This window comes from Lissotriton helveticus, chromosome 12, assembly GCF_964261635.1.
Source record: "Lissotriton helveticus chromosome 12, aLisHel1.1, whole genome shotgun sequence".
NCBI classification, from domain to species: Eukaryota; Metazoa; Chordata; class Amphibia; order Caudata; family Salamandridae; genus Lissotriton; species Lissotriton helveticus.
The window spans coordinates 335,516,204-335,660,382 of record NC_136073.1 but is presented as its reverse complement, the minus strand read 5'-3'; the positions used below and the strand labels follow the sequence as shown (position 1 = coordinate 335,660,382).

The window sequence follows — 144,179 nt, the reverse complement described above, 5'->3', positions numbered from 1 at the left end:
TACAGACTTTGCCTCCTACTCAGAAGCTTCTATTTTGACCAATTTCGGGCAGGAAAATGACTCTAAACATGCTTATATTAGTTCCAAAAGTGATCATTCACATGCAATAGTCATTTACAGTCAAAAGATTAAACATTAATAAATGACCATTTCTGACTATTTGGAGAAAGTTCGGCAAGTCATCGTTTTTCATCAGAAAATTGATTTTTTTGGACAGTAGAAAAAATGATAAAAATGTCAAATGGATTGTGCCTCATGTTGAACAACCACTTTTTAAAGCCTCACAGTGACCAAAATTGCCAATTTTACAAACTTTTCCTCCTACTCAGAAACTACCATTTCAACCAATTTCAGGCAGGAAAATCACTTTAAACATACTTATTTTAGTTCCAAAACTGATAGTTCACATGCAATAGTCAATTACAGTCAAAATATTAAACATTAAAAAATGACAATTTCTTGCCATCTGGAGAAAGTTCAACAGTTCCGGTGTCATCGTTTTTCATCCGAAAATGAATTTTTTGGACTGTAGAAAAATGTTATTCAAACTGTCATTTGGATTGTGCCTCATGTTGAATAACCACTTTTTAAAGCCTCACTGTGGCCAAAATTGCCATTTTCGCAGACTTTTCCTCCTACTCAGAAGCTTCGATTTCAACCAATTTCAGGCAGGAAAATGACATTACATCTTGGCGTCGTGACTCACAGGATCGAAGAGGTGGATTATAGAGGAAAAAAGAAGATTATGTTTTCTAGGAAAACAAAGGTTGACTCTCAATTGTCAATGAAAATTCCCGGATGGGAATCGACTCCGTATGGAGTACTGGCTCATGAATGGGCTAAATCTGCTGGTTTGAGTGACAACTGGAATGCGTGTTTCTTTGAAGCCGAACCGGCTCAGGTGGTTTCATGTTTGCAAAAAGTGCCGGTAACAAGAGGAGAAGAGCTTCCTATATTACGACGGAGAGGATGGGTTTTGCTAAACGCTTACAGAATGATACATGAGAAATATGTGAAGTTACAGCGTGAGTGTAAAGAATTGGAAGAACAGTATGTTGAAGCAAAGAATGCCACTACGTTGTTAACATGTCAAAATAAATTATTGTTGGACAAGATAGAGACTTATCAGCCCGTAGCGGAAAGGGCTGCAGTGCGCATTGCAAAGTACAAATACAGGAACAACCGAGGGAGAGTTAGTAAGAGGAAAGTACACTTAGTCATTGCAAAAGCTGGGATCCCGAGAAGTGGGATGGAAATATTTGGGATTCTTAAGAGTTTTCAGGTTCGGGTGAGGAAGTGGACAAGAAAACAGACCCTATTAAGACTGAGAATAAATCAGAAGAGTGTAGAGAGGTGCATGAGCAGCCGATACATCAGAGAAAGTTGCAGGGTGGTCCGCAACATCCCCAGGGGCTAGTTATAGACAGCTTGGAGGATTTTACACAACAAGAAATTAATGACATTTAGGACAGGTTTCGGCAGAGACCTGGTGAGAACTTACTTACATGGATGGTTCGCATCTATGACTTGGGTGCTGCAGGCAAATTGTTAGACCAAGGAGATGCTTTAACATTTTGTACGATAAGCACAGACCCGACAATTCAGGAACATTTCAGAAACTATGGGCTTAACGATCAGATTAGCCTATTACATTTGGCTGTGGCCGGATGCAGTCATAAATACCTGAATGAATCAGATTGGCCAGTAAATGAGAAGCCATGGTATACATTGAGAGATGCGACACAGAAATTATAGGGATTGGTAATGAAAACCTCTATTTTCCTATATACTGCACACAGATTAATGGAAGGACTACTTAACACTTCTGTTAGAAATAAGATCATTCGTACTGCTCCTCCTGCTTATAAGCAGGTAATGATGACATTGTTAATAAATCAAACAGGAAACACTTTAGCGCAGGTGATTGAGGCAGTTCGTGAGTTGGTCGAACTGGGAGAATGGATGAAAACAGAAAGAACCTCTAGACCTGAGGTCCGTACAGATAATAACAGATTGACTAGACAAGACTTATTCACAACCCTAATGAAGGACGGGGTGAGAAAAGAAGAAATAGATGTGGAACCTACTCCGAAATTATGGACCATATTTCGGAAAATAGGTTTGGACAGAAAAGAAGGGAGCAGGAGAGTTAATGAACAGGATCATGAACAGAGACATTCAGAAGGAAGTGGTGATGAATTGTATAGAGGGAGAAGGGAAGAATCCCCAGTATATAAAACACGGTACGAGAGGAAAGACTCCTCAGATCGCAGAGCTAGAAATGAAAGAGGTAAATCTCCAGAATTGAGAATGAGAAATGAAAGAGGTAGATCTCCTGATCGAAGATCACAGAGCGGTAGGAATACAGGGCTCGAAAAATCTTAAAAATATTACTAGACCTGCAGGTCTAGTGAGTAAAATTATCTACTCGACCTAACAGCAATACACTCGACCCACAAACTGGTTTTATCTATACATATTATAGCATTATTAAGAAAACAAAGTAAATAACAGAGCAGGAGTTACATATACTTTGGCCAATCAAGTAGCCAATGAGTAATACGAGTAGATATGTTGCAGCATTGTCAATGAAGTAGCATCATCTGTGGCTATTGAAGTCCATATGAGACTAGTGTGTCTCAACACCATGGCGTGACTAAAACCCTGGTGCGCAGTCAAAGAACACCAATGCCCTAGGCATGCCATGCCAAGGAGTAGGATAATATGTTACTGGACATGGTGGACATGTTAGTTAATTATTTGGCTTGAGAGGGATAGTAGCATACTACTAGCAGCAGCAACCCTGAAGGCCTGAACACCACCCTCATGCCATTTTATTCACATTAGAAGTTAGGAACATCATCCAGCTATAGAAGCTATCCTGGCATATGATTCATCACCCTAACATATAATAGTGCCAGTTCTGGTGTTCTTGCATTTGCTTGCTAATAGTTGTGTTTTTATCTGACACAGGAACAGTATTTGGCAGTCTGTTGCAGCACAGTATCTACAGGTGTTTCTTCTCCAACAATAGGAATTTTAATGACCACTTTTAAAATGGAGTTTATTCTATAAGAATGGTGTAGTGTTTCTTGCGGCAAAAATATTTGCCCACTGTGCCTGGAGCATTTTATATTGCGCATAAACATTTAATATAAACACATGTAAAAATTACTGCTGTGAAAAAATGTAGCTCGTAGTTAGTGGGCCCAGACTTTAAATTATTGAATTAACTCCCCTTAAGTACTGTTTGTAAAAGCTATGTTTCTCAGCCAGAATATTTAGGAAAATCCTGTAAAATGCAATGTTCAGTCTCAATTTGTTTTCAGAAATGTTCTTGGAGGTCAACTCCCACTCCCACATCATCTTAGTGTGGGTCCGTTTGCCAATGGCTCTGTGAAGATGGAGCTCACCCGGGACGGTATCCTGGGTATTTTGATGAACAGGCCAGAGCTAGTCTTAAGGAACTGGCGAGAATTATAAAAGAGAATGTAAAATAAACAGAAGAGTGCAGCATGCTGATGCAAAGCAGGGAAAGGAGCGCCAATGATGACATCGTGATTACAGAAATGTTCAGCAGAAAGCCCTGTGTTTCTTCATCAGCATATGCCCTATTTGCCCTTTAACATTTATCGTCAAATCAAATTTGCATCTTCAAACAAATAAATTAAGAATAAACAGAAACTGCGGGTCCACGCCTCACAAAATGAACTAGACAGACTCAAAATTAGTGTGATAAATTACCATACACAGGCAGTGTTACTTGGTCATAACTACTGCAAGTATATGACATATGTAACTAATGTTTTTTTAAACAATACTGATTTCCGGAATGTATTTTATGGCATTACATAATTAAGAAATGTATGCAAGCAGTACCTAGCAAGGATGCCGTGACCCTGGTTCAAGCAAGGAAAAAGCATCCTCAGACAGGTGTTGAGGGTGGCGCACAGTTTTAGTCACATTCTCAAATATTTCCCCCTGCTGCCCCCCAGAGCCTCGTACTGGCACTGCACTCAACTCGGATTAGAACAGCAGCAGAGCTCACTCGCCAGGCCGGTCAAGTAGACCTGAATACTGGCTCGCCCTGGAGGAAATCAACTCGAAAATGCGAGTGGGCGAGTACATTTTTCGAGCCCTGGAATATGAGAAATTCATATTATGAAGAGAGAGTGTACGAGGAAGACGTATGTCCTAAACGATATGAGAGTCTGTACCCTGATTTGTCCTGGGCGCAAGACAGGAACAAAAGCGACTAGGAAATAGGTCAAGCTCCGGTACACAATTGGGCTCGCAAAGATCATAGACCCTATGTAGATATAGAAATTTTCTGGAGGCATCGTAATATGCAACGGGCCCGAGCCTTAGTAGATACAGGAGTGGAGGCCACTTTGATATATGGAAATCCCAAGAAATTTAGAGGACAGTATTTTACAATTACAGTATTAGGCGGTAAAGAGACCCCAGCAGTACAAATTAGTCTCCAGTTAAGAATCAGACAAATACCAAAAAGAGAATATAGTGTACTAGTTGTGCCCCTTTCTGAATATATTATTGGAATTGACATTTTAAAAGGAATGACATTATATTTAGATGATGGATACTACCACTTTGGAACAAAACGCTATAGCTCAGCTAATGCTGTGAGAGTAGGTCCCTTGAAAATTCCCCCTGTAAAAGTGCATCAAGCGACTAAAGTGATTTCGATGAAACAATAAAGAATTCCAGGCGGGCATGATGAGATCAGTGCGACTATTCAAGATTTGATGGACGCCAGAGATGTGGCTCTGATTACTTCTGAATGGAACAATCCTGTGTGGCCGGTGTGCAAAAGTGATAACTCATGGCGCATGAGAGTTGATTACCGCGAATTGAACAAACATACACCACCTTTGACTGTTGCCGTCCCTGACACTGTTACACTAATTGAGAGAATTCAGAAACATTCAGGGACTTGGTATGCAACTATTGATATTGCCAATGCTTTCTTTTCTATTCCTATAGCTCCCGAATGTTAGGAACAATTCAGTTTTTCATGGGGTGGCAGACAAATGACATTTCGAAGTCTGCCTCAAGGCTATTTGCATAGTCCGACGATATGTCAGTGGCTGGAGGCAGAGCTTTTAGATGAGGTACCGATAACTTCCGGTGTGAAAATTTGTCATTACATTGATGACATATTGATACAAGGCGAAACACAGGAGCAAGTTCCAACTCAGTTAGATCAAATTGTAACTTATTTGCAAAGCAAAGGGTGGGAGATTAATCCTGATAAATTACAGGGCCCAGCACAGAGTGTGAAATTCCTAGGTATCCAGTGGCAGCAGGGAAATCGAGAGGCGATTCCACATGTGAGACAGAAAATTAAAGAATTTGCAGTACCCCGAAATAGGAAAGAAACTCAGAGCTTTATTGGCCTGTTTGGATTTTGGAGGCAGCACATTCCCCATCTGAGTCAGATTTTGACCCCTCTGTACAAGGTTACTGGAAAGAAAAATGCATTTGAGTGGGGTGAGCCACAGCAAATTGCATTTGAACTGGCAAAAGAGGCTATTCAGCATGCTTTGGATTTGTGGTCAGTGCGAGATGGTGTTACTGATTTGAATGTGACTATACAGGGTCTATATGCAAATTGGAGTTTATGGCAAAAGCAATGTAAGGCAAAAGTACTCCTAGGATTTTGGACGAAGAAATTACCTGACACTGGTGAGCGTTATACAGCTTTTGAGAAACAATTACTCACATGTTATTGGGCTCTGGTAGACACAGAATAATTGACTTTGGGACACGATGTAAATTTGAGACCTGAAATTCCGATCATGCAATGGGTTATGAGCTCCCCTAAAACTCATAGAATTGGACATGCACAGGAAGCTAGTGTGATCAAGTGGAAATGGTACATACAGGACAGGGCTCGAGTAGGTCCTAAGGGTATAGCAATGTTACACGAGCAGGTGGCGCAGGCGCCAATAGAGGAGACTGATGTGGAGTACAACGTACCTATAATATAGGAATCTCCTGTCAAATGGGGTAAGCCATTTAGCAACCTCTCCGTGGAGGATAGAAAACATGTGTGGTTAATGGATGGTTCAGCCAGGTATGTTGGAGCAAAGAGGCAATGGAAAGCAGTATCCTATAACCCTGTTACCCAGAAACTGTTAAGCACAACTGGTGAAGGAAAGAGCAGTCAGTTTGCAGAACTTTATGCTGTTTATCAGGCTTTGAAACAGGAATTACAGGGAGTTTGCCATATTTACACTGACTCCTGGTCAACTGCAAATGGATTGGCGACATGACTTCCCACATGGCACGCACATAAGTGGCTAATAAATAAGAAGGAATTATGGAGAAAAGAATTGTGGAAAGAGGTGTGGGATATGCTTCCTCAAAGTACTGTATGTGTTCCACGTGGATGCTCACTCTCCTGTTGATTCACTTGATAGGTGGTTTAACCTCATTGCATACGAAAATGCTAAGATCTCTGAGGCAGACGTGGAAGCGCAGAATTCTGACCTGGTTGGATTGGCGAGGTGGGCACATCAAAAGTGGGGACACTTTGGAGAAAAGATTAGTAGCAGGTGGGCAGCAGATAGAGGGATACATATTCCCCATGATATGGTTAAAACAGTAATTTTACAGTGCCCCATTTGCCAGCATTTTCGACGAGAGGTACCACAGATAGTGAGGGGTCAGTTACATCAAGGTAAGTTACCAGCACAGATCTGGCGGATAGACTATATAGGTCCCTTACCAACCTGTAGGGGCTGTCAATATGTATGCAAAGTTGTAGACACATATTCAGGATATTTGGTTGCATCGCCTTATAAACGTGCCAATCAGGTGAATACACTGAAGACTTTAGATTTGATTTTTCTTTATTAGGGAGTGCATTTACAAATTCAATCGGACAATGCCACTCACTTTAAAGGGAGGATGGTGCAAGAATATTGTGCTCGACACAATATCGAGTGGATTTTTCATATTCCTTATTATCCACAGGCTGCAGGTTTGATAGAGTGCATGAACGGCCTTTTAAAAGATCAATTGCGAAATCTGTCTGATGGTTAATTACGTACCTGGAGAAATCATTTAGTTGATGCCTTACAAACTCTCAACAATCGACCTTTGAATAATTCTGATACACCCATTATGTGAATGTTGTCCCCTTCTGTAAATGTGCAACCCCCATACGGCAGTAGCTACCATTGTTTACTGGGAAATTACTCCCGGAGCCTTGGCTCCACACAGAGCGACTCCTGAAGCTGCTGGTTTAGATTTACATACTTTAAAACAACATGTGTTAAAGCAAAGAGATATTGTTCTCATCGAAACTGGAATTGGTGTCCAAATACCAGCAGGACACTTTGGTCTGATCGCCCCACGCTCTGGACTAGCGCTGAAAGGCATCAAGGTGCTAGGTGGCGTAATTGACTCTGATTATCAATGTGAAATCAAAATTATTATGTTGAACAGTGGTGATCAGGATTTGACAGTTCATCCCGGTGATCGAGTTGCCCAATTGGTTATAATGCCAGTTCTTGGAGGTGTGGTGAGATAAGGGACTGCCCCAACCCTCCTAACTGTACGTGGTGAAGGAGGTTTTGGCTCAACTGATAAAAATTCAGGAGCCAAAGTATGGGTGCAGTCACCTAATTGACCCCCTGAACCAGCTGACATAATCGCCACGGGTAGTGATAACACAATATTGGTCAGGAAACCCGGACAGGAAAAGTGGAACCAAGTTCCAGCTGACAAATGTTATCTTCAAGAATGAATAATGCCTGTCTTTGACTTGTTTTCTTTAGGTCATTGTATGGATTGTCGCTGCGGGATCAGTCGTCGCTGGACTCCTTTCAGCATGGTGCATTTGGGGCCAAGATGGGCCATGGAGAATCAAAAGCGAGACGATCATCCGAGAACGCAGGACGGATTCGATCGTTTTTTTACACTAAAAATGTTTGGGAGAATTTAGCACAGAAGATATTGAACAATTCCTATTTCTGCATGTCTAACATGAGAAGCGTCCCTGACATCTTGTCTACATGCCTCATGTCAATTCCAACTCCGACGGGTGTTTTAATTAATGCTTTCAACGTTACAAATATCGACAACAGTGTTGACATTGACACAGTGAAAAGCCGACTGTCAGTATACGATTATTGTGCCTCCTGCAGTGTTACCTGGTCCTGATGCACCCCAAACTTTTGCCGTCACCACTTATAACGTCACAGACGGTGATGTCTGTTTTAATTTTACGTGTGATCCACGATTAATTGGCAAATGTACTCAAACTAAATTAGAAAATGTTTCCACGCTTCCCAGACATGTACAGATTTTGCGTTATAGTCGTAAACCTTATATGTGCCTTTCAGTTCATAACTCTGTGTCTTGTAGAACAACTGTTCTTTCAGTTAGTTATTACAAAAGTGTCCTACTACCAACAGCATGGCTATTTTCTTGTGGAAATATGTCTTGGTCCTTTATTCCTGTGAACATTTCCGGTGGACCATGTGCCTTGGCCAGACTTTGCCTGGCTATGTTTCCTCTGCTCCCCTCTATGCATTCTCGAACTGTACGTGAGGCACCTCCATTGGATGAACATTGTGAATCTAATCTGCATTTGCTCTCTAAATCTGAATATATAGGTCTTGCTTCTTCATTTGTGGGAATTCCTGGGCTCTCAATTTACCATTCCAGAGCTATTAGTAAACTGGCTTATCTCATGGTCAAATCTATCAATCACACTTCAACTGCTCTGTCAGAATTTGTATTAGATGCACAGGGTGAGCGCCAAGCTATTTTACAAAATAGGGCTGCCATTGATTATCTCTTACTGAAACATGATTACGGATGCTCGGACTTTGAAGGTCTATGTTGTTTTAATCTTTCTGACCATTCCAGATCCATTCAATCCCACATTAATGTCTTGCATAACCAGTCCTTAGAAGCTCGTGCATATTTGGATCGGGTGGTTTGAATGGCTTTTTGGGTGGCTGCCTGATTTTAGCTTCCTTCGTTCTATTTTGGGTGGAGCCTTCTTAGTAATTTATTTTCTCATCACTATATGTTGTTGCATTCAATGTGTACCTAATCTTTTGAATATGTTTCGACCTGGTACTATGACTAGATCTGTTAGTTATGTTTCCTATTATTCTACTAATGATTTACAGTCTGTTTAATGTTTATATACATTCGATGGTATTGGATAATGGTCATGAGTGGAATGTAGTGATTGAGCCATTTTTGTATGGAAACGGCTCGATTATGACCGTTTCCCACTACCATCTGAGTATATTTTGCTCTAATATAGTGCTGCGGAGGCCTACATAATACAAATTAGCTGTGAAGTAAGACTCGATAATGTCCTTTCTGTGTCTGACTGTATCTTGCTTAAAGGCAGGGGTTATCTATTGGCTTTGGCATACTCTAATGCCATCTTGCATACTAATTTGGGCTCTTTCACGGGAATAGTGGCCTATGCTTAACCAACTCCAATTTCTAAGCTGTCGCCATCTTCTAAACTTTTCTGGGTGAGGAGTCATGTTTTGCTTCTCACTTGTTTTCTGTACTTTGTATGCTGGTAGAAACCGGTTCTTGTCAGAGGATGTGCCCGCTTTGCCCCGGAGTCATAACAAATGCCTAGCTAGCTGATGCTGTGGCCTTGGCGCGGAGTGGTATGGAATCTGATGGGAACAGGGGGCGAGGCTTGCTAGAAGCTTCAACCAACGTTTCCACTTGTACTAAAGGGGGTGTTCGGGTCTCGACCACTGGTAGTTCATCACAGTGCAGACGTGTAGCTGTGACGATGGAGCAGAGAATCCTGATTTGGCTGGAGAAATGGACTCCCCTCTGGTGAAGTAGAAGCAGGATGTGTAGAAACTTGGTGAGATGTTCCACTAAATCTTACATACTACCTGATCTTATCTAATTATCGTCACCTATTTTCAGGTTCTATACACTTATTTACATATAAGTTCTTTATATGTATGTACTGATTGCATTTAGCAATTGCTTAGGTACTGGTTTGAAGAAGGCCTATCGTGACATAGTAGTGTTTTCTTTCTTTTGTCCTTCTATCATTGTGTAAAAAGAAACCCCTGAGTATATAATTATTTGTCTGTGTTCCTTGGGATGGGAGGTTAGGGCCTTTCTGACCCAAATGCTGTAGCACCGGAAGGATTGTAAGTTTCCCTTACTGCAGGTAATTGTCGATAGAGAGACGTCCCACCCTCATCCAGGGAAATCCAAAATAACAAGTATTCCACCCCATTGTTAGGAGGGGTATTCGTTATTTATACAGCCCACCTGGGTGGGCTTTGTTGCGTTGTTTTACCGAGTGGCCCCTTGTGTGCGTTGGAGTCCCGGGTTGTTTGCGTTGTTGTCGCCACTGGTATTGTTCTTGTGTTGTTGTTGCTGTTTGCGAGCTCCTCGGCAATAGCCATATATTCTAGATAATTATTAGTATTATTCCATTCTTGGGTAAGAAGTGTGAAGTGGTGTGTCCTTTTGGGTCCCAAGAGGGGATAGGGTCAGTATGCCCTGGTGATTGGCATAATTATCAGGTCATTACACCTTGCAATAGTGAAAAACGGAAATGGCTGTAATTCACTCTTAGGACATGCCCCACACATCAGGGTTTGTCCTACCTTATACTTACAATGCACCCTGCCCTTGAGCCTACCATAGGGGTGACTGATCTGATCTGAAGAAAAGGGAAGGTTTAGGGACTGGGAAGTGGGTGCACTTGTCCAGTCAGCATGACAGTACCAGACTGCACACAGGCTCTGCAAAGGCAGACCTTAGACACATTTTACAGGGCTGCTTCTGTGGGTGGCACAACCAGTGCTGCAGGCCCACCAGGAGCATTAGGATTTACACGCCCTGGGCACACTCAGTGCACTAGACTAGGGTCTGACAAGTAAACCAAATAGCCAAACATGGAACCACTGATTAGTACATCAATTTACAGTAGGGAGCACTTGCACTGTGGCACTGAACAGCAGTGGCACAGTGCCCAAAGCATCTACCACCAGCAAAAACACATGAGGCAACAGCAAAAATGGAAGGGAGACCCATGCCAATGGTGCCAGGTCTAACAAGTGTCCCCTCCAGCTGAAAGGTGGGGAGAACTATCCTAACTCCTGGGAGTTCTCTTCACTAAGGCGGAAAAAACTGGACAGACCATCAGGGTTGGCGTGTTCTGTACCAGGGCGGTGTTCAACCGTAATGTCCATATCCTGTAGGGAAATAGACCACCTCAACAGCTTCGGATTCTCACCCCTCATCTGCATCAACCATCTGATAGGCCTGTGGTCTGTCTGAACCCAGAAGTGAGTCCCAAACAGGTATGGTCTCAGCTTCTTCAGAGCCCAGACCACAGCAAATGCCTCACGCTCAATAGCACTCCATCTCTGTTCCCGTGGAAGTAACCTTCTACTGATAAAGGCTACAGGTTGATCTAGGCCCTCCTCATTCATCTGTGACAGAACAGCCCCAAAACCATGCTCTGAAGCGTCTGTTTGGACGATAAACTCTCTTGAGAAGTTGGGTGCCAAGAGCACGGGCGCCGTGCACATGGCAGCTCTCAGGGCCTCAAAAGATTTCTGACAGGTGTCAGTCCAGATCACTTTCTTGGGCTGCTTCCTGGAAGTCAGTTCTGTCAAGGGTGCAACAATGATGCCATACCTCTTGACAAACCTCCTGCAATACCCTGTGAGACCTAAGAAGGCTCTCACCTCTGTCTGGGTTTTGGGTGGCTCCCAAGCCAGGATGGTTTCAATCTTGGGTTGTAGGGGCACCACCTGGCCACTCCCAACTTGGTTCCCAAGTACACCACGGAACCCTGCCCGATCTGGCACTTACTCGCCTTGATCGTGAGGCCTGCCTTCCGCAGTGCCATCAACACTTCCCAGAGGTGGCGCAGATGTTCTTCCCAACTGGCACTGAACACTGCGATGTCACCCAGGTAGGCGGCACTGAACTCATCCAGTCCAACCAACACCTGGTTGACCAACCTCTGAAAGGTGGCAGGGGCATTCTTCATCCTAAAGGGCATAACACGGAACTGGAAATGCTCATCTGGTGTGGACAATGCTGACCTCTCATTTGCTCCATCAGTCAAGTCAAACGTGCTGAGGTACCGTGCAGCCCCTAGCCGATCAATGAGCTCATCAGCTCTGGGGATGGGGTGCCCGTCAGTCTTCCTGACTGAATTGAGCCCTCTGTAGTCCACAAAGAACCTGAGTTCGGGTGTGGCACCCGGCGCTGAAGCCTTCGGGACCAGGACCACTGGGTTGGCCCAAGGACTGCTGGAGGACTCAATCACCCCAAGCGCAAGCATCTTTGAGACCTCCTCTTTGATGCAAGCCCTTACCCTGTCAGTTACCCTGTAAGACTTGTGCTTCACAGGTACGCTGTCTCTTGTGTCCACATCATGGACGCACCAATCTGTGACACCAGGAACCAGGGAGAACAGATCAGAAAACTGTCTCAGCAACTGGCGGCAGTCATTCTGTTGCTCATGGGTCAGGGTGGAACAGAGGTTAACACCATCCACTGACACATCTTGCTCTGAGGCTGACAGGAGGTCAGGAAGAGGCTCAGTCTCCTCCTCCATCTCAGCATCTGTTGCCAAGAGCATGCCCACTTCAGACCTCTCTAAGTGGGGCTTAAGGCGGTTGACATGTAGAACCCTCAAGGGGTTCCTAGGAGACCGCAAGTCCACCAAGTAGGTAACTGGACTCTTGCGCTCCACAAGCTCAAATGGTCTGGTCCACTTATCTTGGAGCGTGCAGGGCTCCACTGGGGCCATGACCCACACTTTCTGGCCAGGTTGAAGCTCTACCAGAGTGGCATTCTGGTCATACCAGCGCTTCATCTCCTCCTGGCTGGCTTCCAGATTCGCCTCAGCGAGTTGCCTGAAACGCCTAATCAGGTTTCTGAAGGCCAGCATGTAGCTATATACATCCTGGGGAGGTTTCCTGGGAGATTGCTCCCAGCCTTCTTTAACCAGACTCAGCGGTCCTCTGACTGGGAGCCCATAAAGAAGTTCAAAGGGACTGAACCCTAGAGATTTCTGTGGCACCTCACGGTATGCAAACAGTAGGCATGGTAAGAGGACCTTCCACTTACTCCTCATGGGTTCCTCAAGACTCATTATCATGCCCTTCAGCATCCGGTTGAACCTTTCAACCAGCTCATTTCCTTGGCGGTGTTAAGGAGTGGTGAACTTGTAAGTCACACCACACTCCTGCCACAGGGACTTCATATACTTGGAAATGAAGTTGGTCCACCGGTCAGACACTACCTAGCGAGGGAATCCCACTCGGGAGAAAATTCCCATCAGTGCTCGTCCCACCATGGGGGCCGTCACTGTCCTCAGAGGTATGGCTTCCAGGTACTGGGTGGCATGGTCCACCAAGACCAGGATGAACCTGTTGCCCATGGCTGTCTTGAGGTCCAGTGGCCCCACAATGTCAAACCCCACCCGCTCAAAGGGGGTACTGACCACAGGGAATGGCTGGAGAGGAGCCTTGTGCTTCCTCCCACTCTTTCCACTTGCCTGGCAAGACTGACAAGTCCTGCAATGAGTATCAGAACTCTTGCGCATTTGGGGCCAATGAAAAAGGGTGACAAGCCTTTCAAAGTTCTTATCCTGACCCAAATGTCCTGCTAATGGCACATCATGAGCCAGCCCCAGTAGAAAGGCTCTGAACTTCTGGGATACCACCAGCACACAGGCTCAGCAACCTTAGGCTCACTATACAGGAGACCATTCTCCCAGTAAATAAAGTGTGACCCTGACTGATCACCTGCTGTCTGGCTTGCAGCCTGTTGCTGCAAGCCCACAAGAGAAGGGCCCTCTCTCTGCTCCTTGCAAAATTCTTCCCTGGAGGGGCCTACTTCTTGCTGCCAATGGTTCAGCTCAGGCAGGTCCCCCAGTTCAGCTACTTGCTCCCCGGTAGGCTCCAGGGCATCCCCTTCAGGGTCTACCTCCTCCTGGGCCGTGGGAACTTCAGGAGCCGGTTTCCCGCACCCCTCGCCACTTCTCTCTTTGGCGGGTTCCTGGGCCTCCCTCTCAGGCTCCAGGTCCTCTTGAGAACCCCTACTGGCTGACATTGACCTGTTGGTCACGCAAGCCCAGTCAGGCAGTCCAACCATCTTCAAGTGAGCTGTTTTCTCCATCTTTTCCCAAGGGGAGCTCTCCAAATCATTTCCCAACAAACAGTCAACGGGCCTGGCAGGCCTCACATCTACCCGAAGAGTACCAGAGACCCCCCCCCCACTCAAAGGGAACCTGAGCCATTGGACAATGACTCTCTGTGTTGTCGGCGTTAACAACCCGGCAAAATGCATGAGGGACAATCTGCTCTTGAGACACCAGGTGACACCTGACAGCTGTCACACTGGCTCCTGTATCTCTCAGAGCCTCCACCTTTTGGCCATTGACGATCACTCGCTGCCCATATTTCTTATTGTTCCTGGGAAGCTGAGCCTCTGAGACCATCTCACTGTCTCCTAAAGAGACTAAGGTCATCTGTGCGGGACCCCACCCATCCTGGACATCAATCTCCTCCTCCAAGGCTACACTCGCCATCTGCCGCGGCGGAGCACCAGTGGGTGTTTGTTTACCAAACAGGCGGCACCTGGTATCATTCGCCTTATGACCCAGGTCGCCACACTTGTAACACTTCAGGGGGCTCTGGGGAACAGGACTACCTGTCGGGACCCCTTGCTTTCTCTCAGGGGGAGGCTGGGAATCTTTCACGTAGTTCCCTTGGAGACTACTTTGGGGTCCTTTGCGGAACTCCTTCTGTTTACCCTTGTCCCCCCCCACTCTTCTGCTGGGGACCCTTCCCATCTTTGGCTGAGTCTGCCACGTGACCCTTGTGGACCCCGGTGCTCACCCAGGGATCCGCCTCATCAGCAAGCTTCCTAGGGTTAGTCAGCTTGCTATCTATCAGATGCTGGCGCAGCTCTGGAAAACAATTATCAGACAAGTGCTCCCATGCAATCAAATCAAAGAGACCTTGAAAATCATTAACCTTGCTGCCCTTTACCCAACCATCCAATGCTCTGCAAAAGAAAGTGACATATTCAACCCAAGTACTGTTTTCTAACTTTTTGCATTTCCAGAACCTCTGCGTATAGAGCTCAGGTGTCAAACCATATCTAGACATAAATGCATCTTTCATGTGGCTGTATGAATTGTGGACATCAGAAGGCACGTCTAACAATGTATCCTGCCCCTCACTAAGGAACCTTCCCCACAACCCGGCTCCCCAATCTCTCTCAGGGACCCGGTGGAAAGACATGGCTACCTCATAAGCTCTGAACCACTGACCAATATCATCATTTTTGTAAAACTCTTTCACCACATCTTTGGGAATATACACTTTACTTTCTGAATGTACTGACGGTACGCTGCCACCAGAGGGAGTACTTCCCAAACTTTTAGCTTTGAACTCCAACTCCTTCATAACCTTCTCATGGTCTAACTGCATTTTCTTCTCTTCCAGGGCTAACCTCCTGGTTTGTAATTCAAATTCTAACGGCCCACTTAACTTCAGTTTTGTCAGCTCCATCTCATGCCTCCAATTTCTCTCGCTGTCCTCTAACTCCTCTGGAGACAGACTTTTGTTAGAAGCATTGCTACCTGCAGGGGAAGGTGGTCTCCTTGCTCCTAAGCCCAATGGCCTTTCCTGTTGTACTTCTGCATTATCATCCACCTCAATCTCAGGAGTTTTCCTTGCCTCTACCCAGCCCCTCAGCGCCTTGTAGAATTCTTCTTTCTTGGTGCACCCAACAGTGGAAACTTTGAATTTCTTGCAAAAGTACTTCAGCTGCTTTACTGTGTAGCATTCCAGCTTCTCTTCTTCCCATTCGCAATTAATAGAGGCTACAGATTCTGCTCTCTCTACTTCAACTGAATCAGGCATCTTTCAAAAATAGAACAAAAATCCAAAAAGGAATCTACCAAAAAGTATGTGATATCGTTATGGTCTGCACTCACTAAGTAGTATTCACCAGTCACTGTACATGAGTCACAAATGCAAATCCAGAATCCTCACTGCTGACTACCAATGTTAGATTTGGGGGTTCTCTAGTTGGCACAGGTAGGTACTTGTGACAAATAGGGACCCTCTCCTCTAGTCAGGATAAGGGGATTACACTCCTAAAATAACCCCTGCTCACCCCCTAGGCAGCTTGGCATGGGCAGAAGGGTTTTACTTCAGAGGCGTTGTAAGTTAAGCAGTTGTGACCACATACAGTGACAACACTACAAATGGACACCACACAGGTTTTATATATAAAATAAGTAGACTTTATATAGAGTTACCACAAGACCATAAACGACAAAAATACACACTATGATTACTTTAAGATGGTAGATTTAAGCTTAGTTCAGTTCAGTTCAGTTCTTAGATGCGACACTCTGCGTCCTGTATCTTAAGTTGCATTGCGCTTCCATGACAAGCAATGTCGCAGCGATGGGAAATGTGGCAAAGTTCAGATACAAAGAAATAAAGATGTGAAGATCTTGCAGATGGGGCACGCTTCTCGGGGATGGGAGAAGTCCTCGGTTCAATGCGTGGACTGCAGCGGCGACACCCTTACGATGCGACGACAACAGCTCCAGCGGCAATGCTCTTCTCCCACGATGCATGATGAAGCTTCCGCTGGTGGCGACAACTACAGCGGCGACATCCAAGATGCGACGGCAGCAGCTGCGGCAGCGGCACGCTTCTCGGGGCTGCGAGGCGCTCTTAGTCGATGTGGTGCAATGCGACAGTTCCAGCGGCAACACCCTCCTTCGGAATTGCGACAGCAGGCACAGCGACGGCGACACGCTCCAACCTCGTTGCGAGATTCTTCTGCTGATGCGGTGCTGTGCGACAACTACAGCAGTGACACCCTCCTTCGGAGTTGCGACGGCAGCAGCAGCAACGGCGACACGCTTCCTCTTCGTTGTGGCACACTTTTCTCCAATGCGGTGCAGTGCAACAGTTCCAGCGGCGACACCCTCCGGAGTTGCGACGGCAGGCACAGCGACGGCGACACGCTGCTTATTGTTGAGTCGCGCTTCCAGCTCCTTGCGACACGCAGTTCCCCAGAAGGCCCAAAACAGCAGCAGGCACTTCCAAAAGAACTCTGGGGAGCTGGGCGGTGAAGTCTGTTGTCCCTTGGAGATCCTTCACAAGTTGAAAGCAAAGTACACAAAGTTCCTTTCTCCTTCCTTTGGCAGTAAGGCAACCACTGCAGGCCAATCCCCCAAGCAGCACTTCTGCTTGGGAATAGTCTCTCCTCAGTTTAGGTTTCTTCTTGTAGTTCAAAGTGATCTAATTTCATGGGATCAGGGTCCCAATATTTCTACCCCAAAATCATTTGTTCTCTGAGGGGAGAGGGACCTTTGCCCAGTCCAAACCAGTTCTGAAGCACTCTGTTTACCAGACTTCTTCTTTCCTTTCACAGTGCAGGGCATGCACATCAGACGCCCCACAGGAGGTGGAGCCAGCATTGTAGAAGGCAAGTACAGTCCTGGAGCACTTTGTTTACAGGACTCCTCTTCTTTTAGTGTGCAGGGCAGAGACATCAGCCTCTCCCCAGGGGGTGGAGCCAGCATTGTGGAAGGCAGGCACAGCCCTATTCAAGGTTCAGGTGCAACTCCTCCCTTCCATCTAGATGCAGATCTCTCTATTCACCACCGGGTGACTCAGCCTGTCTCCTGGCATTCCCCAACCCTGTCACTCACAAAACCAGACAGAGGAATGCACAACCTAGCAGAGGCAGGTTTGAATGGTTAGACAAGCAAATACCTATTTTCTAAAAGTATTTGTATTTTGTATTTGTATTTTTGATTTGTAGAGCGCCTTATCACCCAGGGGTCTCTAAGCGCTTAGCGGGGTGTAAATACAAGTGGACACTGTTAGTAAGGGAAGAGGCTAGATGGTACCCCATGCCTCCTGAAATAGCACGGTTTTTAGCTTTTTTCTAAAAGGCAGCAAACTTGTTTCTTTGCGCAGGTTCTCAGGCAGATTATTCCAAGCACTAGGGATTGTGTGGGAGAACGTGCGACCTCCTATAGAGGATAGTTTGAACCGTGGGCAGATCAATAATGCGGCTTCTGATGATCGAAGGTTCCTGCTAGGGGCATACGGGACAAGACGTTCCTTGATGTATTTAGGAGCTTGCCCGTATATGGCTTTATGCGTGATGCATAGGCCCTTGAACTTGGCCCGCTGATTTATTGGCAGCCAATGAAGTTTGCGAAGAAGGGGGGTAGCATGAGTCCTTCTTGGTTTGTTAAAAATGAGTCTGGCCGCGTCATTCATTACGATCTGGAGTCTGTTCATTCGTTTTTTTGGAGTACCGACATACATGGCGTTGCCATAGTCCAGCCGTGCCAGTATTAATGCTGATACTGCTCTCCTGAGAGTGTCCATCGTCAGAATGGGCGACAGTTTGCGCAATTGTCTCATTAAGCCCACACAGGTGCCCACTACCGCTGAGACCTGGGCTGACATGGTGAGGTTAGCATCTACAACTATGCCGAGACTTTTTACTGATTCTGCCGGTACTGGGGGATTTCCTAATTCAGGGGGCCACAGGAGGTCACTCCAAGGGCTAGAAGATGTCGTAATTGCAAGCACCTCCGTCTTATCAGGATTGATTTTTAGGGAGTTTGCCGTCATCCAATTGACGGTAAATTTTAGGATGTTTTGCAATTTATGATCTTGCTGTTGGAGTGTTGCCGATTTGGATGATGATCTGGGTATCATCAGCGTAATTGTATATATTGCAGTCCATCTGGTTCAGAGATGAAATGAGGGGCTGCAAGTATGCATTGAACAACAAGGGTGACAGAGCCGAGCCCTGTGGGACTCCGCAAGTGATCCCTGCTGCCTCTGATATCAGGTCATCTAGTTGCACTCTCTGAACTCGTTCAGCCAGAAATGAGGTCAGCCAGGCATGGGCCGTGCCCTGGATGCCGAAGTCCCACATCCACGACAATAATAGGTCATGATTGACCGTATCAAATGCCGCGGAGAGGTCAAGCAGCACCAGGGCACAGGGGTCTTTCCTGTCTGCTTTAAGTCGCAGGTCATCTAGCACGGAAAGCATGACCAATTCCGTGCTATTGTGGGCCCTGAATCCGGCTTGGTTGGGTTCCAGCAAGGAATTGAACTCAAGATGGTGGGAGAGGCTGGGCAGTACATGTTGCTCAAGTATTTTAGCTAGGAAAGGCAGTTGTGAAATGGGCCTGTAATTTTTTAAGATCTTGGTGTCAGCCCCTGCCTTTTTTAAGAGCGGTATCAATCGGGCTTCCTTGAGGTTCAAAGGAACCTGTCCGGAAGTGAGGGAGCTGTTTAGAAGCGATAATATGTCTTCCTCCAGTCCTGGCCATGCTTGTTTGAAGATCCTTTGAGGGCAAGGGTCTGCCGGTGATCCAGATTTGACTTGATTCATCACTCTTTCCAAGGTTTCTTTAGTGAATAATGGTAGTGAAGTTAGGGGCTGTGCAACAGTAGGGATAGGTATTGGATTAATTCCTGGGCATTCCAGTCTAGGGGTGGACTCAATTTCTGTCAGGAGGGCAGATATCTTGGTGGTGAAGAATGACTGAAATTTATTACAGTCTTCTTGCGTGAAGGAGGGGGGCTGTTCCTTCTTTTTCCTCAGTTCTGTGAGGACTTTAAAAGTTTCTTTTTGGGGATTGGGTGCTGTCGCAATTCTGTTTTCGTAAAACGCACCTTTCCTAGTCCTGATAGCTTGTTTATAGGTGGTAAGGTTTTTTGCGTACAAAGCTTGGGAATAAGGATCATACCCCTTTCGCCATGCTCTCTCGCTCTGACGCAAGGAGCGTTTGAGAAGTCTCAGGTCATCAGTAAACCAGGGGGCCTCTTTTCCTTTGTCTTGGATTTTTACCCTACGTGCAGGTGCCACTGCCTCAATAGCATTTTTCAGTTTTAGTGAAAGTTTGAGGCTGGTCCTCTCTACGTCATCCTCTGGTGGTCTGTTAAGGTGGGAGGATTTCTCTAGTGTAGATAACAGAGTGTCGGTATTAACTAAGTTCCATCTTCTCACCACCCGCCACGCAGCGGTGGGGATTACTCCTTGCCCTGGGAAAGCTAATTTACCCTGTAGCAAGTGATGATCTGACCATATGCAAGGCGAGATAGTGACAGGGCTCAGTACCGGAACTGAGGTCCAAATCAGATCCAATGTGTGACCCTTCTTGTGTGTAGGGCCTGTCACTATCTGGGTAAGTTCTAGCGCGGTCATGGCCTCATCTAGCTGTTTGGACATAGTGTCTTTGGTGGCCTCCTCCCAGTGGAGGTTGAAATCTCCCATTACCACTAGCCCCTCATATCTTGTACGGAGATCATGAACCAGTCCCAAGAACGGCTCAAGGAAGGAAGGGAGAGTTCTGGGAGGGCGATAAACAATGAGTATCGCCAGGCAGTTGGTGGCAGAACAGAGCTTGACCCCCAAGATGTCCGCACCCTCTATACTTTATGCACAAATGGATTCTGATTTAAAGGAGTTTTTATAGAAGATGGCAACTCCCCCCCCCTTTCCTGCCGTCTTTCCTATTATGGATGGTGGCACTGAAGTTGGGTGGGAGTGCAGCCACTAAGTCGGGCATAGAAGAGTCTTCTAGCCACGTCTCTGTGACTCCTAGAATGTCTAGATTGCCTTCATGGAGCAAGGAGAACACCTCCAAATTGTGTTTTTGGAGAGAGCGTGTATTAAGCAGAGCAACGCTCTGAGATGTTAATGTTCCTCTTTCCCTCCTGGTGTAAGTTGTAGTGGTAGATGGGTCTGCTATGGGTTTCAGCAGTTCATCCCGCCTTAGTGCCTCCATTGTTTGTGGGCTAATAAGACCGGTTTTATTGTTTAGTGCAAGCAGGTCTTCCCTTGAGTACCACGATGCTGGAGCAGGGGTCTTGGCCCCTGGTCCCGGCCAGGCGCAGACGGGCGCAGACGGGCTTGCCTTCGGCGCCCCGCCGGCGCCCCCGCTGCGCCCGTCCGCTGCGCTGCCTGTGAGAGGGTGCCATTTTATGTGCTCGAGGGCGGGAGTGCAGGCGTGGCTAAGCACTCGAGTCCTCGCCCACCAGCCTTCTCCTCACCCAAGATGGCCGCCCTGCGTAGTCCTACCTCTGCTACCCTCGAGGTGAGTGACTGGCAGCAAATAGCCTTAAACCCTAAAATCGGTTTGGCTTTGATTTTCCTAACGTTAAGGGCAGGTCCCGGCTTTCCGCCTCAGGACGCTGCAAAGTGGTATTTGCAAACACAGAATATTAAAATAAACTTTACTAAAAGATGTATTTTATTACTCTGAGTTCAGGCATACTAAACTCGAATTTCTACCATGTTCTCTGAGACAGTTAGGATTATAAAATGTAATAACTAACAGCCCTTTCTGGCCTATGAAGAACAGGTAGCCTTGCAATAGTGAAAAAACGAAAATGGCTGTCATTCACTATTAGGACATGCCCCACACATCAGGGCTTGTTCTACCTTATATTTACAATACACCCTGCCCTTGAGCCTACCATAGGGGTGACTGATATGAAGAAAAGGGAAGGTTTAGGGACTGGGAAGTTGGTGCACTTGTCCAGTCAGCATGACAGTACCAGACTGCACACAGGCTCTGCAAAGGCAGACCTTAGACACATTTTACAGGGCTGCTTCTGTGGGTGGCACAACCAGTGCTGCAGGCCCACCAGGAGCATTTGGATTTACACGCCCTGGGCACACTCAGTGCACTAGACTAGGGTCTGACAAGTAAACCAAATAGCCAAACATGGAACCACTGATTAGTACATCAATTTACAGTAGGGAGCACTTGCACTGTGGCACTGAATAGCAGTGGCACAGTGCCCAAAGCATCTACCACCAACAAAAAGACATGAGGCAACAGCAGAAATGGAAGGGAGTCCCACGCCAATGGTGCCAGGTCTAACAACAACTAACAACCTATTTTTAACTAATCCCTAACCATTGATCTGCTACCAGAAAAGTATACTGATAGAGCGTGCTGGACCACAGCTCAGTTTACCATTCTCACCTGGGCCCATAAACATTCACACTTTGAACTAGCAGTCCTGCCTGCAATTACTAACTATTCACCTATCAGTACTTTGAGTCCTTTTAGGACTTATACCTGTAAACCATGACTTACCAATCCTAGTCACGTTTACTACAAGTCCTAGGGATCGAAGAGGGAGTTAGCATAAACTGGTAATATTTAAACACATTTACTTTTCCTGTAATAACTACAGACCCGGGGAAAGTTTTAAAAGCTTTATCTATGAAAGATTTTCTGAGTCAAAATGAAAAAAAGGCCACAATACTGTGACCATAAATTTTACAAGCAGGAATATAAAGAGTAGGACATAAAGTTTGTAAGAAATCACAGTAACACAGTAAACTGGCTACCATACGAAGCTAGAATACACCTGAAAATAGCGTGCATGACTCACAAGGCCATATACCACAACTCGCCCAGTTATCTCGCTCAGAAACTGACAATCTCGGGTGGCACAAGAGATACAAGAAGCGCAAAGAACCTTCTTCTGAAACCCCAAAGATTCCACAAGATGAAGACATATAAACGCTCCTTCTCTGGGAAGGCCCCCAGGATATGGAATTCCCTTCCTCCAGAAATCAGACTTATCCCATCCACGGCTTCCTTCAAGAAAGAAGTAAAATCCCTACTCTTAGCTAAATTCACATGAATTTAGTCTAATATACCTTTGTTCTCATTATGTCTCCTCCAGAAAACTTTGCAGAGTTGTCCTCCCATACACCGCTACAACCTTCACCTTGTTTCATCTGCTTAATTTGTTTTACGCATCTATGCTGGACATATTTTCTGAACGTTGGCCCACCTTTACAACGTTGCTACCTCACCTGTTTTACATTTGCCTAATTTGTTTGCTCATATTTGCTTGATATATTTTGTTTAGCTTTCATTCCCTTACTATTGTACAGTTGCCCTCCTTTACACTGTTGCCACCCCACCTTGTTTACATTTGATCAATGTGTTCTTGTTCAACTTTGTTTTATATCTTGTTGAGCTTTTTATCTGTTTTTATCCCACTTGTGTGTAAAGCGCTCTGATATCCGCAAGGATCTTGTTCGCGCTCTATAAAACTTTCAAAATAAATAAATAAATAAACACCTTTAAACATCGGTACCTGGGAAGGATGAAAAAGGGAAATAGCACAAGGACATACCACATGGATTATATTTATCTAGAATGGTGCAATGACCAATCCTGGTCACGGGCTGGGGCAAAAAGACCAGGGCTAGGCTCCCGACTAATCAGGTGCCCACGGAACAAGACAGGTGCAGATCAGGACAAGTGACAGCCTCTAAGTGCAACACCAGCGTCACACCCCTCTTTCTCAGCACGCCAATTAGTACCCCAACTGGGTTATCGAAAATTTCCCCCAACACCTCGAATAGCACCTCTGCTCTCGATCTCCTATAGCATGCGTTGGGTCAGTGACAGGTCAGCTATTCGGACAAGTCGGACAATTTCTCTATCAAAACCTACCTTAGTTATACCATTTCGAGGGCAATGTACCACCCCTAAATGTTGCAAATCTATGTGTTCGCCTTCAGTGATTGGTCAGAAAGACGAGGTGAGGTCATCACACCATACTAAGATGAGATCATCTAAATTGAGTTGAATTGATGAAGTTCCCACCCATAATTTATTTTCCCACGATTTTATTCCGCCCACCAATATGATTTCATTTTAGCATACAATGTTGAAACAATTTGTAAGTCTTCTTCCTTTTCCCAGGTCATGAGTTGAGGTTCCCAGGTGCATCGCGGGTAAAATAATCCCTGGTACAGTTTCAATGCCACAGTTCGAGGTCTCTCGTTTCTACCGGCTCATGCGCAGAAAGGGTTTGAAAATGGCGATTCAAGACACCCCTCTGGCCCAAATACGAGCTAGTAACAAAGTCAAAGAGAAACATATTAGAATACAAAAATATGTGAATGCACTGTATACCACCTATCTCTACTCTAACCCCATTACTTTAGTTTAACTTTTGCATTACTAGTTAAGCAGAACGAACAAGCTTAGTACAAGCAGCAGCATAAGCATGTGAGGTTTAAAGCGGCCATTTCTGGCACTAGTGCGCAGAAGCAAAGATTTCCCACCAAAGGCAGAGATATGTCACACCACGTAGATGTAGCGGACGCCTGCGCAGTAAAGTTCCTGTGTTTTCGGCGGCCATTTTAAGCTGGTTAATGTTAGTAAAAGCACCTATGCAAGCTTCCCAAGATTTCTAAATATGTTCTGTAATGCAAATATTGAAGGACGAAACATATTGATTAATAAGTTGAAAGTTATTTCGAGAGGGTTGAATACAAGCAAGTTTCTGTACGTATGAAATCTTGCTCCATCATACTGCTTATTTATTCTAACACCCTTTTCGATCCCTAGGACTTATAGCAAAGGTGACAAGGATTGGTAAGTCATGGTTTACAGATATAAGTCCTAAAAGGACTCAAAGTACTGATAGACTGTAAGTAAATAGAAAAGCAGGACTCCTAGGTCAAAGTGTGAATGTTTTATGGGCCCAGGTGAGTATGGTAAAATTGAATTAGTGGTCCGGCGCGCTCTATCACTAGGAAAATATTTTTTTTTGCTAAAATCTGCAAATTGTGTAGCAGATGATAGGTTGTGACAAATCCATAATTATGCATTTCAATGAATAATTGCAAAATTTCATAAATGTTGCCAAATCCTTCCAGAAAGGCTTGCGGTAAAGATAGTCTGACCAGATTTTGTAAGCCAAAAAACGGGACATTCCGCAAACATAGAAGTAGAACTATAATTTTGCATTGACTTACGGGCACAGAAAGACTTCATTGACAGTACAGGCAAACATAGGAAAGATAGACAAATTCTAAAGGGAATTAAAAGCAACTTTTATACACAGTATTATCTGTGCTAGCTAAATTGCTTTCTGATAAGTGTTAATTAATTCTGCACCAAAATAGATGAAAACTTTCCTCCCTTTGTACTGTCTACCCTCTTCGAAAACCAGGACATGCACTGAAATTTCGTAAGAAAATAGGCCCGCCTCCTTAAATCCAGGACACCAGGTGAACTATGACTTCACTTATTGCCATGGATAGACTACACTGGCACATCACATAAACCATTTTGTTAATATTAACCTAGCTGAAGGAAGACATTATCTCAAGTTGCCTTGTGAGAAGATCATTGAGCCTGTTGGCATTCTGGGACTTGTAGTCTTGGCTGCAACTACAAAAGGTATACACAGAGCTGAAAGTGGCAAAAGCAAAATTATAAAAACCAAGACTTGATAAAATTGCATAGGTGTCTACAAAATATAACATGGAGAGATGCACAAGGATCCATAAAAAAAACATATATTTGCCTTTGCTACAACATGGAACGAAAATTAAAACATACAGGGTTTCTCCTTTTGAAGGTGATATAGCATTAGAGTTGTGCCCACATCCCAAACAAAAATAGTATGAACAGTGTTTTCATTAAAGAGACGCTCTCAGTCCCAGAAGTTGCGAAGAACCTAAGGGGGCAGCTCAAAAGCTTAGGTGCCAACTTAGGGTCTTTTCAGACTCTGATGTGCCCCTATCTTGCTCTGCTGCTTAAATGCCACTGCTCAACAGTACGAGGCTTAAAACGAAAGCAAAACAATTTACATAAAAGGTGCACTCTACCCGCCCGTCTCACTTGTCAGTTTTAATTAAAATTGTCGGGAAGCCGGGACAGCCCACACAAAAACCAGGACTGTCCGGGGAAATCCGGGGCGTCTGGTCACCCTAGGTATAAGCCCGCTACCGAGTACTCTGGTGAGTCGTTTGGGGGGGGGGGGGGGGGGGGGGGGGAAGGGCAGCCCAAACACTGCTCAGCACTTGGCTCATAAAGCGTCTGAGATTCGAAGGATGGTACATGAACCCTCTACTCTAAACTTCTAAACCTTCTCACTCAGTGCCACTTAGCCCGCCCCGCTGTTTCGGTAACCAATAGGTGGCGATCATAAGGCTAACTGCAGAACTAGCACCAAGTCGAGTTTACCGGTTCACAGATGGGTGGTATTTTCTTCCGGTGCAGCTGGACGAGTACTTCCGGTTCATTTGCCGCGGCTGTTTCGGACAGCTGTACATTCTTCTTATGATCCTGATGTGTTAACTATTCATTTGGACCTTTGATCTGTCCGTTTCGAGACCGTTTTCCGGTTCCTTACGTTCGCATGGAAGATGGAGGGCGCAGAATGCAAAGCGTAGGGATTGGATTTTTAAATTCTTTAGGTCGGGCGTAAATTAGGGGTGGCATATTTAAAACTGCCTGGGCGGTATGGGGTTAGGCGATGAGTGTTTAGCCCCCGGATTTCCAGCTTCATGACAAATCTCAGGCAATTGTGACAAATAGTGGCTGTGATCATCGAGTCATGACAGTTTTTTTAATTGGGCAGGATTTCACATGTACTGTATACCTACACTTTTTAAGCTAAAAGGAAAAGCACCTGCACTTCTCATCACCAGTGCAATTCTTATAATGGGAGAAAACCTGCACTTCTCAGTAGCACTAAGGTGCTATAGAATATATGTTATGTTTTTTTTCCATTTACAGAATCGGTCATCAGTAAGATATTGCAGTATGTTCAAGTTCCGGACTTTATTTTACTGTTGATTGTTTTCAGGTGTGTTAGTCCAATTATTGCAGTAGAAAGGTGCCAGTGCTACAGTTCTACATTGCGTGAGACCAATAAGGGAAGGACCAGGGAGAGAAATACTGCCTTTGGTAACACGGAGTCCTTTTCCACCATTTTATGGACCTGATACTCTTAACCACAGGTAGCAGGGGCCTGCCTGCTGCTAGTGTGGGCAGCAAAGTTAACAGCAGGCGGTGTCCGGTTAAATAAGAATGTAAAGCTTAGGTAATATGCAGGGGCAGCTTTAAGGCAGTGCGACTGGTGCCACCGTGCCGGGCGCTGATCTCAGAGGGCGACGAGTTTTCAAATATATTTGGATGTAAACCCCCTGCTTCAGAGTTCCTTGCCTTCAGCAAACTTGAGGCAACACAAAATACCCAGATAACTCTGGTGAACAAAGGGCCTGCTGGGGAGAGAGAGTATTTTGTCTAGTGGAAGTTTCGACTCCTAAGTAGTGCAGAGGGCTATTACCTGGTGCAAATCACTTAAGTACATTTATTGTAGTTAGTTAAGCAGGTTACTGCTTTTGTCAGAGAGATGCTTTTGTTACTTGCAGTTTATAATTTTCAATATTACAGTTAGTTATTAACTGCCATCAAAGAACTGCATGCAAACTGCAAGGTATTGGCAGGGCCACAGGAATTACGTGGCAAAGGAGTGCTGAGTAAATGATGTAGCAGGCAAATTATGTGCATAATGCAGCACATTTTGTAATAGTACTACTTCATTATTTTGTCATTTGTGCACTTGTTAACACTGGGCATTGTTTGCAGCGCAACAGTAACCGTTTAACACCCAAAGATAGCAATAAACAACAGAGTGGTGACCACTTTACCTTTGCAAAGGGCCTTCCACTGCATGTCAATATGTGCTGCTGCGTCTTTAGTAACGTTTGAACTGTTTGAGCTAGAAACAGCTGTTTTTGTTAAAAGTTGCAGATAATGCATTAGATAAGGAATTATGTGGCAAACAGAGCAAATTATAATAATGCGAAAAATTCAGCGGCTCAGAATCATATAACTCCAGTGGCCCTGGGTGTAGGTTAGAGTGTTATGAATTTTTCCTCTATCTTTAGTAATCACAATGTTGCTAAAAGGGGTTCATTTGGGTAAATCAATCCTTATTAGTAAAACCAACCCCTAACCACAATGTTAGGTGTTAGGTTTGTTGTACTTCTCCAGACCAAGCACTATAAAAAAACATACTGCTTACCAGTATGGATGACATGTGAAGCATGCACCTTGTACTCCTCTTTGTCTTATGTCAAATTTCCTAGAGACTTATTTATAGATACGTATGAGTCATTGTCTCTGTACAGTGTGTGTGATGTAAAGGTTTCTGACACCCTACTCTGGCTATAAAACAAAAGACATGCATGTGAGAGAGAGTGGTTATGGAAACTAGAAAGGCACTTTTGGAGGGTTGTAGTGAGAGAATTTGTGGAAATGGAGATCTTTGGGGGGTGCTAAGAAACATTGTTGCACAGGGCACCACAAGTGCTGAAGCTGGCCCTGGTAACATGTTACCAACCTACACTAGCAATCCATAGATGGCTTTGTTTTTTTGTTGTGGCATGCACTCTGAAGGCATACACGTTAAAGCAACTTTTTTTGGCAAGCGTCACCCTCTTTTGAAGGATGACAAGGTGGCGCCATGTTCCGGGCCACCACTTTTCCGTTTCTGGGCATTGTTTTTATCTATCATTGTTATCAGATGCGTTGGTCCAATTGGAATATTTAAAAAAAGAACCCAAACTACAAATCTCAGAAAGCAGTGATGTATAGAAGCAACGAATAGGAAAAGAACATTGATTTCCCAGTGTCATGACACTATCTTCTCATCCTGCTCTTTTCACTCTCGTTCATACTTCTGTCAAACAAAATACTACAATAGACTTAAGTGGAGAGGCACTGTCTTTTCATAAGTAAATCGCTATGTGAAAACCATTTACTGACCATTCGCTTTATTGGAATCACCCTCAGTGAGAGTTGACAGCAATATGGAGGCCGCACACCCTTGCTCTAGACTGTTTAGTAGGCATCATCAGATCTTGTCAGAGGGCCTTTGTAATTATTACTTATCGCAGTGTTTCTGCTGGGCTGATGCTACCATAAGATGAATGAATGAGCGTACTTGTAAAGTGCTCAGCTACTCAGCAAGAGTGTCCCGGTGCTGGAGGTTCACGCATAATAGGACCCAAAGTCCGTTAGCTCTAAAAGAGGCAGGTTTTAAAGTTTTTCTTAAAGGCTGTCAAATCAGTTGTGGCTGTCAGAGCAGCTGGTATTTGGTTCTACCAATGTTATCTTTCTATTATTTACCTTTTGTTAGAGCGGCATTCACATATGTTCTCTTTAATGCCTAGATGTTGTGATTGTCATCCAGATAAGATAGTTACATTTTGCAAAGTATCTGGAGACTTAGCCAACATTTTTCCACTATGACCAGGTCAACCACTACAGTTCCAGGTCAAAGGTAAGAAGGTTTTAACAACAGAAGCAGAAAGGTCAAGAAGAGAATACAATTTTGAGGGAGGCTGTAATAACTGGTATCATTGTGAATAAAATATGGGTGACAGAGACGAGTATAGCTAGACAAGTGAGCGCCTCTCAAAATAAACACTGCGCCCGCAAAATCCCAAAACGCAGTATCACATTTACAATGAGACCCGGTGACCCTCCCCTCAACAACGTTCGAATTACGCTCTAAAAAAAAGTAAATAATAGAAAGATAACATTGGTATTCAAACACTGGTGTGAAGTACAGATATTGGTGATGTAAACTTAAATTGTTTATTATTTTTTTATATTTTTACTAACAAAAGTAACAGATGAAACCATCCCCATTCCATGGGTTAACTAATGACCAGTGCTTTTTGTTCTGAAGCTTCACTCTGTATCAGCCTTTTCCATCTCACCCTCAGCAGCCAGTGGGTTCACCTAAGCCAACAAACATTTCTGACAGGGCCACTAGATTTAATTCAAAACAGCTGCAGGTTTTACTGAAGGGTAGAATGCTGTCTCCTGGGAGGAGTGTTTCAGGTACAAGTGATGACATATCTCACTGGTACAGCTAAACGTGTTGTGGTGTTTACAACTTTGTGTATAAACTCTACCTGCAATACTTTGTAGTTAACAATTTTCCTTTTCTAATTCATTTTAGAAACGTCAGTTGGAGTTGAGTTTTTTCTCCCAAGAGCTGAGGCAAAGAAAAGGGAGCACATGAAGCTTTGATTCACCAATGTCAAAGATAGAAGTATAATATACTTGTGTGGCAATTAGACACCACCAGTTTGATGCATGGAAATTGAAGGATTTATATTTCATGTATTCTTGTGCATTGAATCTGCCCCCTTACAGTTTACTTCAGAGTGCTTTTTGCACATTGTTCCATAAACAGAACAATCTGAAGAATGCCAGAGGACAGTGTATAAAAAAAGAAGACAAACTCATTACAGTTGAAAGATATAGCTGGGAGATGCATGTACAGTTCAGGTAGAAATTCAGAGGTAAGTTGTTTAAGAAGGAAATGGTAAAGTTGGCAGTCAGATGAAGGGAAGAGAAATACCCAGTTGTCAGTGTGCCTTGTCTTAGATTGAAGTGGGTATGTGTACATTTTTACACATTCTTGTCACTCAGTCATAGTTTAGAATTATTGTTGCGCCATTTTCAGAACCCCTTTCAGAGGGCCACGGTGCTCACAGAGGCTACTGGACCCAACCGTGGAGGTTTAAGCCTTTTACTCCTGATGTCTCGGTTCCAGCCTACTATGGATCCCGCTCAACTGGGTCAAGTAACCCTTGCGCACTTGGTTCTCAGTGGTGGCTGTTGTTGAGTAGTCAAGGCTCCATCGGGAAGGGGGGTGTAGATGCAGGTCAGTGAACACAATTTATACCTCAAAATGCAAATAGTACAAACAATAAATCAGTGTCCAGCCTACTACTTGCTTTCATAAGTAAAAGCTGTATTTTATTTCTAATTCTGCACATTCAAAGGAATGCGACATTCGGAAGCAACCCTACAATTCCCCCTTGAGTTTGGGGGTCTAGTAGTTGTCAGGCAAATCCCTGTCCCACCCTCCTTTCTTGTAACATGTCTAGGGTTATTGTGGTCACATCAGGGAATGCAAACTATTAGGCTGTACTCAAGAGTTCTCCCTTCTGACCTCAGTCAAAAGTGTCTATGGTGCAGCAACACTGTTAGCATTAAATCCCCCGGGGCTCCAAAGGCCCAGTTTAATTCTTACCCTCTCCGGCAGTATGGCAATGTTCAGTGAGTGCCCGCTCCATGGGTGCTCCCCATTCTGGATCCTGCACTGCGAAGTCAGGCTGCTCGTGATAGACGGGGCAGCACCTGCCGGCGCAATCTCTTCCTGTCGAACAGCTCTGGCAGTTGGTTTGGTGCTGCTCCCGCTTAAAGCTAAGTTGCTCTGCTGAAGTTATCGTCCAACTCCTGACTGGAGCTCTAACAAGGGAACAAAGAATGGCAGCTAGGTACCAATTACTGCACCACCCAGAATAGTCACATACCGGTAATGAATTCTATGTTCCCCACCTCAAACGACCAGTTGTCACATGGTCCTACATCAGAGACAATTATAACAAAAAGATGAGAGGCAATATAATCACAAAGAGCAAAAAATTCGACTTCCAACAATTTCAGTCCTCAGTTTCCAGATTGAGCAGGTCAATTCTTTATTCTTAAAGACATTCGAGATTCTTCTTAAACAGGAATAAAGGCGCAGCCAACAGGTTTCACCCATAAACAAGGGCTTCTTCAGGGCAGTACATGAAATACGGACAATAGTCCATCAGAATTGAATACCAGGTGCCAATACATGTGAGCATCAGCTATAGCCTTAGAGAACATTGCAACAGAATCTAGGTCGGTACACTGTGGTAAAGGTCACTACCTCACACACTATACTAGTGATTTCCCCTGGTGTATTCCCTGCCTAAGAGCCATCCTGTATTCCACTCCTTAATCCTTTTTTAGGTCTCGCCTGGCGAGAGCAGCGCATGCGTTGCTCTCGCCAGAGAGGACCTTTTGGAATCCATTCTCCCCGTGGGTGCATGTACGCGTCTGCATGGACAAAGATGGCTGCTCTCTCTATCGGTCCATTGCAGACAGCATGCGCGTGTCTGTGGGACAGTGGTCAGACCCACGCCATTTTGTTGTAATAGCTTGGATCTACCCGTCGCACGCACGTGTGTGCATGGCAACGTGCTTTTAAATAGCGTGGCCTTAACGCGATTGCTTTCACTTTCGCACGGCCGCGCTCGTTCTTACTAGTGCTCAGACTAGATCTGCATCTGTGATGGGAGGAACAACCAGCTGTCAAGACAAGAATGAAACCACCCGGAAACTGAATCTGCAATGAGACAGCTAGGATATGGCACATTCAGTCAGGCTTATAATTAGCCAAGGTGCAGTTTTCAAACTGTGTTTCACTGTTCTTTCCTTCACTTCCAGGAGTCTCTGCCTTACCAAATTTTAATGTGCATGCATGCATGCTTTCTGAAATTATTGTGTGACTGCTTATTATTTCGCGTGACTGTTCGGAAATGTCAAATCGTTGTTTATATGCTCGTCTGAAAAAGCCTCGCCATTACTTTCCGCCTAAGCAATGCAGACAGCCATATGACACAGCTAATAGAAAAGCCAGTCGGAGGCGCGTGCTGTCTAACAGCGCCCTAATTATTCAAAGGCACGATCGCGCCGCATCTGCTTCGATATCCGCATCACCTGAGCGAACCCAAAGTCGAAAAAAATTATTCCCCCAGCAATACAACCATCAGCGTCGTCTCTTTACGCGCTGACGCCCCGTAACAACCGCCATTAACTTTTTCAAATTGTATTTACCTTCCTGCATCTGTGATGGGAGCGACGACCAGCTGTCAAGACAAGAATGAAAACACCATGAAACTGAATCTGCAATGAGACAGCTACGATATGGGACACGCAGTCAGGCTTATAATTAACCAAGGTGCGGTTTTCAAACTGTGTTTCACTGTTCTCTCCTTCACTTCCAAGAGTCTCTGCCTTACCTAATCTTAGTATGCATGCATGCATGCTTTCTGAGAAGTGGCTCCGCACCGTTATTTAGGAATGGTCGCATGCCGAATGACTGGCTCATCTAACCGTGGCTCAGAAATACAATGTGAACTTATGATGAATAGGAACATGTTGAGAAGTTCCGATGCGGTCATTTAAACTTAATTCAGTTGAAGAGGTTGTGGCCTTACTGCTAGAACAGCCGACCTCGATTGTGGGGAACCGGGCTCAAGTCCCGGAAGGTATGCTTTACAGCCTGTGATTTTGGGGAAATTACTTAATCTCCCTGTGCCTAACAAAAATGAATGTGTGAACTGGTGCTGATGTAAAGCGCTCTGAAACCTTCTTGTCAAGTTCGCGCTACATAAAACTCTGGGGAAAAAAAACAAGCCCAATGTCAAATGATTAATATCGTGGGGTTGACTCAGAGATCTCTTTTTTAAAACAGTATCTTTTATGATTTACTTTGTGAGATCTAGATGTAAATCTATTTTTTGTATTTTTTTCCATTATCCTAACCCATTTCCTCTTCCACACACATGAGTTTTCCCTGTTCTCATACTTTACCATAAATCGAATCCCGTACTAAACTCCTATTTGCCTTTTAACATTATATATTTTTGTCAGCCATTATTATCCTCAGTGTTTTTGTATCCAATTATTTTTTAAAGAAATTAGCAAGTTACTGGCGAGAGGTCCACTCAAAGACCTAGTCATTGGGTTTAATGTAACTTTATTCAATTTTTACCACACAATTATCTTCTTGGTCAACAATGGTGACACCATAGCAATGTGTTAGTCTTTGTGCAGATCCCAATGCACACCACGTCACTCCACAGCTGCGACCCAAGATAACTCAATTCTTGCCAAAGTATCCCAGTATGTAAATAAATGGCCAATGGAGTCTGGACTCCGAATGTCCAGTGGTGTGGAGAATCTTAATGGCAGAGCGCATAACATCAACTTTTGGGTTATTATGGGATTGTGATGCACAACACCAAACCATTTGGTCAAAGATATGTTCAGAAGCAGTTGAGGTATACCTTCCAAACAATTAAGACATTATGTACTCCGACTCATTGCAGTCATATATGGTGGTACTGCTTAGTATCAGATAACTGATTGACCACATAGCGAATATACATGATTTTTTATGGGAATCAGCCTTTACAACATTGCTTTTTACCAGGCAATGCCTTTACCACTAATTCATTACCGTGTACATACTCACATATACAAACACACACACACACAAACACACACTGGTAGGTGAACATTTCAATGAAAACAATGTTTTAAACTACAAATAAAACTGAAATTCACCATTTTCCTCAAGTAACTAACTACGGAGGATACACTACTTATTCTGTTATTAGGACTAGTGTTGATAAAGAAGCAAATTGCCATTCAACGGCTTTGGACACATGGGTCAAAGATAAAAAACAGAGGGACCAAAGAGAAACAAGCATTAAAAATGCAATAGGTCTCGCCTTTGATTAAGTTAAAGCCATCTGCCTTGCTAATGGTATTGTATAGCAAAGCAAATGGCTTTAACTTAATAAAAGGCGAGACCTATTGCATTTTCAATGCTTGTATTTATTAGTTTCTACCCTTCAGCATTCTTTAGTGCTGGACAGGAAAGAATGGCAAACTGGAGCCGTGTAGGTGGGCCTTTCAGTCCCTGGGGAGAGTTGAAATCCAGAAACGAAAAAATGGGTTTGGATTTTTGGCCTGCCTCCATGCTGCTGTTCAACTCTCAACACTTTTACACGTGCAATAGAGTTAGTGCAAGCTGTGGGTTGGCAGTGAAATGACCACACCCTTTTGCTGCAACATCCCTTATGGACTCGGACTGTAGAAATAAAAGTTCTATTTGTGTAGTTCCACTTTACAGTAGTATAATGGTTGATATACTTACTACTTGATCCTCCAACCTGCTGCAGTTTTTTCTTATATCCCTGTGTTCTTAAAATGTGTTCCTTGAATGGGGGTGTAACCTTCATGAAAGTATTCGGAGACCAGAATGCTGTAAATAACCTGTTTTATTTCATATTTATTACCTATTCTGCACGGTATATTGCTCACCTCTGCAAAACAGGCCCAGTTGAATTTGTACCAATGCTAACTGAAATTGCAGCACTTACTTTATTTTATTTATTTAGGCGTTATTATAGAGAACACTCTACCCTAGGGTATGAATGGCCTGTACATAATTTAGATAATACAAATCATGGGAGTAACGAATCGAAGAGTCCCATCTATTTAACTAGATTAAGCAGATCGTTCTTAAATTTCAATTACTGGAGGCAGCTGGGTAGTGCGGCGCACACACACTCGGAAAAAAGTGAAAAAAAGATTGTACAATCAATTAAATGCAATTAGTCATGGGTGCTTGGAGATGAAGAAAAGCCACCAAATCTTCTTCTGTAGGAACAAGTCCAAGGTATAAGCAAGAATGCCAAGTGCACCCCAAATAATCAATGTAAAGTTGCCTTGTATAGGATCTTCCAATATCCTTCATTCATATATAATGTTCTGGAGTCTTGACGTTTTCTAACCGATTGCATGTTGGAATCACACATGCGTTTAGAAGGCCTGCCTTTTTTTTGGCGTCTTTAGTACAAACATGTCGTAACGATGCATTGCTTTTGCTTGCAAGTCATTACAACAGCATGCCTTAGAGAGGCACTGGACTCTGGATTAGTATTATTTACTAATCCAACTCCAGTCTGTGCAACAGTAGAGAAGTTGTTGGGCTTGAAATCCAACACCTCTCCACCATTGCGCCGCCCCTAAAGCAAGTCGTTCGAATGAATTGTGTGGTAAATGAATACGTGTTAACAACACGTTCGTAATATTGCCAGCCCAGTGTGATTCCGGTGTCGTGCTAAAGGCTGTTTCCCTTTCTTACCAACATGTGTTTCGTCTTTATGATGTTAGTACACCAGCAGACTTCATCAGGGCTATTCTCATATCAGCAGTGTGTCAGTTTGGCTCCAAAGTTCTCTAGGATACAATTATCAAGTTTTATGTACTCCAGTAGCATAGCTTGCAACACCACGAGTTCCGTATCAGAGTTGACTTGCCCATATTTTCTGCAGGGATTGGCATGACTAAATAGTCTGTGTGTGGGCTCATTACTAACATTCATATTTACAACAAGGGGTGGTGATGGACAGAGTCTCTGAATTAAGCAGAATACTCTCACCCAGTCAAGAGATCAGGGCTAGATCCAACACCGTTTTTTAGCTCATTGCACCATCCCAGTTTCAGAACCTGGCTGTATGCAAATTAGTCTGTCCCTGGCCCAGTGCATCATGGGAACAGGGCAGACCAGACTACAAAAGCCAATTCTTACACTGGGAAGGAAACAAGCTTCCGGGGACTGGCATTACTAACATTCAGCAGAATATGTCAATTACAGCTATGTTATTGATGTGTTGTGTTTGTTTTTTTCAAGTATGAAGGAGAAGGCTATGAAGATCCTTAGAAAATATGATGTGGAGGATAAATTCTCTGGCATGACATTTACTAAAGCCTCAGTACTTTTGCCTGTATTTGTGAAAGATGGCAAACTCCATGTGCTGTTTACTCTGCGATCCATGAAGGTAGGTGCATCTAGTTTATTTGTATGTGAGTGTTTTAAAGCATATTCTACTGTAATAAATGGCGAATTACTTTATAATTTGTATACATCATCAAAAAAACACAAGCATTATAATATTTGTAATTGCGAATTAGGACTAAGTGCAGTGCCAAAAGGCTGCTTTAAGGTTGTCTCCTTGCCAGTCGGTATTTATCATCTAAGATCATCCTAATCAATGCCCCATCCTCATATAACTAGTTCCCATTCACTTAACACCAAGACTGAATACTGACAAGTCTTGAGCTCCCAATTGGTCTGCATTTGTGGTGTCTCTTTTGAATAAAATAACCTCTTATTGTGACTCTAAAATAGACTTCACTTTAATGCATGCCAATAGAAAGTGTGTGGTGCTCAAGCATTCAATCCTCCACTTATTTTTATTTTTTCTGGAAAGGTGATTTACAGTAAAGCAAAATGCCTCAATCTTTCTCAGTATAATTACATATATCACAAATAATGTACAGATCCGACAATAACTGATCATCTCACTATTTTATATCCATAAGTTGAATAGATTATACCACATATCTGTGACAGGCCATACTTTTTTATTTTATGTATTTGGTCCTGCTTTGTCTTTTTTTATCTCTTTTAACTGTAACTGATTTCAAAAGCAAATGAATTGTATCTAATTTTAGCTGTACTTCTAAAGTCAAATTGACCGAAATAAAGTTTTTTCTGACTGACTGACTTCCACAATTATCTTCAGAAACATCCACATACTGTATTATACTTAATACACAAAAAGAAACTCTGCCAACCATTCCCATCACCCCCGTAAAGTGGCATGACAAATCTGCAATAAAAAACGTACCTTCACACTAGCTTCTAAATTATAAAATCTGCTCTCCTACTGCCAACCAATAAACCATTACCTCAAAAGAATCCTTGTTGCCAGGAACCAATAAGGTGACCGTGCATACCCTCTGACCTCCTTCTTGCCGGCACAGTCTCTTCAATTTCTGTCATATGTAGTGCGTATGTTCACCCTAGTGTGGAACCATGCTTCCTGCTGACTAATTTTCCACATTCTCCTAACCCACTCCTTAAACCTAGGGATGACAGGAGCTTTTCAGTAGGTAGTGATTAATGACTGAGCACTTAAGATCACAATAAACTCAGAGGGGCAGATGTACGACCCTAAATTGCATAATCAAACGGGTTAGCGACCCGTTTGCGCGTGCAAAAACAAATAGTGCCATGTACAATTCCTATTTAGCGAGTCACAATTTTTTGCGACTCGTTGAATAGCAATTGCGACTTGCTATTAGGAAGGGGCGTTTCAAAGGCGCCCCTTCCTGACAGCGACTTTCTACCCCATGTATGAATGTTTTGTGACCGCAATTGCGGTTGCAAAACACTCGCAATTTACAGCCCTCTTTAAGAGGCTGGTAATGCACTTGCAAATGGGAAGGGGTCCCCAGGGGACCCTTTCCCCTTTGCAAATGTAGGGGTAAATGAAACAAAAACTTTTTTTTTTTTTTACACGCATCCCGATTTGCTTTAAGGAAATTGGGCTGTATAGAAAAACAAACGGGTTTATTTAAAAGCAGTCCCAGACATGGAGGTCTGTTGAGCCCTGCAGGCCACCATCCCTGGGAGGGCCAGCTATTCCCAATGGGGTCAAAAATTGCGAGTGCCTCATGAATATTGAGGAGGCATGTAATTTGCGACCCCTTTGGGAATCGCAAACAGTGTCTCAGACACTGTTGTACATGGGCGAGTCGCAAATTGCCATGGTCGTACATCTGGCACAAAGTTCGCTACCTGTCAAGGGGGATTACTCTTGTGGAAGGGAAGACATTTTCTTGAAATGTCCTGCTAACCGGTTGAAATCTCCCCCCGCCCATTTTAAAAATAAATAAATAAATGGTTTAGGGAACTACAGGTTCAAAACATGTGCAGCCAATCCCCTTCAAGACCACTCTTTGGGCAATTCCCTGGGACTGACTGGAACATTGGGTATAACATCACCCAACGGGCATCCTGGCGCTTGGACTGTTATGACACCGAGCATGATGTTACCAGCTTCCTTCTGTTTACATTGTTCTGGGGAACAGATGGGTCTTTAATGCTTTTTTAAAAGAGGAGAATTCTTCCTGGCCCCTGAGGCCTAACGGAAGAGAATTCCACAGCCGCGCTGCGGTAATCCTAAAGAACCGACCACCCATCCGGGACCGCAGAAACTTAGGTACTACCACCAGGTGAGCCGAAGCCGACCGAAGTGGTCTTGAGGGAATGTACCATGAGAAGAGATCCTGCACAGGGGACGGACCTTGATTGTGTAAGGCTCTGAAGACCAAACACAGCGCCTTGAAGTTCACCCGTTGAGAAATTGGCAGCCAGTGGAGGTCCCTAAGTGCCTTGGCCGAGGAGTCCAGGCGGCGTCGCGAAAGAGCCAATTTGGCAGCAAAGTTCTGTACTCGTTGGAGTTTTCCTAGCAAAGTAGCTGGAGCACCCAGCAATAGCGCGTTGCAATAGTCGAGACGACTCAAAATTATGCTCCGCACTACCTCTGGTCTTGCCTGTGCCGGGAGCAAAGGTAGAATCTTTCGCAAGGATCCAAGTAGGGCCATGCACACGGCCACCGTTTTGTTTACTGATATGTCCAGCTGAAGGTCGGAACTAAACATTACCCCCAAGTTCCGAACCGAGTCAGCAGGCAGACTGGTACCTTGGAAATCAGGAGGCCAAAAACCCTGCGGTAGGGGTCTAGGGGTCCGATCCATGGAGCAGTGTAGCACCACGGTTTTTGAGCTGTTAAATTGTAGGGAGTTGTTACCTAACCATTCTGCCGTGGTGCTCATGCATCGATGGAAGACCTCCTGTGACACCCCGCCCTACCTTCAAACGAGAAGATCAGTTGGGTGTCATCGGCGTAGTTGGTGACTGTAATGCCGAACAACTTGATCAACAAGATCAGGGGACGGAGGTGAAGAGTGAAAAGAATGGGGCTGATGGCCGAGCCCTAGGGGTACTCCCTCACCAACCCTCTTGATGTTCGATTGGAATGGTGGCAGTGCAACTACCTGGTGCCTTTGATCGAGATATGACACCAGCCATTCAAGGGCCAGGCCCGACACCCCAGCCTCCGTTAGTCTCCTGATCAGTATCGCGTGGTTGACCGTATCGAACGCGGCCGACATGTCAAGCAGCACTAAAAAGGTTGCTTGACCCTGGTCTGCCCGCGTCCGAAGGTCATCAAGAACAGTCACCAATGCCGACTCTGTCCCATGTGCCGGTCTAAACCCAAACTGAGCCACATCCAGACAGTCATTGATCTCAAGAAAGTTGGAGAGATGTTTTGTGGCCAGTTTCTCTAGAATTTTAATAGGGAAAGGCAAGAGGGAGATGGGCCTGAAGTTGGCTGGGCATGTGGGGTCCAGATTTTCCTTTTTAAGCAGTGGAGAAACCACCGCCAGTTTCCAGCAGTCTGGAACCCATGCTGAGGTGAGAGACTGGCAGCAGATGGAAAAAAGTGGTGGAAACAGCTCTTCACGATAACGTTTCCAGAACTTGGGTGGAAGCGGGTCTCATTGTGTTCTCATGGCTATTACCAGCTTTTCTGGGTTAAGACGGAGCTCCTGGTACCAAAAACCGAGGGAGAGATTAATTATCCTCCCTAAACAGGGTCTCTACCTTCTTCCTGGAGGAACTGATTTCATCCCCGATAATGTTCGCAAGAACTTATTTTTTTTGAACGTACATGAAGAATTGATACTGTCAATAAAGTACCTTACCAGAAAACAAATTCTGGGAAGACTAGAATGAGCCCTAAGAAAAATCCCCTCTCTTTGCTACATTTAAATCTAACCATTTCCATAGTGTCCCCTTAGTCTAACCGGGTGACAGACAACTACAGTAGCATAACGGTGTTTCAGCATTAATAGTAGGTGTGCCCTGAGTTGAAAAGATCGTCTGACACTGAATCTATAATTGAACCAGCTTCTTACATCTCACTTTTTTGGGAGATTTGGGGATTTTTGCGCACCAGGAGAGGTCAGATATGATCAGGTGTTTCATCATCAGACTCAAAACCGAGTTATCAAAACTGAAGATCACTACTGACAGACGACGCATCTGCAAGGCTGAGGATGACACTTGTAGGAAGGTGGAATCTGACTATATGGTTACCCCCACTTTTTGCCTGGTGTTTTGCTGGTTTTCGACTTAGTTGGACTGGGATCCTGCTATTCAGGGTCTCAGTCTATCTGCTTTCTCTATACAATGGATTCCATGTACTTTAGGTACATACCAGATTGGCTACTGGGTTACCCTTGTGAGCCCCAGTATATGGTACCTTAGGTATCCAGGGACCTCAGAGGCCTACCAGGGGCTGAAGCATGTATTATGCCACCCCTGTTTAGCTTTCCAAAATGGCTCCACAGGTCTGCACTTGCAGCCTGGGTAAGGTTGTGTAAGCACCCCTTGCTTAGATATAGTATACCTATATCTACCTTTACATATAGACACATGTTAACCTATCAGTCACTCCTATGGCATGCCTTGACAATCCTGAAGGCAGAGTGCTTGGTTTTGTGTGAGAGGGTACCCTAGCATGGGCTGAGCCACTCTGCAGCTTTCTGAACCATCTCCTTATAGCTGTTCTTTGATATAGCCATACCGTATACTCTTAAGTGCATTATAAGCCTTGCGGTTAATGCTAACTTTGTTTTGGCTTTATCAAAACATGTCATGTTTGGTGTTAAACACTTTGGAATACTACCCCCTCTCCCCCCACCAGTTCTGGCGGTGGGGGTAGCATTCCACCCTTCTAGAGGGAAAAGACATGTACACGCTGGTACACCCGTTTAAAGTTAAACAGATCCCCAGCATCACAAAATGGATGCTGCTGCCACAGACACGAGTCTGTCCTCCTGCTGCTGGACGAAACTCCGGCAGGGGAGGCCTGGACAATAGGTTTCCTGTCCGGGGAGGTGCCAGACAATCTGCGGGCGCGAGTCGACAGTGGTCGGGCAGCATTCTTGGTGCTGCTCGACATGTCGGCCGCGTTCGACACGGTCAGCCATCCCACCCTGATTTCTAGACTGGAGGAATGCGGGCTCAGGGACAAGGCCAGGGATTGGTTAATCTCCTACTTGGACTGCCGTCAGCAACGGGTTTCGTTACCCCCCTTCAGTTCAGAGGAGCGGAGAGTGGGACAAGGAGTACCTCAGGGCTCGGCCATCAGCCCCATACTCTTTAATGTCTACCTCCGCCCCCTAGTCCAGCTCATTAAAACCTTCGGTATCTCTGCATTTAATTATGCAGATGATACCCAGCTGGTCTTCTCTCTGGAGGGACAGGATGCAGTCACACTGGAGACCTTTCATCGGTGCATGCAGGCGACAGCGGAATGGCTCCGGTTGAACTCGTTACAGTTCAACGGAACAAAGACGGAGGTTTTACACTGTTCCACTGATCGAGTTCCTCGCGACCTCCCAGTAGACTTCTGGCCTCCGTCCTTCTCAGAGACGGTGCCTGCGGCACAATCAGCGCGCAATTTAGGCGTCACTTTTGGGCCTAACCTGCAGTTGGATCTACATGTGAATAAGATCTCTTCAACATGTATGATGCTGATTCGTATGCTGCGCAAGGTCCTTCCTCTCCTCCCTGCGCAAGCCAGACCAGAAGTAGTGCGTTGTACCATCCTAAGTCGACTTGACTATTGTAACGCACTACTTCTGGAGGCCCCGGTAACACTCTTGGGCAAGTTGCAAAGGGTGCAAAATATCGCTGCTAAACTCGCCCTTTCTCGCCCCTATCACAGTTCTTCTATGGCAGCACTGCAAGAACTTCATTGGCTGCCAGTTCATCTACGGGTGCGCTACAAAGCAGCGTGTATTGTGTTTAGGGCTATTCATGACCTGGGCCCCATTCCTTTGCGGCGAATGTTTGCCTGGTATTGTCCATCTAGAGCTTTACGCTCCTCGTCTTCCAGGCTACTGGTAGTCCCACGATTCCAGAGAGTGAGGATGGGGGGCCGCTCTTTCAGAGTAGCGGCAGCCAAACTCTGGAACTCTCTGCCTATATCCTTGAGAAGCCTTGGAGATCTCTTACCTTTTAGAAAGGCTCTAAAAACTCATCTTTTTCCCAGGATAGGCTGAGCTACTGTTTTCATTGAGTACGGGTCAAAGCGCCAGGATGCCCTTGGTGGTGACAGGTTGCGCTATATAAGTATGCCACAATACAATACAGGCCTTAGTGTATTGGGGCAGGGTGGGTTGCATTCAGTGAATGCTTTTCAGACACTGCCTGGGGCACACAAGGTACTCCATGCATTTCCCAGTTCAAACCGGTTGCTGGGGCGCTCTGCCCCAGCTCAGGCGTGAAACTGGACAAACGGGAAGGGGTGTATCCACCCCCTCCCCAGGTCATCCCATAGGTGGGACCCTAGAGTTATTCCAACCCCTAAACTTGCTATAAGAATAGGAGCCCAGTCCCTAGGACGAATCTCTGCAACATATATCTTGGACCTTCGACATTCCATATAGACTGCAAGACAGAAGAAATCTCCCTTGTGGTCAAGGAGTGACCACCCTGTTCAAACAGGCACCAACAGCATCTTTGCCGGTCTGCATTTTCGAGGGTCCCGCCGGATCGAGAGGAATCTGCAACACAGGACATGGACTTCCAGACATCTCTGAGGCTGACCCAAGATCCCAGCAAAGCAGAGACCCGTCGCTGACACGAGAGACATGGGACCCGAACTTCTGGATATCCTGCATTTTTGCTACTGCACTTTCTTCCCGAGGTATCCCAAAGTTGTGCATTGGGGTATTTGAAGCCCCTGCCCGAGCACCTTTTGCACCGAAGCTCAGAGGCCTACACTCCACGAGTGTTCCGTGGGCCCACTTTGTGCATTTCAGCTCGACGCGCCTTCGCGGTACCCAGTCCGTTGGCTAGTGAGCCCCTACAAAGGCCAATCTTTGATTCCTTGAGCTTTCCTGGTTGCTCCAGACGTGCTCTGACTCACCTCCAAAGGAGGAGTCCCCCAGACCTTGCTGGTCTGAACTGAAGCCAATCTTGTCATCTTGCATGGGTTGCTGTTGCCAAGGCTTGTTGGGTCCAATCCGTATTCCGACGCTGCAGCACTCGACATCCTTTGTGGGATAGCTCGAATCCAGCTCCTGGTCGTCGTCGACGCTTCCTGGTCCTCGTGGCTGAAGAGTCAAGCTTCACCTCTCATCTGAAATCACCCGACATCGTCTGGCATCGTCTTCCTGCCATCCTGGTCACTGGCTAGTGACCCAGACTCTGTCCCTTCTGCTTTCAGGTTCTTCACATCTCCGATCCACCCTTGGATCCACCCGGACACTTTCCCTCTGGTCGCCTGCAGCATTTCTTCGCAGCTCTCCATTGGAATCGACAACGAAACCCGACACCAAAAGACACTTATGCACCCGGCTTCCCTGGGTGAGGTAACACGAGAACTCTGATGCTCCCGTGGGTCTTGACTCTCGAAGTGCCCTAGTCTAAACGGGTTCCATCGTAGTTCACCTCTAAGCGCCCTTATTCTTTAAAATTGGAACGTATTTGTTCTCCATAGAAAGTCAATGGTGATCCGCGGCTGTGTTTAGACACTGCACGCGTCCCCCGTGGGCCTCCTGCGTCCCTACCTTGGGTGGTTTCTGATTGCCCCAGCGGTTCTACAGGCCCTAGGCCTGCTTTCTATCCCTCACGTGGTTCTTATACCACTATTTTAGTATATGGTTTGTGAGGCCCCTACGGCATAACGCATACTGTGCAACTTATCGTATTCTAATTAAGTTCCTTGTATTGTACTTTTACCTCTGACCTCATAAAGAGTCCAGAGGGGTTGTGTTTAGATTAAATACATATATATTTGATATATACCTTGTGTGGTGTGCTTTCATTTGATCATTCTAGAGATTACAACTGGTAAAACAACTTGCTTAACTCGCCTTTAAGTCTTAGCCTGAAGGCTGCTCTCCACAGCTACCACAAGGATCGCTTTCTATAAGGTTGACTTTACAACCTACCATCAATAAGGGTCGTTTGGACTGGTGCAAGGTGCCCACTAGAATAGTGGACATCATATACTAGGCCAACTTCTCACAACATATAATAAAGCAGTATAGGAATCCAAGTCCTAACTTGTTCTTAGGCAGTTGTGTGGAATCTGAAACATTAACAGTTTAGACAGAGTTTTCAACAAAAAGTGGAAAAAAAGCTGTTACAGCTTGAAAAAAAGAGTAAGCTAATTTATAAGAGACTGTCACAAAAAGAAACAGGAACAGCAGGAGAATTGAAATTTTGATAAGTGCAATTCTTCCTATTATAGATAACTGAAGACCTCTCCAGGTTTCCAGAAGGGTGATTACCGTCCTCAAAACTAGTTTATAATTATTCACAAAGAATTCCCGTGGCTGCTCTGAAAAGTATATCCCCAAATATCTCTTTGGGCCAGCTCTATAATTCCCTCTCAAAATATGAAGGAGAACTTCTGTGGAAGTATTGAAAAGTAGACACTCTGTCTTGGCCTCATTTATATTGTATCCGCACGGAGCAGTTAAAGCCTTTATTATTTGCAGGGTTGGGGTTAAAAACAACACAGTGTTACTTTCTGATAACTTTATTTTGGAAACCTTTGGTAAAAGAGTAAAATTGTGTCTACTTTGGCGCAAGAGCTGAGCCAATGGCTCTATGAAAAGGGCATATACTAACAGGGAGGGGGGGCAACACTACCAAGTCCTTGCCTCCAAAGCTATTTTCCCCACCTGAGAATTCTTAATATTTGAGCTGTTGCGCCATGGTCCAAGGCTCGAATTGACCTTGTGAGCAGCAGTGGAACTTGAAACTTACCCACAATTTGGAATAAACACTTCCAGCTCACAAGGTCAAAGGGCTTATGTGTATCCAGCAAAATAATGACTGGTGGTATAGAATTTGTCGACACCAAGTTCATAGCTGCCAAGGTTTCAGATTTCTTATGTGTGACACTTTCTCGCCAGCAAAATCTAGCAATGAAGACAAGGGAAACCTATAAATATCAGAAATTACATCCATTTCAGCAACAAGAAACTCTAAGAAGATCTTTAAACTGCTGCAAAGCACCAGAAATGGGAGGGCACTGTGGGGCTCGACTGCACCAAACAGGATGCGAGTGGCCCCAGCACGGATAATCTCAGCTGCCTGCTAATAAATTAACATAGTTACTCAGAGTTACTACAGTGCCTCTGGTTTTCAGTACCATATAGCTAAAACTGGAAGGACAACCTGATAGGTTAATGCACATCCTTCAAGTTGAGTGAACGTCAGTGCAGCGAGAAACGGCAATAGAGTACCTTCAAAAGCAAGAGCCTTCCCTCATGAGACCCCAAACTGTGAACTTAACTAGAACTGGGAGACAGATTTTCCCTGTCATGTTCTCATGGAAATAAAGTTCTAACTTCAAGAGTAATATCTGGGCATGGGATGCACCAATATGAATCTGGGAGGTTTTTCTAGAGAAGTATCTCATCCTCCATCCTCAGGAACTCCGATGGGGTTAAATGTGACGTCTCTCACATCCATGGGGGTTTATTAGGATGGTGGGCGGACTCCAGTCCGCCCGCCGCTCTAGCGGTGCTGGGACTGGCCGCCAGCGGTCCCACATCGCCAATTAGGGTACGACCGCCACCATGGCCATTGCATCCTGGATAGTCAACATTGTGGCGGGTAGTGCTGTATTCAGCACCCTCCACAATGCTAAAGGGCATGCTGTGCATTTGCATGCACAACGTGACAGGCACCACGTGGTGCCTGCCACCTTGTACATGCAAATGTCAGGGGTACCATTGGCAGCCACACACCTCCCCAACCCCCCGGGGCCCGCAACGGGCCCCCAAAGGCATTCTTCCCATGCCTTTCCATGGCAGAGTCTCCGCCATTGAAAGGCATGAGACCGCCATCATCGTAATATGGATGGCGGACGGTCTTTCCGTCCACCTGGGTCCCCACCGCCATCGTAATATGGCGGGGGGAAATGTTAGGCGGGCGGGCAGATCGCCTCCGCCATACGGGCGTGGCGATCTGCCCACCATCCTAATAAACCCCTTAGTCTCTGTCCCACACACCGAACCCTGCTTCCGCCTTTTCTTTTTGTGACACCTTTCCTGTTCACCCACCCCTCAACCTTCACTGTGTTTGCCTAATCACTTAGCAATCCCACAGTATGACCACCTAGTTAAGGAATCCTTTCACACTCTCTGTTTGCCCTGCCCTCCTGCACTTCACCCACTCTTCTTTGTCTACTTGTTACCGTCGTCATCAGTGACTTGTATGACAGTGCCATATGTTTGGGAAGATAGTACATCTACAGATGTCAAATTTGTAAATGACTATTTTACAGAGGCTGGCTCTATCTATTTATCCCTTGACCCTCCTAAACTATTCCTTTGAAGGGAGTCTTTCCTGGGGGCCCTGATGCTTTCGGTTGACCTTTTATTAGGGAGTCAACTAGTTTCTGTGAGCTTTTCTTTTGTTGGTTTCTCTGTAGTCTGTAGTTGTTTTGATATGGTTTTCATTAATTAGATCAGATAAGGAACAGGTTTCCAAATATAGTTTTCCGGAAAAGGACCAGAGGTTAAAGAAGTTGTTGTTCATCGTCGAAACTATAAATTGTTCTGTATTCCCTTCTCTCCCTTATTTCTGTTTCCTTTTTTATTCATAGCTTTTGCCTTCTGTTGTCCTGTGGAAGGTTAAAACAGGGGCTATGCCAGCCAGTGCCACAGCCAACGTGTGCTGGATAAGCACAAGGAGATAGAAATAAGGAGTGGTATTAGCGACTGCGTTAGTCTGGATAGTCTAGATAGGCTCTAGTAGCCTGCCTGAGGTCCTGTACAGTGACCGGTTCACCCCTCGCACTGTACTGTCCCCTCTGCCCCAGCTGCTCCCTGACACTTCAGAGATTTCACTTACTGAACTCTGATGCTAGGGCTGACATCCATTTTGCGGTCTGGCAGGCCCCCCGCTCCCTAAGGGCGGAAAAGACACAATGTTTCTAACCCTCTATTGTACACCAGGTCAAGTGTGAAGGACAGAGGAGGCCTTGGCGTGGCTCCAGTCAAGTTAGAAAAGTGCAGCACCAAGCAGCTGCAGGTTGCAGATCTGAGGGGTGATGAGTCGTGGGAGCTGCCAGCGGTATCCAGCAGCAGGAGGGGTAAGCGGCATGCGCCCTTCCGCTCAGCTCCAACTCACTTTGATGTAATATTGGAGAAATTACTAGTAAAACCTGGTGCACAAAAATCCAACCGGCCTAGAGACAGCCAAAACAAAATAACCCCACACACTAACCTGCACCGCTACAGTTCAGAATTACACGGCACAGCGGCTGCACAGCAATGTAAAAGGAAGCTGCCGCACACTGCCTCAATGTCAGGGGCCAATCAACACACTGCGTTGTTTCAACTCTGTTTGTTTACCACGCACAGTGCTAACATGCCACGTGGTAGGCTTGAGGAAGAGGCCAGGCATGGCTTGGTTAAATCGAGGGTTGCGCACAGCGCCAATAACTATCCAGTCAGTGCATTTGGCAGGTCATTGTGAGTAAAGGTGAAAGTGTGTTTCAGACAGCAGACTGGCAAACAGCACAGAGCGCTCTCATTAGCATCGCACTGGGTGCTTAAATAGAACTCCTTGTTGAGCGTGCCTCCATGAGTGGTGGTTCGTCCATTGGGGCGCTGGGGCGTAGTCCCTCTAGCCACATGGCCATATTCACGCAAGCAGCAAGCAACTTACTTAGTCGTTCATTGCTCCGCTCGCAGTCGGCGCTGGCAGTCAGGCAATCAGGCTTTGATGGGGATGGGGCGGGGCTGGCTGGGCAGCAAGGGTTGAGTGACAGGCAGCAGGCTGACTGCAGCGCTTACAATAGTGTGCGCATGCTCAATTTTGGGCTCTGACCAGCCTTGGCATGCGCACTACAGGCCAGCCACCTACTGCCATGGAAGAGCGAGAGGGACCGAGAGGCCGAGGGTTGCTTCATGCAGCAGCCCCCGGTCTCCAAATGGGCGGGCTGCTCCATGCCCTAGCCAATGCCCCTCCACTGCTAATGCAGCATCTGAATTGGCTGCCTGAGACAACACGCAGCTTGAGCCTGAGTGAGGGCTGTTGTTGTTCAGAATGCGCCCCACGGGACCGACCCAGGATAGAGCAGAAGCAGAGGCGGCGCGAACTGGTCATGGTCAGGTAAGTGTTTTATCTATTTTATTAAAACTCTCCCAGCCGGTATCCCACAACCCCCCCCCCCCCCCCCCCCCCCACACACACACTGAATAGCTGTGCACCGAAGGATGCGGATTTTCTGCCTTTAACTTTTCTCGTCGGTGCTGCACATGAGTTCGAAATAATTACAGCGGTAGTGAAGTGAGCGCGGGTCGGCTGTAATAATTACAGCAGTAGTGCAGTGAGCACGCCTAATGCTGGAGACGGTGTAATGACTTACAGTAGGAGTGCGGTGCTGTGTGAACGGAGTTCGTATAACGTTTGTAATAGTTAGAGCGGTACTGCAGTGTGAGTTTGGGTGACGCTGGAGCCCGTTGAATCTCATTTGTTGTGCTTTTATAGAGTGCTGTGTGTGAGGCTGTGAGTAGCAGTCTTTCGTTTGCTTCAGAGTGCTGGGGATTTCATGGAAAAATCAGGTTTCTGCACGGTAGGAAGAATTTAGATTTTAATTGCGTGAGCTGACAACTTTGTGCGAGGTGCAGGGGCTTGTCTTGAGTTCTTTGTTCGCAAACTAGTATCTCCTCAAAGTTTTTAGTGAAGGGAATGTACTCTGCCAGGAAACGTTTGTGACTTGATCTTCTTTGCAAGGTTTGGAATTTGAATTGTGGATTTAAGGTAAAGTGGCTGTAATAGTCTCCAGACAACTGCCTCGCAGTTGACATCTAATCTGCCATCTGATTGGCTCGCCATTGGGCTTTTAGCACTGCTGATGTAAATAGAAGTGCTGAGCAGCACACACAGAAGACAGCCATCCTGCCTGCACATAATAACAAAGCAATCACTCCCCGCGGCAGGTGAAAGATCCCCAGAAAAGAAGATTTAAAACCAAAGTACATCTGCAGGTTACATTACAAACACCCTGATCATCTAGAAATGCAGTTCATTATTGCTGGCGGAAACACTCGGGATTCTGATTTGCATGCATGTTTCTATTTCATCTGTTTGAACAACGTGACGGGCAGAAATATGGTAAATGTTAATTTTGTGAAAGCAGTGCCCATAGTAAAAACAGTTTAGCTGTCGAGGAGAATGTGGCCAAGCCTCAAGAATTAATATTTTACATTGTGTGTATATTTTTCGTGCTGAACACAAACATGTTTCTGTGTCGGGCTCTTTTTATTTTCCATTTTTTTGTTTGTATTGAAATGGGTGTTCTGTGCACGACTGTTATAAGTACTTAACATAGGGCTAAAATCTAAAACATTTTACCACACTTTAGCCTTCCTGTTTCTCACTCTTTAATCTGCTTGTAATAGTACTTTGGCATGCCTTTCTCTTTACCTGTTACTCAATCTCTTGAACTATTTTTGATCTCTTCATTTCTCTAATGACCTCTTTTCATTTCACACTCTTTCTCTCTTTATCACTCATGTTGTTCTTTTTCCTCCTCTACACCTTTTGTATTATATATCTTCCTCTCCCATCTCTTTCACCCTGTCTCTTTAAGCATGTTTAGCATTCTGTCTCCTTCATTTACAAGCCTCCATCAGTGGCGAAAGTTCCACTTTGCCACACACATTTGCTCATTTTCACCACTATGTTAGAAACAGCAGTTCACTTGTTGGCTTTGTGTAATGCTATTTGCACTTGAATTGTCTTTAAATTGAGCCTTCTCTGTCTTTCATGAATATTTGACCTTTGATAACCTGTAGTTGTTGTTTGATGATTAAAACAGTAGGAAGAGCGATTGAAGTTTAGTGTGGGCCAGGTTCTACTGTGTAATGTATTTTCAATGAGTGAGAGGACCACATGGGTTATAGAGGATGTTTCACATTTTCTGTCTGTGCAAGGGTTCAGTTATATTAACTCTTAGGTGTAAAGATCTGGGACTTGCAATTGCTTGTCAGTCATTGCATGAGTCATTCATATAGGTTGCACAGCTGCTTCCTCAATGGAAGAACTCTTTAAGAACTTGCTGTAGAACTCTATGTAGCCAACATGTGTCCAGCCTCCGCATATTTATTGGTGGCGCATGAGTCTGAGCAATGACCGGGATGGAAGGAAGCACACCTGGGATAATACCTTCTCACTTTCACACAACAGCATAATCAAAGCACCGGTCATCTCCTTCTCATCGCTACATGGCGCATGAGTCTGAGCAATGACCGGGATGGAAGGAAGCACACCTGGGATAATACCTTCTCACTTTCACACAACTGCATAATCAAAGCACCGGTCATCTCCTTCTCATCGCTACATCATAAGTTTTTGTCATTCCAGAACATCAAGCGCAGACAAGTTTAGAACCCACCTTTGGAGTGCATAAGGGTCTAATTCTAATCTCAGGCTGGAATACTTGCATAGTGCTCACAAAGGGATGCTGTTTTAACTGCAGATTACTATAAAGTTTAGAAAGCCTTGATTTTCCACACTGGCCATGTATTAGACAGGCTCAAATGTGTAGTAACTGCGGCCTAACTTTTTTTTTAAGAGACTTGAAATAAGAATGATCTAAGATACTGCTCTCTAAATGCAAATGGGTTTTGGCCTCGAGAAAGGAGTGTTAATAATAAATTCCTGATATTCTGTAGATGACAGCTACTGAAAGCAGTATAAATATGATGACCCTAGGAACATCATATTTAGTGGCATATTCCCATACCAATTCAGTGATCCACTAACATTGGAAAAAGTTCTGTAGAATTACAGCTGCAGATCCATTCCAGAAAACTGAGGACAAAAAGTAAACAGAACGCCCCCCCAAACCCTCCGTAGGTGGTTCGCGCTCGCTCGCCGCAGTACAATAATTATTTTACGCCTCACCACTTTAAAATGTCACCAGCCACCACTGGCCTCCATGCATGGGGTGGCAATGGTGATTTAAATGTGTGACTTTGCATTTCAATACGATGCTGCGGACCACCACACTGATGATGATTCCCGGCCTTTAAAAAGTCATTGATTTTCTTTGCTCCGTGACATCCCATGCCCTCCCCGCCTTCTCCTCCTGATACGCTGTGAAATAATAGTGATAGAAAATGTCTTTAATTTCTTCCGCCTCTTCTGAATGTCGGCAAGTATGAGGATTCTTAACTTGCAACATCAGTTTCCAACTCTTTCTCTCCTAAACTCGACAGGCTGAGAAGCGTCCCACACATTCCACTTCTTCATGGACCTGGTGCTGAAAAGGGGTTATTTATTAGCTTCCCTTGAAGATAAGTCTCTTGCTCTCTCCTTTTTACCTGACACCTGATACCCTCTGTCCACTTCAATTTAGTTCAATGTGGTACTTTATTTCGGTCACAGACCATAAAGGTAACTGTTCCTCAGTACAAATACAAATGTGTCAAACCGTAAAAAGATAAAGAGTTCATTTAAAATTAATAGATTACATACTCAGTAATAGCACTGATTTCACAAAAGCAATAAAATCATACAGTACAATGTTATGGGTTGGTTACTATATGATCAGAGGCCAAAATGCTACTTAGCAAGTGATCAACCAAAGTGTTTGAAGTAAGTGTAGAGAATATTTTGCGCAAAGTGGGCCAGAAACTCAAGTTACTTAGCTACAGAAAAGACGAAGGGGCTGATTACGAGTTTAGCGGTCCATGGGACCGCCAAACTCGCAGTGGAGGTACGGTGGTGGTTGGGGACCGCTGCACAAGCGTTCCGATCACTGTACGACCTCTTGGTCAGAGACCTACTCTATCCCCCAGCTCCGCTGTCAAGTGCCACCGCTCCGATTTGCTTCTCTCTGTCGCTTTTGTGCCTGTGTCTGCCTTGTGCCTCTTGATGCTCTCTGTCTCTCTTGTGCCTGTGTCTGCCTTGTGCCTCTTTGCTGCTCTCTGTCTCTTTTTGTGCCAGTGTCTGCCTTGTGCCTTGCTGCTTTCTGTCTCTTTTTGTGCCTGTGTCTGCCCTTGTGCCTCGTGCTGCCTTCTATCTCTTTCTGCCCGTGTCTGCCCTTGTGCCTCGTGCTGCCTTCTATCTCTTTCTGCCCATGTCTGCCCTTGTGCCTCTTTGCCGTTTTTCGCTCTGTTGGTGCCTGGGTCTGCCAATGTGCCACTCTTCTGCTTTTCTGTGCACATTCTGTCTCGGTTGCCTTTTTCCCGTTATTCCTCCCCCTCATGCCTGTTTTTGGCCTCCTCTCTTCCTTCCCGCCGCTGCTGCCCCGTGGCCCCTCCTCCCTGCAGGTTCCCGCTTCCCGCCTGCCAGCTGCGCTTCCTTCCCCCCTCACCTACTTAATGGCGGCTGCTGCGAGGGAGTGCGAGCAAAACCCCTGACCTCTTGGTCAGAGACTTGCTCTACCCCCGCAGCTCCACCGTCAAGTTCCACCGCTCCAATTCGCTACTCTCTGTCGCTTTTGTGCCCGTGTCTGCCTTCCGCCTCTGGCTGCTCTCTCTCTCTTGTGCTCATGTCTGCCTTGTGCCTCTTTGCTGCTCTCTATCTCTTTTTGTGCCCGTGTCTGCCTTGTGCCTTGCTGCTTTCTGTCTCTTTTTGTGCCTGTGTCTGCCCTTGTGCCTCATGCTTCATTCTGTCTCCCTCTGCCCGTGTCTGCCCTTGTGCCTCTTGCCGTTTTTGGCTCTCTTGGTGCCTGGGTCTGCCCCAGTGCCACTCTTCTGCTATTCTGCATTTCTGTGCCTATTCTGTCTCTGTTTCCTTTTTCCTGTTATTCCTCCCCCTCGTGCCCGTGTTCTGCCTCCTCACTTCCTTCTCGCCGCTGCTGCCCCTGTGGCACCTCCCCTGCTGGTTTCCGGTTCCAGCCTCACAGCTGCGCTTCCCTCCCCTACTTAATGGCGGCCGCCAAAGGCAAGCCCTTCTGCGAACCAACCACGACCAGCACCAGGGACCCTGGTTCTCCGGCCATCCACCACTAAAACTCAGCTGCCCTCCTCGCACTCAACCCTGGACGAAACAACAACTGCCAGAGAAATGCGCCAAACACAACCCACAGCCAGTTCTCCTGTCTACACTGCCGACAATCCTTCACCATCAACAGCACCCCCACGACCACTGAACCCACGCTGGACTCCAGCACCACCTAAGCTCTGACGTGCATTCTCCTCAACGTGCGCTACCTCCACAGACACAACACGGAGATCTGGGACCTGATCGACACTCTCTCACCAGACGTCACCTTCTTCACGAAAACGTGGACCAACACCACCTCCGCCCGACATCGCCAGCGCCATCCCCGACGGATACAAGGTCCAAAGAAAGGACCGTCTCCACTGCCCATGAGGTAGACTCGCCATCGCACTCAAGAGCTCCCTCCGAGTCTCCACCTCGAGCAACCCCCTCTCCAACACAGAGCATTTCCACTTCCAGATCCAAACCAGCCCTAGAACCACGCTGTGCGGGACCCTCATCTACAGACCCCCCGGGACTCGCGCCTCTTCAGCCACCACCATTGCTGACACCGTCGCACCCCATGCCATCGCCTCCACAGACTACATACTCATCGGAGACCTGAACTTCCACCTCGACAACGACAGTGACCCTGACTCCACCACCCTGCTTGACAACCTTGTCAGCCTCGTACTGAAACAGCTCGTCACCACCCCTACCCACAGAGCCAGACACACCCTCGTCCCCATCTTCGCAGGAAGTACATACATCCACTTCAGACACACCACGCAGCCCCTCTGGACAGACCACCTCTCCGTACACTCCACCTTCAACACCACCACCGCACCCAAACCCGCCACGAAGGAACTGGAGCAAGATCACAGAGGAACACCTTAACACCACCCTCCTCCATGACCCCCCTCCGCCAAAACCGGCTCCAACTCCGCAGCCAAAAAACTACACCGCTGGCTCTCCAGCTACTCTGACAAGCTCACACCTTCCGCCACCCCGTCAAACAACGTTTCCGGAAGGCCTCCTGGTTCACCACCGACCTCCAAGAAGTCAGGCTCCTGCAGACGCCTCACGAAACTCTGGCGAAAAAGGAAAACCACTGCAGACCAGAAAAACTACAGGAATGTGCCAGGAATGAATACCACCAGCGCATAAGAGCCACCAAGCGGACCTTCATGAAGAACAAAATCCACACCAACGATAGTAACACTAAAGGACTCTTCAATGTGATAGAGCAGTTCACCAAACCCACCGGCGAAGCCACGGACATCACACTTTCCCAGGACCTCTGCAACAAGCTCAGCTCCTACTTCCACCTGAAAATCATTGCCCTCTACGACAACTTCAGCGACAGACTGCATACTTCTCTCCCCCCCCACCACCACCGCCAACCAGCCAACCATCACCACCTGGAAACCTGCTACTACCGAAAACACCAACACAACCATGAAGAACACACACTCAGGAGCCCCAACGGACCCCTGCCCCTCACACAGCTACCACAGAGCCGCCGCCATTGCACCTGAACTAGGCCAGACCATCAACGCCTCCCTCGAATCCAGCATCTTCCCCGACGACTGGAAGTGAGCAGAGGTTAAGCCCCTTCTCAAGAAACCCTCGGTCGACCCGACGGACCTGAAGAACTACCGGCCCATCTCTCCCCTCCCCTTCGCAGCCAAAGTCAGCAAGAGATTCATCAACGACCAGCTGACCACCTTCAGCAAAGAGAACGCCATCCTCAACTCCTCCCAGTCCAGATTTCGCAGCAAACACAGCACTGACACCGCCCTCCTCGCCGCCACTGATTACATTTGCATGCTACTCGACCAGGGCCTCACCACGGCCCTCATCCTACTAGACCTCTCCGCAGCCTTCGACACTGTCTCACACTGCACTCTCGCAGCCAGACTCCACGACGCCGCTATACGAGGAAACACCCTTTACTGGATCCGCTCCTTTCCCTCCGGCAGAACCCAAAGGATCAGACCCCCTTCCTCTCCCAACCTGCAGAGATCAACTGTGGAGTACCCCAAGGATCCCCACTCACCCCACACTCTTCAACATCTACATGGCCCCCCCTGGCCGCCATCGTCAGACAGCATAGGCTCCGCATAGTATCTTAACCCGACGACACCCAGCTCAACCTCTCCCTCTCGAAGAAGCCCGAACACACCAGACTCCGCTTTCAAGAAGGAATGAAGGACGTCGCAGCCTGGATGAGTGACAGTTGCCTAAAACTGAACTCAGATAAGACTGAGGTCCTAGGACCCTCTCCCACTGCGTGGAACAGCTCCTGGTGGCCCCCTGCCCTCGGAACCCCACCCACCCCGACGGACCACGCCCGGAACCTCGGCATCATTCTAGACTCCTCTCACCATGACCCGCCAGATCAATGCCGTCACCTCTACCTGCTTCAAATCCCTCCGCAAAACCTTCAAGTGGATCCCCCCCGAATACAGAAAGACCGTCACCCATGCACTCATAACCAGCAGATTGGCCTACAGTAACGCCCTCTATGCCGGAATCAACAAAACCCTGCTACACAAGCTCCAAAACCATCCAAAACACCGCAGCCAGATTCGTCCTCGGAACCCCACGACACAAGCACATGACCCAGCACCTACGAGATCTCCACTGGCTCCCCATCGAGAAGAGAGTAACAGTCAAACTACTCACCCATGCCTACAAATCCCTCCACAACATTGAACCCAAATAAATACCTCAAGGAAAGAGTCGCCTTCCACGTATCCAAAAGGAACCTTTGCTCCACGAACCTCACCCTGACAGAGACCCCACGCATCCACAGAACCAGAGCGGTGTAAAAGAGCCTTTTCCTACGTCGCAGCAAAGACCTGGAACAAGCTTCCAGTCAACATCAGACGCTCCCCCACTCTGCACATCTTCAGGAATAGCCTCAAGACCTGGTTCTTCGACTGATCTGGAGCTGCACCCCCCTCCCCAGCACCTTGAGACCCTAGCGGGTGAGTAGCGCGCTTTATAAACCCCTGATTGATTGATTGACTGTATTACAAGTACTGCGGTCGAACCTCCAGAGAACAACCCCCAGGGATCTGCAATCCCTGACGGTGGCGCGGCTGCCTAGGGAAGCAATATGCTTGGCGGTGCCGCTGCGGCACTGCCAATCATATTACAAGTTTTCCCACCTCCTGACTTTTCATGGCGGTGAGCCCACCATGAAAATGCTGGCAGTGGGGAAACAAAGGGGGCCGTACAGGGTCCCCTAATGTCCCTGTGCATGGGGATGCAGGCATGGGGCCACATGTTGTGCCTCGCTATGTGCATGCACCTCCTTTCCTGCACGGCATGGACAGCACAGTCCATGCCATGCAGGAACGGCTTTTGACGCTCCCATTGTGGTGCCCTTCTTATAGACACCGCCGTGGGATCGCCTTGCCGCCCGCCCGCCAGACCACGAGAAAAGCAGTAAACTGGCGTGCAGGTGGCGGTCGGCTTTGGTTGTGTGGGAGCGTAGCGGTGAGGTGGCTGCCCGCTCCCACACTGCCATAGTTGTAATCAGGCCCTATGACAGGATACGTATCTGCTCTACAGATCCTCGAGGCTACATTATACTAACGGACACCTAGATAGTGACATTGGGGAATTTCCCAACATTTCTGCTGTTTGCAGTAGATGGTGCAAAAGAACAAGAGAGGAACAGACGTTTCTTCATCCCGGCCATATGCAGGACACTTTTTACAGCCTCCTAGGTCACCTTTCCATTTAGCTATAAGTGTAGCAAGAGGAAGTGAACCTAGGCTAAACCTTAAATAAAGTGCTTTAGTGAATGGAGGGTCTATCTCATTAATGTATTTCTCAAACGGAGGAAATGGCTTAAACTCAAAGAAGCTTTCATTCACGTGCCCCAGGCCTACATGGTTGCATAGTTTACCTCATCATATTCCCAATAAGCAAGCATCAGCTTTTTTATAGCGAGAGGAGTAATAATGCTTGGATCTAGCCAATATTCTTGCGAACCCCTAGAACATCGGTTCCCAATCTGTGGCCGCGGCACCCCGATGTGTCATCAAAACTAGCCAGGGGCGCCGCGCACCATGGGTTTCTGATTTGCAGTTTCAAGTCATAATTGCCGGTCAACGTCTATTCCAGACAGAAATGTGCGGATTTTAGTAAAAGCACTAGATGGCGGTAGAGCATTATTCATAAAGAATGCAGAAGTGAATATTCCTAGTCGCTCCTGTCTGCAGCAGCGTTTCCTGCTCTGACCTGCATTTCAGCAGAGAGAGAGATGGGAGCCTCAACTTCTGCAGCTTAGCATGAACAAGAAATATTGGGATGGGAGCGTGGCGTGTGGCTCGGATAGCCATCATATGAAGGTGCTCAGATGCTCATGGTGCCCTTCTTCTCCTTTAAGGCAAACAGTGACCAGCCTGCTGCTGGAGGAGTGACGGGTCCTTTTGAGTCAGGTGCATGTCTGTGGCGATGATGCAATCTCCCTTATTGTTCTGGGATGATCCAAGAATACTTAAAAAATCTCTGTTCTTTCACACATGGATAGGGCAAAGGCTGATCAGCCCTAATTGGTCTGTTGATATTGGGTTCCCCTCCTACTAGCACCCTGTTACTCTGTCCAGGATAGGGTTTTTATGTAACCTCATAACCTCAGTACTATTGGTTGGAGTTGCCCTTTTTCATTGGTGATTCACGGGGCCTGCTGACCATCATCTAGATATAAATGTATACATAACTTTGTGCCAGGGGGCCCTTAGATTTATAATGAATTTTTTCAAAGGAAGAGACTAGTGCTTCTGATCTTTCCTCCTGTAGCCCTGGGGTTTAACTCTCATTCTGGTTCCAGTATCTGAAAAGCATGAGGCGTAGAACAAGGCCTTCCTGGCCTTCTGTGGTTTAAATGCTGTTGGACTGGAGGCTTGTGATCATGTGTTTCCACAGCTGGAATTTGCTACCTTTGTGTTTTGCTGTACATCCACAGCCTGCTCCATGTTAGCTCTAAGAGAAACTAAGGAGTTTGCTGTTTACCTGTGTCTGTTAGGTAGAAACCAGTAGTGAGCCCACTTCTGTCCCCCTACACACCCTCCAGGTAGGTCAGCAACCCTGGTAGGGACTCCAGTTCGCACATGTTTCTCCTGTGGCATGTTCCAAACTATTTTGGAGTGAACCCACCTTCTTTACGGATTTGAATATGTCTGCCCGAGGAACGAATTTCTTTGCAACTTGAAATTGTGTACTTTCATTGTAAATTGTCATATTGACATTGTACAGTGTTCTGCTGCCTAGTGTTGAGGCCTAATCTGGTACAATCAGACGGGAGGCAGTAATGTGCTAAAAATAAAAAACTAGATGGCAGGCGCAGATCTTCTCTATCAATGCACCCAGGGTCTGAAATAACATTCCTGTATCTATCAGGGCCTCACATACCCTGCACAGGAACGAGCTAAAGACACACTTCTTTAAAGAGCACTACATCTCAATGCAGGAGCAGTTCACTTCTTAGAGTACCCCATGTCCCTCCAATCAGTCGTTGACACTGCATGGAGCTCCACAGTGCATAGGATAGGATTACATCTATGGGTATAATTCCTTCATCACCTTCATCCCAATTATTTTCAAAGAGACAAATGGCCTAGTTTACATCTCCTCACCCACCAAACAAAATTAACATAATAGGGTTTCACGGCCAATAGGTCAAGGGAGCTGCGGGTTGAAACTTTGGGAACCACTGCCCTAGAAAAGGCACACTGCTTCACATAAGCCATCCACTGAATTTTCACCCCACCCTGGGATCTCTGTAGAACATCATTTAGGGCTAGATGTAGGTAATTCTATTTTACCACTTCTTAAATACCGAATTTTACTGATTCGGTATTTAAGAAGTGGTAAAATAGAGGGGGGGATGTAGGTATTTCTGAATCGGTAAATACCGAATCGTTAAGATTCGGTATTTACCGATTCTGTAAATACCGATTCGGTAATGCCCATTGATTCCTATGGGCATTGAAGCCCATAGGAATCAATGGGCATTACCGAATCGGTATTTACCGATTCGGTAAATACCGATTTCAGCAAGGGTGCAGGGGGTGTCACTTTGACACCCTCTAGCACCCCAAATACAGGCATGTGTGCCATGTGGCACACAGACATGCCCTAAGGGCATGTCTGTCTGTCACATGGCATAGGTGTGCATGCACACATGTGCATGCACACCTGGATTCGGTATTTTACCACCCAATTGGATTGGGTGGTAAAATACCGAATCTGTAAGGCCTTTGGGACTCACAAGAGTTCCACCAACATCTGGCAGTTACCGAATCGGTAAAAATACCGATTCGGTAAAATTGGCCACCTACATCCCAAATACCCATTTACCGGTCGGTAACGGCCTAAATCGGCCGTTACCAGTCGGTAAATGGCATCCTACATCTGGCCCCTATTCCTTCCTCTCCATTCTGCAAGGACCAAATCTCTTCCCTATCCTCCTTAACTTTAAATGCTTCGAGGAAAAACCCTCTAGTAGTACTTTTGAACATCTCCCAAACCATCGACTCCTCAGCAGTGAAATCATTTTCTTTGAAGTAGTTTGTAATTTCCATGTTTATCCGGTTCAAATAATCGATTTCTAAGAGCATGGTCTCATCTATAATGCACGTTCAACTGTAAAGCTAGGGAACAGCTGTACACTATTGAATAATGATCTTAATAACCACTCGTGATGTGTGATACCTATGGTAGAAAAAGAGGAGGAACCTAAAAACAGATCAATCCTTGAGGTGCCAATGCGTTCCTCGATCTCCAAATATCCAGTAAATCCAAACGGGAACGCAAATCTGTACAAAAAGAAAACCTGTGCGTTTTTTATGTTGGGACGGTGATTAGTTTGAGATATCCTTAGCCGGATCTGGTAAAAAAAAAAATCCCCTCGAATGATAACCTCCTCTGGTAAGGTGCAGAGCACCTTTTGAAGATGCCTAGGGTCTTCACTAACTGGAACGCCGTACGATACCAAGTTAATGCTACAAGAACCTCTCCCGCAGAAGAATAGCCCAATGCCTTGCCTGGTCCTTAACTGATGGTGTTTTACCTGCAGATCTTTCCTACTCACAGTAGCTACCCCCCTTTTGAGTAGATGTAGCAAAATGAGAAAATTTATCCCATGGCCCCTGGCGTTTCACTTTCTCCTTCTCCTTTCCGATCACCCAATCTGTTTGGATTGAACTGCTTCAGCCAAGCGAAAGTGGCGGCTCCCTCTACTCTATTATTAAGGCTATTGGCATTCAAACTGAGCAGTATCAAATTTGTCATCCATCAAGGTACACTAATAAACCTCCTTTCTACAGCCATGGCCAACCCCCATGAATGGATGGCTTCAAATGACCATTGCTGAACCTCCTTTGCCCTCAGCCATTTTACCTAAAAATCACCTTTCCATTGTTTTTATTTTCCTCTCTAACCCTCCCCGCCCACCCAAGCCCACCCGATCTCCTGATGGGTCACAGGCCCTTACCGATTCGTTATTTACCATGTAATACTATTGCATGGTAAATAACGAATACCTGTGTACATGCACATCTGTGCATGTACACTGTGCCATGTGACACACATACATGCCCTAAGGCAGGGGTGCAACAGGGTGTCAAAGTGACACCCTGTCCCCCTTGGCAATTCGGTAATTTTACCGATTCTGTAATTACCGAATCGGTATTTGCCATTGAATCCTATGGGCTTCAAGGCCCATAGGAATCAATGACAAATACCGATTCTGTAATTACAGAATCGGTAAATACCGAATCCTACCGATTCGGTATTTTTTACTGAAAAATTACCTACATTAGATTTACCGATTCATAACCGGTAAAATTCGGTATTTATGAATCGGTAAATCTAATTTACCTACATCGGGCCCTATGTTTCTACTCACCGGCTAGGCAACTACGATCTTTGAACAAGCTAATGACATCCGTCCCTAGGTTCCTCAAACAGAGGGCCGGTGGCAGATCCCTGTCACGGATGGGGGTTGTGGCTTGGAATCAACTCCCAGTAGAGTTTAGTGAAGTGAATGACCCGAAGTCTTTCAAAAAGAAACTGAAGACCTTACTTTTTAACTAGGCTTCTGTGATCCGTTTAATCACCTCGCAGGGCACGCGCCGGGGCACTCCATGGAGGAGCTTTGCACGCTACAAGTGCTATTAACATTACTTGTTCTTATTAGACTTTGATTCATAGAGACTTCAGTATTCTGCCTTAATGCAGCATAAGTGAACTGATCTTAAGGTGCAGATGTCATGGTGCATGTAGTAAACATATTTTTACACTATGAGAGAGAGGGTCTTGCTATCAGCCGTGATAATCACACACTTTTTCAGTGATGCTTCTCAATCCTATTCTAGGCGCAGAGAAATTTTTCCAACAGACAATCTAATTATGTCTTCTCAGTTCCAAGCAGCTCCCTGCATTACGCATTGTTATAGCAGTTTACATTAGGTCTAGTTATAGCAGTTTACATTAGGTCTAGTTATAGCAGTTTATATATGGTTAACCAAACCGTGATTGTCTAATCTCCATAGTCCGATCAGATCAGAATTCCTGCATGTTCCCCTCCTTTAATTTTCAGTACTATGACCGATTCCCTCGTTCTCGGTGCTTATTTATTAGAGAAATGAACCCAGTGGTGTGCTTCCCACATTTGCAAAATAGTTGAACTGATATTTGTCTGATTTTCTTTCTGTTGCTGTCTTGGCTCGTCCCTAAGCCATCCTCCTCATTTCCCTCTAGGATGAAAATAATAAAAGGTGATGGCGAATTATTGTAAAAGTTTCATCCACTGGCTATTGCTTGGCCCATATTCCAGTCCATTATTATTTGTATTTTTTTGCCCAATGTGCCACCCAAGGCCAGAGCCACCATATCCAATAAGTGTTGTTCCTGCTCCAATAGAAGCAGTCTAGCCCAAACTGCCCAGCCACGACCACCAACGAATGGGATTTTTGTTTCTCTTTTCCTAAGTGATGGGCCCTAAAGAGTGCAGGAATGCCCAGGTCTAGGTTCCATGCTTACTGTTCCAACGAACTTAAGCTGCCCCTTACCAAGAAGATACATGAATACCGAAACCAGTCTGAGGTTGCTTGTGTCCTTATCTAGAGGTGATCTGATGCAACTGTTTGGGCTGATTTAGAAGCAGAACCAAGTCTGATTTGCTGAACGCTTTTTAAAGTGGCGTAGTGGACACAAATCAGTAATCTGGAATGCATTCCTGACTAATTACTAGTGGCTGATATTATGGAGCAACCCTTTTCTGACTTAGGGGGAAGGGGGCCTCTCAGTCTTTCAGATCTCTACCCTTGATTCGAGCGCAGGTGTATGGATTTATTTTGATTAATGCTATCAAAACAAAAAGGTTGTGTTATATAGGAATGTTTTTACTTGCAGAACATTAATCGGGTTCAAACTTTCTTTGGCTTGTAGCTGCCCAAACCGAAGACAGTGTGCAGACAGGAAGCCTTTTGTTTTGGGAAGCTTTTGATAATTAGAAGAATTGCACCTCTTCCAAGAGAAGATGAGGTTTGAAAGAATCTCTTTACAGGAGCTGCAATGAGCTCAGCCAGAAGGAGGACATAATTGCACCACGCAAATCGGGTTCTCTTGCCAGCCTTAAATTAACTTCCTTATAAAAGGCCATTTAAAAACATATTAAAAAAGTCCACGTTGATTAAAAACTTTTCTTCTCTTTTATTAGTTATATGCAGCAAAAATGTATTTCATGTTTTTCCTAAGGTAAAATATTTTTTAGGTGTGTTCAGGCTGGCTTCAGCCTCACTTATAAATTTGGCACTTTTGTTATGCTTTTTAGCATTTGGCCCCCAACCTCATAGGTGTCTCCACACTGACAAGTCCTGAGGATACCCGACATCCACCATGGGTCGAAACGTCGTCAGCAGTTGAAAAGAGACAGACCGTGAACAACAGTTGCTTAAACTTCCTACTGTTGTACATTTATTGGATATATTGGACTTTGGTCGTCTCTTTCTTATGAAAATCAAATGAAAAATAGAAACCTTCCGTCCACTATTTTGTTAATTTTTGTTCACTATAGTAGCGTAGGTTCTTTCAAATATTAACTTGGGACACACCGTCACTTGGTGTAATTTGTATGTAAATATTTTATGTATTATGTGCAAAAAATGATTGATCCTTGTTGATATAAACTATGGAATTTTTTTTGACAAAGTTGACCCAATGTGTAGTCAGCCTCTTGCTCTGACATCTAACACACCACCCTCATTTTCCATTGTGCATAAATACTTATTATAAGTGTTTTTCATATCTATCCACTGGAGCCGCTGTTGTTTTCTTAAAGCTTTATACCCAGGCTCCTAGTGAGTAGGGTTCCCTTGCTCCCCCTTCAAGCAGCACTCTTGGCAGCCATTGCGGGGACAATGTGAGCGTGACTGCAGGCCTGCCACCAGTAGCCTGGTAATGCAGCTTTTAACTTTAAATTCCACCTGTCAAAATAACCCCTTTTAACAGGCCTAAAAACCTCTTTTTAAATATTTATAAGTCACATCAAAGTAAGCCATACTGCCCATTAAGGCTGTGTGATATTTAAAATTAAACCATGTAAAGGTTAATGTTAAACATGCCCTTCAAGTGAGTAGCAGTTCACATCTATTCGCATTGTAGCAGAGTTGGCTGTTCAACAGGAAATCACTGGGATACAATATTAAGTTTAATTAACGTTGTTTCTGCTTAGGAAACAGCGTGAGAAATATGTCAAGGACTCTTAATAGTCAAAATCCAATTCAATTGTAAAGTCGGATTTTGTCTAACTATTACAGATGTACTTTAGAAAAGTTACCTTTTGCCTGCCTACAGCCTTTTGAAGCTTTTCTGTGGGTATACCGCTGTCACCTGGTGGCTTGATGGCTACCATGTGGTGAGGTGGGAACTGCTCCCAAGACTGGGACAATGGGCCTTGGGTGTGGGGTAGAGTTGTCCTTCCTTTGACAGGATGGCATGGGCGCTGTGCCCAGACCCTTGGTTGACTTCAAATGGGTGTCCCCTGTCACAGGCAAGTATAGCTCACATCTGGGCCTGTCTCTTCTTTTGTCTTTCTGCTCAGCTAGTTCCCAACCTCAGTAGGAGGGAGCGCTCTCCAGAACTGGTTTAGCGTGACCCTGGAGGTGGGGCTGTGAGAATCCTCTTTGACATTGCAGTGTCAAGTCCTACTTGAAAGTCATATGCTGCTTGACAGGACTGCTGGGGATTTTCATATGACACTTGGGGCACACTTCAAAGAGACTTCCACTGTCAGATGCAACCGTAAGCTGACACTTGAGCAGAACCCTTCCTTTGTCTAGCCAGCAAACCAAGCCCCTATCACAGTGAGACTCTCTTTGACAGTAGAGTGTGTCAGCCTGTTTCAAAGATCTGCTATGTTTATGTATAACATTTGGAACACCTCAAAGGAGGGCAAAAGAATGGCAAAATAATTTGTGTCCTTCAAGCGTCCAAACCCCTCGCTTGGCACAGTGCGCTTGGAAAGGGTTCGTACAATAGAGTACTTGGGGATAACCCTAAACCAAAACCTTACGTGGGGGGCACACCAGATAAAAGCGAACATGAAATTGGCACAGAAGGTGGGTGGTATTATGAGAATTGCGACTAAGTCTTCATATCGCCCTCTCAGCACCGCTATTCAAATTTATAAAGCACAAGCGCGGGGGGAGTTACTTACGGGGGAGAGATGTGGGGCCATATTCCATCCTCCAATCTGCTAACCACGGAAAACAAATTTCTGAGGCAGCTGACAGCTCTTCCCCCAAGTACTCCACTCCTGCCTCTGAGACTGGACCTGGGCCTGAGGCCCATTACGGAGGAACTAGGGCTTAAACCATTAACATTTTGACGTCGTCTTTGGAGTAGCCAAGATCTTACCTCCTATAGATCTGAGTTACAGGAATTTTTATCCTTACCCAATGCCACCAAGACCCCTTGGTTAAAATACATCAAGAGAACTTGTGAGACCCTTGGACTACCAGAATTATGGTCAGACCCGGAAAGCACCAGTATCAGGATTCCAAGGAAAGCGCTGTCCAGAGCATACTATGATAAAATGCTTTTTCGAGCCCTGGACAAGGCACGAGAGGGATCTCTGACACACTGCTTTATCACAACTAAAGACTCATATAACCTTGAAAGCGTTCTGGATGGCATGACTCCTGCCCTAACACGAAAGCTATTCCTGCAATGGAGGTACGGGACCCTTCCCTTAATATCTTTTACTAAAGCATGGTCCTGCCGGTCTCCCACAGAGACGTGCCCGGCATGTGACCATACAAAGGAGAACGATGTGCACGTGATTTTCTTCTGTCGAGCCTACCAGAAAAGTAGGAAATTCTGGCTCGCTCCCCTCCTTAAAAACCTGGGTTTTAGAACATTTTTACCCACATATAGAGTTTTAAAGACAGATTTATCGCCGCCAATTGTGTTTGCCTTGGCAAAATTTCTAACTGCAATGTGGTATACCCGAACCCGATTGATAAAGATGGCTGGAGACTCTTGAAAATTCTTACCCCTTGATTTACTGCCACCCTTCTTTATCAGTTTTTTTTAAAATCACCATTGTATTTAACACTAATGACGTACCGATATCCTAGAATTTTAACTGATGTGGTAATTTTGTACATCTTTTATGATCATGTGATCGAAATAAAGATTTGATATTGGAATTTGTGTGTATTCCCTGTCTGGTTGCTGAAAGCTCAGTTTTGTTATACCAGACTTCTGTCCTGGAGTTTGTTGTGGGTACAGGGACTGCATCAAACTGGATATTGGTGTTAGATGTGGGAGGACATTGGGATTGGGATTACCCACAGTACACCTCCCCCCACACACACACACACACACCTACCTAACCCTCATAGTCCACGTTTGGGGTGGCCAAAGTCTTCAGCCATCTTGAAAATGCCCAAAGTGGGCAGGGTTAGCCCCGGGAACCATTGCCCCATTGGTTAGGGTGTTCCCAGGGGTCATTCCCACCCACTAGCTGGTGCCAGGCATAACCGAGGCACCTCCAGGCACCCACTTTAGAACACTTCTGGACCTGTGGTAGATCAGAAGAGGGCTGAAACAGCTGTTGGAGATGTGAGAAGAGCCTACAAGACTGCATCTGCTTTCCCGCTTGTGCCCAGGACAAAAAAGTTGACCCAAAGGTTCATAAGGCTGACCTCCTGTTAATGCTACAGGGACACAACATGCTACAAGAGGCCTTTTCCTGCAACTGCCCGCCTGACCATTGGCAACTGGGCCTGTACCTGACCCTCCTGTGGGCCTATGCCTGCCACCCTGTGGGTCATTTAGTGCGACCCCTGAGATTGTGGGGGCTTTAGAAGTGGACTCCTGTGGTGGATTCACTCTTAAAAGACTAAAGTCAAAAGGTAAATTCTTTGACCAGGACAAACCTGTTTAGAATCCAACCTGCACTCCATCGTGGTCAGTGTTACATTACGCCTGGGTCCTGTTCTAACTCATCCATTGACTATCATAGGCACTTTGTGCTTCTCAGTGCTATTTGTACTTAAAACTTTGAAAAATCAGATCTCTGTTTCCCCTTACTGGATTTTTGTCATTCTGTTTAATATTTTTTAATTCTATATTTTTTAATTCTATTTTTCTAATTCACTTAAAGATCTTTATTGTTTTGAATTTCAACTTTATTACTGTTTTAGTACTACATAAATACCTTAAAGCCTGCCTCCTAGTTAAGCCATAGCTAGCAGGGCGTTGAGCTTCGCTATATTTAGTGATTTTAAGGGTTCAACCTGGCAAAGATTGTGATTAATATTTTAATATTGAAATAGTCTATATCAATATGAATATCGATACATTCATGCCTAAAAACGAAATTCCATTTTTATTGACAAATCCACCCTTTGTGAACTCCACGTCAACCCGACTCAAAAATACGTAGTTAGGCTAGTCGAGACCCAGGCCCAAGGTCACTGATTGACAGATCACAGTTGGGGTGGTAAGTAGTCAGGAGAAAATCTCAGATCAATCCCACATATAGGCACTGCAACATCCCTATGGTCCAGGTAGAATGCCCCAATAAATAACACTTATCCGGAGGGGTGCGCTCATTCCCAAAACACCTTAAAGTAAGATGCCACAAGAAGGAACACTTAGCCAGTAAGTACACAGCCCACACAGTGATCACGTGCTCTCCCTGCCAGAGATCTGGACACATTACCCACTTGTTGCATTGTGTCTATGGAAGGTCGGGACCCACCGGGATTACTCATGCAATACATTCATTTATGGCTCCAAAGACAGAGGTTCACATACCTTACCAAAAAAGGATTGCTGGAACGATTTTATTTCCTACAATGAACTGTATAAAAGTCTATGTTAGACCAATTGTAAATTGAGACAGTCCTAACACCCTATGCCCGTGACTGTTCTCTCCGCCGCATTGTTTAAATAAATAAACTGTTCCTGTTATGTCAAACGTCTCTTTGCCGTGAGTTGTTTGAGTAGCTTAGGCAGGCGTGTCTCGTTTCTCTGCAAATGAGCAGAATACTTTGATGTCTATTCCATTTGAGCTGGAATGGCTTTTTTGGTCATAATGTCAAGATCTCTGGGGATTCAATCCAGAACAAAGAATGTTCACTTCTTTTAGAGATCCAAAGCCTTTAATAGAGGCTTTCAGTTCACATCGAGTCAATCTACACCACATGTTCAACAGTAGCAGAATCCTCTCGTCCATCAATGAAGGGTAAGGGATGCAGCAGTCTGGTCCAACCTTCTTCCTCTTCTCCTGCACCACCAGGAAAACCACAGTCGTTCCTCCGTGAAAAAGAACATGATGCCAGTGGAAGGATGGGTATCCCTTTTCCTACTAGCCTAGTAGGCAATTACTTTGAACCAGTGATCCATACAAATGGCAGAAAAGGGGTAGATCCTACCCTTCGAGCAGCAGACCCCAATATCCCTCCTTAACACTCCTTTACTTCAGCAGACCATCTATGGACCCTGCATCATGAGGTGGTAACCTACTGGAAAAGGTTGCAGGGAAGTTGGTGCCCCAGCAGAAAATTCCGCAAGGGTGCTAATCTTTGTACTTCCTAGTTTCCAAGGAGGACGGCGGTCTTCATCCAATCTCAAACCTAAGGCTCCTAACCTGGTACCTGTGCACTGAGAGGTTCAGGATACTGTCCCTTTCTCAGGTTTTACTGATGCTGGATGTTCTCCCTTGACCTGCATGATGATTGATTCCATATACCAATCCTGCGGTCTAACAGGAAGTACCTGTGTTGTGTAGTGGGTTCTACTTATTACCAATTCACAGTCCTTCTCTTTGGATAGACTTCAGCACTTCGAGTCTTTACCAAGCTGATGGCGTTGGTCGCGGCCAACCTCAGGTCAGGTCAGAGATTGCTGTGTTACTATACCTGAACAACTGGCGGCTTATAGCTGTTTCGCTTCAGATAGTCTTTCACCACCTGCAGATGACTGCTTCACTGCTGTTCAATTTGGGGTTTCTGTTCAATGTTCTAAAGTCTCACCTGGAGCCCTCTCAGCACCCCCGTTCACCACTCTGGCGGTACTGGATACAACCTTGCTCAAAGCTTTTCCTCCTTCACAGAGGATTCTGCTCATATGAGCAGGAGCTTGGATTCCAGTCCTGACAAATATTATACCTGCTTGGTCTGTTTCCTACTTATATCTTCCTGATCAAAAACTTGCACTGACTGATTAGGGTCCAGCAGTTGTTCATCCTCAGGCAGTTGTTTCAGCATCAAGGAAATCTGGAAGAGTTAAATTGTGATCTTCAGGAATACTGCAGCAGACTTGAGCTGGTGGGGAACAGAGGAGAACTTGTCTTGAGAGGTCCTTATGTCTCTATTTTACTGTGGTCACAGTGGTGATGGACGCATCCACCTTTGAGTGGGGCATGCATCTGAGGGAACTAAGTCGGAGGCTTATGGTACCAGAAGAGCAGGGTAATACATCATTCTGCTAGAACTCCTTGTGATCCGGCTGGCACTGAAGGTCTTCCCATCCCTTCAGGGTCAGTGTGTTCAGATCTTGACAGACAGCACAACAGGTCCCACCTTCTATGTTGAGAGGCTCTGGCTTGAGCATACCAACAGGAGCTGTGGCTAGTAGCCAACCATCTGCCAGTTTCATTCAATGTTGTCGTTCACGAGTGGCACCTCCATCCACAGGCGGTTCATAAAGGGCATCTTTACACTGAGGGGCACGCCTGAGGTGGCCCTTTTTGCCACTTACAGCTACACTTAGTGGCTGGCAGCCTTAGGGGACACTTACCAGGTGAAGGGGAGATTTCCACTTCATTGTACATTTGTTTCCCATAAATTTTGATTCTTCGAGTTCTGAGGATGATTTGCCAGGACCGGTCCCAAGCTAATCTCAGCACCCTAGACAGGCCTAGAAGGATGTGGTATGCAGACTTCCTGCTCCTCTTCATCTCCTACTTAGAGCTGAACGCTCCCTGTCAGTGAGCCAGTTTCTTCCCACCAATCTCCAAAGATTACACCTTCATACATATCGATTGAGCGGAGCCATCTGAGTTCCTTTCAACTTCAATTGGAGATGGTTGGCGTGATCCTTTTGCCCCTGAACTAAGTCGGTCTGCTCCAGGAGATGGAATACGTTTATAGCCTGGTGCACAACAGAAACATTGACCCCTTGAAAGTGACTTTGGCTGACATCCTCCAATTTGCTTTATCCTTGGCCAAACAAGATTGAACTGTTTACATGATTAGGGGGTATATTGCGACTTGGTTGGCATTTTTATGTCTCCCATACCAACCTTCTTTATTCATTTTGCAGATGCTTGCCAGAAATTTGAAGGGTTTGACAAATTTGTTTCTGCAAGTCCCATTTGTTATGCCTCAGTGGGACCTGTATTTGGTGTTCTCATTTGTAATTGGTGTTCTATTTGTGCCCCTAGATAACAGGCAGTTGTCCACACACGTTAAAGATTGTTTTCTGTTGATGCGGTAAAATCAGCTTATCGCGTTAGAAGGCTGCAGGTTTTGATTGTTCGGCCCCCTTTCACATGCTTCTTCCCAAATAAAATCTTCCTATGAATTAAGGCAGCTTTTCTACTTAAGATGGTGTCTCTGTTTCATCTTGGGCAATTGGTTACCTTGCCGTCTTTCTATCTGCTGCCCCACCCTACCAAAGAAGAGATGGAATTGCATAGGCTAGACCCAGTTGAGATAAGGTCTGACGACAAGCTGTTTGTTGAGTAGTTGATCAACAAGTTAGAAAGGTGGTTCAAAAGCAAACACTTGCTGGATGGGGTGGGTACCTTATTGCTCCAGTGATGTCATCACTACATCATTTTTGGCATTGACAAAGAGTCCGCCCCTGCCGCTGCCCTAGATCCATGTCGGAAAACTCCTTGGCCAGTCTGGTATCTGGGAAATTCAAAGATGAGGGATTCGCAGATAGATGGTATCCACCAGAAAGATAGTTTCCAAAGGGAAGTAACTTTTATTTTCTTGGCTAGTAATCCAGTAGAAATACCATGAAAATCAATGTATTGTTGGGGGGCGCTAGAGGGCGCACTGCGGGATGGCTGCCTTGTAAAGCAGCTCCGCCGGACGGACTAAATATCATGAAAACCAAGCGTTAAACGGATAGTGACAGAGATGACATGCACATGAACGGATGTCGGAATGACTGGTGCCTCCTTTGCTGCTACCTAATTGCGGTAATACTGGCGAGGAACGCAGGAATCACTGATGGAGTCTGCCGACAAGCTTGTATTGTGAGCGGGTAAGATGGCGGCGGACATGCTTTGACTCGGAGCTGCTGCCGGCGCCCCAAGAGATCTACAGTGTCGACTGTGCACAGGTAGATTGCATCACGTAGCACCCAACTGCGTATAAGCTTGCCACAACCGCAATTGCCACCTGCAGCAGCGAGCTTACTAACAAAACTTAGGCGTGCGGCTACGAGGGCCTACACCAAGATGGCGACAGCTGGAAAATGATTCGCACCGGCAGTTGGCGTGGCGAATTGCGTTATATTCCCCACTGACTATGGCTGAAATGCAGTGCGCCCAGCAACATAACACGATCACAAACTACCGAAGGAACAAAGCATACTCTGATTCCTCATATACTCAACACGGAATGCCAGAAACAGTAAACTGCACCAACATGGCGACGCCCGACACTATGGAGAAACGGTGAAATGGCGGTAATGTTCACCGGCTCCACTTCTACACACAGGCTTCACCGCTAATATCCTCCCTGATCAATGGCAGGCCATGACGCTACTGAAGATAGCTATATAGCAAGTAGACACCATTTGTGAGGTATGCAAACGTGACTGCTGGGATACCCTCCCCCTCCCGCCTTAAATGTAACGGCGCTACACCAGCTGCGCATAAAAGCTGCCGTCACAGAACAGAGGACATGCCTGCATAGCAAGACTTGCTGAAACCATATCACGGCACCTCGATAACGGCGCCTGTGATTATGACAACCTCGGCGAACTGCCGCGCATGATCGCTGAAGCTACACCTGACTGCGGAGTTCATAAACACTGCCCAAATCAAACGTGGATCCAGGAGACCTCACACGCTACAGAGTTCTCCTGCCACGTGTCAGAACATCCCGCACTACAGTGTCCATAAACATGTGCTACCTTGGTGATGACGCTTTCTAACTGACAATTGTAGTTGCCAAACAGCGCCAACAAGTGCAATCTCCCCTGCATTCACGCGACAGTAGCGCTTTAACGTACAGCGTTTCAGGCAGCACTTGGTCGGGGGAAAATTTGGAGTTGAATCGGAAGAATACCACCTCGCCTCTCAGTGACAAGGCTGCATGCATGTAAGACCGATCGCAGGATATTACGCTGAAAAGAACAGGAGTATGTGAGCTGCTAACGCTCTGCACAACGATTCGGGTGGAAAGAGCAGCTAGGATAGACTGTGAATAGCGATCCGTCTCTGCCTAAGGAGCGAAAGAAGATCAACTGCGATCTTCACTGCCACACATTCTCTCAAGACAGGGGACAATGGGGAAGCCTGAAAAACAACAACCAAAGCTCATGTTTGAGCCACGTAGGTCGGGGAGAGCACCGAACACGTCTGGGGAAGGTGACGCAGGCGCAGAAGGTGGCACCGAACGCAACATGGAATCCATCTTGATAGCAATACAAACCAGCCTCCAAGATATAAACTGCAAACTAGATCATCTCACTTGCTGGGTGGACACAATGGCGATAAAACTAGACAAACAGGGTGAAAGGCTGGATGAAGCTGAAAAACGACTATCAACTGTAGAGGATGAAATGCGAGTAAGCGCAGAAAAAAGCGGTGAGAAAGAAAAATTAGTGGAACAACTTCGAAACAAAACCGAAGATTTGGAAGCGCGGTCAAGACGCAACAACGTCCGCATAGCGGGCGTACCGGAAACCACCAACACCGGGAAGATGGAAAAATATGTAGAAGATATGTGCAAGTCAATCTTCGGAGCGGAGCAGTTGTCACCTATATTCATTGTGGAACGTGCTCACCGCACACTGGCACCCAAGCCTCCAGTGGGAGCCACTCCGAGGCCCGTGGTAGCCAGGATTTTGAACTATCGAGATCGGGATGATATATTACGGATGGCCCGGGAAAAGAAAGGCATTGAATATCAAGGCAACCGACTGGAGTTCTACCCGGATCACACATACGCGGTACAGCAGGCAAGGAAGGAGTTCAATAATGCAAAATCCAAATTACGGTCTCTACAAATTGATTACGCAATGTTATACCCAGCGCGGCTTAAAGTCAGCTGGGGAGGGAAAACAACGATACTCTCTACGCTGAAAGCTGCCCATGAGTTTATCAAGAAAATTAATGAACAGAAGAAACAGCAAACGCACGAAGAGCAGGAACAAAACTCTGAATGAAGAAAGTATAATGGCGTTATGCACAGAGTGAGACGCAGTGAGTATGCCCGACATTTCGAGGTCTGCCACCGCCAGGTAAGAAAGGACAGCGGTGCACAGGACATAGCACTTGTAGTGGCACAAGACTGTATCATACTTACTGCATTAAGTCACGGAGATGAGTTTATAAGATGTACTAGGCAGTGCTGCAAGATGAAAAGACATTGCGATGTTTGGGTGCACGGAAGTGCGGAATACACCGGGACACACTGAAGGGTATTTGACCTTGAGGAGTCATAATGAAATATCACAGTTCTGCCCACAGACTGATATACCGCCCTTGCAGACAACTGTTTTTAGTCCTTACCTGCATATTGACAGCAAAATAACTAACGAACAGACACAACACTGTGTTCATACTAAGATTGCTAATGGTGATGGTCTAGGCAGTGGGCCTGTACGGGCTATTGAATGTGGCATGTTGCTGTGGGGGAGGGGCGGTGGGTGGCAGTTCACATGTTTATCGCTGGTAAGACCCCACACTGAGATCTATACAAGGGGATGTGACACAGTCCCAGAGATGGAGGAATGCGGAGCGAGAGGTGGGATATATTGTAGGGCATGAAGGAATGCATAATATGCAATGAGGTATGTGTACTGTTTAACTAGCTGTTGTCTCTCTGAGATCATACTAGTTCTGTGTATATGGGAGGGAATGTTTTGGTTGTTAATACATAACTTGACAGTCTACAATCGTTCACTTTATAAGATTAGACAAGTAGACACTATCTAGCAATATGTGATAATCCGTCCACATCCATTCAATTGGATGGAGATGTGTGAACTCGGCAAGCCTCCACATGGGAGCTCCCCGACCTGAATTCTAGTTATGAAAAGTTCTGTGTTTGGGTATGGTAGCGGCAGGATTGGGCTGCTGTTGTGGGTGGGAGGGAGAGGGGAGGGGTATTGTTAAGTTGAGAAAACCAAAACACTTGAGAAGCATTGCTACACTTTGGAAGACACACATTGTGAGAAATGCACATTTAAGTTACGTGAGGCAGGCACTGGTGGACATGCAGATATTAGTTGAGGTTACACGGCAATACACTCAAATGCGGACACCAACTGGCGTTAACACAAGACATGACAGATAAAACAAAATTAAACTTGATCACATGGAATATAGGGGGCTTCACTAATCCTAAAAAAATAAGGCAGATTCTCGCTAGCATTGATAGATGGCATGGTGACATCATTATGTTACAGGAGACCCACATGGCACCATACGCCTCTAAAACTATGGGCACACGCTGGGCAGAAAAAGTATACCATGCTGCCTACTCCTCTTATTCCAGGGGAGTGTCAATCATGATAAAGAAGGGGACGAATTTTCGAGTGGAACATGAAGTAATTGATAGGGAGGGCAGATATATATTGCTAAAAGGGACACTAAGGGGACAAAGAGTGACGCTCTTGAACACATATGGACCTAACACTGATGATCCAGACTTTTTTCACACGCTATGGAGATACTTACAGGAGGATCTAGACGGGACATTACTTTGGGGGGGAGACTTTAATTTGGCGTTAAATGACCGAATGGACAGGTCTGGCTCCACCATAGAGCGTCATACTAAGGCGCGGGCCAAACTGCTCGATATATTGGCTGACAAACAATTGTATGATATTTGGAGAGTGAAACATCCCACAACGCAAATATCCACACACATATTTGCAGCTAATAACAGCTGGTCAAGGATAGACTATTGGCTGGGGTCAGAGAATGCATTGTTGTGGACCAAAGAAATACAACACCCCCGAAGACGTTATCAGATCATAATCCTGTGATATTAACATTGCAAATCCCAAACTATACACCACCCCCATATAGCTGGAGGTTTAATGCCACTGCACTTGTAGACCCGATCTACGCTGATACAATAACCCGAGCAATCACAGATTATTTCATGCATAATGAAGACACGACTGACGACCCAGGAGTACTGTGGGAAGCTTTTAAAGCGATAATACGGGGTGTATGCATCAGCACGACCACAGGCATACTCCGTGACATACGGGCACAAATAACAAGATGCGAACAACGACTATGGGACCTAGAAATGTTAGATCACAGGACACAACCGTATTGACTGATATTAGACAGACTCTCTCAGAACACCAAGCATTTGCACGAGACGAGATCAAATATATACATAAGCGCCCAATGGCCAGACGTTTTGGCGAAGGCGGTAGGGCGGGCAGAGTCCTAGCTGCGAAAGTAAATGAAACCAGAAGCCCACAAACAGTATTACAGATTACTGACCTCGATGGAGATACATGCACAGATACTCGATCCATCTTGAATAGTTTTGTCTAATCCTATAAGGCCCTATACACAAAGCAACCCACTAAATAAACAACTGAGATATTCACATATTTGGAAAATGTTGCTATAGCGTGGTTATCGGACACACATCGGCAGTACCTATCCCTCCCAGTAACTGTAGAAGAAGTGGTGGACACAATCAAATCTTTACCTAGCGCCAAAGCGCCGGGGACAGATGGGTTCACCGGAGAATTTTACAAAAGGTACGCAGATATATTGGCTCCACATCTGGTAAGAATGTATGGCACGGCTTTTGAGACTGGTATGTTGCCACCAAGTTTACGTGAAGCAGTGATAATAGCATTACTAAAACCAAATAAAAGTCCAGAAAAATGCGACTCATATCGACCATTATCACTAATTAATGTGGACTCTAAAATCTTGGCAAAACTTCTGGCTAATAGGCTGCAACCACTTATGACCAAGCTGGTATTGCCTGATCATGCGGGCTTTATCCCCACTCGGTCCACCTCACACAACACACGAACACCATTCGCTTTGTCACACTACCTGGCTCCTACCACTAAGGCAGTGGCGGTTATGTTGGATGCTGCGAAAGCGTTCGATTCCATCGAATGGCCCTACCTAATCGCAGTTTTACAGCGAATGGGATTCCCCCCAATGTATACCCAATGGATACAACTTCTATATACCAGGCCAGTCACCAGAGTCCGAATAAATGGCTATATATCGGAAGCATTTGAGATTGAACGCGGAACACGACAAGGGTGCCCCCTTTCTCCCTTATTATTTACCCTTGCACTAGAGCCCCTTGCTTGTAAGGTCAGACAATTACATCATCATTCTGCATTGCAATTCCCAAGCCGTCCATTGCACATTTCACTATACGCGGATGACATGGTGCTTTATGTAGGAGACCCGGAACAAAATTTGATGACATTAATACGAGAATATATTAAGTTTGGCGGACACACGGGCCTACAAATAAATTGGGACAAATCCTCCATTATACCACTAACTGACTCTACTACGCCGCATGCAGTAGAATTTCCACTAGAATGGCAGACGGAACCTTTCAGATACTTGGGGGTTTGGTATCATAGGGACCCTGAACTGGTTATACGCACTAACTATGGCAGAGTACTATCTGACATGGAAGATAAGGTAAACAGATGGATACAACTTCCATTCTCGCTAGCTGACCGTATAGCGCTAGTTAAAATGGTGATATTGCCTAAACTGCTCTACTTATTTAACAACATCCCTCTCCGTCTACCGCTGATAGTCTTCAAGAGAATGACGACAATGGTTTTGAAACTAATATGGGCAGGGAAACAGGCAAGAATCGAATTACGCACGCTTACATTACCATATGCTAGAGGCGGTCTAAACGTACCTGATTTTTATCTATATTACTTATGCGCGCAAGCACAATACGCTACCCACTGGTATCATGAAGTCCCGTTCCTGACTCATACAGCGGTGGAAGAGGGAGATGCGTCTCTGGTCCCGTTGGATGCGATAGTCACACATAAGAGGCCACCATTACATGAACGTGACATAAACACCATTGACACGACTGCTGCAGCGTGGCGCACACTAGGGAAACTAGCGAACAAACTACCTTTATATGCTCCAGCTCTCCCATTACACCATCACTCTGAAATATCAGTGACGAATGAAAAGTTGGGTATGGACTTACTAAAGCAAGTGGGTATAGTCACGTTGGGAGATCTGTACACAGATGGGGTCTTTAACACTACCCAGGAACTGACCTACATTCAAAATCAATCACTATTATTTCAATTCAATCACCATAGATTAAAGAGGGCTATACAAGATCTTTACCCAGATTTTCCCAAAGAGCCTGCACAGTTACATTCACTGCAACATATCATCACGTCTCCTAATACCACGCACCTGGTATCACGACTCTATAAACTCGCGCAAGATGAAATAGGACATACATCTCAAAAGGCTATGGACAGATGGAATATGTCTTTGGCAGATCCACTAACAGACGATGACTGGCTTATGACCTGTAACCTAACACAATTGTTGACGCCGAATGGGAACCTTGGGCTACTTCATGTAAAATACTTACACCAAACGTATTACACGCCAGCCAAACTTCACAAATATGGTTTAAGAGCGGAAGCGAAATGTATTAGATGTAACTATGATCAAGCCGACTTTTTACATCTGGCATGGAACTGTGCAAAAATAAACGATTATTGGAAGCGGGTTACGGGGACATTAACAGAAATGCTTGAAGTACCGGTAGCCTGTACTGTGAAAAGTTGCTTGCTGGGACTCGTACCAAATGTGAAGGCTTTGAAACGAAAATTCTGTGTGATAGCGTTGTTGCTCGCAAAACGTAGAATATCCTTATGCTGGGAAAGTAAACAGACACCATCCTTTAAGCAATGGATTACAGATATGGCATATTGTCAAGACACGTTGCGCACATATGAGGAAGAATTGCCAGCACGGGCAAGACCACGAGATTACTGGGTATTCCTCACAGACTATTTAAGAACTCAGACGACGAACATAGTTGATGAATAAGAATTTTGTTATGAGATGTATTACTCTGTCTGTACCTAACAACGCTCTTTTGTTCGGATATGTACAATGTAGTGCGACCTCTCCAAAGTAGAATGCTGTAGTGTAATGGTTTGATTTCACTGAGTGTTATAATGATTTTATACAAAACTCAATAAACAGATTTTCAAAAAAAATCAATGTATTGTTTTATTACACATTGCATATTTGCATTATTTGCATAAAAATGCACTGAACGAACAATTGATGTTGTTCTGTGGCATGAAAGAGTCCTTGTTACAGGCATTTACCTAATAGCAAAGCCATTTGTTTGTGTAACACACTCAATGACAAGAGCGCCAGCCCCATAATCAACCTTCATACACAGTACTTTACCGGAGACAAGTGACTTAACACAAGCCTTGATGAAGCCCACTGATTAATAGCGATCGGGTGTAACATGTCTACTGAGCTATTAATGTTTCAGATGGAAACATTTTAAAAATCAAATAATCCAAATATGTCCATAACCAAGTCATACTTCTACAGAGGTATATTTTTGGATGTAACACCCCACTCCACTGCTCTATAATGCCTGTTGAGCACACTTATGTCACTGAGCAAATGTCTTATCTATTAAGTAAATATCAATTACAGGAATACTGCCAATCTCTGGGATTCCTTTTCATATTTTATTACAAACCGTAAATTACTACAGTAAGACTCCACTGAATCTCTTCAATACATATAACTGGGAAAAGGACAATCCTAATTGGGGAATAGTATTGCTGCCAAAAGATTAAGGGCAAGATGTATTTAGAAACCGTTTTGCTATTCCCTAATTGCTAACCCTTGCAAAATTCGGCCATTTGTGAATGCAAAATGGCCATTCCTCATTTATGAAAGGCTTGAAGATTAGCAATTTAGGTAATCGCAATTTGTAGTGGTTACCTAAATTTTGAAAGCAAATAGGGAATCGCAATTTGCAATTCCCTAATGCACATGTAAGAAGCCTTTCCTAAATGTGAACTGTGCATTTAGGAAACGCAAATTACCATCAACTTCAAGTTGAGGGTAACCATGTGCCTATTTAAAAAAAATTGCAAAAATGCATTTTCCAAAGTGCCAAGCTGCGCACACATGCCCCTAGGGCATGTGTGCACTTTACATGTGCACAATGTAAATTTTGTGGGTGCTTCAGGGGGGCCTTAGGCCCCCGAGAACCCTTGGCTTTTCATTCATTAATTTGCGATTACCAATTAGGTAATCACAAATTAGCGGATGCAAAACCATTCGCACCTACAAATGAAGTCATAATACCTAATAGCGATTTGCTAGTTAGCGAGTCGCTATTAGGTAATATTAAGGAATCGCACACATTTTACCCATTCCTTCTTACATTGCATTCTGCGATTACCAAATATCGATTGGGTACAGATCACTATTTGATAGTTGCAAAATCCTACTTTCATACATGCGGCCCAAAGTGTATTGAACACATTCTTCGATTCCCAGTGGGTTGCAAATTACCTACCTCATGAATATTAATTAGGTAGTTCGCAATTTGCTACCCTTTAGGAATTGCAAAAATCTCAGGAATGGTGGCCCTCTGGTGAGTCAGCAGACCACCATGTCTGTGATTGCTTTTAAATAAAGCAATCTTTTTTTTTTTTTTTGTAACGTAGCCCGTTTTCCTTAAAGGAAAATGGGATGCTTTACAAAAAAAAAAAAAAGTTTTTATAACACCTTGCATGCTCATGACGAGCTGAGCTCGTCACGAGGCACGGTGCTCCTGTGCTCATGACGAGCTGAGGTCGTCTTGGGTCGTGTAGCGCTCACACGCGGGGATAATTCCCCTGCTGTGCTGAACGTTCCACGAAAACGGCTGTGTCCGTGACGAGCTTAGCACGTCATGAGCACACAAGCACTGTGCATCATGAGCATGGGGGCGCTGTGCGTGCCCCCCCAGCACAGTGGGGGAATTACCCCCACAGCAAAGGGGTTATGAGCAGGCAGTGTTGCGTGGGACCACTGCCTGCTCTTAAAAAAAAAGGTTTTAGCACACATTCACAAAGGGGAGGGGGTTCCTTGGGTACACCTTCACGGCTGCGTATGGGTTACCAACCCAACTCGGACATGACATATTGCTAATTAGCATGTCCAAACCTACTTGCTCATCTAAAATAGCTGTTAGTCTTGAATATAGCAATTGGTTCTTTTTCTGAATGTTCATTCTGTCAGCTACCACATGGGAAAACGGGCGGCATTTTAAAAGCAGGTCTGTTAGTGTTTACTCTCTGGAATTTGTAAGTCAAACTGCAGTTTTCATTTTAATTGCAGTTAAAAACGTCACCAGGTGAAGTGTGCTTTCCAGGAGGTAGAAGTGAACCATCGGACAAAGATGAAATAGAAACTGCTCTTCGAGAAGCCAAGGAAGAAGTTGGGCTTCTTCGTAGCCAGGTTGAGTTCGTCAGTAGGCTTATCCCAGCGTTTAGCAAGGTACTTTCATATTTTTTCTAAATTTTGGGATACCTGGACAACAGTTTATCAAAAGCACATGCATGTCTATATAAAGTTAAGCATACCTTATTTTAATTTGTGATATTGGTAACGGTCTTTTGTTACTAATGATACTCAAAATGTTGTTGATGTCCCTGTCCATAGGTTTAAAGGAAACTGTCTTTGCATCCAAGATTCAGTTTGCACTTTTTGGAGATGCATAATTTTGGGAGACAGTAAGGCAGTGTAGTGAGCGTAGCGAGCCCGAACCACCAAAGGGGGATTCGGGGGCGGTTCTCACTCACTCTGTCTGTCTCCCTCTCTCTCTCTCTCCCTCTCTCTCTCTCTCTCTAACTGTCTCACTCCGTGTCTCTCCCTCTCTCTCTAACTGTCTCACTCTGTCTCTCTCCCTCTCTCTCTCTCTCTCTCCTTCTCTCACTCTCTCACTCTCACTCTCTCCCACTCTCTCTCTCCCACTCTCTCTCTCCCTCTCTCTCTGTCTCCCTCCCTCTCTCTCCCTCTCTCTCCCTCTGTCTCCCTCCCTCTGTCTCCCTCTGCCTCCCTCTGTCTCCCTCTGTCTCTCTCCCTCTCTACCTCTAACTGTCTCACTCTGTCTCTCTCCCTCTCTCTCTCTTTCTCTCTCTCTCCCTCTCTCTCTCCCTCCCTCTGTCTCCCTCTCTCTCTCTCTATCTCTCTCTATCTCCCTCTCTGACTCCCTCCCTCTTTCTCCCTCTGTCTCCCTCTGTCTCTCTCTCTCCGTCTGTCTCCCTCTGTCTCTCTCCGCCTGTCTCCCTCTGTCTCTCTCCGTCTGTCTCCCTCTGTCTCCCTCCGTCTGTCTCCCTCCGTCTGTCTCCCTCCGTCTGTCTCCCTCCGTCTGTCTCCCACCGTCTGTCTCCCTCTGTCTGTCTCCCTCTGTCTGTCGCCCTCTGTCTGTCGCCCTCTGTCTCCCTATGTTTCCATCCCTCTGTCTTCCTCCATCTGTCTCCCTCTGTCTGTTACCCTCTGTCTGTCGCCCTCTGTCTCCCTATGTTTCCGTCCCTCTGTCTCCCTCGGTCTGTCGCCCACTGTGTCCCTCCCTCTGGCTCCCTCCCTCTGTCTCCCTCCCTCTGTCTCCCTCCCCCTGTCTCCCTCCCTCTGTCTCCCTCCCTCTGTCTCCGTCCCTCTGTCTCCGTCCCTCTGTCTCCGTCCCTCTGTCTGTCTCCCTCTGTCTGTCTCCCTCTCTCTCTATGTCTCCCTCTCTCGCTGTCTCCCCCTGACTGTCTCCCTCTGCCTCCCTCCCTCTGTCTCCCTCTCCCTCTGTCTCCCTCTTCTCTCCCTCTCCCTCTCTGCCTCTATCTGTCTGTCTGTCTCTGTCTGTCCCTGTCTCCCTCCCTCTGTGTCCGTCTGTCTCTATTTGTCTGCCCCTGTCTCTGCCTCTATTTGTCTGCCCCTGTCCCTGCCTCTATTTGTCTGCCCCTGTCCCTGCCTCTATTTGTCTCTGTCTCTCCCTGTCTCTATCTCTGTCTGTCTCTCTCACTCCCTCTCTCGCTGTCTTCCTACCTCTCTCTTGCTCCCTCTCTCTCCCTCCCTCTGTCTCCCTCTGTCTCACTTACTCTGTCTCCCTCTCTCTGTGTCTACCTCTCTGTCGCCCTCCCTCTGCCTCCCTCTGTCTCCCTCTGTCTCTTGTCTGTTTCCCTCCCTCTGTCTCTTGTCTGTTTCCCTCCCTCTGTCTCTTGTCTGTCTCACTACCTCTGTTTCTTGTCTGTCTCCCTACCTCTGTCTCTTGTCTGTCTCCCTACCTCGGTCTGTCTCTTGTCTGTCTCCCTCCATCTGTCGCCCTCCCCCCTCTGTCGCCCTCCCCCCTCTGTCGCCCTCCCCCTCTGTCGCCCTCCTCCCTCTGTCGCCCTCCTCCCTCTGTCGCCCTCCTCCCTCTTACTATATTCGCTGGTTCACAAAATTCGTTTTCATTTGCAAAAAGACGGTATGCAATTTGCACCCACTTTTTGCAATTGGGAAATCCATACATTAGGCCCTATAACATACTGAATTATATTGCATTTTTCATATATTACTCTTTCTCATGACATGTCCATTCACCGTCTCTTGCATAACGTTGAGTTTTGCATTCTTGCACTAACTTTGCGGTGGTGTTTAAAGAACCCACTCTATTTATTTTTATCACCAGAGACAAATCGGATGTAATCCAATTAATTCTAAATCATTGATGGCATCTGCTTGTATGTTTAGTATACACATATACAAATTTCAATGCATGGGTCTTATTTGCACATACACCAAGGAAGTAGTCGGGCAGTAAATTACAGCAGGAATCTTCTCACTACTTGAAATGTGCTCTGTTAGTTCACTTAACGTAGGCACTTGAATTACCACAGTGGTGCGGCTCATCGCTGAGTTCTCCGCAGTCTTCGTGTCCATCGCACACAAAGCTGACATTCAGACACTTCCCATCTGTCACCACACCCCAGCTTCCTGGGCACACACACAGCCGCACAGAGTACTTCGCAGGTCTTTAAAAGACCATTTACTTGTTAATGGGGCTTTGTTGTGAAACGCCCGGCCCCCATAGAGCGGAGTGTCTTGGAGTCCGCGCTGCTGCGGCTGACTCCGATACACTCTTTCAAAGGAATGCCTCCTAATTAGCAGCACTTATGTGCTAAGTGCTCTTAATACTGGTGTCATCCTGCGACACACCCACCATTTACAGGCGACACAGTACTGTGTCGGGACACACAGTTTGGAAAGCTCTGCCTTAGGGTTTAAATAGATGATCTTCCATGATCTTTTCACAACTAAGGCGTCTAAGCAATCCACATGTGTAATTGGGTCTAGGGAAAGTTTGTTTTATTCAGTTAATTGCATCAAAACGTCATATGTATTCTGCGCTATAAACCCTTTCATCTGGTTTCAACCAGTGTTAAATAACTGCGAATAGAGCAGTTTGGAGGCGAAATTATCTGAAGACTGTGAGGGTAAGAGGATGAATATGATTTTAACAGTGATGCACATGCTCGAATATATAGTCCAGTATATCCAAAGTCCAAGAGGCTATGGAGTGCCAGAAAATCCAAGTGTCTGTGAGGGCTTATCAAGCCTGGCGACCTACTCACAATAATTAGTTCTCTTGGAGTTTACTTACATTAATCGGGCATTCATTATTACAATTCTTTCCGACTTGATTTACAACGTGGACTAGGTCAATTTAACATTACTCATAAGTGAGTACGTTTATAGGATGTATGACGTTACAACGCGGTCTTTACACCGCGATACCATTATGACGCGGTCATCACAACGCAAGTCGTTACAACGACTTGCGCTAGAGGCGCTGGATTTAGGAATAGTATGATTTACTATTCCAACTCCAGCCTACGTAACAGTAGGGAAGGTGTTGGAATAGTAAGTCATACTATTCCTTGGTATATAGCGCCATCCAGCGCAAGTCGTTGTAACGACTTGCGTTGTGATGAACGCGTCATAATGGTATCTCGGTGTAAAGACCGCGTGGGAATGTTTGTCTCCCAAGTTTATACATCCTATATAGCCCATCTAATAAAAACTGTTTTTCTTGGATTGGGCACCATACTTATTAGCGTCATCTCATTATAGATTGTTTGGAATTTATTTCATTCGCATTATACTTTTATTGAACTCGTTCGCTAATGTGGTTTGATCTACAAATAAAGATTTAGAGCCTTATTATGATAGCGGGTGGTCGTGCCGCCGCCCGCTGTCACGGCGGTTACGAGACCGCCCAACAAGTAGGCGGTGGTCCGACTACCCAATTACCATGCGACCGCCAAGCTGGCGGTCACAAAGTGCTCCTTTACAAGCTGGCTTGTACTGCAGCCCAGGAAAAGGGCTGCAGCACAAGCTGGCGTGTCAAGGAGCACTGCCTGCACATCAATGCAGTGTGTGCCATGTGATGCATTGCACACAGTGCATGGAGGTGCTTGGCAGCACTACAGGTGCCCCCTGAGCCTCTTTACAGTGGCCCACTACAGAAGGGGGTCCTGTTTCAGGGCCCCAAAATCTGTTTCCGACAGGCTTTTCATGGCTGTGTTGCCACCATGTAAAGGCAGGTGGAAAGGGATTTTCAAATGCCTATGGCGGTGCCTTGCTCTGTGCCGCCTCCATTCTGGGCTGCAACTCTGACAGTCACCCCTTCGGGATCTGAGATCCTATTGGAGGCGGTGGTCTGGACTCCGCCCACTGTGGGTCCGACCGCCTGCATCATAATGCGACGGTCGGGTCTAAGGGCTGACGGTGGTCATGCTGCCACTGATGGCCTGTTGGTGACGGTCCGATCGTCATCATAATGAGGCCCTTAGTCTGAGGTATTTGATTTTTAGTTTGATTTTGAGGGTGGTTGGTGGAAATGTGTCTTCTCCCTTCAGCACAACATCAAATTGGACTAATTTGTGCAGAGATTGAGAATGGTCACAGTGGTGTTCAAACATTTTGACTCTTGGTCTTGTTTACGATCTTTTAGATTTGATTTTACTATGTGACATAGGGGTAAGTTGCATGTGATCACTTTTTTCAAAACGAGATATACAAGTACATTAAGGATGTAGCAGTGCACACAGTGGTGATTTCGTGTCTCTATCTCTTTTTTCTGTTGAAAACGGTTTTGTACATTCTGTCTCATCTTCATTGTTCTTAAATATAGTTTGTATAAACTTGCTTTTATATACTGCTGCAGCCTTGCAAAGTCATTGTTTGACAAAACACGCGTTGACTGCCATTGATATTCAATTAATTCACAATCAAGTCACATGAAAACTGGTGGACTGATGGACTGAAGCAGAAATAAAGACAATTGTAATTTCTGGCACTTCATAGCCTCTTGGCCTTTTTATATACTGAACTACATTTGAGCATGTGTCTTGGGTTATTATTTTCTAATTCAAAAACCAGGTACCTCTATTCTTTGTTTTCCATACACCCCAAGGTAGCTGGATGTACACACCCTGTGAGCAGCAAGATACTCCACGGATTGCAAGTTAATACCTGACCTCCACATTGAATGTTCTGGATGTGCGATTGCTAAACTACACCTACCATTTTCTTGTATGATTGTAACACTGACAAGATGTGAATTGGAAGTGGATGGGCCTTTTTGGGGAGATTATCCATGTGATTTTATAAAATAAACCTGTATCGGACTTGATTGTTAGTTAGACTTTCAAGATTTGACATCCAATGTGCTTGTAATGTAATGGTAATTGCATGTGATGCAGCTGCAACAAACATTACATTGTACCACTGTTATCTTATCTGGAACAATTGCAGGATGCAGTCAACACGAGCGATCAAGGAAATACACAGTTGCTATGTGCCTTTTTTGGATGTCTGTGTCATGCAGGCGTTCTCCATCATAAGATCTTTCATTGATTCACATGCGTGAAAGATGTCTTTTCGTCAAATTGGAACTCCCACTGTAACGTGACAGGTGTAATGTAAAATATTCTTAGAAATACGTTGCAAACGTTTGTTTTAGTAATCCTTCGCATCATTAGAAATTACCGAAAGTTCAATCAGTGAGATGATGGCACCCTGATCTCCACTCCTTCAGAGGCCACTATACTTTCTAAGATAGAACATGGGTCCACTGTATGCTCTCCTACACACATTGCAGTATCCATCTGTCTCCCCCCCCTCAGCCAGTAACTTTCTAACCTAATTAATTCTATAATCAGTTTGTACACGTCTGTTGCCCCTCCGTGCAGTAATTGCATTATTCTAGACCATCTTCTGCTACACAGCACCATTTTCTTACAAGTACTGCTCTGCCTCCCTGCCATCCTCTCAGTGTTCTTCATGATTAATAATAATAACAAATCATTATTGTTAGAAATTGGGTTGTTGGTTAACTGGGGTGTGAGCCTTGGTCAAGCAGCAACGACAATCCTTGTCAGGGTGAGGCAAAAGCAACCCTAAAATAACCTGTGCTCAACCTTCTGATAGCCTGGCACAGACCAGTCAGGCATAACGTAGAGGCAATGTGTACAGTATTTGTGCAACAGTAATAAAGTGAAAGCACCACAAACAAAGGACCCCGCACAAATTTAGAAAAATTGACGATTTTATTAAGTAAAACAAAATCGAAATGACAAAAATCCAATCAGTATGCCCAAAGATATGCAAGTTTAAAGATTTCATTTAAAATAATGCCAAAAAGCTCAAAGCACCAACTGTGAATGTCTGGGTGTGCAGGACAGGGACAAAGTCAAAGTTTCAGGCCAACCGTGATGGAGCGCAGGCCGGCTACATGACCCAGTTAGGCCAGCTGAACAAAGTACCATAAATCCTGGTTTGTGAAGTGTTGTGAGGGTCCACGTCGAAGATAAGCCGCACAGCCGAAGCAATGCGCTGGTTACGACACGTGGCAAGGCTGCGATAAAAGGTCCTGTTGTGCCATATAAAATCCTGTCGACGAGGGCTGGCGATGCGAAGTCCAGCATCAAAGATGCGTTGTTCAGTAGGGGCGATACATCGGTTCCGAGAAGCTGCGATGCGGAGTCCGTCATTGAGGCTACCGTCTGAGGGATGTGAGGGTCTGCGCCAAGTATGCATTGCGGAACAGCTTTTCCGATGAAACGGTTGACTGTGATGCAATGTCGGTCTTTGCGACAGGGAAGATCCTCGCAGCAGCAACAATGAGACAGTTCTGATTGGGGTTGTGCCACGCCGCAAAGAGTGTCAGTTGGTTCAGCAGAATCTACAGATGCTGGCAGAACACCTTAGGCCCACTTCCAAGAGTCCAGGACTGGTGTGGCACCACTTGACAGGGTAGACTCACAGACGGCAGATTCCAGGTGCTGGGGTCAAGATTGTTGGAACATTCTGTTGCTAAGGCTCAGCAAACTAGCCCTTGGAGACACTCTGGGGTCCTGGCTTCAAACAGATGCAGGTTCAGTCCTTCTCACCCAGGAAAGAGGGCAGTTGGTCAGCATAGCAGGGCAGCAGCCTTCAGAGCTGAAGTCCAGCTGAGTGGCAATCCTTTCAGCAGCACAGCAGTCCTTCTTCCTGGTAGGGTATCTACAGGTCCAAAAGTGTACTGAAGAGTTGAGGTCCAGTATTTATACCCAGCGGTGCCTTTGAAGTGGAAGAATGTTCTAAAGACTTACCTTTGAAATGCACAAGTGACCTACATTTGTTGCCCTGGCTCCACACTAACTGCAGGAGTTATGCAGTCCTTTGTGTGAAGGCAGGACACATCTGCTTCAGATTTAAGTGGGGCTGTGCCCAGCTCTTCCCTCCCATTCTGCCAGTGATGACCAACCCAGCAGCAACTACGCTCCCTATAGTGTATGGCTGTCTAGAGGAAATACACAAAGCCCAACTGCACCCAATAATGTGACCGAGAAAAAGGCTGCAAGTACCAAATGGCTAAGACATAAAAATGCCAACTTTCTAGAAGTATAAGGAACAATTGATGGACAGAATGCTGAACATTGCAAACATTCACCCCCAGTCACAAGGATATGGTTTTAATCCGTCATTCTTTTGCTCACCAACCACCCCAGTTAGGACCCAGCCATATGCAAATCAGTTTTGACCCTGTTCCTCATGGGAACAGTCCAGCCCGAACTGCCTTGCACGTCCTCCCTGGACTGGAAACAAGCATCCCAGGAACGGTTTCGGGACATCACCCCCATCAGCTAGGCTAGCTTGAATCCAGTGGTGCAGTGAACACAGGACCCACGTCTGTGCATACCCTTCCCACTTAGGGCGGCAAAAGCAAAAGGAACAATTGAGGGACGGAATGCTTAACAATGCAAACATTCACCCCCAGTTACAAGGATTTGCGTTTGCTCCATCGTTCTTTTGCTCACCCGCCACCCCAGTTTGGCCAGAGGATGCCCTTCAGAAACATTTTTAAATTTTGCAGCAATGGGCAAACTACAGGGGCCTATTCCTGGAGCCCGTACATGCAGCTGGCCTACTCTTGGCCAATGAGATTCAATAATATGGCCACAATGTAAAATACAATAAATTGAGATAGAGATCTACAGCTGTATAAGAATCTAACTGCTATGTTGGGGGGTATACCAGAGTTTCTTTGCATATTGTTCTATTTTGTATAGTTGAGGGATCCATCCTACAGAATCCTTTGTCTATATGTGACCTTTGGGGTCTTCTGCTGCAAAACTCAATAAAGTTGGTTGTAAAAAAATAAATAACTGCAACTCAAGGAGATACAGTGATTGGTTCCTTGCGTGCAAACGACGGCTCTCAGGCCAAATGGCATTCCAGCAGCATATAATCAAATGGGCCCCAAAAAATGGGCATAGCTAATATCTCCGATTTTCCAATATTATGTCTTCGGAGCATCAATTCCAGAAAACTGGAGAAGCTCAGTTTTAGTGCGAATTCACAAAAAAGAAAAACGCACAAATTCGGAATACCATAGACTGATTGCATTACTGGTCATAGAGGGAAAATACTTCCCAAACATTCTAAGTAGGGAAATGGAAAAATTGGCTCAAGGAAAAAATCTGATTCCTCCATGCCAAACAGGTTTTAGAAAAAGCTGCCATATAGAGGTTAACCTGCTCTGCATTTTCCATTTGATAGGAGAAATTGCTCAGGGAAAAGAGAAATCTTTATACCTTGTCCTTATTGACTTTACTGCAGCTATTCACAATGTTTCAAGGGGCAAACTCTGGGCTAAACTGAATAAGTGGGGGATCCCATGTCCCCTACTCAAGGCTATATTATCATTATATAAAGGCACATGGGTAAAAGTAAAAGTTACGGCTGGACCACATCTACAAAGGTGGACACTAACAAGGGCCTAAAACAAGGATGTACTTTAGCTCCTCGGCTGTACAATCAAGAGTGGAGTATGGTTTTTCCGAGGGTACAGACTCGAGGTTTGCTCATACAAATTTTTAGGCACGTTGCTGGACAGTCGGGGTCGTCACACAGCACACACACCAGGGCTCGAGTCGGGGTACCACGCGGGTGGACGGCATCCCCCCACTTATTTTATTATTATTATTAGATTTTGTAGAGCGCCTAGTCACCCGTAAGTATCCCAGCGCTAAGATCCAATCAAACCAGAGGGACGCCCGGGGGGGGGGAAGGGGGAGATCAGGGGAACAGGTGCGTTTTCAGCAGCTTCCTAAATCGGGGAAAGTCTGGTTCCATCCTGAGGTCACGGGGGAGGGAGTTCCAAAGACGGGCCGTGTTGACAGAAAAGCGCCGTCTGCCCGTACGCACCTTCTTCACTCTGGGGATAGTGACGAGGTATTCGTGGTCTGAGCGTAGGGCTCTAAGGGCTTTGTAGGGCCTGATGAATTTTTTGGGAATGGGGGGGTCCTTTGTCCTGTAAGATTTTGTGTGACAGGCAAAGAGCCTTGAACGCCACTCTCTCTCTCACTGGGAGCCAGTGGAGCTGTCTCAGGGCTGGTTTAGCGGAGGATCTGGCCAGGGTGTTAGTGAGAATCCGTGCCGCGGCATTCTGGATTCTCTGCAGTTTGTTAAAAGTTGCCTCGGGAGCGCCTAAATAGATGGCGTTACTATAATCTAGCCTTGATATGATAAGGCCTTGGATTAGTAATTTCTGGGAGATAGGAGGAAGCAAGGGCAAAATCTTCCTAATAGCTTTGAGAAGCCCAAAGCAGGTCCCAGCGATTTTTTTGGCTTGCGTCAGAAAGGTCAGGTCTTTTTCAATCCATATTCCCAAGCTTTTAATCTCAGACTTGGGGGTTCACCCAAACAGGTGAGGTTCCGTGACAATTTTAAGTGATGTTTTCGACTCGCACGAATATGGTCGAGTCTGGTATCTAAGAACCGCAAATGACGAGTTTAGTAAGTGTGCGCAGTTTCGCTGTGCTAACTTAAACCGTTCGTTTGATATGTGGGTTTTTCATCTGTACCCACGGGTTCCATCTTAGATACGGCATCCATTTTGTCTCTTGCCCTCAAGTAGCCAGCGAACGGACACTGTCCGCTTCGTCACCCTGGGACTCTCAGGATATTTGTGGAAGACACATGTACTTTGTAAATATCTTTTACGATGAGGGGGATGATACTGTAAGGCAGATGGCCCCGCTCGAGGCTCATCTTGCCGTCCGGTTTATTGTCTCAGCCGTGCATCTCATTAGGCACGTCCCTTTGATGCCTGTATCTCGTGTTTCCCGATACCTCCCCTTTCACACTCTTTTCAATCCCCCACTGTCTCCATCTTCCTCTGCACCTGTCCTTGTCCCTATTTCGATCTGTTTTACTGCCGATTAGAATTCACTAATGTTGGGAAGATGGGTTTTTACAGTTGGGAACCGCCAAATGTTTCCGCACTTATGTTCCGGACCTTATGTGTACCAAAGTGACCAAAGCGACCCCTCTGGGGGATAATTATGGGAACCAGGTTGTAAACTTTTGTGTACCATGTTGTCCTATGAGTTAATTTTGTATAAAAGGAGCGATCCACAGAACCAACTTGAAGCAGTCTCCCCAAGTTGCACGTGTTGTACTTGTCGTGACTTCTGTGTTCCCTGCAGTAATAAACCTTGAATCTTTGACGCCGAAGGAAGTGTCCCGTGTCTCTGTAGTTTGTGCGCCGAAACAGGTATCCCATGAAGGTTATAGGTGTTGTTCCCTGGCACCGCTGGTACTGTCAAAAGTCCAGTCCTTCAGTTGGCGCCCAACGTGGGGCGACTTCAGCGGTACCAGTCCGGTCCAAAGCCTGATGATCGTGAGGAACTTCGTGTGAAATCTCTGAGGGAAGGTGCACCCCGCTTCATCGATCCTGTTATCGAAATAAGTGGCCCGAAGTTTTTCCCTGCGAAGATTCCCGCCTCCTGACGGCTGCGGCGGACCGATGCCCTGACTGTCGACCTGTCTTCGACGCCCGGCGTAGACCTTATGTACAAGCGAGACGATAGACGGGCCTTCCTGGTGACGCCATTGAAGTTCTGAGTTAAGTATTTGTGGGTCGCTCCCAGTCCTTAGTGGTTGTTCTAGCTTTTCGAAAGCTTTGTGGTTAGCCTTTAAGGCTTTGTGGTAATAGCTCACTGAGCTTTGTAATAGCCTCCTCAGGCTTTGTGGTTAGCTCTCCGAGCTTTGTAATAGCCTTAAGGCTTTGTTGTATTGCATGGTTCCATTGCATTTGTGGTTCTTAGTATTGGTCCTTAGTATTATTTGACAGTTGCAATTGCCAAAAACCGAGGGTTTTGACTTACACGAGGTTTTATTGCTTCGGTAATCCTTGAAGTTTGATACTAGGTTAGTGTGCACGATGCCTAGCCATAGTGATTTGTTTCGTATTTTCAAATGTTGCGCAATGGATTCCCGGTTGGAGGACTCATGTCCGATACCTCCAGTTGGAACTCCGATACATGATCTTTATAGTCGACATGGGGTGGGTCCTATAATATATAATGATTACTGGATCCGCTATACAAAGAAAGACGGTGACCTTAGATGGCCACCACACGGAACTTTTGAACTTTCGATTTTAGATAATCTTGAGGCTAAATTATTTTTAAAGAAGGCTAGGCCAGCTATGTTTGATTCCTTTCGGATATGGCGTAAAGAGGCCAAGCAGAAAGAAATCAAACAACTTAAAAAGGATAAAAAGCAAGAGTTTGTTCCGATAATGCAAGCTATAAAAGAATGTAGACAAGACAAAGAAGAAAAAGATATGGAAATCGCTACTAGATTGCATCACATGAAAATAGATAAATGTTACCCAGTTTTACCGAATAATCTAGAAAAGAAAGAAGAAGATTTGAAGGAGGATTCCTTGTTATCATACTTGATGAAATCACCACCTCCTTATGTACAGGGTGCTACTGCTCCTGTAGCTCCTCCTATAGTTCCTCCTGTTGTTCCTCTTGTTGCTCCAGCGGCTGCGGGCCAGCCCGCTGTTAACCCTACGTTTGTTCCACCACCTGTCCTCGTTCCTACTGCTCCTGTACCTGTACCTTCGCAGACTGTTGTTTCTGCTACTCCGACTATCTTGTCCGTTCCTACTATGCCTTCCTTCACCTCCAGTGTTGTTACCCCTGTTTTTCTTTCCCCTTCTGTTCGTAAGCGTGTTCCTAACTCTGTTGCTACTCTTTATTCACCTCTTTCTGGTCCGTTATTTTCGTCTGATTCATCTGAAACTCCTCAGAGACGGAGTCAGATCCCTAGTGGTAGGGAGAAAGAGACGTTAGTAACAATGGCACATAGGTGGATAAGACATCCTGCTAATTACACTCCACGTGTAGTCTTTGATACGTTTTCTCAGTTTAATGAGCCTACGCAGAGATTCGTATTTGAGGAAATGTGTAACTTTTTGAGGGAAGAATGGTACAATAAGGATGTAGATGATGTACCGTCCGACATAATTGAACTTCAAAGTCACTTTTCGAACGGTATGATTATAGGAGACGATGTACGACGTGCAGTGGAACGCTTATTAGCATTCAGATCCACAGCACATTCTCGGGTATCATTAGATGATACCACTGAGAACTGGAAAGCGGTTCCTGGTCAGTATCCCATGAGAGAAGTTCCGCCACTGTGGGTGCCTGGTGATCCTAATGCGAACCCTGTGGTGCTACCACATTTTCGAAGGGTGTGGATACATCTTCCATGGAAACGATCGGAAGTTTTGCAAGTGAAGCAATCCTTACCCGATCCGCGTAAAAATCCGGCTGGTTATTATAAGGAGTTATCACAACTAATAGAAGCTTCTATTATGAATATTGCCGACATCGACATGTTGTTTGGCAATGTTGTACCGCAACCAGTTTGGGCTAAAATTCGTCAAGCCGATCACGCAGTTGAATTAGGGGGTGATTGGGCTGCACTGCTAGCAGCTGATGCATTACAAGTCGGTGGGGCTAAACCTGAACAGTTGATCTTGGATTTGCCTCAGAGAATCATTACGCTCATGAAAACTCTCATGCCAGCGATGAAGGTGAACTGGGATAAGTTATCAGCTTGTAAGCAAAAGAAAGACGAGAGTGTCTCAGATTTCTTTACAAGGTTTGAGGAAGCGTTTGTCGACCACAGCGGCCAGGACATGGGCGCTGAGGGAGGCCAGCGGTTATTCGTTGACAAATTCGTGTCGAATTTGTTGCCTGAACTAAGCAACAAACTAAAGAATTCAGAAAGTGCGTGGGCAGTTTCAACCCCTGCGCAAATACTAGCACCGGCTCAGTATTATGAGAATAGGGAAAAGGAAGAAAGTGATCGTGTAGAAAAGAAAACGAAAGAACTCAAAACGAAGGTTTTGTTGCAGCAAGCATACCCTCCACGATCAAACCAAAATAATTCGCAACAGCAGTATCGACCGCGAGCACAGCTCGATAGAACACAGCCGCACTCCGACAACTTTGATCCCAGATCTTCACTTGGGTATAATCAGTGCGCATATTGTAGGAAAGAGGGACACCTAAAATATGATTGTCTTGCTTTACGGGACCGTCTGAATGGTGTGTCAGCACGAGGAAACCGTGGTGGTGGTCCTCAGCAGGCACCACGTGGTAGAGGTCGTGGTTCATCCCACAATCAGATTGATCGTTATCAAAATCAATCAGATGCAAATAATTACTTTGACCAGCGAAATGCGGGGTCAGTTCGATCTGCACAGTATAATGTGGATGATTATTACGTAGAGCACGAGACTGTTGTAAATGACCACTACTAGGACAGCCAACGACAAAGAGAGGGAGTAGTGTCAGTTCCGGTCGATCAGAGTGGGCCTTACGTTGCAGTGACTACATCGGGTGTAGTTGAGCCTTTTCTGTTAGACACTGGTGCGACGAAAAGTTCCATCATGCATTCAAAACTCCCTGGCGCACCTTTGTCTGGCTTAACGAATGTTTCCGTTGGATTCTCTGGCGCCCCTGTTAGTAACCCAGTCTCTAATCCTTTGCCTCTTATGATTGGACCTTGTGAGCTAACCGCTCCACTGATTCTATCTACAGGTTGTGGTGAAAATCTTTTGGGTCTGGATTTGTTGAAACGATTATATGCAACATTGTATTGTTCCCCCGAAGGAGTGGAGCTTACATTGGGACGGAGAGTGATCTCTCCCATGTATTTATCGGTTGATAAATTCCCATCGGAATTGAGTTCCCTCCCTGCGTCCTTATGGGCCACAGGTCCCAATGACGTGGGCCTGTTAGACATTCCACCCTATGTGATTCAATTGAAACCAAATGCGCGATTACCGCGTTTACCTCAATATCGTATTTCTCTTGAGGGCGAACGAGCGCTGTTAGCAATCGTTCATGATCTCATTGGAAAAGGTGTTGTTGAAGAAACTCGTGGAAACGTGTGCAATAGCCCTGTATTACCAATTCTGAAACGAACTGACCCAACTAAACCTCCTGTGTATCGTTTTGTTATAGATTTGAGAGAGGTAAACAAAATAGTGGTTCCGCAATTTCCTGTGGTCCCTGACATTACGGCTTTATTAACAATGATTCCGGCATCTGCCTCCTGGTTCACAGTGATCGATTTAAAAAATGCTTTCTTTAGCATCCCGATTGCAGAGGAAAGCAGAGACCTATTCGGATTTTCATTAGGAGGTCGCAGTTTTAGGCTAAAACGCGCTCCACAGGGCTACTGTGAGAGTCCGTCAATCTACAGCCAAGCACTTAAAGGTCAGCTTGATGCCTTTGTATTGCCTAAAGGTGCAGCTTTGATTCAATACGTTGACGATCTTTTAGTGGCAGCTGATACGGAGGCCATTTGCAAAACGGCTACAGTATCATTATTGCACTATCTACATGACTTGCACCACAAGGTGTCGCCTTCAAAGCTACAGTATTGTTGTCAAGAAGTTACCTATCTAGGTCACTTATTGTCAAAAGAAGGGAGAAGGTTGACCCCAGAGAGAATTGCAGCGATTTCCCGAATGACTGTGCCAAAAACCCAGAGAGATGTTCGCGCCTTCTTAGGTATTACGTCCTACTGCAGACAATGGATTCCAAATTTTTCATTGTTAGCGAAACCATTGATAGCCCTTACGTGCAAAGATGTTTCATCCCCAGTACCTTGGTCTGAAGAATGTCAGAAAAGTTTTTCGGAATTGCGTGATGCGTTGTGTTCGGCTCCTGTGTTGGGTACCCCTGACTACAGTAAGCCGTTTACACTATACGTTCACGAGAGGGATGGTTGCGCGTTGAGTGTTTTGACACAATCTTTTGGTGGTAAGCAACGCCCATGTGCCTACTTTTCTTCGACTTTAGACCCAGTAGCAAGAGCTTTGCCAAGTTGCTTAAGGGCAACAGCGGCAGCTGCGGCGTCCATTCGACAGTCCGCAGGTCTAGTCATGGATAATATGCTCACGGTAATGGTTCCGCATGCAGTCGACACTCTATTGAACTGAACGAAAACTCAACATCTGACAAGTGCAAGATTGTCTGGATATGAGTTGACATTGCTGGCCAGTCATATACGGATAAAACGGTGTCATGTGTTGAATCCAGCAACATTGCTGCCGATCGACACAGAATCAAGTAGTGAAGCAGTACATGACTGCTATCTCAAAACTGAAGAGGAAACCAAGGGTCGCATTGACCTAAAAAATACTCCATTGACAAATCCCGATGGTACTTTGTATGTGGATGGTTCTTGTTTCAAGTTACCGAATGGTGATGTGACAACTGCATATGCTGTAGTTACATTGAGAACGATTGTGGAAAGTGCAAGATTAAATCAAAATTCGGCTCAGGCTGCTGAGTTAATTGCTTTGACGAGAGCGTGTGTGTTGTCTAAAGATAAACGGGTGAATGTGTTTACAGATAGCCAGTATGCGTTTGGTGTGGCACATAGTTTTGGACGATTGTGGAGAGAGAGAGGATTCCTTACGTCACATGGTACGAAGATTCAACATGGACAGCTTGTAAATGATCTTTTAGATGCACTCACATTGCCTAAACAGGTGGCCATAATCAAATGTAGCGCACATCAGAAAGTAACGGACGATGTGGGTCGTGGAAATGCGTTTGCGGATGAGACTGCTAAGGAGACTGCCCGGAACTTTAGCACTCGAATGTATGTGACGAGTTCGGTTAGGTGGCCTGCAGAATCAAGTATGTGTGAAAACACTATCGAGAGTGTGAAAGCAATTCAGAATGAGGCCACCGAGACTGAAAAGGCGAAGTGGAAAGAAAGTACGGGAAAGTTGGATGCGAATGGTTGTTGGACTGACTTATCGGAACAGAAAAGATGGATGTTGCCTGATGCGTATGTGCTGGCTATTGTGACTATGACACATGGGTTAGCACATATTAGCGCGAAAGGTATCTGTAAATTGCTGTTTCCTGTGTGGAAGAATGATGGTATTACGAAATGTGCTGAACGCTTGGTTAAGAATTGTATGGTGTGTTTGATGCACAATCCTGGTAAGGGCACTCCCACTCCACCTGGCCATTTTGCCCCTCCTGCGTACCCTTTCGAAGTTATCCAGTTGGACTTTATCCACATGGAGAGATGTAATAATTTGAAGTATGTGCTGGTTGTGGTGTGTGCATTTTCTAGGTGGATTGAGGCCTACCCCCTTAAGGATAATACGGCTTTATCCACGGCAAAAATTTTACTCAAAGAGTATTTTTCCCGCTACGGAATGCCTCGGGTTGTGTGGTCAGACAACGGAAGTGAGTTTGTTGGGAGCGTGATGAAGAGTGTGTGTCGCGGGTTAGGGATTGTACAGAAATTTCATAGTGCCAATCATCCTCAGTCAGCCGGTTTGGTTGAAGGGTACAATGGCACCCTTAAACTAAAACTAGCAAAGATTCAGGCTACGACAGGTCTTTCGTGGCCTGACGCTTTACCCTTAGCATTGCTGTCAACAAGGGCAACTGTACACTCCCGAGTAGGGCTCAGTCCCTATGAAATAGTGTTCGGTCGTCCTGCCAATGTTTGGGGGGTCCCTAGACCGGGTGCCTTTTGTGAACTTGAGTATCCAATGTTGATCGATTATCTTTATGACTTGACTGCTAAACTGAGGTTAATTCACCAACAGGTTCACGAAGCATTGCCGACACAGACGGAGGGTCCAGGCCACCAGCTCCAGCCCGGAGATTGGGTGGTAACGCGAAATTTTTCGCGCAAGAACAATTTGGATCCCAGGTTCACTGGACCCTATCAGGTCCTCCTTGCCACGAGAACTGCAGTTCGTCTCGAGGGGCGGAAAAATTGGGTGCATGCCACCCATACCAAGAAAGTCCCCATTCCGTTGCCAGCAGACTCGTGGGTAAGGAAAGGCATTGCATCAACTGAAACCGAAGGATTGCCGGCGTTTGTACCTTTCAGCGACGCACAACCTGTCGGAGAATCCTCAGTGCAGCAAAAAGGCATTATTGAACACTTGACATCAGAAGACTCAAGACCAGAACATTCAGCTGATCAACAGGGCGTTGTCCCTTCAACGGATCTTTTGTTTAACGAACAGACACGTCCTGGGAAAACCCGATATTTTTTGAGATCCAGCACTAAAGACTAATAAAAAACCCCGTTCTGTCCCTTGACAAATGCATTATCCCGTTTTCCATGATCAGTTTGAACACTCATTCTATTGTAATTATTTTGTACATATTCATTGAGCTTTGTTCCTTACATTTTTGTTTCCACAGCTGAGAGACATTGTTTTCATATATATATATTTGTGAAATAAAGACCGTAGGGCCGCGCGTGTACTTCCTCCTGGTTAGTAGGTCTTGACGCTAGGTTAAAGACCGTCGGTTCCTGGGAACTCCTAGGAATTGACTATTGCTACACAGAACGAAGTGCGTCAAGAAACGTTGCGGACGGTCATAGGGAATGGCATTTTCGAAGCTGATGGACTTGGAAAGAGCTCAAGCACAAAGATTCAAGCTGCAGCAACTCAGTCGTACCAAATGTTTTGTGTTCCAAATATTCGTACTGTTTGTGACTGTTTCTGCGTTATTGGCGGGTGGAGTGTATTACACAATGTCTTACTTCTTGCCTTCTACTATACCTACTCTTACCCCTGACCTTAAACTCACCTCCACTGTTTCTCCTCATTCTTTTCACATTTTACCTGAACACGAGCAGGCTAGACGTGCAGAATTCCGCAACAATTCCTTTATTCAGCTCCTTCATCAGCATCAGTTAGTGGTTAACACTACTAATTGTTGGGTGTGTGGGTTGATGCCACATACTACGGATAAGGGAATTCCATATCTGGTGTTACCGTATAGCTCCCAAGGGTCTGCTCGAGCATTTCAAACAATGTTTCGAAGCGCACTGGGTTTCCACCCCATTCGAGAACCACGTTCCCCCTACTTTGGTCCTACCTCGTACCAAAAATCTTTGTCTATAGCAATAGAGGATTTAGATAGCAATATCTATGATCCCTCGCTTATCCCTGAAGAAGAGGTACAAGCCTATAGGGTCCTAAGTAGAGGCGAATATAGTGTGTTCACTGGTGAAAAACAGCTTAAAAGCTCGCCTCCGATATGGGTCGTACCCCACACTGGCAATTTTTGTTTAATAGGTCGCGGCCGTAGATCGAAATCCCGACTTGGAGAGAGTGCTTGCACTGAAAATTATATTTTGCCAATGGTCTCGTCCCCTGTATTTTTGGCTGCCAAGGGTACATACTTTATTTGTCATGATCGTGCGTATGCATGGTTGCCCTCTGACTTCATGGGCTCATGTTTTATCGCAAACTTGTTGCCTCCGACGTTTACTGTAGATGCAGATTATCACAAAACTAGAGTTGTGAGGGGCGTAATTAGCGAAGAGGATACTGCCGGTCAAGAGGCAGGAGACTTTTTCAAGGGTTTCCTCCCATTTTGGGGACCTATGGTTAATAGTAGGAACCTAAGACAGTTGACTCGAGTGGTAGAATCGACAGCTAATATTACTGCCAGTGCCCTTGGTAATATCACCACAGAACTTCAGGCGGATAGACTTATGACGTTACAAAACCGTATGGTTTTAGATGTGATCTTAGCAGATCGAGGTGGGGTATGTAAGGTGATCCATTCGAGCTGCTGTATTTTCATTCCTGATAACGCTCCGACTGTCTATCAAGCCATCTCGAAGTTGCATAAGATCTCCGAATCCATACACGTGGATGTAGGGGATTGGACGCTACTTGGATGGTTTTGGGGCCTGATGTCGACTTGGGGTTGGAAAATTCTGACGATCATTGGAGTCGTTGTAGCGTTCCTGTTCACGTGTTGCCTTTGCGTGCAGTGCGGTCCTGCCTTATGTGGCCTCTGTGCTACAACGTGTATAAGACAGCCACCTGTTACCAAAGGGTCTCAGTTGGACAGAGCTATGCTACAGCAACATCTCGAGGGTCTGATGAATATCGAATATGATTCCGACTAGTGCTTGCCTACATGAGGGCAAAAGGAGCGTCTGAGGTTCCGTGACAATTTTAAGTGATGTTTTCGACTCGCACGAATATGGTCGAGTCTGGTATCTAAGAACCGCAAATGACGAGTTTAGTAAGTGTGCGCAGTTTCGCTGTGCTAACTTAAACCGTTCGTTTGATATGTGGGTTTTTCATCTGTACCCACGGGTTCCATCTTAGATACGGCATCCATTTTGTCTCTTGCCCTCAAGTAGCCAGCGAACGGACACTGTCCGCTTCGTCACCCTGGGACTCTCAGGATATTTGTGGAAGACACATGTACTTTGTAAATATCTTTTACGATGAGGGGGATGATACTGTAAGGCAGATGGCCCCGCTCGAGGCTCATCTTGCCGTCCGGTTTATTGTCTCAGCCGTGCATCTCATTAGGCACGTCCCTTTGATGCCTGTATCTCGTGTTTCCCGATACCTCCCCTTTCACACTCTTTTCAATCCCCCACTGTCTCCATCTTCCTCTGCACCTGTCCTTGTCCCTATTTCGATCTGTTTTACTGCCGATTAGAATTCACTAATGTTGGGAAGATGGGTTTTTACAGTTGGGAACCGCCAAATGTTTCCGCACTTATGTTCCGGACCATATGTGTACCAAAGTGACCAAAGCGACCCCTCTGGGGGATAATTATGGGAACCAGGTTGTAAACTTTTGTGTACCATGTTGTCCTATGAGTTAATTTTGTATAAAAGGAGCGATCCACAGAACCAACTTGAAGCAGTCTCCCCAAGTTGCACGTGTTGTACTTGTCGTGACTTCTGTGTTCCCTGCAGTAATAAACCTTGAATCTTTGACGCCGAAGGAAGTGTCCCGTGTCTCTGTAGTTTGTGCGCCGAAACAGGTATCCCATGAAGGTTATAGGTGTTGTTCCCTGGCACCGCTGGTACTGTCAAAAGTCCAGTCCTTCACAGGGGGGCCAGATGTTCTGCGGGAGAGAGAGCCCTTTCTGGCCAAGGAGGAGAATGGCCGTCTTTGAACCGTTAAGTTTCAAGGACGACCTATTCATCCATCCTTGAATTTCTACAAGACTGTTGTAAAGGTCTGATGGTTCCTGGTTTGGGTGAGATAGAGACACCACTAGTTGTGTATCATCAGCATAGCTGATGATTCTCACTCCGAACGGGGTGACAACCTCCTCCAATGGGGACATGTAGACATTGAATAATGTCTGGCCTAATGATGAGCCGTGGGGCACACCACATTGGAGGAGGGTTTCGGGGGAGCGGGCGACATTCTCCCAGACCTGAAAGGAGCGGTGGTCGAGGAATGATTTGAACCAGTTCAGAGCCGTTAAGGGGTCTTACCGGGTGGACGCCGTCCCCCCTGCGCAAAAGCTGGGCTTTAAATTATAGCGTTATTCGCCCTCACGGCCGGCCGCCCCGTCGATCTCCCAAGTCAGTCTGTCTCTAGGACAACAACAACAAAGGCACGCGCGGACTCGACAGCCAATAAGCATTTGAAATTCTGTACAGTGCACTGGGATTGGCCCAGCTGCCTACGATGCCCCGATCTAACGTCATGTTGCATATTACAGCCGTATTTACATATTGCGAGCCCTTTCCCTTTCTCTTTCCTTATGTTGCGGCATGGTATTCGCTGTCTTGAGACCCGGAAGTACTGATGTTACCAGAAAATGATGGCTAACGGGCAACAGATATCATCAGCATGAGTTCACTGACAGTCTATGTAAGTAGCTGACAAGCAATCACCTTAGGAGACAGCTCTTTTAAGTTTCGGGGTACAGGAATAGGTACACCTTCGTTTAAGGGTTTAAGTGCTTTCATTTGTTAAAAGTGTTCTTGTTTTTTGTTCCACTTAAATGTATGTTTGGGAAGATATTTTCACGAGGAAGTGTTTTTCTTGCTTGGCGCACAGGACACGTTTTAGGTCAGATTCTTAAAGCCTGTGTGCAAGATAAGCGTGCAGAAATAAGCCCCAAACAGCTACCAGAAGCAGGCACGCACAAAGGGCATTTGCCTTTTTAAGTGTTGAGATTACAACTCCCAACCGGGTGGTGGACGCCCTCAGGTCTTCGGGCAGAGCCATCCTGCAGAGCCACGGCATATCCTTTCACAGTCTGCGGGAGGGGTTACTTCTTGGCATCTGAGTGCTCGTATCCTTCTACTACATGTAGCTAACGTTAGCACTTTTACCCTGGAGAAGCAAACCCAAGCAGGTGTGAGTACTATTAGGGGCACAACAAGCCCCGCACTTCAGGGATTGGGATTGCGGGTTTTGAACTAAACAGTGTTGGTGGCGCTATCATTTCGCACACTGGTAGTCACTTCTAGGTTTTTTACCTTTCGTGACGTCACTTCCGGTCGTGACGTCACTTCACGTATTTGAGCGTCCTCCCACTCCTAGGTTTTACCTTCCGTGACGTCACTTCCTGTCGTGACATCACTTCCTGTCGTGACGTCACTTCCTGTCTCTGAGCGTCCCCCCCACTTCTTTATTTAGGACTTGTGCCCTGACACACACTTACACAACAGGCAGCCACAAACTCCGTAACTTTGGCTTTTTGTAAACTAAAAACATCTATCCAGAGTTCAGTCACAATCTTCCTAAAGGTAGTGGCCAGCAAGCTGCTACCTACCATCGCTTATGGTGCCAATACGTTTCGTGGTCACATGGCTAGACAGCGCATACAACCCATTTCCAAGTACATTTAGAATTCAACTTATCTTCCCAACATCCAACATTAAATGCAACGTTTTCAGCTTACTGTATGAAACTAAAGCAGGCCCCCACCGGCACAGTAAAATATGTTCTATGGCCATTGATGAACATAATAAAATCAAACTGGATTTGGTACAGGGCTAGCTCCCTAACATATATAGTAGCACATTAAATATGGGCCACAGGTCTCCCGGCAAAACACCTAGCAATAGCGATTTTAAAGCAAGCAAAGCTAATATCCCAGGACCAAGACATGACAGACCTGAAAGGAAAGGCCCTCGGTATTTGGGCCACAAATTTATACGACCAGGGATCATTTCCGATTTATCTACCCCAAACACGTGGCCTAGGTTATGAAAACAAATGTAATGAAATCAAGATTCGGCCTGATTCCGCTTAAAGCTATGGAAGAAGAGGAGGGGACGAAAGTAGGCTATGTAGATTGTGCGCAGCAGAAGCAGAGTCACTAATAGACATAATCTGTACCTGTAAACTACTACTCCCATACAGGAGATTTTTGGCTGCGTCCCACACGCGAGGATTAAATGTCTGCACAGGTGACAACACAATGCTCTGCTGCTTGTGAGGTGAATCCACAGAGCGTTAAGCACGCGTCTTGAAATTCTTCAGGATAGCAACTCGAAGCTGCAAACAGCCGAAGAATAGTCCCACGACATCCCTCCAGGTAGATAAGCCGACAACACTTATGCAGCTAATTGATTCATGGCTAAATATGGCGATTCAGTAGCATAAAAAACTTTATAGCAACCTGAGGGTTACAATTGACTTGCAGAACGTCTGCCTGCGAAAATCCAAAATAAACACTTTCAAACAAAAGGTACTTTCCAGCTATACCGAGATTCGAGACCAGCAGGTTTAATGGCGGAAGATTGAGGATCAGTAGCACAATGCTTTTTTTTATTATAATGATTTTAACGCAATTGTAACGATTATAAATACCTGTACAATACATTTTTTAATCTGAATGTAAGAAGCTCGGAATAAAAGACTGTTGAACTTGAGAGGAAATGTTTACACCTTTGGCAATGGAAAATATTTTTAGATCTTCAGTGCTCAGGTTATTAACAAGCGAGGAGAAATATGGACTCAAATAGCACGCACAGGAGAAATTATTTTATTAAGAAAGAAATTAGTGAGTTTCACAAAAGCCATTCAAAATGCACCCTGAAGCGAGTTTTGAATAATACTTGCAAACGTTGCATTATGTGACAAGGTAACAGGCAGTCTTGTAAAACAACAAAAGAGTGTTGTGAGAGAAGTGTGTAAGCACTAGACACAGAGAAGAAATCTCCCTGAAGAAGTCACAGTGGAAATCAGCGGGTTTTTCTTTAGGAAGCCCTCACTCACCACCCTGGATGGTGACATGCTTCATCATCGGGCCCACCAGGAGAAGCCGAATGCCTCCCTGGTGTGCTACAACGCCAGATTACTGCGGAACAGGTTCTTTGTGGCAAAAGTGTCAAAAAGAAATGTGAATTAAAAATGTCAGAAACTGTTCCATACGGAATTTTTTTTATTCAATGGTCAGTTTGACATAAGTAAAATATGTGTTGGAAACTTACCAGTTAATGACTCGGTTGTTTCCACTTAAAGTGGGGTCAACATGTTTCTGCCCGTCTGTGTCATTTACTGAGCTTTCATCAGGACCGTCAGTTGGTGTACCTCGGCAGTATGGGCGCGCTAAGGCTCACCCTTACCAGAGGACGTGAAAGTTAAAAACAAGTGTGTAAAATAAAGTGCAAAAACCAAACAAAAGTGATGGGAAACCTTCAATTTGAGGTCCCTGTACTGTTTGTAATGCACAAGATCCACACCCCATGGGTCTCGGGAGGGGGGGGGGGAAGCGACAATGGCACACCGCCCGCAACGCCTGCCACCCGTTTTGCACCTAGCGTCTCCTGCTACCGGATCCCTCTCTCTCAATTTGTTATTACTTACAAGGTAACAGGCAGGACATGTGAATTTGCCAGGTAAGTTTTTATTAAAAAAAAAGTACAAAGCGGCCCACTACCGCACCTCCTATTTCGCCTGTGTCCCTGAAGAACTGGTCAACAGCCCATCAGACCACTAGTGAAGCAGGGAGAAGAATGTGGGCCACAGATTATAAGAAAACAACCTAAAACAAACATAAGCAACAGAGGCTTGTGTGCGATGTAAATGCCACACAAGCATAAACTCACTTTTACATCACCTTTCCCCTTATAAAATAAACAATAACGGAATTCCCTAAATGAAAGAAACATAGCAACAGTAAATTTCCAGATGCACAAAACCTTAACCTGAAAACAAAATCAAAGCATGTAATAATCTAAGAATGTAACAGAAAAAGAAACACAGGAAAACACATGAAATACATGGTTAAGCCCTTGTAGTACAACTTCTTCACAATCTCCTAAAAAAAGTGAGGAATATGAATGGTCTGATAGTGCCAACGAAGTCTTTCTCAGAATAAAGGTTTTGATTCTCTCTGCCCCAGCCTTGTCATCTTTTATAGCTGTCAAATTGTGTTTTTGGACTGTGGATGCCAGTCAGTTCGGTTTGGGAGCTGTTCCTTCCCAGTGGGTTGTCAAAAAAGAAAAGAGCATACCTTTGCATGTATGAAGTGAGAATAGTTGTCAAAAGCACCTTTTATCTGATTCCACAGGAGTCGAAGACGGTCCCAAACCCTCTTCTCTAGTACTCCCACCAACAGCAGTATCTCTTGGTGAGGGCAACAGCAGAGGGGAAAGGGGGAGTGGATAAAAGAGACTGCCTTGCTGCGAAGGTTTCAGAAAATCTTCTGCCCTACCTCTGTCTATTCTCCTATTTGGGTTTAATCACGGTACCTGCATTGGAAAGAAGAATATACATGCATACCTAAATAATCTTGCTTTTTCTGAGACATCTTAAACATATGTGTCATTCAACATTCTATTTACCAAATAGAAGTAAGGCAACAGCTTTTCTCTTATTAACTGGTTAGATATTAATGTTAAGCACATTAGTCGATGAATACTGTGCTAGAAGGAATTTTAGTACTTGAGAATTAATTATCTTTTCAAAATTCTTTTTGCAAATCTGTTCTCTTCAGTCTTTGTTTTTTCTTGAGTATCCTTCATATACTATGTTCTCTTACCAATTGTTGGCTGGGAATAGTTCTTTTGAAACACCTGAGACACTACCTGTATGGTTCTCATTGAAGCACTGACTGCTACTTTCTATTCAGCAAATTAGGTTATTTTCCTGGAGATTCTCCTCAAAAATGTATTTTATAGTTCTCCTACTAGAGCTCGAGAATTCTGGAATAGTGACAAGTTACTCTAGTGCCAGAAAGGTACTGAGTTTCATGGGTAGTTGGGTTAAATTAATGAAGTGTCACTAATGCGCAATTGAGACACATTCTGAGTACTCAGAAACTAACTGGGAACACTACTTGAAAAGCGCTACACAGGTGCTAAACCAAGACACTAGTTCTGCCTTGACTAAAACGACGAAATGTCTTCGAAGGACTTGCGCTGAGGTAAGACGCTACTGGTGCCTCACAAACTTCAGATGAAGTGCACCGGTTCTTGCTGGCGCATGCACACTACGCTCTTCTCACGCCGGGAAACACTAGACTGCTGACTCTGATCTAGAGGATGCGCATCACTTCTTGGAATCGTCTTAGTTGAGTCTTTAAGTAAGCATAAATAATGTCTCAAAGCCTTTTTAGATGCAGAATGAAATCTTCCAATGAGGATATTTGATTGCCTTTTTTGGACGAGCATATTTTCGAGTTTGACAATTCAAAATACTGGCACAGGCCACAGTGTCCGTGACAATAGTACTCCAGAAAGTAAGGCAATATGTCCATATCTTTGGATGGAGAAGCATTCTGGATGGCTGCAACAAGAGACGTTTTGGATCTTATACTTTGGTATTCAAGCAGATGCTGAGTGTCCTAGATGCCACGCCTTGGGCACGGATCTACAACACGTGATTTGGTCCTGTTCATCCTTACACCATTATTGGGTCAAGGTACACAAAATTCTCCTTCAGATTAAGGAACTTCCCAATATCCACAGAGGGTAGGCATGCTCACTCCGTATCTTTAAACGGCTTAGACCTCACAAAGTATGCTCGCCCTTCACCTCCCTGACAATTCTCCTTGCCAGATGCACTCTCACTCTAAACTGGCACTCCCTGACAACCCCCCTGTTGGAGGTCTGGTATGGTGCAGTCCGCAGATGGGGAACAGCAGAAGAAGATGTCCTCCACTATAAGGAGGTACGCCACCTGTGCAAAAGACCCATATCTCCCCGATAAGTTGTCCTGCTCTCAGAATTTGTGCAATGTACACAAAATGACGACCTGCCTCCATGAAGATATACAAGACAGCCTTATTCACTATCAGTTTAACTTCTTCCTCTCTACACAAAGCCCTTACTGTTTGTCTGGAATGCTCCTAACTACGCGAATCCTGCGCACACTGTTCCCATCTCTTCTCTTCCCAAAGGGGTCCCTGGCGAAAATAACTCAGCTGCGCCCCTTTCTACATGTGTCCCCTCTCCTATCCCGGTCCATTATCTTCCACAGTTTCACCCGTTATTTGATGTTTGACAGCTGCATTTAAAATTATGAAGGTACACTCTATGCACATGATTATTCATAATATGCTTGCACATTCAACTCACACGCTCTAAACATGTTTTTTCTTCTCTTTTAGTATGCCCAACCTTGTTTTTGCATGTGTTCATATAGGTGAGTCTTATCAGGCTCTCAATTGTACCTTTTCTCTTTTCTTTAAAATCAATAAAACAGATTTGGAAAAAAAGGAGTGTATGAGTTGAACTTTACACTTATTCACAGCCAATCACACTGTCTTAAAGTGGGCTTTCTTAAAGTAGTTGGGGTCCTTAAAAAGTAGAAATAATCCAGCTCCATCTTCCACTCGGATTGCAGATAGTGGTTCCACTGTTGTGGTAGCTTCTCTTGGGTTATTAGATAGTAAGAGCCATCTGCTTCTTCCTGGCTGCCCAGTAATAGCATTTGAAGTATGGTAGGGTTCTGCTATTTCTATCCAGTAGAAGCTGGGGATATTTTAGCACTGTGAATCGCTGTAGCTGTGATAGCTAGACGGACACAGTGAAAGAGGTATCATCATTTCTGAATCATCGTCATTTTGAATATATTATTATTATATATATCATATTTGACACAATTTATGTCAGCGGTGTGATTAACCCTGAGGTACATACCAGCACATACCTTGACTTGTGTTGATCTTGCATATGACTAAATGAATTACTTATAATTTGTGTTATCTTTTCATTTTGTTAGTGGCCTGCTATATCCCAAACGAATATGGCCTCTGCTTCAATAGACTTTATAGTTGTGCCCCCATCTGCATTAAAAATCCCAATGTCATCTGCAATTGCCGTTGGATTAATTATATATTCCTTGCTGATAACAAGGTAACATTTGCTTTTAGTAAGTTGTGTACGACACTCACCCCCAGTCACAGTTCTGGGGTGAATCCATCATCGTTCTGCTCACTAAGCCAACCCAATTTGGATCCAGCCATCATATGCAAATCAGTCTTGACCCTGGTGCTCATGGGAACAGTCCAGCCCGAACTGCCAGGCCAGGTTTCCCTGGCTGGGTCCAATTTTGAGTGGCATAGTGAGCAAAAGAACAATGGGTTAAACCAAGATCTCTTGACTGGGGGTGAGTGGTTGAAAAGTTTTAGCACTCCGTCCATCATCTTCTTGTGTTTGCTAAGTAGAGTAATTGTATAGCTTATGTGGTTGGCAGTGCCTCTATCAGGAGCAAAACCATGTTGTCATGGTGAGACTGTCAGCAGTAATCATGCTTATATAGAAAGTAAGAACCTCTTAGTAAATCTTGTTATTGCTATTAATTAACAAGATTGGCCAATACAACCCATGCTCTCCAGGAAGTTTGCCTTTATTGAGGATTTTATACTTATATATTTGTACTTTATTTGTTTGAGACAAAGATGCCAGTTTGCTGATTTCCTAAATATAAGGAGCACATGAACAGAATAATCATATTTACCTTTATAAAATTCAAAGGGTAGACCATCTTCTCCCAGAACTTTATCAGCCAGAAAATCAGCAATAGCAGGTTATTTTAGGACTTGCAATCAGATTATTATGAATCTCTGATTCTTCCTTTGAAAAGTCTTTTAAATGAGTAGAGTTTAGGTATGAATTGAGGCACTTTTTCAAGAATTACCTCTTGAATAAAAGTGTTGATGATACACCTGATGAAACTTGACTAAGTTGTCATCGCCAGTAACCTAAATTACTGCAAGATGTCTGCCCTCAATTTCATGGCCAGAACCCTACCCATAGACTCACTGTATTCTTACACTTTTTTTTGGTTTTTGCTCCTAATAATCACTCTAATGAGCAGTGTTAGCAGCAATCACCTCTGATATATTATAGTTTACTGAATCGTTATTTTAGATTGCTTTAGCATGCTTAAATTCAAAATTGACTAGAAGTTGAAATCTGTTTCATTTTTGTTTGAAGAATATTTTCTTTTTTGATTGATAGCTTAGCCATTTTCTTCTAAATCAAGTTTAAAAATCACTCTATTCTATATAAAACCATGTTATGAGACATAAAACCAACAACTCATCCATGTATCTTCCGGGGATTGGCTGATTCTAGCAACAGGCCCTGATTAAAAGTCCACCCGATGCTTGGTCTCTGCAAGTTCTGGATCCTTTGTACTATTAATAGGGGATCGCGTTCAGATGTAGCTTTACAAAACGTAAGATTTTGGACACATATAATATGCTCCTCTTACAAAAAGATCAGTGCTTGAATAGTGTTTCTGGGTATGAATTCAATGTTTAGCCAGGATCGTTCCCCTAAAGATACACCAGATGTCCATTAGACCATACATTTCACATAACCTTGCAACTGAAGCTCTTACTTGTTGCATTGAACAATGACTGATAGTTCAACATATTGAAATTCTATTCTACAGGGAGCAATTACAGCCCACACAGATAATAAGTTGACTCTTCCTGCCTGCCAATTGATTTGCAAGTTAATCAGATATCTTTGGGTGTTGTGAGAGTGCAATCATACTCCTGCCGTTGGTTTCAGAGGCCTTATAGATCCCCTACCAGTTGCCATGGTGGGCTTGTATGGCAACTCAATGTATAGAAAGTCTTATATGTGTTAATTAAAGTTTGATGGCCACTCTCATAATCACATTTCTTGAGGGAAAACATGATGGTTGACTAGGTCTTGGCTGTGGAGCTTTCCTACCTCCTCCATGGCTGTACTTTTAAGAGCTCTTGCAGAGGCTGTTTGTCCTTAAACCCAGCACTGCCGATCGTATATTTCTTTGGTCGTGCTCCTCCTTGCTGTCCCCTACAGTCTCACTCTGCTTGATGTTGGTTGGTACCAGCAAGTGCCATGCCTGCTCCAAGTGCTCCATACTGAGCTAATGAATCTAAGAGCTGTCAAATCGCTAAGGAAGAAGAATGATATAGCAGCAATAAGCTGGGAGTAATGGGTACCTTTTTAAATGTCAGAGGCAGAGCTGGTCCCCTCTTTTTCTGACTATGAGGACTCTAAGCTGGATTGTGCACATATTCAGTAATGGATGTGTGCAGCATCTGTCAGAGACTTACACACGGAAGACTCTAATCAGTTAGGCATGGAACTAGAAATACTCCCTGACTTGCAAGAAGATGACTATTTTTGCCAAAACAGCTGACTGATCCATGCAGGATGGCCCCTCCCCATGAGGTATGAATATATTGATCAATAGGGAATGTAAGTAGATCAGCGAAGTCAAACTGATAAGTACTGATTATCATGTGGTTGTTAATATGCACAAGCCAAAAACAGGAGCTGGTGGAATACCCTTCCACTAATGACAAAGTAGATGTGCCATGTCAAAATGGGAATGTCTGCATGTTGTTGCAATATCAGCAATTACATACCAGCGCATAACAACCCAAAACACAAACCTCACCACATCACTAAACAGATCAGAATATAAAATATATAAGGGATAAAGCACCCCCTGCCATACATTATATGGCTATTGCAAGTCACTGAGCAGTTCATAACTGTATAGAGGATAGAGGTTGAAGGTCAAGTTCCTTTATAAGGTTATGGAACTCTGAGTGACTTGCAATATCTGTATCGTGTACAGCAGGGGGTACTTTATCCCACAAACCACTTAAAACCTTTGTTTGAAGCTCTTTCATATGTATGAAAGCATGTTTGCAGAGAATAAAATAGAACTTTACCACAAATTTAAACACATATAACACCTGTTATATATTTGTTGCAAAAAGATTTTAGAAACAGTTCAATACAAGTCAGTTTTTTTTGTTAGTTTTTTGTATAAAAAAAAGCTGCAGTAGTTCAGAATGTGCAGAAACATGCCGAAAGATTCTAACTTTTCTATAATTATCTAAGGAATGCAAAAAAATCATCATGTTCTTTCTGCTAGTCATTTTAAGCTAGCAAAATAGAGAAGAAAGAAAAGCATAATTACATTTTTCTGTTATTTTAAACAGCTGCTCCTTGCCCTGTTCCTTCCTTTAACCTCGGCTGCTGGCTCTGGCAGCAGGCATTGTGATGTCAGAACTTGACTGCAATAGCTTATTACAGTTACTTGCTAATGTGTTTTCTTTAGAATCTGCTACTGAGTGTGTCAGAAGTCGCCGATAATAAAGAAATTATACACGGGAGTTTACAAAGGGATTGCAAAATCCCATGTATTATATATGGGATAAAGTACTCCGTCATACAGTAAAAGAATATTGCAAATCACAGAGGAATTCTATGACCTTATAGAGGAACAAGACCGCAAGGCAAAGTTCCTTTATTAGGCCCCAGAACTGTAAAAAAAAATCAATCACAGTCCAATGGTCTAAACCCACTGAAGGGTGTGCTTTCTCTGTGTAAGTGCACTTTGCGCAAGAGTAGGAGGCTGTTGCTCACAGCAAGGTAAACCAGTGCCTGAAGTAGGCTGAACCTGTGCCCCTTGCTGTGTACTGTATTGGCTGAAAGAAAAACTGTGAATGACAATAACAAACCAATGGATGTAGAGAGATGGCTGAATCCCCCTTTAGCGAAGTAGACTGTAGATATAATTTTATTAGATTCAAAAGGTCTTGCCTAATGCCAGACCTAAAAATGGGTTTAAGTAGAACCAAGAGCCATTTGATTTATATGGAATTGTTTTTTTTCGGCAGCTACTCTATGACAAAGTATGGCACAATTCAAAAGGTTTGGTTGAGAATCAGACATTTTTGGAACTTCATGATTATTGCCATGTCACAGTGGAAAGCAGATGGTGTTTCTGGCAATTATTTTCAGTAAGCATGCGCTCAGATATATATTCACCAGCTGGCTTAACTTAGTCGTCAAAGGGAGCAGGATGGTGCTTGAGTGATTCCCTACCTCACAGCCGCCCGTGCACGAGCTCACTCAGCCGTCGGCTATGCAGCCATGACTTGGAGTCGCTGCTGTGCTGGGAACAGTCTGTGCTGGACCACCGCCTCAGGCGCAGCTGTAGATCCTCTCATCTTCCACTAAGAGCTCCGAGAACGCTGAGAAACCTGACCGCCTCGTGAGTCGGTGCGGGAAGCAGGCGCTGCAAAGCATGGAGTTTCCCTTTGAAATTCAAAGCCCGGACGATATTGCTGTTTTCCCATGGATGCTGGAGTAAGCCTTTTTACCTTCTTGGGCTTCTCGGTGTTTGGCTGTTCTCTCTGGTGGCTCGGCGTCTTCTCTCTTGGAACAGGATCCGACTGGGCTGCTGGCTGTTTCCCACACGGGGGAGTGTAGCATGGCATCCCGTGGGGTCCGAGGCACAAACGGTAAAATGATTTTCAACTGGAGAAGCACTCCTTTTGTGTTGCTTGTCAACACTTTAACATTTAAACAATGTAAACAATTTTTTGATAAAGCGTGCAGTAGAGGTAGCACGTTTGTCCCAAACCGTGCCTCAGCTAAACCATCCTATCTTGAGTGAAACACGACACTCAACCTCTCTGCACTGTTGCTAATGTAGTTCTAAAATTTAGAACACTACCCTTAATATTGAACTCAATCTCAAAATAATATTGCACTTCACAAGAAGATTCCTGCGCATATTTTATGTTTATAATTCACATAATTATCATTTTTTACAAAAAAAAATTTTTTAAATACATTCTTGTTTGTCATTTTTCAAAACAATACACGTATTTACATATATTTCGATATTTATACAACAAAGAATTTGATCATCCGGAGAACTTTCTTCATGCCCGATGCATTTCGAGCTACATGAGCTCTTCCTCGGGGGCCTGAAATCTAAACATGTATAAATAAATTACTTTCTTGAATACTCAAAATTCATGACATACAAAAGTATACACAATGTGCACATATTAGGCGAAATCTACCCTTAACCACACCACTGTGTTGAGATATAAAGAAAATGGGGATGGTTAAAAATACACTCACTGCGTGTCGAAAAATGAACTCTTAAACGCGACCTGAATGAAAAAATCTGCTTAAGTCAACTGAACTACCAATAATCACCAAAAAACCTTATAAATCAGCAGGCTTCCAGGTAGGTCTTACCTCCTGACGTGATGCACTAACTCTTTACCTTTGAAACTTCCCAATCGTTAACTTCAAAATTCATTCAGCCACCTAGAAAGGCGGTGAAAGATAAGTCAGAACTATTGCTCGGTTTCATAATATCGAGCTATACAATATTTCACCGTTTCTGAGGCACCAGACCTCTACATACTCTCACTTCTCTTACCTAACACACCTCAGGGTGCGCTGTGTACAAAACTCGGTCGTCCTCTTTTGCTCGTGACCTCTCACTGAGCCTCTGTTGTTACCGATGATATTTTCCTCGCGCCCTACACGTTTGATAATTATCAAAACTAAAAGCGGACTACTATTCAAAAATGGACGGGCGCCATCTTAGAGTGGTGTCTAAACGGGGACTGGTAATTAATGCAAATATGTGCACGGCGAAAAGAGTTAGAATATGATGGGAGGAAGTAAGAGAAATTGAAAATGAAGTGAAAAAGGAAAAAAGAAACATAGATAAATGCAAATTAAACAGAGCGAAGAGCATGATACATTTTAAAATTTCAACAGTACTGTACCATATTCATTTTTCAAAATGCAAGCAGCAATCCTATTATACCACAGAGTAAATTACAGAAAACACATTAAATCGATTTTTTCATTTAGCCCTTTCGGCTCCTGCGTTTCTAGTCTCCTGATCCAGTAGATTTCTCTTTGCAGGAGGGATCTAGTGAGATCAACCCCCTCATAAGTTCTGACTTTTTCCAGTATTGAAAACCTAATCTGGGATATGTTGTGATGGTGTTCGGTCCAGTGTTTTGCAAAATTACTTGTAATGTTTACATTTCTAATGGTGCTCTTGTGTTCAGTGATTCTAGTTTCAAGTTTCCTCTCCGTTTTACCTACATATATATTCCCGCATGGGCAGTTTATGTGGTAAATTACATTTTGGGTATTGCAGTCTCCATCATAATGTAATGTGATTTCCTTTCCCGTGTGAGGATGATGGATTATCCTTCCCTCCGTGACATTAGCACAATGGACACAATTAAAACATTTTTTCATTCCCCTGTAACAGGTTTCCTCATCTCTTTTAGGTGTCTGTAGAAGCTCTTTTAAATTCTTTGATCTTGTATGAGCAAATATTGGTTTTTGGTTGAATATTCCTTTGAAATCTGGTTCATTTTGTAATAGCTCCCAATGTTTCTTCACAATATTTTTGATTTTTTGAGCTGCAGTTGAAAATTCCAAAACAAACACATGTCTTTCAATTTTTTTCTTTGGCTTTTGCTGTAGAAGGTTTTCTCGACTACAGGAATGTATTCTTCTACTAGATTTATTCAAAACCTCGTCTGGGTATCCTTTTTCTTTGTATCTTTGGCGTTGGATTTCTAGTTGTTCTTCACACTCATTGCCTTCGGAACAAATCCTCTTAATTCTCATATACTGTGAGACTGGTAAGTTGTTTTTCAAGTTTTGTGGATGAAAACTTTGGTACAATAAGGAGTTATTTACATCAGTTTCTTTTCTGTACACTTTTGTCTTAACTATGAGTTCTTGAATGTTGACCATAACATCCAGAAATGGTAGTTCTTTTTCGCTGATGGTATATGTAAACTCAATGTGATCCATACTATGGTTCAGTCTCTCAATTTGATCCTCTAGACTTTTCTTTGATCCTGACCATATTACAAAAATGGCGTCTATAAATCGTCGGTATAGGATCGCTTGTTCCTGCCAGTTCCTGTCACTGTATATGAAGTCAGCCTCAAATTTGGCCATGAAGGTATTCGCATAGGCCGGTGCCCCTGCAAATCCCATGGAGGTTCCATTTTGTTGTAGAAAAAACTTGGTGGCCCATTGAAAGTAACTGTGGTACAAACAAAAATGTAACAGTTCCAAAATAAAAACCTTATCTGCTCTTATTGAAGGTTGTTGCAACAGAGCCCATTCTATGGCTTCAAGACCGGATTTATGAGGGATGGAAGTGTACAATGATTTCACATCAATTGTACACAGTAGCATCTGATCTGTAATGGTGATGTCTTTTAACTTCAATAAGAAGTCGTTGGTATCTTTAATGTATGATGGCCAATGTTGTACGAATGGCTGGAGAAATTTGTCAATATATTGACCAATTGGCTCAAAAATTGTTCTGCACCCCGTGACTATGGGGCGCATGGGTGGGTCTAACAGGTTCTTGTGAACCTTCGGGAGCATATAAAGGCGTGGTCTCCTAGGGTATTGCACAGTAAGAAATTGTTTAGTTGCTGAAGAAATATATCCTGATTCGAACGCTTGTTCAAGAATGACTCGAAGGGTGGTTTTTAATTCTTCTGTTGGATCTTTGACTAGTTCAAAGTAAGTTGATGTGTCCGCCACATGTTCATCTACTTTACGCTCGTACATATTCCTGTCCATAACAATGATGGCTCCCCCTTTGTCAGCCTTTTGAATAAAAATGTCCTCATTTTCCTGCAATCTTTTAATGGTGTTTCTGTCCTGTACCGATAAATTCTTCTTTTTGGACTTTTGAAAGTTTAACCGATCCAAATCATTCTTCACTGCATTTTCAAATGCGTCAAGAATTTTGTGTGATGTTGGTGCTTGGAATTTAGACTTGGGTTTAAACTCGATAAATTCAGGTTCTTCTTTTCCTGGTTGAGCAGGCACTATGTTCGTGAAAAAATGTCTTAGTTTCAAAATTCTCATGAGCTTAAAGGAAATTTCGCTCTCCAGTTTATTTGTGTCATATGTGGGAACGTACCCAAAACCTTTGTTGATAACTCTTATTTCGTCTTGAGTCAGCTCCTTTTGTGAAATATTCAACACTACGTTTGTCTTTGACTCCTTGTGCGTGCTCCTTCCGCTGCCTCTCCTGGTTTTCCTATATTTTTCTGTTTTCCTGGAGGTTGGTTCGTGTCCCCTACCTGTAACAAAAAAGACTTACTAATGTCTGTTGCTTTTTCTGAACCTTTCTCCACTGATGATGGTTCTCCTGGAATTTGAGTTTGCGCCGGTGGTCTGTTGGTATTAAGATCACTGTCCGATACTAAACTTTCTTCTGATGTTGTTGGTGCTTTCTTTTTTGTAGAGAACACTCGTCTTTGGGCATAGACCTCTGCCCAGGTGTACACCTCATTTAACTTGTAGTCAAGAGTATCCCTCTTGAACTTCCTCAGTTTGCCTTCTTGCAGTTCTTTAGAATATTTATCCAGTTTGGCATTGATATCATTTAGGGATTTTTTCCAATCGTCTTTATCCATCCGTTCCTCCAGGTTTTGTTTGATTTCTTCTATTTCATTTGTTAGCTCATGAATCACTTTTGCAAGTTCTTCTATTACTAGAAGTATCAAGTCTAGAGAACACTTATTAAGAATGGAGTACCACTTCTCCATAAACTCCTTGTTCAGGTGGAATCTATATAACATCGGTTTAATCAACACAGTGGTGTGGTTAAGGGTAGATTTCGCCTAATATGTGCACATTGTGTATACTTTTGTACGTCATGAATTTTGAGTATTCAAGAAAGTAATTTATTTATACATGTTTAGATTTCAGGCCCCCGAGGAAGAGCTCATGTAGCTCGAAATGCATCGGGCATGAAGAAAGTTCTCCGGATGTTCAAATTCTTTGTTGTATAAATATCGAAATATATGTAAATACGTGTATTGTTTTGAAAAATGACAAACAAGAATGTATTTTTAAAAAAAAGAAAAAAAAATGATAATTATGTGAATTATAAACATAAAATATGCGCAGGAATCTTCTTGTGAAGTGCAATATTATTTTGAGATTGAGTTCAAAATTAAGGGTAGTGTTCTAAATTTTAGAACTACATTAGCAACAGTGCAGAGAGGTTGAGTGTCGTGTTTCACTCAAGATACAAACGGTAAAATACCACCTAATCCCGGCTCCAGCCCCACTAATGCAGCGGCCCCCCTCCTGATGTCGAACCAATTCCTAAAAATAGGCGAGAGACTGGGTGCCTCAATAAAGCAATATTTAAAGCTGCCGGAGGGGGGCCCGCCAAGGATGGGGATAGCTCCCAACCTTCAGTAGCAAAACTGTTTTCCGTAGCTTGGTTGGTGTCTAACTCTGGACTAGGCAGGGAAGCGAGAGCCGCAAATGACCTGACAATGATAGAGAAAGTAGCGTAATAAATGCAACCATGGCCAGCCCGGCCCAGCTCAGTGTTGTGCAGCAGATTTACAGCCTGCTCTATCTTTACCTGGCTTACTCTGCTTGGAGACCGGTATGACAGTTCAAGGACAAGGGTCTCTACTAGCCGATAAAGTTGACCCTAATATTAATACGGGAGCCTCATCTCTCCCTAAGAAGATAGACCGGCTGACATGTGTTGTCTCCAGCCTAACTCCAGTAGTAAGTGTTCTTCGGGATCATGAAATCTGGGGCCCTTCTGCTATTGATGCGAGAGACACTAGTAGACAATGGTAAAAAAAATCCAGTGTCTCCAGATCCCGCGGGGGAGCACTTTTTCTCGGTCTCAGATGGAACGAACTCCCTGGTCGAGGAAAGTTCTTCCTCTTCAAGTGACGGCGAACTTTCTCAACCCAATTTTACTAATGCTTCTAAAGGGAAAAGCATGGTTCAAAGACAGAAGACCATCATGGCTAAAAGTGGGGGAAAACGGTTAGAAAAGAAAGATCAGCTTAAATGGGACTATTCAGGGTCTCACCTTTCTTTTTCCCCCGGTGGCGAACCCATCAAAACGGCCTGTGCTTTACAAGATCAGCCTGAAGAGCCTTCTCTGGCCACTATATTGCCTTCAATCAAACAATTTCAGGAAGAATTTTGTGGGGATAGCCAACATGCTAAAGGTGCTGCCAGAAAACTGCATGGGGGTCTCAGATAACTCAACAAAACATGTTCAGGCATCTGTGACAGAGTGACTATGGTGGAAGGTCATACTGAAAGCCTTGAATCAGATGTATCCCTGCTCAAAAGCTAGTGTACTTCCCAGGGTGATCGCATAACGGACGTCATGTGGAAGGTGGAAGAGCAGGAGAATAGGCAGCGCCGAAACAACCTCCGCCTTCTTGGGATTCCCGAAGGAGTGGAGGGGGAAGACCCATGGCGCTATATTTTAAAACTCCTGAGTGGGGCCTTCCCAAAGAAGACTGAGTGGAACTGAGAACACGAAGTACGAGCCCACCATTTTCCCTTTACACTAAAGAAGCATTCTGGCAACACTAATGAAACCACAAAGCCTCGAGCCTTCATGGTGTTCTTTGGTAACTTTTTAAGACAGTTGATCTTCGACCAAGCTTGGCAAAATTCTCAGAAGTTCTTTGAGGGGGTGTCTTTCTTCGCCAAACCAGATTTTTGTCAGATCACCGTGGAGCGAAGATGGCACCTTTGTCAATTAATCACTCCATTTCAGCAACTAGGACTACAAGTCTTTCTTAGGAACCCTGCCAAGTTGAAGGTCATTATAAACGACTCCCCTTGAATTTTCACCTCAGAAATTAAGGCTCAAGAGTTTCTCACTGGACTTAAGACCAGATGTTAACGCCAACTCCGGCCTAGCATGGTTTGCTGTCTTATATGCTGTCTGATGGTCACCACACTTGTGGTATTAGTCTTAGTGGTTTTTTTCTTTTCCTTTTTTGTTTCTACAAGCTTTTTCTTGGGGAACTGGTTTCAGGTTACAGGTCTTGACCCGGTGTGGTAATGCCTGCATGCATTTTGAACATGGGTTTAGCCTACATGGCAGGGGGTGGCGTGGCGTGGTGTTACTCTAGGCAACCATCATTCAGGGTTTCCCTGATTTCTCACTTTTGGGGGATGAGGGGGTCATTGGGGGTAAGGGAAGGGGTAGGGGTGGGATGGCGGGAGGGTAGTGGCGGGGTGACTGAGCTTAAAAAAACAGTTTTGGCTCTCTATATGTGCCAAATGTTTAACTTTCATGAGCGAACCTCTGCTAAAAGTATTCCTAGAATGTATCACAGTCTGATATGGGTCATTCAATTGATCGTGCTGGGCAGTTTTCAGTGCATCTTATTTTTATCGCTTAAATGGCCTGAGAACACATCAGGGACTTTATATGTATGTTGCACACAATCACCCACATTGTTTTATTGTTGGATTTTCTTTCCTGTAAAACTTTGATGAGTACAACAAGTCTTAAAATTGTTTCTCTGAACATCTGTAGTTTGAACGACAATCGGAAAAGGCAGAATGAAACTCAGAGTTGATGGGGGCCAACATTGTCTGGCTCTAAGAAACACACATAGAAGGCTCTCCGTTACATCTTTTAAATACTCTGGGATGCAACGTTATTGGGGGAACTTCACAAGGGACACGAACGAGGGGCGTTGCCATTTTAACACATTACAATTGCTTACTTCAACCTACCAGAGGTAAATCTGATCCCCAACGAAGATGGGTGCTCCGAGAGTGTTGTCTAACTCCTGCCTATTCTTTCACCCTTTGCTCTATATACGGGAGCATCCTGGATGATCCAAGCGTCATAGATTGGGACTCTGCGGAACTAGCCCACTGGCCCCTCCCCCAATATCAATGTACCGTGCAACTGGGGGTCGAACTCACAATTGTGGTTGGCTACCCTTAAACCCAAGGTCCTTCAAGCTATTAAAAATCTTTATTATACACATGGGATTGTGGATGCCTGGTCTTATTTAAATCCAACCCAGCCAGGCTATACATTTTCCTCTGCACCCCATTAATCTTTCGCACACCTGGACTTCTTTCTGGTCTCTTCCTCTTTAATCCATAACAGTGAAATTGATATGCTTCCCTGCATTTTATCAGATCATAGCCCCTTAAGCCATAATATCTGGGGTCTGATTACACGCAAGGAAATCTCATCCTGGAGCTTTGAGAGAGAAAGCCTGTTAGATGAGGGCTGTCAAAATTATATGAAACAGTGGATTCAGACCTTCCTTGATATCAACCTTGGCTCAGCTCCCGTAATGGTAGTTTAGGACACGTTAAAGGCTTGTGTTCGGGGTGAAACTTTAAAATTTTCACTAAGGAAAAATTGACCGGAGAAGGCTCAGTTGGTGGAGCTACACGCAAAATTAGCGAAAGCTGAGGAAAATCTTATTACGGTAGTCAAGTCCAAGGGGGAGATAGATCCAGCACAACTGGCAGTGGCTGCTTCCAGGGCTGAGATCTGTTCAATTTCGGCCGAGGAAGCCGCTTCCCAGTGGGCTGCTGTTGGTGAAAAAGCATACGAGTGCAGCAAAAAGATCGGCCACCAGCTGGCAATGAGAACCAGGCAACACACCACCATTAATGAAATTCACAATATTAGGACCTCTTCTAGGGTCATAACCAGCAATCCGGAAGACATTCGCACAGCCTTGTGCGAATTCTTCCAGTGCTTATATTCTGAGGAAGATGCTGCATCTCAAATGCATGGGCATTCTGCCCTCAATAATTATTTGGACCCAATTTTTTTGTCAGTCCTCAAAAGAGAGGAGCGGGAACAACTTGAGGATCCCCCCACATGGGATGAATTTGCTATGTCTCTAACTAATCTACGTAACGGGAAAGCGGCCGGGCCCGACTGCATTCCAGTTGGATTTTATAAGGTTTTTCTCTGCCAAATCAAAGATATTTTTAATGCTGTGATGCAAATCTTAAATGGCGCAACCCCCCTCTCCCTCTCAATCGTGGTCCTTAGCTAAGATTATTGTCTTCCTTAAAAAAGACAAATCGCTAATAGAAATGGGTTTGTACCACCCAATCACCCTCATTAACAGGGACTCAAAGATATACGCCAAAATATTTGCTTCACGACTCTCCGCTAAAATTGAAAGTCTTGTCTCTAGGTGGCAGCACGGGTTTATACCCACCAAGGGCACTACCGACCATATTCAGAGGGTCATTACTCTGTTTGACGCTACCAGGTTTCAGGAGACCCGATGGCGGCAATACTTCTTGATGCTGAAAAAGCATTCAACCGGTTCTTCTGGCATTTTCACTGGAGCGTCATGCAGAGAATGAACTTTGGGCCTAAAGCCATCCTGGCTATTAAGGTGTTATACCTTACTCCCATTGCTAGGGTGTCTATTAACGCGTCATTGAAGATCTCGCGGGGGACCCGACAAGGATGTCCTTGCTCTCCACTACTCTTTGCCATGTACATTGACCCGTTCATTAAAAAACTTGAAGGAAATCAGACTGTACCGGCAGTTAGTAGATTCGGCCTAGTAACTAAAATCATGGCCTACGCCGATGTTTTAGCTTTGGTTACACCGGATCCTGAGAAAGCCATTCCTGCAATCGAGCTACAGGCTCGTTTATTCAGTGTTGTATCAGAGTATAAACGAACAAAGGAAAAACTAAAATTATAATTAACAAAAATGTCACCGGGAATGAGGCAAGAGTTGTGGCAAAAGCTAAACGTCATAGGGTAGACATCTTGGCTGATACTGACTTGATTATCAGCCAGAATATGGATCCTCCTGTGTCAGAGACAAGGAAAGCCTTGAGCCATCTTAATAATTTACACCTTTCTATCGTTGGTTGTTGCAATGTGCTTAAAATTATTTTTTCCCCCAGAATGTTGTACTTTTTTAGAGCCATCCCTCTCGTGTTTAATAAGGCAACACTTTTAAGATTTGACAGGTTATTTTCTCAGTTCTCTCAACCTAGGAGGGCATACACATTTTTGTCTTTACCCCGGGAAAGAGGGGGTTGGGTTTTACCCAAGGGAAACAACCATTACTTCGCATCTTTTACTTCGCTATTCCTTTACTTAGCATCTTTTGCTTCGCATAGTCCATTACTACACATGCTTTTAATTAGCATGCCTTTACTTCGCATATGCCGTTACTTCGCATATGCCGTTACTTCGCAGGAGAAGAGTGGATCCATGGTTGAAGGTGAAGAGAGGGACCACGGGCAGAGAAAGGTAAGTGGGGCAGTGTAGTTAGGGTAGTGTTGTAGTGTATGTGTATTGTAGGGTGTAGTGTTTTAGGGTTTACGGTAGTGTTGTAGTGTAGGGGGTAGTGTTTTGGGGTTTAGGGTAGTGTTGTAGTGTATGTGTAGTGTAGGGGATAGTGTTTTAGGGTTTAGGGTAGTGTTGTACTGTATGTGTATGTAGGGGTAGTGTTTTAGGGTTTAGGATAGTGTTGTAGTGTAGGGGTAGTGTTTTAGGGTTTAGGGTAGTGTTGTAGTGTATGTGTAGTGTAGGGTAGTGTTTTAGGGTTTAGTGTAGTGTTGTAGTGTATGTGTAGTGTAGGGGTAGTGTTTTAGGGTAGAGTTGTAGTGTATGTGTAGTGTAGGGGGTAGTGGTTTAGGATAGTGTTGTAGTGTATGTGTAGTGTAGGGGTAGTGTTTTAGGGTTTAGGGTAGTGTTGTAGTGTATGTGTAGTGTAGGGGGTAGTGTATTAAGGTTTAGGGTAGTGTTGTAGTGTACATGTAGTATAGGGTAGTGCTTTAGGGTTTAGTGTAGTGTTGTAGTGTATGTGTAGTATAGGGGATAGTGTTTTAGGGTTTAGGGTAGTGTTGTAGTCTATGTGTAGTGTAGGGGAAGTGTTTTAGGGTTTAGTGTAGTGTTGTAGTGTATGTGTAGTATAGGGGATAGTGTTTTAGGGTTTAGGGTAGTGTTGTAGTGTATGTGTAGTGTAGGGGAAGTGTTTTAGGGTTTAGGGTAGTGATGTAGTGTATGTGTAGTGTAGGGTAGTGTTTTAGGGTTTTGGGAAGTGTAGGGGTGTGAAGGGTAGTGTTGGTGTGTAGGGAAACAAATTAAAAAAAGAATCTTTATGCGTAGTAAAATCCTGCGAAGTAATGTACTGCTAAGTAATGCCAATTTAATGGTTTTAAATGATTTTGCGAAGTAATGGCATGCGTAATAAAATACTGCTAAGTAAAGGCATTTGCGAAGTAAAAACTTCGTAGAAAAGGCATGCTAAGTAATAGCATGCTAAGTAACGTCGTACATTCTTACCCAACCTTAAAATATATTATTGGGCCACCGTCCTGCCATAATTTCGCATACTGATGCAAGATTCACCCCCAACTCCCGCTTTCGGTCTGCCCTCACCTTTTGATGCCTGGGATTGCTTGTGGTGTCAGCTGGAATTTGGATATTATAGAAGGGTCAAATTTAAGACCCTTTTAGGAGCTTACAAGGTTTTCTCTGCCATACGTAGAAATCTAGGAATTGGTAGATTGAATTTCTATACTCCTATTAAGAATAATCCCAATCTACCGGATATTTTTGGACTTTCATACTTTCAAAACTGGGCAGATAGAAGGGTTAAGAAATGAGGGGACATTTGTTCATCTGAAGGGGTTCTGTCCTTTGAGGAACTCCAACTCCTCGTTAGTCTGAACAATAGGGACACCTTTAAATACCTTCCAATCAAGTCCTTTCTCTTACGTAAGACAGGGGGACCCTCTGGGTTAGCTAAATGTGAACTAATAGGGAAACGTTGCGCAACTACCCCCCACACATTGGCGTCATCAATGAATCCCTTAATAGCATAGTGACTGAAGATCTGACTAAAGTTTCAATTAAGTAGCTGCAAAAATTGAATATACCTTACAATGTGTTTTGCCTCGCACTTAAAATTGCCCAAAACGATTTGTTATCTGCCAGTCTTCAGGCACAGTTTTAAAAAATCTTTTTTTTTTAAATATCTCACACCTTTCAGGATAGCGAAATGGGGACCGGTAAAGGTACACACTGTCCGAATGTGCTGAATTTAGATCTGACTCAATCCACATGTTTGCTACCTGTGTAAAGCTGGGGCCTTTACTAAATAAGATACAAGCTTTCCTAGGGTGGGTTTTATTTCAAAACAATACTTTTAACCCCCACTACCATTTTGCTTGGAATTCTGGACTCGTTAGCCAGAAAGAACGTGGGGGCCCTAATATTTATAGCCATGGCAACCTACAGGTTTTGCATAGCGACTTCCTGGTTCGACCCTAAACCCCCACTGTTAACGCACTAATTGGCCCGGTCCTATTCAATTTTTACTCTTGAAAAGGCAATTTACTCCAAAAAGGGTAACCGAACATTGTATCATCGTCTTCTTTGTTATTAATTCTTTGTTTAATGCAAAAAAAAATAATAAGAAATAAAAACTTCAGATGAGCAAGCCAAATATGCAAATGTACTCAGTCGTAAGTAATGCATAATTGTATATTAATGTTGGATATAGATTGCATTAGCTCACAATTCAATTAAATTTAACCTTGAAGTAGCACCACCTGTAGATATTGAAAGATAAACACATACGTGAAAAAAATTGTTTCCTTTTCTGGAAGACCACTACTCTAGAAGGTAACCATCTGAGCTAAGGTGAGGGTATTTCTGATGGGGCGCTCGGTGGCTGTACAAAAACAGCCATATTAGAATTGATTTTCGTGAAAAAGGTGTGACGTCAAAGCCATATGACAAAGGCCTCTGTGCAGGTTATAGAGTTCGGGTGGCGGGGTCAGTAATAGGGGTTGACCGTGGATGTGAAGGCGTGTGTGAAGAGAATTAAAAAACGATGACAGTGAAAATACCTTAAGCATGACTAACATTCTGAAATACTGTTTTGTGTCCTTCTTAAAGACACCTTTAAGATCACTATGGGTAAGCTAGACATGCTAATATGGAATGTTACAGGTTTAAACCAGACTAACAAACGAAAGCCGTTTAAAGAGAAAGTTTGATGGCAGATTTAATCTGTTTACAAGAATGAAGGGTTTTAGAACATGAAATATATTGTTGATTACATCTGCATCTCATTTACCTATGTTTCTGACACAATGGTTTTCTTTACAGGATGGAACGTTGGTGACCCCAGTCGTGGCAGTTATACAAGAAACTTTCAAACCATGTCCCAATCCAGACGAAGTGACTGATGTTTTTGTGGTTCCACTAGACTACTTCATCAAGCCAGCTAAATACCACACAGCCTCTATAAAGTTCAAAACCCTTGCAAGAACTATACATTTCTTCGAATACAAAGACCCAGAGTCAAAAAAAGTATTCACAATTTTTGGACTTACTGCACATTTTGCTCTAATGTTGGCAGTTATACTTTTGGAAAAGAGGCCATCATTTAATGTCCACTTTGATGTTGACGATCTAATTTCAGCCTCTGAGCAATTGATTTTAGAATTAAACAAAAGTAAGCTATGATTAGCTCCTTAAAATTTTAAGTTATTCGCATAATTATCAGTATACCCTTTCAGCCTAACTTATGTTTTTGTCATTACCGTTTTCCAAAAGCATCTAAATATAAATGACAAAATCCTTAAACATAGTAAAACATTAAAAAAATCTTTCCAAGATCTGTACAAAAGCACTGTTTCACAAGTTATATCTATGGATTGCTCACTTTTATTCTATGCCACAAGGTATATTCAATCGCTTTTTAATTTAAGTGAATCTGACTCCCATCTCACATAGTGTTGGAATGATCAAGTTATTGGTCTCTGGTTCCAGTATGAAGAAGAGCATACAAACTACATGCCTCTGGAAAAAATACTTTCAAAATCATGTTTTAATACTGTTATTTGGAATTAAAATAATTGGTAATCATTTTTTAATTAATTTCAGCTGGAGCTGATAGTCTATGCGACAAGGAATAATTTTTTCTACCATTTCCCTTTCTGCTTACTGGTGCTTGTGTTGTAATGTTATTCCTTTACCAGTGATTAATTGTATCCCCAATTATTAACGTAGCACCTTCCTGGTTCCTACATTAAGTACTCCCCTTTCCTATGTTTCATAATGGTCCATTCCCGCAGTTGGAAAGTTTGTCTGTCTTAGAATGTTGGATGCAAGATTCCATGTCAGGACCAAAGGTGAGGATTAGGCTTAACTTTCTAGACTTTATTACACCAGCAGCCATTAACGTTATGTAGATCAACATTAAACCACATTTCCCATAATTCCTTGGAATGGAAACAAAAAACAGTCCATCCAATCAGGGCATTGCAGAACCTCCTACCATTCTCTGGAGACTATGTATCCTCCTTCTTCGCTGCTCCAGCAGCCTCTGATAAGTGGAATACTAGTTTCCTGCAGACGTATAAACTAGATATATAAAATAGCCGTACCACAAAGAAAGGGGAAAAGGGCAGATTTACCACATCAATATCCTAAAGAAAAGGGTGGAAAAAGAAAACACAACACTCTAAGTAACAGACTCCAACCCAATAAACATTTCGGTCCCTAGATGGAAAAATGATCAACAGGTAGGGGAGGTACCCATGGGGTCTGACCTTTCTGAAATACAGCAGCGATCCTTTAAGGATTTAGCAAATAGATATAGAGATGTCTTTTCCTCCCAACCAGGGAAAACTCACCTCGTACAACACAACATCAGGACTGATGGATCAAGACCCATCCGTCTCTGTCCTTATCGAATACACGAAGCAAGGAGGGGAGCTGTGAAACAGGAAGTAGAGGACATGCTACAGAAGGACATCATCGAGCCTTCATGCAGCCCTTGGTGTTTTCCAGTGGTACTAGTTCCCAAACCCAATGGGTCCATACGGTTCTTCATTGACTTCAAACAGTTGAACTAGGTTTCCCACTTCGACAATTATCCAATGCCCAGGATCAACGAGATGATTGCAAAAGAGAAAACAGCCTTCTCCACCCCATCGGCTTATACCAGTTCCGTGTGTTGCCGTTTGGCCTATATGGGAGCCCCACCACCTCTCAACGCCTTATGGATCACGTGTTAAGGGATCACCAGGCCTATGCCTCGGCGTATTTAGATGATATAGTGGTCTTTAGTAAATCCTGGGGACAACATATACAACACCTGGAGGCGGTACTCATTACCCTTAGAGAAGCTGGTCTTATTGCTAATCCTGAAAAGTGCTTACTGTCCACCAACTCCATCCACTTCCTAGGGTACCACATTCAAGAAGGTCATCTCCGACCCCAAGTTGACAAGATGAAAGCAATCAAGGACTTGGCCGCTCCCACAACCCAAGAAAGAGGTCCAATCTTTCCTGGAACTGATAGGATACTATAGACGATTCATACTCTGCTTTTCAGAAATAGCTGCTCCTTTGATTGATCTGCTCACCAGAGACACCCATCCTGTCTGCAGGAGTGGCTCCCTTCCTATCAACCGAGTTATGACCGTCTGAAGGGGATAATATGCGGAGAGCCGTTTTGGCCTGTCCGGATTTTATGAAACAGTTCATATTACAGACGGATATCTCGGACAATGGTCTAGGGGCCATTCTCTCTCAGCCTGATGATACGGGATTGTTGCACTCTGTTGTTTATCTCAGCCGGAAGTTGTTGCCTAGGGAGTCTCGATATCCCATTATCGAGAAAGAATTCTTGGCGATCAAGTGCACCATGGAGGGCTGCCAGTACTATCTGCTGGTGCGCCCGTTTACTTTGTACACAGATCATGCCCCTTAGTGTTGTTGGCTAGGCAGAAGGAGACTAATGCTCGCATTCTACGTTGGATTTTGGCCTTACAACCCTTCTCCTTCCAGTCCTGTCACCTCCCGGGTCGTCTGCAGTGCCCTGCTGACTTCCTGTCCCGTTAGCCGGTCTATTCATGGACCGAACATTCATGCCTGGTTGGGGAATGCAGTGGCAGAGAGACGGAACCACCGACTGGACAGGACCCAGTGGCCACTGTAGAAACACATTCTAGCGTTCCGTCTCGACATGACCCGGAAGTGCACAGAGACAAGGGGGTGGAAGACGACGATAAGACTGGAACGGGTTGAGGTGAGAGGAGTCCGGGAGCAGAGGACCTGAGAGGAGCAAGGAGTTCAGTGGAGGAGGACGAAGAAAAGGAGAGAGGACTGAAGACACCTGGAGAGGACAACACAGAGACCGGGAGCAGCTCTGCGAACCTGAGAGTGGCAGGAGACTAGATTGGAGCGAGAGGAGAGACCAGGTGCATCAACCCGCAGAGAAAGAATCCAAGGAAAGGCGCTACGGACACATCCGATGTGGCTCCAGTCGGGAGCCACAGCCCAAGGCAAGTGGACCAAAGAGAGGGGCTGAAACAGGCGGGACTCGCTTTATGGGTTCTCGGGACATTGATAGAGGAATCATGGATGGGGAAGGAGAGTCCGAGGGGGAATAAGGTCTAAGCACTAGTCAATTGTGGTTCCCTGCATAACCCACTTCTATAAAAGAACAACCTTAAGGATTTAAAAGTGGAAAGCTCGGACATAGAGGGCACACAAATGCATAAATTGTAACTGGTGAAGGTTAATAAGTACAGGAGGGCAGATTTGCTAATAGCCACGTACCCCTTTATGTTTCCTGAGGGCATCCCGTGGTTGAAGGACGGAGAGCCGAGGGAGAAGAGACAAAGATGGATGAGAAGAGAAAAGAGTGAGCCTCACTCCTTATTGGATTTATGTTAGGACATACCCGTGAAGGGAAGGAGGACAGAATAAAAGCTCATTGTATTAAGAGACTAGTGTCAATCGTATCCGATAGAGGCACCTGGCTGCAGATTCCTTAACTTAGAATATCCCCAGGCATCAGACTGGATCCGGAAAATCTTTTTGCAGCAACACCTCTGCGCGCCTGGGGATGGCGCCTCACGACCTTGCCCTGACGTCGTCCACGGACGTGACGTCAGCCAGGTCATAGAAGTCCCTCCCGGCGTGCTGATGTCAGTTTCCTTTTCTTCGTGCAATACGGATCCAGAGAAAGCGGTTCTTCCGGCCTGTTTTCAGGCCCTTTTTTGACGCTTCAATTCTGGAACAGTGTGGGATGCCTTCGGGCTTTAAAACGTGTACCTTCTGTTCCTGGCAAATGTCCACGATGGACCCACACCTTATCTGTATGTGTGTCTCGGCGAACACCACAACTCAACAGATTGCGACGCCTGTCAACACCTAAAGCCGAAGTCCCGCCGGGAGCGCAGGATGAAGCTGCTTTCAGCTTGTCTGTCCCTGTCGGAGTCGTCTCGGCCCCCGGCCTCCTCATCGGCGGCAGGTCCCTCTGACAGAGGGTTCCTTTTGCGGCGTCGGTCACCCTCTGGTTCCCAGGTGCGTCGTTCGCCTCGCTCGGGTAAGTCATGGCGCCTGTCGCCGAGGTCCTCGACCTCACTTCCTTCTGTTGTCGGGGCACTAGTTCCTGGAATACGCCGGACATGCGCCCCCGGGAGCGCCCCTCCCTTATCCACCTTATCTTGGTGCGGAGGCGATTTGGACCCAAATGGAGGCCTATGCCATGGCCCTACAGGCCTCCCTTGGGTCCTCATCTCTCCCTGGGGCGTCCTTGGAGCCTCTGCTATGTGAGGGGTCTCCGGCGGACTCGTTGACGAGTTCCCCCGTCGGCGCCGACTGAGCCCCTTGCCTCTAGGGATGATGGAGACATGGTGTCGTCAGGGCACGGCCCAGCTGGGTCCCCCTGTTTCACCCATGGCACCCCTGCCACGCCGCATAGCCCAGTGGGGCTCCCTGTGGCACCTCAGGTGGTTGCTGGTTCTCGCAGCCTTGCTTCGAGCACGCCTCAGGCGTCTGCCTGTCCGGAGGCGGGGTCGGCCCCTGTCCGGCGCCATAGACTTGCCTCCCTGGCTCCGACTCCATTCCTTACTTTGGGATCGGAGGCTGTTCTGGTTGAGGCTGAGTCGGCGCTGTAGGCTTGCCTCCCCGGCACCGTCCCTTTCTTCTGAAGCGGAGCTTGTCGTGGTTGACATGGAGTCGGCGCCGGACGAGGCCAGCTCGGCACCGGATGGGCCGAGACCGCGCCTGGCGGGGCAGGGTCAATGCCAACCGAAGACGCCATGGTGCCTCCTTGACGCCCGATTATTGACTCATCTCCGGAGGATTCCGGGTGGAGTTTGGCGTTGCCTCCACGCCCGGCAACGCCAGATCTGTCCTTGCCTCTCCCCCCCACTTTGGAATTTGTGGCCCCAGCAGACTCCCTGCCTCCTCAGGAGCCTCATCAGGACCCTCTTTCGTCAGTGGGGCTTCCTACTTTTGGGCATTGGTCACATCCACAGTTCATTGGTCAACCTCCTTGGGGTGGGAGACTTACAGGTAGATGCATCAAGCATGTTTGCGAGCGCAAACGGTGCTAATCGCAAAATTCAGCCGTTTGCGCCCGCAAAAATGGCATTTGAGATGCTTCAAGGGTTCATGCACTCGCAATTTAAGAATTCGCAAATAATTGCGAGTTCTTAAATTGCGATTGCATTTAAGGAATCGCAATTTGCGATTCCTTAAATGCAATGCATGAACCATTCCAAGATTGCGAATTCGCAATCTGGGGTCGCTATTTACCGCGAATTCAAACTACGTGGTAAATAGCAAAAACATAGAAATATGCACTTTAGTGCATTTTTCTATGTTGTATATTACACACACACATGTTCTTGGGACATGTGTGTGCACAACTCCAGTGAACATTACCATTTCAAGGGTGCAATTGCGGCACATTTGCGATTCGATAATTGTTAATCGCAAATAAGGAATGACTCCCCATTCATTCCTATGGGCCTTTAGGCACATAGGATTGAATGGGAAAGACATTCCTTATTTGCGATTCGCCATTAGCGAATCGTAAATAAGGAATCAGTAGGAATCGCAAATAACATTGCGATTCCTACATGCATTCCGTTTTGCGAGTCTTTAATAGCGAATCCTTAAAATTCGCTATTAAGGACTCGCAAAACATAACTTTGATGCATCTGGGGGTTAGTTTACAGCCCTCACCCACAGATTAGTTGCTATCCCCTCCTCGGAGGGCTACCGAGGCCGTTGCAATGTTCCTTAGGGTTGTCTCCTTGGCCGCTCGTGTTCTGAGCATGTAACCCCCTTCTGTCCCCCTGCCAGTTGACCCTCTGTTAGATGTCTTCCACCACGGTTTGTGTATGTAGAGCCGCTTCTAGCCTTCAAAGCCTCACTTTATGATGCCCTTTTGGGCACCTGGGCTCGGCCAGCTTCCAGTGATCCGATGGCTCGTTCTATCTTGCACCGCCACCGTCCTGCTCCACATGATCCAGTTTGCTTATTTGTTAACCCAGACGTTCAGGGGGTTGTACTGCAAACTGCTTTCCCTTCCTTGCCTCAACTGCTGCTTCCTCCCTCCCCAGAGACCAGATGGCTGGAGTCGTGGGGCCTTATCAATTTCACCTCCACTAGCGCAGCTCTTCGATCACTAAATACTGTGTGTGTCTTGGCTGGGGCTACTTCTGCCCCGTAGCATTCTGCCGAGTCTCTTTTATGGGCCACTTCTGAGGGCGCTCGTTTTGACCTCCTTCATCTTCTCCATGATGGCCGTGATTTGGCGGAATTTACAATCCACTCGGCCTTGGATACTGCAGATTCCTTAGGCCGTGCTATAGCTGGTTCGGTTCCCCTACGGCGCCTTGCTTAGTTGCGGGATGGCGTATTTCCGGAGAATATCAGGGAACGCCTTGTTGACCTACCCTTTGATGAGGTCCTTTTGTTTGATGCCCATGCCGAATCGGTTTTTCAGCTCCTCCTTGCGTGCTTTCGGCCTCCCTATAGGTCTGTATTTCGCAGGTCTCCATTTGATATGTTCTGGGGTGGTTATCCTTTTATTCAGCGTCCACCAGTTGCACTATGCGTTTTTTAGGCTGGTGGTAAGCCTACTGTGGCAGTGTTCCACAGGTTGTTTGTGCTCAGTCCTCTGACTATAGTTTGTCCTAAGAGGTGTTCCCCCTGTGGTTCTTGGGGATGTGCCATACTCTAAGTGGGGTACCTGTATGCCATTGTATAGCTCTGCTATGTGTCAGGTCGGCATAGAGGCCCCTTTGGGCTCTCTACGTTCAATGGCGCCATTATCTTACTATTGCACGGTGTTCAGTGTTGTGCCCTTTGGCACTATCTCATATACGCCACAGGTCGCCTTGCTTGAGCCTTGCATATATGCCTCGTTCTCCTCCTTTGGAGGTTTTCACTGTATTTTAACACGCTTCAAAATGCGGCAACTTCCTGCCACGGGTGCACTAGGTGGGTTCCTCCTATGGCACCCGTGGTTGCGTGGTCGTGGATATATTACCTACTGGCGGTCGCCAGTAGGTATATATAGTTAGGATTTTTTCTCTATGGGATTTTTGAAAATTCTATGTCTAATAACTTTGGCGTTTGTGGATGGAATTGGCTGAAATTTTCAGGAAAATTGAACATTTTGTTTCTGAGCAGCCACTGAAAATTTGGGGGGGTTTCGTCAAGGGGGGGCCGAGAAAAAAGGGGGGTCCCAAAACGCATTTTTCCCATGTTAATTTCCATAGGGCGGTTGGCCTCACTTTTAGCCCGAACGGCTGAATGGATTTGCACGAAACTTGGCAAAATTGTAGGGACTGTTAGCCTTATGTGCCTTTGCTAGGTCTCAAGATATGTGCTCCAGTGGATTTTGAGAAATTAACGTTCAAAAAAAGATATATATCTGTAAGCGCGCTCCGGGTAGCGCTCCGGTTCGCGTACTTGACGCGTAACGGAACTTCGCGAAGCGAAGCTGATTGGCTCTCCGGTGTCTGTCAACATTCTAAACAGTCCGGAGCGGCCGCCATCTTGTCTCTCGGTAGGATCGAGAGACAAGAGGAGGCCAAAACAAAGGAGGAAATGACCATAAGGGGGCATAGTAGATCCTCCCTGACCCCCTAGGCTTGATGTGGAGGCTTTAAAAGGGCCCCACGGGGCAAATTTTTTTTTATTTTTTTTCTTTGTTTTTGCGTGGGGAGCGCCCGGTACGCGCACCGGGAAGCGGTCCGAGGAGCGTACTATGAGGAAAAAAGAAAGACAGGGTATAAAAATTTGGGCAATTTTGTTATAAATGGAAGGTAGTTCTGAAAAGAACTGTTTTTTTATTCTTTTTATTTTTTTTATTTTTTCTATTAATTTTCTGAATTTTTTTTTGATTTTTTTTGATTTTTGAAAACTATTTAGTGTTTTTTTTAGTGTTTTTTTAGAGGAAATAACAAAAAAGTAGGGTTTGAACATGTCTCAACAGGAGCAAAAAAAAATAAAAAGGATTCATTGTTTTCTCATCTTGTTGCATTTATGATTTTCTCCAGCTCGGTTAATCAAAGTAATACTCTTCTCTCTATAACAAATAGTTCCTCCACAATATATACAAACTATTTTGTAGTGTTCAAAAGGAGCTTGAATATTGTCTGGTCCGGCGAATGAGCTTTGTCCACTGAAGGGTGCTGGGGATGACATTTGGGGGATTGGCAGCAAGATCCCTTACTTGTGCTTGGGAAAGATTATTAGGGTGCCATCGCTCCATGTGGCAAATCATTGTATGATTGCCAAAGCTGTATTTCTTGTTGGGGTTGCCACGAGAAAGTATATTTTTACATATCAAACAAGACACCTGGGGTGCATTGACCTTATTTTGTCCAGGTGGAATTTTAAAAAATTGCCATATGTAGTGCTCTTTAATATGGCTCTGCCTTGGTGTTTCTGGCAGGAACTGCCTTACTTGCTCTTCCTCCTCCTCCTCCTCTTCGTCCTCATTATCTTCCTCTCTACCAAAGTCCAGTGTTGGAGGTGGTCCTTTTGGTGGTGGTGGTGGTTGCTGAGAAGCACCAGCTGCAGCTATTACGGAAGCCATTGTGAAAAATAGGTCTTGCTCTCTGGAAGTAGAAAGTAAGAATGAGGTAAAAACAAGGAGGGGTTTTCATCATTTGGGAAAAAAAAATAGTTCTAAACCAATGAAAAGTGTTATTTTTAGGTCACATGACCTAGCCTAACAACATTAGGAAACCAAAAGTGAAATGAACCAATGAAAAGTGTTATTAACAAGTCACATGACAAATCACATGACCTGTTATGCTTACGTTACGCGCTCCGCGCCGCGCCCCGGATCGCTTCCGGGAAGCTGCGCTTCGCTTCGCGGACCGGAGCGCTTCCGGGTGCGCTGACGCGGCGCGTCATATGACGCATTACGCGACAACGCGATACTTCGCGATTACGCGATGCGTCACGATGTTGTTTTCTAACGTGGCAGTTGCGCAAACGGAACGTTTACCGGTTCGCGGACCAGGTCGCGGCAAGAAATTGAGCTAACGGGAAGCTACCCGGTTCGCGGACCGGAAGCGAAACAAAAAAATATATAAAAAAAAATACATTAAAAAAATTGTATTAAAAACATAAATATATTTTTCGATTTAAAGAAGAATACATTTTAAAGCTTTTGATATTTGCTATTAAAAAACCATTGAAATTCACTGAAAAAACCATAGGTTATACACCATATATAGTTAGGAATTAGCATTTACAAACCATGAAAATTCACTGAAAAAACCATATTTTACTCACACAAAACCATTGAAATTCCATATATAGTTAGTTGCACTAACTATATATCGCGCACCCGCAATCCACTGCTGATGATGTCACATATTACATCATTCATGACATGGTCAGTGACATCACTGATGACATCTCAAATGACATCACTGATGACATCACTGATGACATCTCAAATGACCACTGATGACATCACTGGTTTGACATTACTGATCACATCACTGATGACATCATTCATGTGATAATACGATGAACTTCTTCAGACTCTAATATAACCTTAGATACACTCAGTGTAAACAGACACTCACAGACTGTCACTCATCCATGAAGTTACACACACACCTAGTCAGTCATGCAAAGAATCAATCACACCTCCATTTTCTCAACTATACAGTTATACACACCTTACTTATTCAAACACATACTAACACATATTTACTCTCTTATACAATCCCGGATACAAGTTCACAATGATCCATACAGCCACTCACACATTCACTGGCTCTTATGCACAGTTATTTATATATGTCAACTCTCACATGTACTGTGTTTTACATATGTACTTACTTTGACATGTAGCACTGAGATATCCATTCACTCACCAATACACTCATGCACACAGTCAACCCCCCATACAGCTGTTTCCACATGCACTTTTGAACCCATACATCTAGTGAATCAACTGCTCACACATCTATGCACAGAGTCATACACCTACCAGACACCCACACACACACTCAGTCTCCCATACAAATACATGGGCAACCAATCAATAACCCATATAGTTACTCATATAGCTACTGATCAACACATGCATCAGTTTACAGAACAAAAGATATAATGATGCAGAAATTAAGACAGTTTAGTCACTAACCCATGCACTCAGTGAGACACATTTAATCACTCATTCATACAGTCAGTCATGCACCTACTAAATCCTTCATCCAGACACTTATAAATCCACTCATTCTTCAATATGTAAGACATATTTTAACTTTACAGAAACATACAGTCATTGGATGTTGTCATCAGTGATGTCATCAGTGATGTCATTTGAGATGTCATCAGTGATGTCATCAGTGATGTCACTGACCATGTCATGAATGATGTAATATGTGACATCATCAGCAGTGGATTGCGGGTGCGCGATATATAGTTAGTGCAACTAACTATATATGGAATTTCAATGGTTTTGTGTGAGTAAAATAAGGTTTTGTAAATGCTAATTCCTAACTATATATGGTCTATAACCTATGTTTTTTTCAGTGAATATATATATATATATATATATATATATATATAAAATGTCTATGGCAAAATGAAACCCCTCATTTTGTTCCTTTTCAAATTAAATGTATTAAGTGTTACCACTTTATTCCAATCAAGATGACTTCAGGTTTGCCATACTTTTGTCATAAGTAAGACTGTTAGCGTTCTAGTTGTTCTTTAGAACACTCTGGGACATTCTGTCATTGGGCTATAGTTGGGCTACATCTGGCTCATATTTGGGCTACATTTGGGCTCTTTTGTCTCTGGTGGCCATCTTGAGAGACTGCATATCAGAAATTTTTTTATGAAATATAAGAGGATTTGAGAAGTCACTCAAAATGTGCCCTAATTTTTCTTTCTTCAGCACTAATCATAATTTCTATGGCAAAATGAACCCCCTCATTTTGTTCCTTTGCAAATAAAATGTTTTAAGTGTTAACACTTTATTCCAATCAAGATGACTTCAGGTGTGCCATACTTTTGTCATAAGTAAGACTGTTAGCGCTCTAGTTGTTCTTTAGAACACTCTGGGACATTCTGTCATTGGGCTATAGTTGGGCTACATCTAGCTGATATTTGGGCTACATTTGTTTTTTTTTGTCTCTGGTGGCCATCTTTGGGCTACATTGGGCTACATTTGGGCTCTAACATATATATAGCCCAATGTAGCCCAATATATATTTTTCAAAGTTAATTTTCATAAAAACCACTGGAGCATATATCTTGAGACATAGCAAAGGCACATCGGGGTACCAGTCCCTAAATTTTGCCAAGTTTGGTGGAAATCCATTCAGCCGTTCGGGCTAAAAGTGAGTCCAACCGCCCTATGGAAATGAACATGGGGAAAACACGTTTTGGGACCCCCCTTTGATCTCGGGCCCCCGCTTGACGGATCCCCCCGAATCTTACAGGGAAGGAGCGGAGCGCAGCGAGGCAAAGTTAAGGAAAATTACAGGCAGATCCCTCATTCGGCGCCAAAGTTATTCCCAATAGAATGTTGCGGATTTCCTATGGAAAACGATCCTAACTATAACTACCTACTGGCGACCGCCAGTAGGTAATATATATATACATATATATATATATATATATATATATATATATATACACTGAAAAAAACATAGGTTTTACACACGTTGTAGTTAGGAATTAGCATTTAAAAAATCTTTGAAATTCACTAAAAAAAACATAGGTTTCTGGGACATTATAGTTAGTTGGACATTTGACTCATATAAAACCAGAGAAATTTACCAGTTATAGTTAGTTGAGCTAACTATAACTCGCGCGCCCGCAATGCACTGGTGATAACGTCACATATTACATCACTCATGACATGGTCAGTGACATCACTGATGACAACTCAAATGACATCACTGATGACATCACTCATGACATCATCCCGTGAATGTGTGTTTCTGCAAAGGTTAAATATGTTTTATATATATATATATATATATATATATATATATATATATATCCTTCACCAAGTAGAAATAAATGTCTGCACTCGTCCAATTGCTTATGTATGGGTTTTATTCAAGAGACTCAAGGAGCCCCATCCACCTACGCGTTTCGACCGCAGGTCTTGATCACAGTGTTTGCCACTGGTCCATTTTCTCTTTTCATCTTTTATACTATCACTACCCATCAGCTCATAATGAAGCATCTTGGGAGATGTAGTTATTCAAAACATTATGACATCAAAAGAAACGTTTTTGTGTATATACATTGCAGTTAAATTCATGTTTTCATTTAGGACATTTAATTAGTCATTTTCAATATCTTATTCTTTCTCAAAGATGTTAAACGGAGATAGGACAACCATACAAGGGGTTTATATGAAAGTCGGTTCTACGTATGGAAAAATTCCATCTAACCTAAATATTGGTTATGCCGACATTTGGTGCATTATTTATCAAATAGTTGAATATATAATGTCACTATTAAGATGATTCATTTACAGGCTTAGTGCCATAATTTACTCCTCATCGATAGTCCCATACTCCATTACATATTGGGCTGGGCTCAGTGCCCTTCAAGAGAAATAGAAAGAAAATAGATATATTTTTAAAGTCCACAAAATATGGAATCAAGATCTCTCACATCTGATTTAGTCCCCAATAGTCAATACAAAGTTATTAGAGATGAACATACATCTCATCATCCATGTTCAATCCTCTCGGTGCCTTGGTTTGAAACCGTATGATTAGACGTGACTCTAATCTCCTCAATTGCATTTTTCGATTTCCCCCTCTTTTATTTGGCAGTATTGTGGCTATACCACTATAGCGTATGTCTTTCCATGTTTTGCCCGTGTGCATTGACATATGCTTAGCAATGGCGTATGATATATCCCCATTTTGGATCGCGCGAATATGCTCCAGAATTCTTTTATGTAATGGACAGGTCGTCATTCCAATATAGTTCTTACCACATGCACATGTGAGAATGTAAACTACATATGGGGTCTTGCAAGTTATTGTATCTTCTATATTGAAAGTTTTTCCATGTGGATCCTTTAAAGATTTAAGGGATACACCTACTGTACATGCCTTACACTGTAAACATTTGGTGAAGCCTTTTTGTTGAGAGGTCAACCAGTCATTCTTTTTTTTGATCTTAAAGTGGCTGTTCACTAGTTTATCTTGCAATGAAGGAGGTTTTCTAAAGGTTACCAAGGGATGTTCGTTCACTTGGTCACCGATGTCTGGATCTTTTCTAATGATGTTCCAGTATTTATTAAGGATCCTTCTTACGTTCTGACTTTCCTTGCTGTACGTCATGATCATTCTGATCGGTTCGGGTTTAGATGGTAATTTCACTAGTTTTTTGTCAATCAGAGTTTGTGTTCTGCTGAGTTTTCTTGCTTTTAGTTCTCCTTTTTTGACATCTGTATAATTATATCCTCGTCTGAGGAATCTTTTAGTAGTCTCCCTGTATTTTTGATTCATTTCCTCTGGATCCGAGCAATTTCTTTTCATGCGTATGAATTCACCGTAAGGTATACTCTTTTTTAAGAATGTAGGGTGAAAGCTTTCTCCATGTAAAATACTGTTGGTTGCAGTACTTTTTCTATGAACAGTAGTTTCCAATTGTCCATTTTCTATGTATACCTTTGTGTCTAAGAATACAACCTCTTTTTCATTGATCACTGATGTAAATTTCAGTCCCAGATCGTTGGTGTTCAATTTAGTTAGATATTCGGAGAATTCAAATTCTGTGCCGTTCCATATCAGGAATAGGTCGTCGATAAAACGGAGCCAAATTACTATTTTTGACGTGTAGTGGTCATTTTCTTCATTCCAGGCTATTGTTCTCTCCCAGTAACCCATTGCTAGGTTAGCGTAGCTAGGTGAAAATGCCACGCCCATTGCGGTTCCGCATCTTTGGATGTAGTATGTTTTATTAAAGAGAAAGACATTATTGTTAAGGCATAATTCCGTCATTTCTTTAATCATTTGCCAATGTTCGAACTCTTCCAAAGGTTTCTGTTTGAGGAAAAAATCCATAGCAGTGAGTCCCATTTTATGAGTTATAGACGTATATAAGGAGACTACGTCGATGGTGGCTAATTTGTATCCATTGACCCAGGCAATGTTCATCAGATTCCGTAGGAAGTCTCCTGTATCTTTAAGATACGATGTTAAAGTGGGGACAATTGGTGCCAGAAAAGAATCCACATAAATGGAGAGATTTTCATACAGTGAACCACAGCTCGCTATTATGGGTCTGCCCGGTGGTCTCCTTAATGTTTTATGCACTTTCGGCAGAAAGTACATAGTGGGCATAACAGGATCTTCATTTGTCAGAAATTGTACTTCCTGGTTGGTCAGTAGTCCCTTATTTTCCCATTCGCTCAACTTGAGATTTAATTCAGCTATTAAATCATTGATCGGATTCTTTTTCAATCTCTCATAGTTCTTAATTTCAGTTAGTTGACGCATAGCTTCTTGTATAAAGTCAGATTTATCCATTAGGACTATATTCCCGCCCTTGTCGGCCGGTTTGATTTCAAGTGATTCATTCTCCATTAAAGATCGTAATGCATTTCTTTCCAGTATTGACATGTTTTCCTTTTTTCCTGTGTGTTTGATTTTTTTCATTTTTTCAAGGTCAGCATTTACTAGATCAAAGAAAGTGTCAATTTTGTTTCCTGGATGTAACGTAGGACAAAATCTCGTTTGTTTTTTGAATTTCGTTTTAAGGTGTTGATTTGTGACCTGTCCCATGTTGGATAAGATTTGACTATCTGTCATTGTCAGATCATCCATTTCATTTGCTAATTCAAAGGCTGTTCGCATCGCAGGAATTTCAGCAATTGTGATGCGTGTTTCGTTGTCAACATTGTCATTAATTATTGGATGGCTAGTTTTTTGGTTTTGTTTTTTGAAAAATTTAGCCAGTTTGAGTTTTCGTGTGTACTTGTACAAATCGATTTTTATTTCTATCGGATCATAGTGCTTTTCCGGGCAAAATGTCAAACCTTTATTAAGTAGATTTTCTTCAGCTCTTGTTAACACATGCTTGGATAGATTTATTATCAAGTATGGGTCTGGTTCTTCATTAGCCATTATCAATTCGTGGTTCTGTTCCGTAAGGTGTATCCCTTTGTTTTTTCCGGAGCCTCTTCTGGTTTTCCTGCGTTTTTTCTCTGGCTTTGTTGGCCCCTTCCTTTTTGCTTTATAGCTAGTTGTTTCTGGCTTCTTCCTCTCCCTCTCCCTCGTCCTCTTCCTCGTCCTCTTGTTTGTTGTTGCTCTAGATAGACCATTTTCACCTCTTCTAAAAAAGGGGTCCTTATTCCAGTTATCTCCTGATCTTCATTTTCGCTCCAGTCTGTATCAGATTCGCTCAAGGTGATATTCGCAATTTCAGTTTGAGGTTGTGATTTCAATTGAAGTTTTATTTGCTCAAATTTTTTTGCGAATGTTAAAATTCTGCCACATGAGTAGTCTTGTTCATCTCTCCTGTATTTGCGTTCTTTTCGCTCTTCTACCTCAGTCTCATGCTTATCTAATATAATTTCCATATCTTTTCTTAGCTTCTTGGTTTCTTCATCTTTGCCATGAGATAAGATTAGAGATTCTAATTCTGATATTTTTTCATGCAATTCTTCTACATCAATTTCTGCATATTTTACTATTATTCTCAACATGTTAGCAGAACATTGCATGTTGTTATTGCCCCAATCAATGAGCATCTCTGGACGTGTGTCTGGGTGATTAGGGAGAGTATATATTCTCAGGCCTCTTGGGACCATTTTACATTCCAAATATTTATTCAATGTTAGAATTTCCCAACTTTTAGATATTTCTTTCTTTAACAGTCTTTCAAGTTTCACAAATAGTTGTTTCAATGTCATGGAGCTCAAGTTTGTCTCCTCTGGTTCTTTCCTAGTATTATCCGTGGTATTTTCTGTTTTTTTTCCTTTTTGAAATACAGCTTGTGCACGTAGTGCACGTTTATTTGCTCTTTCTTCCATTATATCTGTGGACTCTATTTATGACTTGCAATGTAAACGTTTCTTTGTATCAGAAAATACAATCAGCTGTGTGGCAGGGGAAGTGTTGGTTTTGATTGCTCTTGACCCTTTTAGCAATGGACAAATACAAAAACAGATGCTTCCGTTTTCTGTTAAATCGCTGAGTTTGATGTGTGTTATTTTACCGCGACTCCGCCGGGCATTTCCTATGTAGTTACCAAGGACGCAAAGCGCTCTCACCTCATTCTTTTTTTGTGAAGCGCAGCGTCCCAAAGATCCTTCTTTTTTTCCTTCACTCGTGTGGCGGAATGCCTCTTGCAGGTCCCTCGGGAGAATTAAAGTTTATTTTAATCCCAGTTCTTCAGCGGACGTCTAGATTGCCTCAGTCCGAAAGCCGACCTGCTTTCAGTTCCGTGGCAGAGTTCAACGCCGTACGTTGTCAATCACGTTTGTTCGAGCTGGGAACCTCCGAGGGTAGTCGGGTGCCGCCTTCTTTTTCCTATTAATTTACCACCAATTCGTTCGTCAGAAGGCGCACACTTTCCCAAACGGTCGGTGCCAGACAGCAGGGATGAACGTATCCCCACAAAATAATCCTTCACCAAGTAGAAATAAATGTCTGCACTCGTCCAATTGCTTATGTATGGGTTTTGACGAACGAATTGGTGGTAAATATATATATATATATATATATATATATATATATATATATATATATATATATATATATGCCAAGGTGTATTAAAGAATGAATGCATTTACAAGTACCTAAAGGAATTATTTTGTATGTGCGTGACTGACTGTATAAGTGATTGATTGAACGTGTCTTACTGAATGCATGGGTTATTGACTAAACTGTGTGAAAGTCTGTATTAGTATCTCCGTTGGTGTGTAAGCAACAGCATGGGTTGCTGATTAGCTACACGAGTGTCTTTTTCTTTTTCTTTTTGGTTTCCTCATATACCGTTATGGACTTCTTGAAGGGAGCTTAGGCAACTCAATCCGAATAGGTCAATCCTACCCGGCCCTGATGTTAAACGACCAAGTTCGGAAGGAGCCGAGCCTGATCACTCAAGTTGCCACTGCCTTCCCCATCCGCTCCTTTTCTCGCCGTATCTGGCACCCTGCGTTACTAGGGAGATATAGGAACCAACAGGGCCCAAGATAAATCATAGGAAGACCAAATTACCTTTTACCTGTCTTACCATGTCACTATAGGCTTCCAAATGTTATCAAAACTTGTGGGATCGCAAGCCATATCTGATGTACTGGTAAGAATGATATGTTTAAGGCAGCTCGAAAAAGACGGAGGTATTGGATCCTTCCAAGCTCTGCATATTTCACGCCTTGCGAGAAGTCTAACATAAAAAATAAGCCTTGTATTGCGATCATTGATGTTATAGGCGGCTTCCAGACCAAAAAGAATAGTATTGGTTGTTATTACCATTGATGACTGGAGAACCTCCCCCAGAAAGCCCTGTACCCGATCCCAATAATTTCTTATTTCTGGGCAAACAGCCAGCATATGTACGTCATCAGCGGCCAGGAGTCTACATCTTGGGCAATGGTATTCTAAGTTAGAAAATTTCATAAGTTTTTTTGGGGGATATGTATGCCCTATACATAGTATATAGATGGTTCCGCTTTAATGTGGCCGGCTTCACCACAGCCTGCAAGATAGTAAATGAATCAATCCATATATCCAGCGAGACCTCACTTTTTAATATCGGTACATTATTCCACAGCTTTTGTATCTCAGATTCAGTGATGTTCTCGCCTTCTAGTATAGCTGTATACCAGTACGAAATTTGTTTTTTCCACCTGTTCTTCCTGAATACTAAGTCGAATTTTGGATTGGGTTTATTGAGATTCCAGGGCTTAGTTAACCACCATCTGGACAGCTGATGATATTAAACCTTGTAAGTGCTCCGCCAGTAAGACCAGATATTGCCTCCCAGCTGAGAAGCTGCGAATCTACCTGGAGGTCTCCCCAATACTTAATCCCCGCGGCCCTAAGGGGACGGGATAGTTGGTCTTCGAGACAGGCCGGTGTTCCGGGGGATTCCCAGAATGGAGCCTGCACTGCATAATAGGGAATATCAAGCTTCTGCCTCAGAAAAACCCAATTTCTAATAGCTGTCCCCAGGATCTTTAGTCTTATTTTTTTAAAGAATTTTGGGTCTCAATATTTAAATAGAAAGTGTGAATGGCCCTATGGTACATCCCACAGCAGTGCTTGGAATAATAAACCTAAAAATGTTGCCTCAATCTCGCCCGCCAGAGCTCTGAAGTTTTTAAAGTGGAAAGCGTGGCAGTACACCAGTAAGTCAGGGAAGGCCAAACCACCTGTTTTTAAAGTTCTCCTGAGTTTATTCCACGATACCCTTGGCGATTTTGAATTCCAGATAAAGGAACCAAGTTTCCCTTGCAAATTTTTAATAGATGGAGTATGAAAAGATAAGGGGATGGAATTAAATAAGAAAGTTAGTTTAGGAAGGATGATCATCTTAATTAAATTAACCCTCCTGAAGATGTTTAAAGGGAGTGATGACCATCTTTGCAGTAGGGCACAGACATCCTTAGATACCTTATCCAGATTGATTTTGGTGATGTCTTCAATTTTTTGGGCCAAAAGGACCCCCAGGTACCTAATTTTTGACTTTGCTCCCACCGTGCTAACCTCTTGGTTCCACTCCATAATTTTGGTTTTGTTCTTATTAATGGAATAACTGGAGACCTCCCCAAATTCTTCAGCTAGGGCAATCATTCTGGGCAGGGCGACCCCTGGGTTTGAGGTGAACATAAGAAGGTCGTCTGCATATAAAGCAAATTTCA

At 44.5% G+C, this 144,179-nt stretch overlaps 1 protein-coding gene across 2 annotated transcripts; it reads left to right on the top strand.

Annotated features, from left to right (window-relative positions):
• The first annotated feature begins 26,113 nt into the window (after positions 1-26,113).
• Positions 26,114-125,667, top strand: NUDT7 (nudix hydrolase 7). 2 transcript variants are annotated; one of them, XM_078671416.1, is made up of 4 exons: positions 26,114-26,300; positions 36,243-36,390; positions 80,599-80,757; positions 125,145-125,667. In XM_078671416.1, exons 1-4 carry the CDS (start codon positions 26,278-26,280, stop codon positions 125,502-125,504), a joined length of 690 nt encoding a protein of 229 aa, XP_078527542.1. In that variant the 5' UTR covers positions 26,114-26,277; the 3' UTR covers positions 125,505-125,667. The 2 variants fall into 2 exon arrangements, with proteins under 2 accessions (XP_078527542.1, XP_078527543.1); XM_078671417.1 differs by lacking the exon at positions 26,114-26,300 and adding an exon at positions 29,048-29,984.
• The last annotated feature ends 18,512 nt before the right edge of the window (positions 125,668-144,179 follow it).

What these genes read in the sequence shown, in the direction of transcription:
- NUDT7 (XM_078671416.1), top strand. Translation starts at nt 26,278, where the DNA reads ATGGAGGGCGCAGAATGCAAAGC. An exon ending in GAGGGCGCAGAATGCAAAGC is followed by an intron (nt 26,301 to 36,242) that starts GTAGGGATTGGA and finishes GTTTTTTTCAAG; the next exon opens with TATGAAGGAGAAGGCTATGA. An exon ending in TTACTCTGCGATCCATGAAG is followed by an intron (nt 36,391 to 80,598) that starts GTAGGTGCATCT and finishes TTTTAATTGCAG; the next exon opens with TTAAAAACGTCACCAGGTGA.